Here is a 144,179-nt window from a genome sequence, read left to right on the forward strand (position 1 = left end):
AGCTTCTCATGATGTTCAGTTAGCAGGTTGGCCATAGCCTCAAGTAGTGAGTTAGTATTAAGTGCCATCTTATGTAAATGTGCGTACAGTGGGAAAGACACTTTATCCTCTTCTCCTCAGTCACAAAATGCCCATGGATATTCTAAGTTGAAGATGAAGTTATATTCTCAGTGTCTGTGCACTGCTTACCCGCCTGGCACTCTCTTTTATGTCTAGTTAAAAGAGGTAAGGTTTCATTACTCAAGGTTTGTTTTGTAAATTAAAATATATTGAGGGAAGAACTGTCTCTGATTGAATACATGACAGTTAAAGGGTCATGTAATAATAATATAATAACTAGTATTTATATAGAGCCTTTCTCCCAGTGGGACTCAAAGCACTTTTTCATCGCTCGCTCTCGGAATTAATCAAATCGGCTGCTGAATAGTAATAGCTGTTATTATTACCCAATTTAATGGTAATCATTTTATCGACCTCGGAAGGATGAAGGGCTTAAAAAAAATCATTTTCAAGGCTCACTACACAGCAAAAGAGGGCTTTTTCTGCTTCATCCCACAAAATCATACATTATACATGTCCAAGTTGGGAACGGCTTTTATACGTGCTCTTGAAGGAGCATGCTGCCCATATGCTGTATAAATTGGAAGTGATGCAGCATATATGTAATAAGCTGAGTAGAAAACATTATAAAAACATTTCTATGTATATAAAAAAAGGATCATATTTTACCTCAACATTTCAGGAACTAGTCAAGGCTTTATTGTCCTCAGTTTCTTCATGACATCCCAGAAGGTTACAGAGAAGCAAAGATGATGCTGATTGGCTGTTTAATTTTTTCACCATGCAGATGAACATAAGAATAGACAAGAATATCTGTCACACAGCAGTTATAAGATTTTAATGACAAACTCATGACATCTAGATATTATGTATTTAAACTCCTTTCTCACAGTTACATCAGTGATAAATTATATTTTATGTTTACTAACATTTCCTTTTAATGCCCCCTTGTAAATATCCATTATTTAACATGCAATTAACACATTCCTTCTATTATGTACTGTACTATATCACAAAAATAATGATATTGTATATTTATTGTTAACCTCCAGAGATGTCTTTGTTTAACCTGCAAAGGATTAAAAACATAAAGGAGCACAGTCTTTTATTAGACAGTGTAATTTTTCAACTATAATTTTTAATTTTAGAAGAACTTTTTTTTAATAAATTCAAATTTTAAAGCAACAATGTTGAACTCGATACTTGTGGCTAAAATGTCTTTGAATAATTAGAGTAGGATCCAGTCTTGTACATAGTGACTGAAACTGTAAAATTAGATTTAGTTCCAAAAACATGATACCACAAGGTTAACTAGATAAGGCATACATAATTAATGTAAAAACCGTCCACAGAGAAGCAGAAGCGGCAGACACAATTTATTGCTTACAGAAGTACACTGCTTTATGGGTGTTTTCATTTGTATGCATTCTTTTTTACAGATTAAAAAGTCATTGGAACGATTGGAGGGATGTCATACTGTGACAGCGTTAAGGTGGCTGTACGTGTGAGGCCTTTCAGCAAGGTGAGAATATTCATTTGGTTGTTATAGGACCAGTAAATACAGTACATCTGCATAATCAACAAATGCATGGTAATAATTCAATGCAATAGCACTTAATCTTAAATGAGTAGTAGATTTTTTTATGACAAATTTCAAAGTTATGACAATTTCCACTCATACTGTATCATGTGACATCAGCCAATCACAAATGTATATACCTATATTCTGTGAATTCTTGCACATGCTCAGTAGGAACTGGCGACTCAAAAAGTGTAAATATTAAAAGACTGTGCACATTTTGTTAATGGAATGTAAATTGTTTAAAAGTGCATGCTCTATCTGAATCAGGAAAGTTTAATTTTGACTTGAGTGTCCCTTAAAATGTTCGATTGTTTACAGATGCACATGGAAATTTAAAGGGACACTGTACCCAAAAAATTTCTTTCGTGATTCAGATTGAGCATGAAATTTTAAGCATCTTTCTAATTTACTCCTACTATCAAATTTTCTTCATTCTCTTGGTATCTTTATTTGAAATGCAAGAATGTAAGTTTAGATGCCGGCCCATTTTTGGTGAACAACCTGGGTTGTCCTTGCTGATTGGTGGATAAATTCATCCACCAATAAAAAAAGTGCTGTCCAGAGTACTGAAACCAAAAAAAAGCTTAGATGCCTTCTTTTTCAAATAATGATAGCAAGAGAACGAAGAAAAATTGATAATAGGAGTAAATTAGAAAGTTACTTAAAATTGCATGCTCTTTCTGAATTACAAAAGAAAAAATTTGGGTTCAGTGTCCCTTTAAACATATGATCTAACAATTACCATCTTTTACTGCATTTCAACCAAAATGTACAATAAACCAATATGGTGCAGCTGAAATCTATAAACATTTTTTTTTTTTAGATTTCAGTTTGTAAATAAAAACAGATAATATAATATATAGCATTATGAAACAAGACTAATTAATGACAACCTAATATCATAAATAAAAAAACTTTTAATCTGGAAGAATTTGTAATCTAAGTCCTTTAGGCATTGGACATGATCTGCTAAATTTCCTTAAGTCAATCTCAATTAGAAAAGATTTGCAAATTCCTTATTAAATAGTCAAATGTATTTCTAGCCAATTTATTTATACGTTCATTGACTTGGTCAGTTAGATTTTTCATTCTGTTTCAACATTTAGATGGAGCATCTCATTTTACACAACTTTTCAATTTTATTCTATTGTAAGATTTGCTTCATTCTCTTGGTTTCCTTTACACTACTGGGAGCTGTGGTGACATAACTTAGATTTTTTTATCCCTAGAATATTCACATAGCCTTTGCAAATGGTTAAAAGACCAGGCCTATTTCATGTAAGAAATCCCTACCCCCCCCAAATACACCTTTGTATTTTAGACAAGGGGGTAGATTTATCATACCCCGGGCGGACATGATTCGCTATAGCGCATAGCTATATACAGAAAAACCAGTTACCAGTATCGGCGCTTAAGTCCTGGTGGTTGGTCTGAAAAACTTGTAGATGATAAGGGGTAAATGATGAGAAGTGAGAAGCCGGTTTTACTGTTCTCAGTTGATGGTGACTATCCACAGACTGGCTGGTGTGGACAGACCAGCTGATGATCCCGGAACCTCTGCTGTTCAGATCCGGGTGTGCTGCTGCCCGTAGTGGAAGGTGTGTGCTCTCAGGTGACACCCAATCAGGAACAGGAACTAGGACAGAATAGAAGACAGGCGCAGCCCAATTCAAGTGCTGGATAATTTATTAGGACATAAATGCAAGTACACAATACATACTCACAAACGTTTAGGAGATAAAACAGCAATATGGGTTTAAAATGATCCCTCCAGTTTGGTAATAGAATTCACAGCCCAGGCACGAACATCTCAGTCGGATAATACCAAGTCTGGGTGAGAGGTGCTGGAACTAAAATTACTCCTGGTTGTATAATACAAATAACTCTACGTACGTTTCGTCTGAGTTCGCTCAGACTTTTTCAAGAGTATAATAAAAATGAAAATGAACTGAATGCAACACAGGGCTCAAACCAGCTTTATAAGAGAGCCACTGGGATTGGAAGAAAGATTCTCAGCCAATCATTAATCCTGCTGTGTGTGCATAATTATTATGAAAGGCTGTGCCTGTCTTCTATTCTGTCCTAATAGCTATATACATGCATGGCTAAATGCATACACTGTCAGCATTTAACATTGCACAAGCAGTTCTGGTGAACTGCTTGTGCAATGCCGCCCCCTGCAGATTGGCCGCTAGCAGGGGTGTCATTCAAACCGATCGTATTTGATAGGGTGGATTGATTTCCGCAGCCTCTGAGGCAGTGGACGAGTTAAGGAGCAGCAGTCTTAAGAAGGCTCGTGCGGAAACAGCTGCATATAGCAGCATTCGGGGGTTAGTAAATCGTCCCCAAGGCCTTTGGATGGCATATAATAGGCCACACCCTATTGAATTAGGCACAAAGGGGTAAACCTCTCTTCTTCTGCCGCTGAAGATGGTTGATCTCAGACAAAGAGAATGATTTTTAACTGGAGCAACAGTAAAACTCCCAAAACATAAAGTGGTAATAACGAGAGAGAATTTATGAACCCAAAAGTGTGTTCTTTGTGACATTAACAGCATTTTTTTAAATGATCCTTCTTTCTTTTTAACACAGAGGGAGAAAGATGCGGGAAGTAAATGCATCATTTCTATGAAAGCCAACAGCACTTCAATTTGTGATCCAAAGAACCCTGATCATGAGAAATCATTTAAGTTTGATCTGGCATATTGGTCCCATAATGGATTTTTAAAGAACAAGGATGGGAGTCTAGTCCCAAATGCCACAGATAGCAGATACGCAGATCAGGTAAGATCAGCATTCTTTTCTCAGTCTTATAGGTGTGTTTAGGGGCGGGGCTTAAAAAATTGGGGTTGCAACAAAGGTTTCCTCAAATCTCCTTATTGAGTCTTGAATGAGTCATCAGTGTCTATTAGTATTCCTGTTTTTCTTATTTAAATAAAACGTTTCCTCCTATTTAACTCCTTATCCTGCTAGAGCAAGAATGTGTAAATGGGTTTGTCTTAGAAATGTATGGCTGCTGACAGTGGTTCAGTCCCTTTATTGCCACTAGTACTCAGGTATTAATATCAGCATTTCTTGGTGTGAGTGTGCCAACGAGGAAAGTAGTGAGGACCAATTGTATAAAATAACTGTCAGGTCCTGTTTGACATTGGTTCAATGCTAAGGTTCCAGCTTTTAATTACCATAATAAATCCAGTATTTTATGTAGATGATAACATTTACAAGTGGTGCAGGTTATGGTTATCAGCAGTGGCGTCACTAGGGTTGGTGTCACCCGGTGCGGTAAGTCATGGTGTCACCCCCCCCCCAGAAAGCAGACACACACAAAAACACAGGCAAACACACATACAAACACTCAGACACACTTAAAAACATACTCAGATGCACACACAAACACTCGGAAACACACTCAGACACACACACAAAAACACACACACAAAAACACTGAGACACACAAAAACTCAGACACACACATACAAAATATGTAAACTGCACTGCATTAATTAGGAAGCTCATGCCTAGAGCTGCTCCCTGGCTCAGCAGAACATCAAATGAAAGATAAACAGAGCACTCTAAAATAAATCACTGAAGAAAAGGTTTAGGCACGGAAACTATGAAAATTCTGCTCTCTGACTCTGTTCCAAGTCTGTCAGTGCACAGCCCTGGGCCGCATGTCACTGAGCAGTGAGCACAGATAGGCAGGCAGGTTTAGGCTAGCAGCGCAACTTTGCAAGCCCCACGGCACACCCACAACATTCATAGTGAAATTGGGCAGGGGAGGAGCAAAGTACAAACAAGCAAAAGCAGCCGGGAAAACTATTTGTTGAAATTGCAGCACTGGCTCAAGGGGCAAAAAAATTGTGTGTCTACAACTTCCCCAGTCCCACTAATGTTCACAAATGCCAGCCTCTAATAAAATAATCTATGCATCTCAACATTGTATTTCTTTGAATTTCAATAAAATTAAAAAAAAAAAAAAAAAAAAAAATTTTTTTTTTTTTTTTTTTTTGGTGTCACCCCCTGGAGGGTGTCACCCGGGTGCGGCCCGCCCCCTCCGCCCCCCCCTAGTGACGCCACTGGTTATCAGGGCTATTTCAACTGGCTAAAATGTAAACATAAAATAAAGGCTGAAACAGATGCATACGACTTTAATCCCTATTTATAATGGATTTGTTTATGTTCCTTCAGGAACCAATGAGTGCTAGTAAACACATTTTTGGTTTGTTTGTGCACCTTGCGTTTAGCAGTCTTATTACAAGTTGAAAGTAAACGAGATTGCTTGAGCGTAATTGAAGTTAATAAGCGTGGGGTTTAGCGCAACCTCAGAGCTCTGGTTAACTGTTTCGCGAAACAATAAAGTGTCACAAAACAAATTAAAAAAAACATTATAAAGTACAGTTACACTCATAATAACACAATCTAATCAAAATTATTAAAAAAAAATATTGCACATTGAGATACTTACAACTGTCTAAAGATGTATAAGTATATAGCTCAAGCTAAAGGGTAGTAGATTCAGAAGTAATTTGAGGAAGCACTTCTTTACAGAAAGAGTGATTGATTTATGGAATAAACTTCCTCAAGAGGTAGTAGCAACAAACACTGTGGGGGACTTTAAAAATGCATGGGACAAGCATAGGGCTATCCTACGAACTAGATAAGTTTATACTGTTAGGTAAGGTCGGGCAGACTTGCTGGGCCTATGGCTCTTATCTGCCGTCAATATCTATGTTTCTATGTTTCTATGTTTCTATATATATATATATATATATATATATACTTATATAAGTGTACATATGTATTTATATGTATATATGTATTTACAGACATATATACGTATAAATACATATGTATACATATATAGACATATATATAAGTGCTTTGGAGCCATTTGCAGTTAAGTAGATGAAAACATGTCAAATAATATTTATGCAATAGTCACATTTAGTTAAGTATTATACTGTGTATTTACAGTAAATATTTCACATTCCAATGTTCTGCACATTCGGAATATGTTGTATGTATTTATAAATAGATATTCTTATATACAGGATATCTGTATATACAGTACATCTATACCTATGTAATCACGTATATATTTATATATAGATAGATACAAATAAATATAATATATTCTTCTATGTGAAGAACATTGGAATGTGAAATATTCATGTTTTCACGTCAGGTTAGCACACTTGAGAATATGCAATCAGGTTTGCGTGCAAGTAGGGTGTTAGTTTTCCCCCCACATTTTTTGCTCTATTGACTTCTAAGGGGAAAATATTATTGCTCGGAATATTGTAAGTTCGTATTTTTATGCTGGTCGGGTTAGCTCGTGAGCGAAAACAGTTTACTTTCAACTTTCTAATATGAGCACAACCTGACGCGCACAAAATGCTTCAAGTTAACACTCCACTTGTTATCTGGCCCTCAATATTTAAATCAGTCATGTAAAATTATTGTTATATTTTAAATTAGGGGTCCAAATTAGGAATACGTTTTACATCATGTTAAAAACATAAACCAGGGTATGAAGAGCACAGCAGCAAGAAAGAAAAGCTTTCACATCAAGGTTAATGCTTTATTTTTCCTCTTTAGAAAACAGTGTTTAATGACCTTGGAAAAGGTGTGTTAAATAACGCTTGGCAAGGTTATAATGCGACACTACTCGCTTACGGACAGACGGGCTCTGGAAAGAGTTATTCTATGATTGGATATGGGGCTAACAGAGGGATCATTCCTGTTATTTGTGAAGAGCTTTTTCAAGCTATTGAAAATAATCAAGAGAAAGACAAGAGATACCAGGTATCTTTTATATTCCTTACTATCACACAACATCTGCTGTATTGGTATTGTTTTATAATGTATTTGGTATCTATTATTAGAATGTTTTCTGTAATCTAGTCTGCAGCAATTGTAAATAAAGCACACAAAAGTTGCAATGGCAGTAATGGAACCCTCACATTCAATTAGTATATGTCCTCTCGATTACCTAAGAATGTTGTTAAAGGGACATTAAACACTATGAGATGGTAATATAAAATGATAAATCATATATATAAATATAATTCTGTAATATACGTTCATTATTTATTTTGTCCCCTTCTGAGCTTTTCAGTTCCTGTTAGAAATGGAAGTGAAAAACACTGTTATATTCCACACAGCCATTGGCTACACACTGTAGTGACCTATTTATAACTGTTCCTAATTGGCCACAGCAGAGAATGTAACCTAAGTTACAACATGGCAGCTCCCATTGTTTTATAGACACTAAAACTTTACACTTATTTTGTCAATATTTAAACAGCTAATGAAACTTTAAAAAATGCATCTACATGTTATGTTCAGACTAATCTTTTCTTTAAATGCATCATTCTATCTAACATTTATTTAGTGTTTAATGTCCCTTTAAGATGTGACACTTCTTCTAATTGATTGTGCAGCAGCTAGGAGGCAAGTTTGAAAACAATCTAAAGCAGCGATAGGATAGACAACTTACTAACATGATATATTTTCAAACATCAGACGCTGCTTCAAACGCCCATCGTTTTAGGCTCGCCTGAAACAAAAGTTAAGAAGCAACGGTCATAAGACCGCTGCTCCTTAACCTCTCTGCCACCTAAAAGGTGACTAATTGAAATGATCCCAATCTGATTGGGATGATTGACAGTCCCTTCTAGCGCCCGATTGGCTGCCAGTGAGCAGGGAGCAGCATTGCAGAAGCATTTCTGGTGAAATGCTTGTGCAATAATAATGCATATGCTGTCCTCCTGCAGCGATGTCCAGCGGACATGATTCGCTATAGCGACATTTGATAAATCAAGCCCATTGTATCAATGTTTTAGAAGCCTTAAAGGGACAGTATACTGTAAAATAGTTTTTCCCTTAATGTGTTTACAATTGCTTTTTTTACTAACTGCAGAGTAAAAAATTTATGAAAATTAGCTTTTTAAGTTTATTTCTGTATATTAAAGCTCTGATTTTGTGTTTTGAAGCCACAACCTAATAAAATAGGTTGAGCTTGTAGGTATAATCAGATCTCATTACTGTATCACATTGTGCACATATACCTGCTTCTTTATCTTATATCTGTCCTTAAAACAATCACCAATACTTTGAGAGAACAATGGAAAATCAACATTGTATTACATTATCTCTGCTTTATCACACTGGGAGTGTAATTTCTTCTGCTGGCTGTGTTTACAAAGCTTATCTATAGCTGGTACGCGCGGCCACAAACTTTCAGAATAGGTGGGGATACCACATGCTAAATTAACAATTTCAAATGCCAATATAAGGGTAAAGGAGCTACTTGTAAACAATTTAATACACTCCAGCAGGTAAAGTGGATCATTGGGAACAAATTAAAGGGGAGAATATTTTTGAGTAAACTGTCCCTTTAAAGGGACATGAACCCCCCATTTTTTTTCTCTCATGATTCAGATAGAGCATGCAGATTTAAACAACTTTCCAGTTGGGGTTGAGAGACACATGGATTAGCAGATATCACACTGTTATAGGGCCCAACCTTAAAGCCATATTTAAGGATAGGTCATAAACTTAAAGGGACAGTAAACACCAAAAATGTTATTGTTTAAAAAGATAGATAATCCCTTTATTTACCAATCCCCAGTTTTGCATAACCAACACAGTTATATTTTATACTTTTTACCTCTGTAATTACCTTGTATCTAAGCTTCTGCAGACTGCCCCCTTATCTCAAATGTTTTGACAGACTTGCATTTTAGCCAATCAGTGCTGACTCATAAATAAATCCATGGCGTGAGCACATACTTATCTTTATGGCACACGTGAACTAAAACCCTCTAGCTGTGAAAAACTATTAAATGAATTCAGATAAGAGGTGGCCTTCAAGGGCTTATGAGCCTACCTAGGTTTAGTTTTCAACTACAAATACCAAGAGAACAAAGCAAATTTTTTTTTTTTTTAAATTACATTCCCTTTCTAAATCATGAAAGTTTAATTTGGACTTTACTGTCCCTTTAACTGATAGATGCTGCAAAAACTGCACATAGTTTAATGCAGATATTTGTTGTTACTAATATGTATTAGAGGGACAGTAAATTAACACTACATTTCAAATGTTTGCAGTATATAGCATTCATGAATTCCTGTATAGGCTTAATAAATCTATTTTAATACCCCAATTGGTGCTTTTTGCTCTCAGCACTGGCCACTTTTTGTTGTCAAGCATTTTACTGAGCTGGGCGGTTTAGCCAATCACAGTAGTATACCCCATTTGAGGAATGCAGAGCTTGGTGCAACTTCTTCAGGATATGCAACTAGTATCACATAAATCAGATGCTGAAGCAGACGTATCAGGAGGCTGTTCTGCTTTTATGCAATATGGTAGGCAGTTTAGTAAGTGATTGGCTGTAAAACCTTGGTGGTTTAGGAGTTGAAAAACAAAATCTTGACACCAAAAGTTTGCCAGTGCTGTTAGAAAGAAAAAACACATTGGTTTGCTATAATAGCTTTAAAAAGTGATTTGATAAACTTAAAGGGACAGTCTAGTATAAATTAAACTTTCATTATTCAGATAGGACTTGTAATTTTAATCAACTTTCCAATTTACTTTTATCATCAAATTTGCTTTTTTCTCTTGGTATTCTTAGTTTAAACTAAACATAGGTAGGCTCATATGCTAATTTCTAAGCCCTTGAGGGCTGCCTCTTATCACATGCTTTTTAAATCTCTTTTCAACACAAAGAGACAGAAAGTACATGTGGGCCATAAAAATAACACTGTGTTCAGGCACAGGAGGTTATTTAAGATTTAGCACAAAACAATGCTAAATGCAAGACAATCCTATATTATAAAAGACAAGAGTTTGTCTGAAGCCGTCATGCGCAGTTCAGACAAACTCTTGCAGCTGATCGCACGCGCACCCTTGGCCAGCTGTTGATACTTCGCACGCGCGCACTCTCCCACCCACTTAGCATGTTTGTTTCTGACAAAAGTGATGTGAGCACTTTGACCCCCCTTGCTGAATGCGCATGCACCCTCGCACCCACTTAGCGTAGCTCACAAAACTGATTTGAGCACTTTCACCGCGCGCAGATGACCCCCCTTGCAGAATGCGCACGCACCCTCGCACTCACTTAGCCGCACGCGAACCCTAGCCGTTGACACGACCCACTTAGCCTATCACACAATGCGCACGCGCACGCGAACCCACGTGCACGCAACTAGCCGTTGAGAAGCGTCGCGAGGCATAATACATTGTGCATTTCTATTGCACTGGCACTGAGAAAGGTCATTATTTGAAAGCTCCGCAATTAGCAAAAAAACCATATCTACATTTAACTAACCTCTTTACTTTAAACATTTGCTCTTTAGTTTAAAAGAATTGGGTCTTGAAATTTTAGTTTAAAAAAAAAAATTGGTGAAAAAAAAATGCCCTCAGGACTTATGTATGTGCTACATAGCACATATTAAAAACAATTAGCTCAGGACTTAGGACTTATGTATGTGCTACATAGCACATTGTAAAAAAAATTACCTCAGGATTTATGTATGTGCTACATAGCACATAGTAAAAAAAAATACCTCAGGACTTATGCTCAGGACTTAGGACTTATGTATGTGCTACATAGTACATAGTAAAAAAAAATACCTCAGGACTTATGTATGTGCTACATAGCACATACTAAAAAAAAAATACCTAGCACATACTAAAAAATATATGCTCATTTAAAAAAAAAAAAAAATCTGCAATATTAAGCTCATAAAAGAGCCCAACACTGTGCTAACAGCACATACATAGCTACATAGCACATAGTAAAAAAAATTACCTCAGGACTTATGCTCAGGACTTAGGACTTATGTATGTGCTACATAGTACATAGTAAAAAAAAATACCTCAGGACTTATGTATGTGCTACATAGCACATACTAAAAAAAAAAACCTAGCACATACTAAAAAATATATGTTTATTAAGCTCATAAAAGAGCCCAACACTGTGCTAACAGCACATACAAAATATATATTTTAGTTTTTTAGAGCCCAACACTGTGCTAACAGCACATACAAAAAAAAAAAACAGCACATACAAAAAAAAGGAATAATAGGCTCATACAAGAGCCCAACACTGTGCTAACAGCACATACAAAAAAATTCGCTCTCAGGACTTATGTATGTGCTACATAGCACATATTAAAAAAATTAGCTCAGGACTTAGGACTTATGTATGTGCTACATAGCACATTGTAAAAAAAATTACCTCAGGACTTATGTATGTGCTACATAGCACATAGTAAAAAAAATTACCTCAGGACTTATGCTCAGGACTTAGGACTTATGTATGTGCTACATAGTACATAGTAAAAAAAAATACCTCAGGACTTATGTATGTGCTACATAGCACATACTAAAAAAAAAAAAACTAGCGCATACTAAAAAATATATGTTTATTAAGCTCATAAAAGAGCCCAACACTGTGCTAACAGCACATACAAAATATATATTTTAGTTTTTTTAAAAAAAAGGAATAATAGGCTCATACAAGAGCCCAACACTGTGCTAACAGCACATACAAAAAAAGGAATAATAGGCTCATACAAGAGCCCAACACTGTGCTAAAAGCACAATATTTATTAAAAAAAAAAAATTAAAAAAAATATATTAATGGCCTCAGGAGTTATGTATGTGCTACATAGCACATAGTAAAAACAATTAGCTCAGGAGTTATGTATGTGCTACCCAGCACAAAGAAAATAAATATTTTTATTTAAAAAACAAAAACCCCTGGATTATTAGGCTCATAAAAGAGCCCAACACTGTGCGTCACAGCACATATAAAATAACTATTTTAGTTTAAACAAAAAAAAAAAAAAAATAGGGTCAAAAGATATATTAAAGAGCCCAACACTGTGCTAACAGCACATAGTAGTTTAAAAAAAACCAAAAAAAAAAACCCTTAATAGGGTCAAAAAATATATTTTAGGTTTAAAAAATAAAAAAGGATTAATAGGCTCATAAAAGAGCCCAACACTGTGCTAACAGCACATAGAAAAGATATATTTTAGTAATAAGCTCATAAAAGAGCTCAATACTGTGCTGCACAGCACATATAACATAACTATATTACTTTAAAAGAAAAAATAGGCGCATAAAAGAGCCCAACACTGTGCTGCACTGCACATATAAAAAGTCTCTATACAAATAAAAAAAAAAGGAAATAAAGAGCGCCTAATAAAAAAAATTTTTTTTAAAAAAAGAGTGTTTAAAACAAAGTAAAGAGTGACAAACACGCCTAATGTCTACAACAAAATAAAGAGTGCCTAAGACTGCATTAAAAAAAATTAAGACTGCCAAAAACAAAGCAAAAAGTGTATAAAACAAAGTAAAGAGTGCCTAAGACTTTGTTAAACAAAATAAAGATTGTCTAAAAAAAACAAAGTGTGCCTAACATTGCCTAATACAAAATAAAGACTATCTAAAAAAATAAAGACTGCCGATATAACAAAGAGAGTGCCTAAAAAAAAAGGGAAATAAAGAGACTGCCTAAAACAAATAAAGAGACTGCATAAACAGCATAAAAAAGGCAATAAAGAGTGCCTAATACTACATAAGCAGCATTATAAAAAATTTTTATAAAAAAAAACATATATACAACATAAAAAAGGCAATAAAGAGTGCCTAATACTACATAAGCAGCATTATAACAAACCTTTTTTAAAAAACATATATACAGCATAAAAAAGGCAATAAAGAGTGCCTAATAATAATAAACCTTAAAAAACATATATACTGCATAAAAAAAAGTGACTACAAAAAAGTGCATAAAACAAAATAAAGAGTGTTTAAAACAAAGTAAAGAGTGCTGCATAAACATAAAAATAGAAGAATGCCTCCTAAAAGAATTTTAACACAGGAAGATGCAGAAAACGTTAAACGCAGAAGAAAAGAAACTCAACGTATACGACGGACACATATGACTGAACAACAAAGGGTAACTCTACGTAAAAAGGATTCTTCAAACAAATGGATTTGTAGGGCCAATATGACTGCTCAGGAAAAAGGTCTCCAACTGGACATGCAAAGATCACGTTCTGCTGCCCGTAGAAAAAAAAAAACAGATAGTACTAACATCACTATCACTAATCAATATAACACAAGTTATAACCATTCACTATTTAATGAAGACAATGTCCCGATGCACACATGTGGTCAACTTAATGTTTATTGCAAATTTTGCATGGCGAAGCATTTTCCAGAGGAACAACCAAGCGATAAGCTTTTTAATAAATGCTGCAATAAAGGAAAAATAACATTACCTCATATACAAATTTCACCACTGATCCAACAACTAATGACTGGACATCACACACATTCAATGAATTTTATGCAAAATATCCGTTCTATAAATAGTGCATTGGCGTTTGCATCAATGGGAGCAAACATTGCACCACCTCCAGGATATGGCCCATACTGTTTTAGAATAAATGGCCAAATTTATCACCGATCTGGTGCTTTGCATCCAGAAAATGATGATCAACGCAAATTTGCACAACTCTACATTTTGAGTCCTGAGGAAGCTGCGGACCAACGAGCAGCACTAAAAGAAAATTCAGGATGTCACATTGAACTTTTGAGGGAGTTAAGTTCATATATGTCTCAGTATAACCCTTTTGCAAAAGCATGTAAAATGCTCTATGAGGTAGAGCAAGAATGCATCCATGAAGCATCTTTAAATGGAGTTCAAAATTCTAAAGTTTCAATGGTAATTCTGCAGGACAGAACATCAGATTACCGAAGATATAACGTACAAAGAGTTAATGAGGTTGCTGTTATTTTCCAAAATTCTGATGGTGAACCTCCTCTTGAACGTGACCTTCTTATTCATTGCCGATCTACAGATCAAACAAAAAAAACTGAAAGAATAAGTGTTTTAGATCCTAATCTTGAACCATTGCTGTATCCTTTGTTGTTTCCATATGGGGACCAAAGTTGGGGTTCCAACATTGCTCTTAACTACAGGCCAACATCAATTAGTGATGTACAAAGAAGAGTAACCACCAATCCAAGGATAAGAGTTAGCCAAATGAAATACTACTCTTACAGAATTTCAATTAGGGATCAATTCAATCCTTTCCTTAGTGCTGGCAAGTTGACGCAGCAGTACTTTGTTGATGCTTATGTCAAGACTGAGGCCAACAGACTCAACTATATCCGTCAAAATCAATCTAATCTTCGCATTGAAAAATATACAGGATTAATGGATTACATTCAAAGTGAGGCTGCTGCACAGGGCCTGATGCCTGGAAAAGCAGTTATTTTGCCATCATCTTTTCAGGGAAGTCCACAAAATATGGCCCAAAACTACCATGATGCTATGGCCATTGTTAGAAAATATGGAAAACCGGATTACTTCATCACCATGACCTGCAACCCTAAATGGCCTGAGATACTTGATAACCTATTAGAAGGTCAAGCAGTGGAGTTCAGACCAGATTTGGTAGCAAGAGTTTTCAATCTCAAATTAAATTCTCTTTTGAATGATATCTTGAACAAACATGTTCTTGGAAATCCTTGCGCAAAAGTGCATGTAATAGAGTTTCAAAAAAAGAGGATTACCACATGCTCATATCCTTTTAATATTGAAAGCCGAAGACAAGCCAAATGATGCTGAAACCATTGACACTTTTATATCAGCTGAAATTCCTGATGAACATATTTATCCAAGACTACATGCTATTGTAATAAAGCATATGATACACGGTCCATGTGGAGAACATAATTTAAATTCTCCATGCATGGTTGATGGTAATTGCAGCAAGAATTTTCCAAAAAATTTTCAAGAAGAAACTTTAATTAATGTTGATGGATATCCGCGATATCGGAGACGAAAAAATGAGACCACTGTAATTGTCAAAGGGAAAAAAATTGACAACTCATGGGTAGTTCCATATAGCCCATACTTCTGTTTGAAATACAACTGCCATATAAATGTAGAGAGTTGTGTTTCTGTTAAAAGTGTTAAATATCTTTTCAAATATGTATATAAAGGTTACGATTGTGCAAATATTTCCATTAAGGAACATAATACACTACAGCATGATGAAATTCAAAATTTTTTGGACACAAGATATGTCAGTGCTCCTGAAGCTGTTTGGAGGTTGTATGGTTTTTTGATGCACCATCAAACACATACAATAATAAGACTTCAAGTTCATCTTCCAGGCGAACAAGATGTATATTTCCATAATGAAAACGTACAATTAGCTGCAGAAAAGGCACAAGACAGGGATACCACTTTGACAGCATACTTTAAGTTGAATGTTGATAATCATGCGGCACGTGAATTTTTTTACTCTGACATTCCTCAACATTTTGTATTTGATGTAAAAACCCGTAAGTGGAATCCAAGACAAAGAGGAGCAGATACAACAATTGGCAGATTGTATAATGTAAATATTTCATCAGATTTGGAGAGATTTTGTTTGAGGTTATTGCTCTTGCACTTAAAAGGAGCAATATCCTTTAAGGACTTACGAACTGTTAATGGACAAGTTTGTCACACATTCAAAGAAGCTGCCCAAAAGCTTTCACTTTTAGATGACGACGCTACATGGGATCTTACACTTAACGAATCAGCATCTCAACAAATGCCTAAACAAATGAGGGAACTGTTTGCTTATTTGTGTATCTTTGTTGTCCCATCTAATGTCCCACAACTCTTTGAAAAATACAAACATGATCTTTATGAAGATTATTCACGTCATGAAGACCACATTGATGATTGCAAAAGTTGCAAAAATTTTGCATTAACAGATATTCAAAATGTTCTCATATTGCATGGTAAACGTTGTGAAGATTTTGGACTACCCAATCCATCAAACTTCATTCCAGAAATGCAATTCAACTATGTTACACAGTTGGAAGCCCAAGTTGGAGCACAACTTCAAGAAGCATTAAACATCGAGCAAAAAGCTGCATTTGACAATGTAATGTCTGCAATTGATAATGAAAATTTACCACACAGATGTTTTTTTATTGATGGACCTGGTGGAAGTGGCAAGACTTATTTATATAAAACATTATTGAGTACTTTACGTGGACGCACAGATGGAGTTCTTCCTGTTGCCTCTACAGGAATAGCAGCTAATCTCCTTGATGGTGGCAGAACTTACCATTCACAGTTTAAGCTTCCAATTCCATTACTGGAAACATCAACATCAAATATGAGAATGACTTCAAAAGATGCTGAGTTCATACGTAATGCTCAATTGCTTATTTGGGATGAGGCCTCAATGACACCCGGTATAGCTCTAAAATGTGTAAATAAGCTCCTTCAGGAAATTATGCAGAACAATAAGCCATTTGGTGGAAAAGTTATACTCCTTGGTGGGGACTTCAGACAAACACTCCCAGTTCTTCCTCATTGCAATAGAACTGCTATTGTGGAAGCTACTATAAAGTTCTATGATCACTGGGATAAATTCAAAATTTTAAAATTGAAGAATAATGTGCGTTCAGTGGATCCAGAATTTAGCAATTGGCTACTAAAATTAGGACAGGGTTCATTAAATAATTCAGAGGGCCTTCCTGAGGATTTAGTTGAGATCCCTTCCAAATTAATATGCCATGATTGTATCATATCTGAAATTTTTGGAAAAAGACTTCTTCCATCTGATCTTCACAGTTTTTCAAAAAAGGCCATTTTGTGTACAAAAAATTGTCATGTTGATCAAATCAATGAGCATGTATTAAATATACTCGATGGTGATGAAAAAATATATCTAAGTTCAGATTCAATTGACGATCAGACAGATGAAGATGCACAAAACTATCCCATAGAGTTTCTAAACGAATTAGCTCCATCAGGAATGCCTCTTCATAAGTTAAAAATAAAATTGGGAAGTATTATTATGTTGCTCAGAAATCTGAACACAAAAAGAGGTCTGTGCAATGGAACAAGATTGATAGTTAAAGATCTTAAGCCAAATCTATTAATTGCAGAAGTACTCACAGGAACAGCTAAAAAACAAATGGTGTTTATTCCAAGAATAGATTTAGCCCCTGCCAACACTGAACTACCATTCATTTTACGAAGGAGACAGTTTCCAATCAAACTTGCATTTGCAATGACCATCAACAAATCACAAGGTCAAACGTTAGACAAAGTAGGAATATTTCTTCCAGAACCAGTATTCAGTCATGGACAACTTTATGTTGCAATGTCTCGAGTTCGTACATCATCTGATGTCAAAATTCAGATACTTCAAAGTTCAAATCAAGGAAAGATATTACCAAACAGTGATAAAATTTTTACAAAAAACATTGTTTTTAAAGAAATATACTTTAAATAAATAAATAAGTTGTGTATTTTTATTTAGTTAGAAGTAATTTTGTATTATTTAGAGCAACAATATTCTTCATGTACAAATTAAACTTTATTTTATTTTAATTTACTATAAATAAAAATATGACTTTATGTCTACATTAATGTTTATATCTTATGTTATTTTTTGGAATAAAAAAAAAAAAAAAAAAATTTTGGCCCGTGTACACGGGCTTTAACACTAGTAGATAATAAACAGTCACAGTCATGTGATCAGGGGGCTGGAAGAAGGTTCCTAGATACAAGGTAATCACAGAGGTAAAAAGTATATTAAAGGGCCACTAAACCCAAAATCTTTCTTTCATGATTCAGATAGAGAATAGAAATTTAAACAACATTACAATTTACTTCCATTATTTATTTTGCTTCATTTTTTCAATATCCTTAGTTGAAGAAAAAGCAATGCACATGGTGAGCCAATCACAGGCTTCTATGTGCAGAAACCAATCAGCAGCTAGTGAGCATATCTAGATATGCTTTTCATCAAAGAATATCAAGAGAATAAAACAAATTAGATAATATAAGTAAATTAGAAAGATGTTTAAAATTGCATTCTCTTTCTAAATCATAAAAGAAAAAATGTGGGTGGCATGTCCCTTTAATATAACTGTGTTGGTTATGCAAAACTGGGGAATGGGTAATAAAGGGATTATCTATCTTTTAAAACAATACCAATTCTATGGTAGACTGTCCCTTTAAGAGGGATTCATGTACACCGTACAATGCAAAAATGAAAATGCGGTATATCAACATTTAATGTATACTGCCCCTTTCTCTTTTTATCCTTTGCTAAAGGAACAGCATTGCACTACAGGCAGCTAGATGAACACATCTAGTTAGTCAATCACAAAAGACAAATGTGTGTAGGCACCAATTAGCAGCTAGTTCCCACTAGTGTAGGATATGTGCGTATTCTTTTTGAACAAGAGCTACCAAGAGAACAAAGCCCATTTGAAAATAGAAATTAATTTAAGAGTGTCTTAAAATGACACGCTCTATCTAAATCATGCAAGTTCAACTTTCTTATCCCTTTAACATTTTCATATTTCCGAAACTAAAAACTTGAGCATTTGGAGGGATATATCTATATATTCAATACCTGTGAAATTGCACGATTAAGAAGTGGTATAGAAAACTCAAATCTTCTTTAATGCACGGGGCGTGTTATGCTGTATCACCATAGAGTTTTTTTTTAACAATACAAGAATTTATTAAACAAATTGAATTCAGAATAAATGAAGCTTCTGTTGAAATAGCTCAATAATCTAAGATACTTTTTTATTTTCAAGTAAAGCCTCTCGGCGCTACAGTAGCAAATAATACCTGTGGTAGATAGTTACAGAGGCATGTGTTCCACGCTACTGCAAACATAAATAAATGCATATACACTAAAACATTAATCTAATTTTAAGATATACGGTGTGGGGCAGGTATCCCATTACATTTCATAATTTCCTTTTTATTATAGGTAACATTTAGCATGCTGGAAATTTACAATGAGCAGGTAAAGTAACTAAGACATAATATATGTGTGATATAAAATATTTAGAATTAATCAGAAATGTTTTGTTATCACTCATGAGTTATTCAGTATAATGTAATATTTTCTAGTTTAAGGTTTTCATTAAAGGGACAGTTAACACACTGAGATTTTAATATAAAATAAGGAATAGTAAAAAAAAAACCATTGCAAATAACTTTCATGATTTTTATGCCCCTTAGATCTGAAATTTGTGGATTTTCTAATTCTCAAAACTGGAAATGCACATTGCAGCCTTCTCAAGCTAACTCTGCTATATATATTTCACTAATTGACTTTAGCAAATAAACAACTGCAAAACAATGCACTTTATACTAATATGATGACCGTAGCTAAGCTTGTTGTCTGAAAACTAAAGCCCTCCATATAAGGAAAGTGGTGAATGAAGATTTACTTTTGAAAAACAATTGCAGCAGATAGGCTGTTCATTTATTTTAAAAAGATTTAGACTTGGCTGATATGTTATTCTTTAAAAAGAGACGGTAAACATATTGTAATTACAAAACATGTATGTTATCTTGCTAAATGTGACACTTTCACTGTTCATACACCTGTATTTTTCTAAAATTTCCATTAGTCGCAAAAATGATCTTGTCTTGGGAACGTCAGGAAAAAAAATAAAGACATTAATTCTGTTATTTTATTTTATTGAAAACATTTTTTAAGAATTATTTGCACTAATGGTTTACACATAAGGCTTCTTTTACCTAGCAGCAAGCAGGGGGCAGCATTGCACAAGTATTACTTGTGAAATACTTGTGAAATTCTTGTGCAATGGTAAATGTGTATGCTGTATATTGGCAGCAATATCTACTTAACGTTTAACCCTTTGAGTGCTAATGATGGCTCTGAGTCATCACAGAGTTTCCCACTCTGGTGCTAATGACGGCGCAGAGCTATCACTAGCACTCTCCCACCTTGAGGGAGATCTGGGGGGTGTCAACCGGTCCTACCCGGCGACCGTGCCTGTAGAGTGACAGGCATCGCTGGGGCATCACGTTTTGCGTGGTGACGTCACGCGCAATGACGTCACCGCACAACTTTATTAACAATTTGTCAATACAAAGTATAGGGAAAGTGGGCATGCTGCTTAGAAGCCTGTATCTCAGGCATCTAAGCAGCTAGAGACCCCCAAGACCCACCATTGGAAAGGTAATCGCCTTTCCAAGTTAAAACATTTTTTTCACAAAATAAAAAAATTAATTAAATCAGCTTAGCACCCAGGTGGGAAAGTGCTTAGCACTCAAAGGTTTAATAAATGGAGCCCATAATAGCAACTTATATCTTCAAAAGTGTTTCAGATAATTTCTCTAGACAATTTATTAATGATGTTACAATTTATTTCAAAATTTAAATTACTATTCACTGTGGAATATTAACCCTGATGCTAAAAAAAATTCTGCTATTGTAATGAATTTTGCTTGAGTATTAGAATCTTACATTTTTTAATAGAATAATTAGCTATATGGATAACGTTATATAAAAACAATATGTACTTTTTTTTATCTGTCTGGAAAATTTAAAGTAAAATAATAAAATATGGTATATGACATTTTAAGGTGAGTCATCCAGTTCAAATATATGAAACCTATTTGCTTTCCTCATGATTTTAGTTTTTTATAAATCTAAATATTTGTATTTGGGTCTTAGAATTTCCACCTTTAGTAATAGCTTCTGTTTTATGCCTGTAATATTTGTATTTGGGTCTTAGAATTTCCACCTTTAGTAATAGCTTCTGTTTTATGCCTGTAATATTTGTATTTGGGTCTTAGAATTTCCACCTTTAGCAATAGCTTCTGTTTTATGCCTGTAATATTTGTATTTGGGTCTTAGAATTTCCACCTTTAGTAATAGCTTCTGTTTTTATGTTCAAATTATGTGCTATTGTTCTTGTATCATATCTGGTATGCCCCGTGTCAGGGCGAATTCTCCTTTTATTTAGTTATTTTAATATTAGTTGGGAATATGTTCCACACCAAGGGTAATCACACTTTTTATATAACAAATAAGGGTTTTGAAAATGCTAACAATATTGTTGTATAAAAATGTTGATAAAGTTGATTAATTGGAGACTATCGCTAGGGATTGATTTATTTCTGGCTGATAAAATTGATTACTGGCTGATAAATTTGATTACTGGCTGATAAAATAACTCCCCTAGCCCCAAAATTGAAAAGCATTTTGTTCTTCAGCAGAGGAACATACTTTTTTTAATTTTTTTTTTTTTTTTTTTTTTTAAATGTTCTCTTTTTTAAATGTTCTCTTTTCAATGTAACAAAGCAAAAATGACTCCCAGGCCTTGGGTTAAACACTTATATTTAAAAAAAAATCGTTACCTTTATTCTGTGTCATAAATATTAACTGAATATCAATGCTGCATTTGTATGATAATATAATATAACAATCAAAACTATTTCAATATTCAAAAAACTTCTAAAACTGAGAAATTATTCTATACTGTATTTAAAGGGACATGAAACCCAACTTTTTTCTTTCATGATTTAGAAAGAGCATGCAATTTTTAACAATATTCTAATTTACTTCAATTATCTAATTTGCTTCATTCTCTTGATATTCTTTACTGAAAAGATAGGCTCAGTAGCTGCTGATTGGTGGCTGCACGTAGATGCCTAGTGTGATTGGCTCACCCATGTGCATTTTTATTTCTTCAACAAAGGATATATAAAAAATGAAGCAAATTAGATAATAGAAGTAAATTGGAATGTTGTTTAAAATTGTATTCTCTACCTGAATTATGAAAGAAAATGTTTGGGTTTAGTGTCCCTTTAAAACTTAAAAGAAAGACATTGGGCTCCATTTATGAGTCCCATCGTTTCAGACTCACCTGAAACGGAAGTTCAAAAGCAGCAGTCATATCCGCTCGACATTTAATACATTTACCCCATATAATCAATCAAGAAATTAGATTGTTTATAATATTTACAATGTTTTAAACACAAAGGTTTTTGAACAGTCATGGGTTTTGTGTTCATCTGGCAATAATGAGATTCTTTGATCATATTGATCTTTATTGTTGATTGATGATTTATTTAATAGATTGATAAACCTTCATCAGAAAAGGCCTCTGCTATGCCACAAAGTACTTTGCCCAGCATATTGTGCTGATGTAGTACCTATGTCCAAAACTTTGGAACATGCTGCGGCCCCTGCTGTCAGCTTAGACATCAAAAACTGCAGTTAGGAGCAGAAGGCATAGGCATTTCCTTCATATAGTAAGGGAGTACTGTAAATGGGTTAAATACATAGTTAAATTCAGCTCCAGAGTAGCAATGCACTACTGTGAGCTAGCTCAAAACATATGGTGAGCCAATGAAAAAGAAGCATATGTGTGTAACCACCATTCACCAGCTCAGTTCTCAGTAGAAAACTGCAGCTCCTGAGCCTACGTAGGTAAGCTTTAAAGGGACACTGAACCCAAATTTGTTCTTTCGTGATTCTGATAGAGCATACAATTTCAAGCAACTTTCTAATTTACTCCTATTGTCAATTTTTCTTCGTTCTCTTGCTATCTTTATTCGAAAAAGAAGGCATCTAAGCTTTTTTTTTGGTTCAGAGCTCCAGGTATCACTTTTTTATTGGTGGATTAATTTATCCACCAATCAGCAAGAGCAACCCATTTTGTTCACCAAAAATGGGCCGGCATCTAAACTTACATTCTTGCATTTCAAATAAAGATGCCAAGAGAATGAAGAAAATTTGATAATAGGAGTAAATTAGAAAGTTGCTTAAAATGTCATGCTCTATCTGAATCACAAAAGAAAAAAATTGAGTTCAGTGTCCATTTAATGATAGATGTAAATTGAAAAGTCTCTTAAAATTGGATCTTTATTTGAAATTTGACTTTTATGTTTAGGTCACAGATTTGTTGTCTAAAACCAAGAAGTCTGGTGGTCTAAAAGTGAGAGAGGACCAGAATCAAGGGTTTTATGTTGATGGACTCCGTTTGGTGCCTTGTGAAAGTTATGCACAAATTGAGAGGCTAATGGAACAAGGGAAAAAAATAAGAACCACTGCCTCAACCAGCATGAACGCTAACAGCAGCCGATCTCACATGGTGATCACTATCCATTTCAAACAGGTACAGAATACTGGTTAGGGATGGGTGAATTTTTTACAACATTTGAAAAATGAAACAAATTTTAACAAAGTCATTCATTTGTTCATTTCATGTTTCAAATGTTTGTATAACACTCTAACATTTTTTTATTGTAATACTGTTTCTAATGTTTTCTTTAAATGTAATATTAAATTTGAATTTCTAATAATTTTTGTCTTAGACTATTTTAATTAATGTGTATTTTTTTTTTGAGGGCTACATGGGCATTGATTAGAAATGTAACTTCTATCACTATCGGAAAGATCTCCCACAAGGCCATTAAAACCAGAAGTAGACAATGAAACAAATGTATATCACTTTTCCACCATAACCATATGGGCTTCCTTATTATATTCATATCTGGCCCCCCACATCTGCAAACTTTGGGGCTGATTTAAGAAGCAGCGTATGCTGCTGTTTCCGTGCGATCCTTCAGGCTTTCAGGCTCGCCGGAAACAAATGTTAAGAAGCAGTGGTCCTTAACTCATCCGCCACCTCTGAGGTGGCGGACAGCAATCATCCCGATCGGATACGATCGAGATGATTGACACCCCCTGCTAGTGGCCGGTTGGCCGCGAATGTGCAGGGGGCAGCATTGCACAAGCATTTCACTAGAAATGCTTGTGCAATGATAAATGCCGACAGTGTATGCCGGCATTTATCAATGTGGGGCTACAGCGGATCATTTCCGCCCGCACATTAATAAATCGGCCCCTTTGTCTTAGTCTCCAGTTTTCCTCTTCTCCATTATATTTCCATTGTATTTCCTTCTTATCTCCAATTTATTGTGTTCCTATTTTCTAGGTATTTACATTTTTAGTTTTCAGCATTCATTTTAGTGAAAGAAATGCCAAAAATGGCTGCAACCTGCAGCATCTGGATATTTAAGGTGCCAGATTTATAAGAGAAAAAATGCAACACACAAATTTAATTGTAAATCAAAATATTTAAATAAATCTGCCACTGAAAATAGCCAAATGCTGCAGACAGTAGCCATTTTTGGCATTCATTACACTAAACAAATGGTGAAAATAAAAATGTGTTTATACCTTCTATATTCCCTCTATTTCTCTCTCTTCCTATCTTATTCCTCCTATGATGAAGTGCCAATATTTTTCTCTGGGCATCCTCTATTGTTGTTACACATATCCATTTTTATCACCATATATCACTGGCTTCCCCCATTCACAGCTAATATCCATTTATTTTGCCTCATGTCATTTCTACTCCCTTCTATTTTCCTATTAATTGCTCTGTATAGTTTCCAGTAGTATACAAGTCAAATGTAGGTTCTCTAAATTTGTAAAAAGGATGTTAAATTAATTGTTTGCCCTTGTGTACTTTGTTCTGCCTACCAGGCAAAGTGTTTTTTACTACATACAGCATGTATTGTATATTTTCAGACAAAGGGCCAGATTACAAGTTAAGAGCAAAATATCACTTCCACAAAAGCAATATTTGTGCTCAATTTAGTAATACCAGCGCACTCAAATGTACGCTGATATTACAAGTTAGGTGAAATGCACGGAAGCATTGCGCTCTCGAGAGTGCACTTCTATAAGCATCAGTTGGAGCCTCCTTCTCATGCTGTCAGACACAAAATGAGAACTATCCCAGCAAAAGGGGAAGGGGTAAGTAGCGCAGTGATGGCCGAATATTTTTAACTATATATGAATATGACTATATACATATATATTTATGTGTTAATATGTGTATATACAAAATATTAACACATAAATATATATGTATTTAAGCATATACATATATATTTACTGGGAACACACAGTTCCCAAAGACCACAATGTAAAGGCACTTTTCAGTGTCGTTTTTTTCTAACACCCTACTCCCGCCACTTTGAAACCCTAAAACTAAGACTCTTTATTTTGGAGCCAATTGGGGCACTTTTAGAATATTAACCAGAGATTTGATCTCTGGTTAATTTTCTGAGTGCTAATTCTTACCACAAGCTCACTGTAGGAATAACCAGCCACTTGTAATGGCTGGTTACTTATCGCATGCCTGCAAACGGTTAAATTTGCCTGTTTACGGGTGAGTGATAAATTAGCGCTCCACTTGTAATCTAGCCCAAACTATAAAATTAAGAATACAATATGCTAATTAAACAGTAATTAATGGATTTCATTCATCTATTTTGATATTACTCTGCACAAAAATAATTTAAAATTTAGGCATAGATTATAAGTAGAGGAACAAAATATTAGCGCTGTTGTGCAATAACATTGCTCTAGTGCAATCAATAGTGCTTCTATTTTTGATCTCATATTACCTAGTCTAAATTTACTTGTTATTACTTAAACAATAGTCAAGGTCAGTGATGGCGAACATTGGCACTCCAGATGTTTCAGAACTACATTTCCCATGATGATATAAAATTACTCAGTCCCACTGTCACCAGTGTTTCAGATAATCACAGAGGCGCCGCTCCTAGGTGAATGATAATGCCAAAGGATGATAATAAATTGCCACGGTCAGCTCTTCAAGAGGTAGGATACAAATCTAGAAATAGAGACCAGAACAAAAGAAGGTGCTCCAATGGCGTAATATCTTCGAGTATAAACTTCTCCAGTATGCAGGATACTCACAAAGTCGGAGCACTTATCACAAAGTGCAAATAGTGTAGTTTGAGTTCTCAAGAGCTCCCCAGCTATCTCACCTCTGGTCACCACAAACAGTCACAGGTATAAACTGTAATCCTTCAGTGAATAATGATCACCACGCAGGAGGATATTATTATGGCTTAAAAACTTCCCGAATAGGTACTAAGAAGTATGTTTATTAAGAATGTGCAATATACAATCAAAATAAATACTGCCGGATGCGTTTTTACAAGATAACCTTGCTTCCTCAAGCAGCACAATTTATTTTATTTATTTATTTATTTAATGTAATGTATGCATTTCCCATGATGCTTGACCGGACTGTAGAGCACCTAAGCATCATGGGAAGTGTAGTTCTGAAACATCTGGAGTGCCAAAGTTCGCCATCACTGGTCTAGATTGTGCTAAAATCCCTGTGTCAGATAGTGCAGGTGCTCTAATACCTCACATAATAGACTGCTATTAGAAAAACAGTAAAATTCATGTAACATATCACTAAAGTACTAAGCCGAGGATGAGCAAAGCCCATGGTGTACAAGTAGTGTATTTAATCACATAGTTCTGTTCTATATTATTAATACAAATGGTTTACTTCATCTCTTAAAAAGCTCTAAATTTTACAGTGATGTTTTGGATTGAGCTTGAACGCAAGCTAACAAGAATTGTATGTCTTTGCATTACTGATCCCTCCAGATACATTTCTCATTGGCTGATAAGGACAGCACCCACAGCTCTGTTGGTTCTCAGGGACGCACATCCACAAGCATGACAACAAAAAGTAGTTTTTTATTGGGACAGGAACATCTAGTTAAAAATAAATAAATACATTGAATACATTTTAAAATATATTGTCTTAGATGCAACAAATACATTTTTTGACTTAAATGTCATTTAAACAATATGAAGGTTGTGTGATAATCATGTTCTGTTTTATTCTATTGTGTGATATCAATTTCTGAATTATTACAGATTTTCTTGAGTGAAGACATTACTAAACAATCCAGTATAAACTTGGTGGACCTGGCAGGAAGTGAAAGACAAAGGTCCTCTGGTTCTGAAGGAGACCGTCTTCGGGAAGGCACAAGTGTTAATCTCAGTTTGACAACGTTGGGAAATGTAATAAGGTATTTTACTATATCCTAGTTATGTACATACCTTTTATGTTCAACAGCAAAGGGTATTAGAGTAGTAGGTAAACATATGGTGAATTACATTTTATGATAAAAGAGAGAAGATTGGTACTAAGTGGTTTGATGCTACAGAGACAATTGGCAAATTGTGCTTGTAAACAATTTAAGTTTAAAAAATTACTAAGTTTGTCAAAAATAATGGGCGGACTATGAACCTGAATGTTAGCAATCCATAGAGCAAATTTCAATCTTTTTTAAAGAGCATATTACATACATTAATCAGTGGAATCGTCTTAGAAGGCAAATCATTTTGAGATTTTACTAAAACCATCTGCAAGTGGTTAAAAAGACATTGAATAGAACAAGGACCCAGTTTAGCATAATAGTTTATAGGAAATATGATGACATGATACTTGGTAATCTAATAAGGGCTCAACGTTCCATCAAACTCAACTTTCACATATCTACTGTGAACAATAATACACCTGATGAGTAAACAGACAGTAATAAATTACAAATAATACCCTTTATGTACTATAGAGTAGATGAGGCAGCACTCCAATGTACTAAAGGGAACCTTTATTAAAAGAGCAATGTTTTGAGGATCCGACTCCTTTCTCAAGCTAACCCACAATACCACACACTAAGGTTTTATCCCATCACCATAAAACAGGGGGGGTCCAATCAGAATAGGCCAGGGGGGCATGTCTTTCATTGCATCATCATAGTCAACATCAAGGGGTCGATTTAATAATGGGAGAGCGGACATGATTCGCTGTAGCGAATCATGTTCACTTGACCTCGCTAAATGCTGACAGCATAAGCTGTTGGCATTTAACATTGCACAACCATTTCTAGTGAAATGCTTGTGTAATGCCACCCTCTGCTCACTGGTGGGGCTGTCAATCATCCAGATCGGATCGGAAAGATTTCAGTCCGCCACCTAAAAGTGGCGGACAAGTTAAGGAGCAGCGATCTTATGACCGCTGCTTCTTAAATTCTGTTTCAGGCGGACCTGAAATGATGAGGCTCCGAAGCAGCATCTGCTGCTGCTTCATAAATGGAGCCCCACGTCTTTTTCATTACTTTAACCCTAACCTGCCCAGAAGGAAATGTACCCCTTATTAAAAACAAGTGCAGCAAAACAACATGAAATCAAGGGGAAAGCACATATACACTTTTAAGGAAAATGTACAAAAATAGTTTTAGACAAAATATATGCTTAGAGAAATAAACTAGAATAAAGCAGAGTTAAATAATGGGAAGGAAATTGAAAATACACCCGATGAGTAAATTGACAGCAATAAATTACAAAGACTAAATTATATGTACTAGAAATACGGCTACAGTTTTTAACCAATAATATATCAAAGCCATTACCCAGAGACCTATCCTTGAGTAGTAAATTCTACAGCTTGACTACTCTAACTGAAAATCTCTTTCCTCTGGTGATCGGGATGATTTAACTCCATCACGTAAAGTGTGGCTAAGTAGCAGTATCTGCAGCTTAATAAATGAGGCACTTACTCTCTGGATAAGGCATTTAATTAAGGAAAATAAAGCAACATTGTAACATACTGTCATGGTTTATTTTCCACACTTTTGCTGTAAAATACCCATTAAAAGTGTTCTTGTTCCACTTCCTCCCTCCCATATAGGCAGGGTTGCTTTCATCATACAGGGAACTGTATCTGAGCATCAATATTCTACACTGCCTACTTTCATCTGAAAAACACACTGATACAACACTTAATTCCACCGGATGATATGCCAACATTAATCCATGCATTTGTATCCTGTAGGCTAGATTACTGCAATGCACTTTACTTGGGCCTCCCAAAAAAAGAACTCCATCGCCTTCAGACAGTACAAAACGCAGCAGCCAGACTATTGACCAATCAAACTCGCTCCTGCCACATAACACCTGTTCTCCACTCCCTGCATTGGCTTCCAATTAAATGGCGAACATATTTTAAAATTGGCCTGCTGACCTTCAAAGCCTTACAACCAAGGCCCACAGTACCTGAAAGAGCTCCTGACACCCTACATCCCATCCCGTTCACTCTTCGTATTCAGCATTGCACCAGCAGCTTTTGTGAGCTGCTGGTGCATGCCGCCCCCTACAGATTCGCGGCAGGGGTGTGTCAATCAACCCGATCGTACTCGATCGGGTTGAATTGTGGCGATCTGTGTCCATCTGCTCAGAGCAGGCGGACAGGTTATGGAGAAGCAGTCTTCAGAGCAGGCGGACAAGTTATGGAGCAGCGGTTATGGAGCAGCTTGATAAATGGGCCCCCAGGTCTGAACCATGAACATTTAATTTTTACATGTATGTGCCTTTAAACTGTACTTGAGACAAGCAAGGAGAAGAAATAGCCATTGGAATAACTTTTTTTGAGTGACATAAATCTGGCATGCTTTATTCTGAGGAACTGTGTGAAATTTCATACCACCATTAATTTCTCCAGAAATGTTTATTTTGTTATGATTTTCTATAGCGTTTTCAGCATCATGCACTACTTATGTACTAAACCTCTGATCCTCTCCTAGTGCTCTGGCTGAGGCTACCATGGGAAAGAAAGTTTTGCATATTCCATACAGAGATTCTGTTCTGACAAAACTACTACAGTCAGCACTGGGAGGCAATAGTAGGACAATTATGGTAAACAGACAAGCATGTTGGTCTATAAATCTATATTCTTGAGCTAATTTCCAATATGACTAATTGGCATCAAATTAGAAACGTCCATCCTCTTTGCGTGTGGCTTATTATTATAAGATTAATTTACTAAGACTCATAATCATATACCATTTTATTTGTGTTCTTTTCTTTTTTTGAATTATGTCTTGTTTCCATGAATCAGTTATATAGTTCATTGTATATGCAAAAACAATATGATAGTGCACAAAAGTATTTATAGTCGGATCAAATGGAACCTCCAAAAAAGAGAAAAATTGCAAATAGTGAAGTCATGCAAGCAGGGGCGTATTATGTCTTAGGCCAACAAGGCCGGTGCCTAGGGCAGCAGATTTGGAAGGGGCAGCACATCTGTCCTATCCTCTCTCTAAAAGTCAGCACACAGTGAGCGATAAAGTGCAGGCTTTTACAGAGAAGATAAGGCACATGCGCTGATTAAGGTTGCTCTACACAGGCATTTCCTTTAAACAGTTGCTTCATTTAGAGCCGCCGGCATTTTTGCAATGGAAGCGTTCTTGGTGAGAAACTTGCCCGGGGATATGCTTACAAGGTGAGACTGGAGGAGAAGACCTTGTGCCGATATGCTGCCTCCCCTTATCAGCTGTGGTGGGTCTGCGAGCGCAGTGCTTATTGCGGGTCTTAGCAGCTAATAGACTGGATGCGTCTGTGCACTGCTTAGATAAGCTTGTGATGTCTTATCATAAACTCTCAGCGCTAATGTACGTTAGCTACTAATAGCTAGCTTTCTCTGCATTCATGAACCCATGGAGTAAATAGTTAACGGACACTTAAAAAGTTTCATTACTTGAATAATGATAATTAATGTTTGTTGTTGCATGTGAAGGGCAGTGATTGTTTTAAAGTGTATTCTTCTTTCCCTCCCTTCCTCTCTCTCTTCTTTCCCTTTCTCCCTCCCTTCCTCCCTCAACTGACTCCCTCCCTTACTCCCTCCCTTCTTTCTCTCAACTCCCTCCCTTGCTCCCTTCTTTCAGTCCTTTCTTTCCCTCACTACTTTTATCTTCTCCCTCTCTCTCCCTCCCTTCCTAATTTCCTTTCTCTCTCTTTTCCCCCTCCCCTTCTTTTCTCTCCCTTGTCTCAGGGACAAAATGGTATGAGATGCATGCAAGTCAACCCATCTGTATGCAAATGTTTTGCTAGCCCATTTTCTTTTGAATTGCTATGAAAAAACAAACAAAACAAAAACATTTTAAACACTGACCCAGTGGAAAAAAGGCCTAAAACCTTTGGGGGGGGGGGCAGCAGAATTTTGAGTGCCTAGGGCAGCACTAAACAAAAATATGCCACTGCATGCAAAGTAATAATGCTTGTGATAAAAGGGTTAAATGTACTCACATACTCTAGAGCTTAAATCAAGCTCTAGATGTAAAGGCTTTTTGAGACTGAAGACAGAAGTAGTATTCACAATGGATTAGATAAATAGGATTTATTAATAAAAAGTGTGTGCAGTGACGTCACCAAAGAGGCAGAGATTTACCTTCTGAACCAGATAGCCGCATCCCAAGGACATTGTTTATATGTAACGGTCCATGAAAGCGGAGGTTCTTGCAATGGTGTATTCTCTTATGTTTAAGCCTGGTGATATCACTTTTTATTAATAAATAGACATGTGCGATTCGGTTCGGAAATTCAGAAAATTCTGCAAATTCGGAGATTCGGATCGAACCGAATCTCCGAATTAAAATAGTGCCGAATCTACCGAATAAATCCGAATTACTTCGGATTTATTCAGATTTATTCAGATTTATTCGGTAGATTCGGATGGCCATGGATTACACTAGTATTGTACAGTATATTAGGTTATATCACTCTGCTATGGGTTACAACTAATGTACAGTACATAATACTAGTTTAATCCCACCTAACACTTACCGAAATGCCGAATTTCCGAACCGAACCGAATCCAGCCGAATTGATTCGAATCCGAAACAAATCCGAACCGAATTTATTCGAATCCGAATGAATCCGAAACAAATCCGAACCGAATTTATTCAAATTTTTCCAAATTCGAATAGCTCCGAACCGAAATTCGAAAAATTCCGAATCGATCCGAACCGGACCGAATTTTTTCGCCATGCACATGTCTATTAATAAATCCTTTTCATCTAATCTGTTGTGAATGCCACTTCTGTCTTCAGTCTCAAAAAGCCTTTACATCTAGAGCTTGATTTAAGCTCTAGAGTATGTGAGTACATTTAACCTTTTTATCACAAGCATTATTACCTCGCAGGACTTCAATATTTGCAATTTTTCTCTTTTTTGGGGGTTCCATTTGATCTGCAAGCAACTTTTATTGGGACTTTATTCTTTTTCCCACCGTATATCCTTTTGTGTACTATCATATTGTTTTTGCATGTTTTTTCTGTTGATTGTGATTTAGCAAGTTCATATATTGTTTTTCAGTTCTTTGTATATGTTCATTTCAAACGTTTATGTAGAAATCACTTTAAGACTTGTTAATTTCAGATTGCTGCTATAAGTCCAGCTGATATCTGCTATGAGGAGACTTTGTCAACGCTCAGATATGCCGAGAGGTATGAACAAATTTACTGGAGTTAAACCCTTGTTCACAGGTATATATTTTTATAATACAGCAACAAATCAAGAATTCCAAAATCCAGAATTATTCCAAAATCCAAACTTATTTCATAATTAAAAAAAATAATAATTAAAAATACAATTTTCCCGACAGTCAAAATCTTGTCTGCCGCCTGTGTTTGGGTTTTCTGTACTAAAAACATAATTTATGTAAGAACTTACCTGATAAATTCATTTCTTTCATATTGGCAAGAGTCCATGAGCTAGTGACGTATGGGATATACAATCCTACCAGGAGGGGCAAAGTTTCCCAAACCTCAAAATGCCTATAAATACACCCCTCACCACACCCACAATTCAGTTTAATGAATAGCCAAGCAGTGGGGTGATAAAGAAAGGAGTAGAAAGTATCAACAAAAAAATTTTGGAAATAATTGTGCTTTATACAAAAAAATCATAACCACCATTAAAAGGGTGGGCCTCATGGACTCTTTCCAATATGAAAGAAATTAATTTATCAGGTAAGTTCTTAGATAAATTATGTTTTCTTTCATGTAATTGGCAAGAGTCCATGAGCTAGTGACATATGGGATAGCAATACCCAAGATGTGGAACTCCACGCAAGAATCACTAGAGAGGGAGGGATAAAAATAAAAACAGCCATTTTTTTCCGCTGAATAAATTAATCCACATCCCAAAAAAATAAGTTTATTCTCATAAATGAAAGAAAAAAAATTAAATCAAAAGCAGAAGAATCAAACTGAAACAGCTGCCTGAAGATCTTTTCTACCAAAAACTGCTTCTGAAGAAGCAAATACATCAAAACGGTAGAATTTAGTAAAATCTTATCAACTGAAGCTTCATTCTTAAAGGCCCACAAAGTGGAGACTGATCTAGTAGAATGAGCTGTAATTCTCTGAGGCGGGGCCTGACCCGACTCCAAATAAGCTTGATGAATCAAAAGTTTTAACCAAGAAGCCAAGGAAATAGCAGAAGCTTTCTGACCTTTCCTAGGACCAGAAAATAAAACAAATAGACTGGAAGTCTTCCTGAAATCTTTAGTAGCTTCCACATAATATTTCAAAGCTCTTACCACATCCAAAGAATGTAAGGATCTTTCTAAAGAATTCTTAGGATTAGGACACAAGGAAGGGACAACAATTTCTCTACTAATGTTGTTAAAATTCACAACCTTAGGTAAAAATTGAAAAGTAGTCAGCAAAACTGCCTTATCCTGATGAAAAATCAGAAAAGAAGACTCACAAGAAAGAGCATATAGCTCAGAAACTCTTCTAGCAGAAGAGATAGCCAAAAGGAACAACACTTTCCAAGAAAGTAGTTTAATGTCCAAATATTGCATAGGCTCAAATGGAGGAGCCTGTAAAGCCTTCAAAACCAAATTAAGACTCCAAGGAGGAGAAATTGATTTAATGACAGGCTTAATACGAACTAAAGCCTGTACAAAACAGTTAATATCAGGAAGTATAGCAATCTTTCTGTGAAATAAAACAGAAAGAGCAGAGATTTGTCCCTTCAAGAAACTTGCAGACAAACCATTATCCAAACCATCCTGAAGAAACTGTAAAATTCTAGGAATTCTAAAAGAATGCCACGAGAGTTTATGAGAAGAACACCATGAAATGTAAGTCTTCCAAACTCGATAATAAATCTTCCTAGAGACAGATTTATGAGCTTGTAACATAGTATTAATCACTGAGTCAGAGAAACCTCTATGACTTAGTACTAAGCGTTCAAATTCCATACCTTCAAATTTAATGATTTGAGATCCTGAAGGAAAAACGGGCCTTGAGACAGTAGGTCCGGCCTTAACGGAAGTGGCCAAGGCTGGCAACTGGACATCCAAACCAGATCCGCATACCAAAACCTGTGTGGACATGCTGGAGCCACCAGCAACACAAACGATTGTTCCATGATGATTTTGGAGATCACTCTTGGAAGGAGAACTAGAGGTGGGAAAATGTAAGCAGGATGATAACACCAAGGAAGTGTCAGCGCATCCACTGCTTCCGCCTGAACATCCCTGGACCTGGACAGGTATCTGTGAAGTTTCTTGTTTAGATGGGAGGTTATGAGATCTATCTCTGGAAGACCCCACATCTGAACAATCTGAGAAAACACATCTGGATGGAGAGACCACTCCCCTGGATGTAAAGTCTGACAGCTGAGATAATCCGCCTCCCAATTGTCTACACCTGTGATATGCACCGCAGAGATTAGACAGGAGCTGTATTCCACCCAAGCAAGTATCCAAGATACTTCTTTCATAGCTTGGGGACTGTGAGCCCCACCCTTATAATTGACATATGCCACTGTTGTGATATTGTTTGTCTGAAAACAAATGAATGGTTCTCTCTTTAACAGAGGCCAAAACTGAAGAGCTCTGAGAATTGCATGGAGTTCTAAAATATTTATTGGTAATCTTGCATCTTGAGATTTCCAAACCCCTTGTGCTGTCAGAGATCCCCAAAGAGCTGCCCAACCTGAAAGACTCACAGTCCAGGTTGGCCGAACAATAGAAGCCCCTTGAACTAAACGATGGTGATCTATCCACCACGTGAGAGAGTGTTGTACATTGGGATTTAGGGATATTAATTGTGATATCTTTGTATAATCCCTGCACCATTGGTTCAGCATACAAAGCTATAGAGGTCTCATGTGAAAACGAGCAAAGGGGATTGCATCCGATGCTGCAGTCATGAGACCTAAAACTTCCATGCACATAGCCACTGAAGGGAATGACTGAGACTGAAGGTGCCGGCAGGCTGCAACCAATTTTAAATGTCTCTTGTCTGTTAGAGACAGAGTCATGGACACTGAATCTATCTGGAAGCCTAAAAAGGTGACCCTTGTCTGAGGAATCAAGAACTTTTTTGGTAAATTGATCCTCCAACCATGTTTCCGAAGAATCAACACTAGTTGATTCGTGTGAGATTCTGCAGAATGTAAAGACTGAGCTAGTTCCAAGATATCGTCCAAATAAGGAAACACCTCAGATAGGTACATATTTTTCTAAATACAAACATGTCAGAATTATTCAAAATGTTAAGATACAGAACTGGTCTGAATAAATTTTCCTTCTTTGGGACAATGAATAGATTTGAATAAAACCCCAAACCTTGTTCCTGAAAAGGAACTGGCATGATTACCCCTGAAGACTCCAGGTCTGAAACACACTTCAGGAAAACCTGAACTTTTACTGGATTTGCTGGGATACATGAGAGAAAAAATCTTTTCACAGGAGGTCTTACTCTGAATCCTATTCGATACCCTTGATAGACAATGCTCTGAATCCATTGATTTTGGACAGAATTTATCCAAATATCCTTGAAAACCATTAATCTGCCCCCTACCAGCTGAGCTGGAATGAGGGCCGAACTTTCATGCGGACTTAGGGGCTGACTTTAGTTTATTAAATGGCTTGGATTTATTCCAATTTGAGGAAGGCTTCCAATTGGAAACAGATTCCTTGGGGGAAGGATTGAGTTTTTGTTCCTTATTTTGATGAAAGGAACGGAAGCCTTAGATTGACCCTTAGGTTTTTTATCCTGAGGCAGAAAAACTACTTTTCCCCCAGTAACAGTTGAAATAATAGAATCCAACTAAGAACCAAATAAATTATTACCTTGGAAAGAAAGAGATAGTAATCTAGATTTAGATTTCATGTCAGCATTCCAAGATTTAAGCCACAAAGCTCTTCTAGCTAATATAGCTAAAGACATGGATCTAACATCAATTTTGATAATATAAAAAATGGCATCACAAATAAAATGATTAGCATATTGCAGTAAGCGAATAATACTAGATATGTCAGAATCCAATTCTTGTTAAATTCTCCAACCAAAAAGTTGATGCAGCCACAACATCAGCCAAAGAAATTGCAGGTCTGAGAAGATGACCTGAATATAAATAGGCTTTCCTTAGATAAGATTCAAGCATCCTATCTAAAGGATCCTTAAAGGAAGTACTATCTTCCATAGGAATAGTGGTACGTTTAGCAAGAGTAGAACTAGCCCCATCAACTTTGGGGATTTTTTCCAAAAATTCTATAGAATTTGCTTGAAAAGGATACAATTTTTTAAACCTTGAAGAAGGAATAAAAGAAGTACCTGGGTTATTCCATTCCTTAGAAATCATATCCGAAATAGCCTCAGGAATAGGAAAAAACCCTGGAGAAACCACAGGAGGTTTAAAAACAGCATTTAAACGTTTATTAGACTTAACGTCAAGAGGACTGGTTACCTCAATATCCAAAGTAATTAACACTTCTTTTAATAAAGAACGCATATACTCTATTTTTAAATAAATAAGTAGAATTGTCAGTGTCAATATCTGAGGAAGGATCTTCTGTATCAGATAGATCCTCATCAGAGGAGGATAAATTATTATGTTGTTGGTCATTTGAAATTTCATCAACTGAATGAGAAGTTTTAAAAGACCTTTTACGTTTATTAGAAGGTGTAAATGCAGACAAATCCTTCTGGATAGAATCAGAAACAAATTCTTTAAAATGTATAGGTATATCATTGTAATATAAACTTAGAAATCTTTGAAAATTTGTTTACTCTAATGTGAGTTTTGTAGCTGGAAATATTACTCAGAATAATATATCTTATTATCTGATAATCCAATTCCCAGCAAGTTTATAAAGTAACAAATAACCTCAAGATGATGTTTCAAGAGGTGAGACTTGTGTGAGAGACAAAAATATCAGCTTGAAACAATCCCTTTGAACTGCTGCGATCAATTAAAGCAATCTGTTAAACATGCTTAAGACTGTGTATAAACTTGTTCAAAGAGTGAGTTCATAAGTTTATAACAGAATTCTTCAATAGTAGATTTATACAAGTTCAGCAGCAATATATTTTATGTAGTTCCTTGTCAGGTTAGTTTACACAGCAAACAAGTAAATGAGCAGTTTAGTTAAAGAAATATACTTGCAGTTTAAATTCCGATCCTGTTTGATGAGATGTGCAAAAGGAGTTCTGCAAGGAAATCCTGTGAGACAAGAAAGCTGAATGACAGCAAAAGTTAGTTGTGAGCTGTGAATATAAGAAGTAGCTCTGCAAAAATACTTTGTGTAGATAAACAAAGTTATGACTTGAGATGAGCTGAAAAGTACTGCAACACAAGCAAGAGGCAACAGCACAAAATAATCAAGCAAAGGTGTGCTGTAGGAAGTGAGGTTTTATAGCCAGGTAAAAAAGGAAGTGGAATGTTTTAAAGGGATATCACAATCATGTACATTAGACGTTGAAGGAACTGCAACTGGCAATGTACTATTACTGATGGACACACTATCTGCGTGTAAAAGTTTATCATGACAACTATTACAAATGACATTTGGCAAAATAATTTCCACAATCTTACAACAAATGCACTTAGCTTTGGTAGAACCGATGTCAGGCAGCAATGTTCCAGCAGAAACTTCTGAGGCAGGATCAGATTGAGACATCTTGCAAAATGTAAAAGAAAAAACAACATATAAAGCAAAATTATCAATTTCCTTATATGACAGTTTCAGGAATGGGAAAAAAATGCAAATAGCATAGCCCTCTGATAGAGAAAAAGGCAAGAGGCAAACATCAATGGGGTATTAAAATAATGAAAAAGTTTGGCGCCAAGTATGACGCACAACGTAACTGAAAACTTTTTTGACGCCAATAATAACCGGAAATGACACACTCGTGTCACTAATGACGCAACCGTGTGTACGGCTTCGGCGTCAACTATGACGCCGGAAATAATGAAGTTGCGTCATAGACGTATTTTTCGCACCATAAAAATTCTCCTGCCAAGAATGACGCAATAAAGTCTAGCATTTGGCGCACCCGCGGGCCTAATACCGCCCGCAATTTGCAAGAAAGTAGTCAATTGAAAAAAGACTAAACCCCAGGTAAGAAAAAAATTTCTTAAAAATGTTTATTTTTCCCAAATATGAAACTGACAGTCTGCAGAAGGAAATACAGGAACCTGACTCATGGCAAATATAAGTACAATACATATATTTAGAACTTTATATAAATGCATAAAGTGCCAAACCATAGCTGGGGTGCCTTAAGTAATAAAAAACATACTTACCAAAAGACACCCATCCACATATAGCAGATAGCCAAACCAGTACTGAAACAGTTATCAGTAGAGGTAATGGTAAATTGAGAGTATATCGTCGATCTGAAAAGGGAGGTAGGAGATGAATCTCTACGACCGATAACAGAGAACCTATGAAATAGACCCCCGTTAGGAAAATCATCGTATTCAATAAGTGATACTCCCTTCACGTCCCTCTGACATTCGCTGTACTCTAAGAGGAATTGGGCTTCAACAATGCTGAGAAGCACATATCAACGTAGAAATCTTAGCACAAACTTACTTCACCACCTCCATAGGAGGCAAAGTTTGTAAAACTGAATTGTGGGTGTGGTGAGGGGGTGTATTCATAGGCATTTTGAGGTTTGGGAAACTTTGCCCCTCCTGGTAGGATTGTATATCCCATACGTCACTAGCTCATGGACTCTTGCCAATTACATGAAAGAAATATCTATAGTCTAGAAGTATTTAAAACATGAACTATTACCTTTCTGATTGCAGTACTGTATTATCTTTTTGATGGTACTATATACAAAGAAGTATTACAAATTATATAAGACTACCTTTAGGTTGCATTTATAAGCTGTATTATGACATATAAATATTGCTTAAATCATATGAGATATTGTTGTTTACATTTGATACCATCACCTCTGCAAGCTGTCCCATTTTACAAATGCAAATATACAAATATTCCCTAATCCAAATTGTTATCCGAAATCCAAACTTTTTCCAAGCAGTTTGGATCATTTGTATCTATGTATACTTCACATTATGCTTAATGATCATTGTATACTTGGTAGAATGTGCTAGGGTGGGAAAATTAAAGTAGCCTGAATTATCTTCAACATAGTTCAATGAAGAAAGCTTCAAATTTAACAAGTTATAGATTTTTAATTCTCATTTAAAATTATAATTATTTTACTCTGTATTTATTTTTTATTATGATATTTATTTTTATTATGGTAAAGAGCAAAGAAGATTAAGAACAAAGCGGTTGTGAATGCCAGCCCTACAGAGCGTCTTATTAAAGAGCTAAAGACTGAAAACAACAAGTTGCTGACCCGGCTTGCAGGACTAGGGAATTCTGGGAAAAGAATGGAACAAGAAACAAGTGAGTAAAGTGTAATTACACTGTTCAGTTATGTTACATAGAGACCAGTGTTATAGACACTAGCAAAATAATCATAGCTTCCACCACAGCTAAATTTGATTGTGACCCCTTGAGTTTCCCTTACAGCTACTACTCTTGGCTATAAACCATTACCCTCACTGTAATTTAAACCTAACCCTCTTTAACCACCACCAACACAAGTTAACCCTTACTGCAAATGTCCTCCAATCCCCTACCTCTTCTTAACCCTCCCTCCATAACCCACCACAGCAAAGAGAATTATCCAAACTTCCTAAAATCTATCAACCCTATAAATAAATGGGTTACAAGGGGGTTTGTGATCATTGTAAATGTTAAGCTCATGGTTAAATTGGAGGGAGCAGCAGTAAGGTTTAAGGGGGGTGCAATGAGGGGTGAGGGGTGCAATGGTGTTACTCTGCTCGATTGATAACAAAATAAATAACTGTAAAATGTATACATAACCTGGCAATATTGGAGAAAGTCCAGAAGATATTCTGAGATTTCTAATTTCATATAGATTTAATACCAAACCCTAGAATCTGACAGCTCAGGGCATTATCAGGGAGTATAGTCAATAGAATTTTAGTGAGCCCTGCAAAGATTGAGGTCAAATCTCAGTGGTGCAGTTGAAAGTTATACAAGGTTGCTCTAGACAGTATTACTTATGGCCTTCTGCTCTAGGAAACCAGCTCATATCTAAAGGGAAGGTACCTGGGTAGACCAGTCAACCATATGGCAAAACTCCTTTATTCCATTCTTGTTTTTTAATTATTTATTCTTGATTGGCTGCTTAAATTCCATTTACAATGGTATGCGGCTTTTGAGGAAATTTTGAGGTAAAGGGGCTGATTTACTAATGTGCAGGAGGCCATGATCCGCTGTAGCAGATCATGTCTGCCGCACATCGATAAATGCCGACAGCATACGCTTCTATTGCCACCCCCTGCACATTCACAGCCAATCGGTCGCTAGCAGGGGGTGTCAATCAACCCGATCGTATTCGATCAGGCTGATTGCTGTTTACCACCTCAGAGGTGCTTCATAAATCAACCCCAAAATATCTTCCTTTTTTACATAGAGATGTTCAGGTGATTTTTCTAGTCAAATTTTTAGAACTATGCTGCATCACTTTCAAGTGCTTCAACATTTAATACTAATTACAAATCTTCTGATATATACAGTATTTACAACAAATTGTTTATGAATATTACTATAGTTTAAAACAAGTGATATTTTTTGCTCATAGTAGGCAGGAAGAATGCAGCCAATCATTGGCTGTCGCACATAAGCTGTTCTCTTGCAGTTTCTTAGTTTCTGATTGGCTGTACTTTCTGATTGGCTGTACTGTACTTCATTAGTGAACAGTTTTTGCCTGCAGGAAGAGGTAACTACATTTTATCAACACAAAAACAACACATGCAATAATACAACTATTTATACATTAACAGTTATATTTTTGAAATTGAAGTGATGCATTGCCTTTAAAGATATTAAAATATTAAATTTTTGTACAAAACATATTTTTGTCATTATTATTTACAAAATAACTTTGTACACATAAATACAATGAGTATTATTTGTGGTAGCTTTTTTATTTCACACATTTCATTCAGAAGAACTACGTCGTTTACTGACTGAGAATGAGCTGCGTATCCAGGCAATGCAGATGACTTGGGAACATCAACTGCAGGAGGCCAGAAAGGAATGGGAGCAGCAGTTTGCAGCAATTACACAGGTACATTATGCCTTAATTTAATTTAATAAAAAATATTATTTTGTATTAGTCAATTTGATCAATTTTGACAATAGAAATTAAAAAAAAAAATAATTAACCATCTGATGAATGAAAAAATAAGTTTGTTTATTTGTGCTATCCAATCCTGATAGTATGATTCAAACTGTGATATCTGTTCCTACCAGATTTTTGTATTAATTTTTTTTCCTGGCTTTTATTAACCATAACTTAGGAGTTGACTACTATGACTACTAGGACTTTGGAGTTGAGACTATACCCAGCCTCTTAAACTGCATGCTGATGAAGGCTAAAAAGACCAAAGCAGCTGTCCACCTGTGTGTTTCAAAAAGATAGATAATCCCTTTATTACCCATTTCCCAGTTCTGCATAGCCAACATAGTTATATTAATATACTTTTTACCTCTGTGATTACCTTGTATCTAAGCCTCTGCAGACTGCCCCCTTACCACATGGGTATTTATCTATTATCTATTGACTTTTTAGCCAATTAGTGCTGCGTCCTGCACAACTCCACGGAGAAAGCACAATGGTATCTATATGGCACACATGAATTAGCAGTCTCTTGTGAAAAGCTAAAACAAATGCATGTGATAGGAGGCTGTCTGTAGTGGTTTAGAAACGGGCAGACATTAAGAGGTTTAAATGTAATAAAGTATATTAATATACTAATGTTGGTTGTGCAAAGCTGGAGAAAGGATAGTAAAGGTGTTATCTCTCTTTTTAAACAATAACAATGTTGGTATAGACTGTCCCTTTATGCTACCAAGAGTAGCCTTGGACTGGCATGAGGGAATTTGTGTTTAAAGCACACAGAAAGCAAAAAGCTGAGACATCATGAAGCTCATTTGCATATCCTTATGCCAAATCCCTTGCACCATTGCTGACATTTTCTGTGGAGAGATGTGAAGCGCTATACAATGACCTATTGTGTGCCACTGGTTTTTCACAGAATGAGACTGTATTTTGTCAGTGCTTTTCTGTGGAGGATTGTTAGATTATTCTAGTGTGTTATACAGAGAATCAGTGAGAGACTGACAAAAGGGTACAAATATAGCACTCTATGAACGTTTTATTGGTACAAAAATAGGAAATAAAATATAACTTTTACTAGATCATGTTAAAAACAGGGGATTAACAAACATTTTAAAAAAAGTATAAATTTGGATCCACCACTTATTAACCAGATACTGTCACTGCTGGTTAATAGAGACAAACACCTTTGTTAGGTATATGTAAGTCTCTTGTAAATCAAATGACAAGATTATCTCTTGGCATATTGCTCATGTTAGGTAACAATAATCCTAATTCGAGGTAGGTTCGGATATTGAAAATAAAGGAAAAGATGTGTGGAATATACAGTAACCACTAATAATGGAGGGTATTAGTTAAACGTCTCCGTTAATAATGGAGGGTATTAGTTAAGCGTCTACCAACTATAGTGTGTATATACACCTCAGATTGTCTGTAATTCTCTTCCTCTGATAGAAAGTGGGAAGTCAGATACACATCAAGTAATTACTAAGTACTGCTGCAATAGCGAACACTGGAGTTCCAAAAAATAGTGATTGTATAGAGTTAATGAACTAAAATATTGTGTAATCTTAATGCCTTTTATTGGACATCTCTAATAATTATCTGGATTAGTGTAGATATATACTGTACACCCACCACTATAAGACGTTTGTGGTCTGCTATACTTCTTGTTTTTAGTTATGCCGTGTTGACTTATACTTGAAATTCCTAGAGTGTTAATGTAAGGGGTCAGTTAATAGACTCTCATATAAGATTGCCTCTAGAAATTGTTTTCCACTAGTAATTTTCTGTGTTCGAGGAAACAGACCTCTGAATAACTATTGTGGATGCCACTGATAAATTACAGTGAATTCAACTGTCAAAGGTAAAAGGTCAGATAGACTACTTATGGTTGTCAATTAATATCTTAATAGTTTTGCACTTAGATTTTTTGCGTATAGTTGTAAGGAGTCATATAATAAACTCTGATATTGGGTTACCTATTAATACCGTTAGTGAAATATTGCTACTAAGTATCTATATTCATTAAAATAAATACTGTGCTGCCCACACTACTATGGGGAGTGGGGTATCTAACACACTCCTGATTTTTACCTGTTAATACCGTTAATATCTAACATACTCCTGAATTTTTACCTGTTAATACCGTAAAGACTTGTACTGGATTTTCCTAAAGTATTAGGTAGAGAGTCAGTTACCTTATAGGTACCACTAAAATATTGTGAATTAAGGTAGGTATGACTCTGTTACCAACTTTATTTTATAAATAACTTGAATAATATATATACTAGGCCAAGCCTTGATCAATACCTATATTACCTATGAGTAAGCAAAGTTTGTGGTACACCTGGTGTAGCTCAATCAGCTTAGACTAGATACCGCGAACGCGGCAGCAACTATTTTTATACCATTTTATATTGTCATTTGAATATAGATGGTGGATCAACAAATTAAATTAAAAACAACAATTGGGGAAGAACAGGGGGATGCCACTGACGCGTTTCGCCGTGGTGGCTGTATCAAAGGCCCTTTGATACAGCCACCATGGCGAAACGCGTCAGTGGCGTCCCACTGTTCTTCCCCAATTGTTGTTTTTAATTTAATTTGTTGATCCACCATCTATATTCAAATGACAATATAAAATGGTATAAAAATAGTTGCTGCCGCGTTCGCGGTATCTAGTCTAAGCTGATTGAGCTACACCAGGTGTACCACAAACTTTGCTTACTCATAGGTAATATAGGTATTGATCAAGGCTTGGCCTAGTATATATATTATTCAAGTTATTTATAAAATAAAGTTGGTAACAGAGTCATACCTACCTTAATTCACAATATTTTAGTGGTACCTATAAGGTAACTGACTCTCTACCTAATACTTTAGGAAAATCCAGTACAAGTCTTTACGGTATTAACAGGTAAAAATTCAGGAGTATGTTAGATATTAACGGTATTAACAGGTAAAAATCAGGAGTGTGTTAGACACCCCACTCCCCATAGTAGTGTGGGCAGCACAGTATTTATTTTAATGAATATAGATACTTAGTAGCAATATTTCACTAACGGTATTAATAGGTAACCCAATATCAGAGTTTATTATATGACTCCTTACAACTATACGCAAAAAATCTAAGTGCAAAACTATTAAGATATTAATGGACAACCATAAGTAGTCTATCTGACCTTTTACCTTTGACAGTTGAATTCACTGTAATTTATCAGTGGCATCCACAATAGTTATTCAGAGGTCTGTTTCCTCGAACACAGAAAATTACTAGTGGAAAACAATTTCTAGAGGCAATCTTATATGAGAGTCTATTAACTGACCCCTTACATTAACACTCTAGGAATTTCAAGTATAAGTCAACACGGCATAACTAAAAACAAGAAGTATAGCAGACCACAAACGTCTTATAGTGGTGGGTGTACAGTATATATCTACACTAATCCAGATAATTATTAGAGATGTCCAATAAAAGGCATTAAGATTACACAATATTTTAGTTCATTAACTCTATACAATCACTATTTTTTGGAACTCCAGTGTTCGCTATTGCAGCAGTACTTAGTAATTACTTGATGTGTATCTGACTTCCCACTTTCTATCAGAGGAAGAGAATTACAGACAATCTGAGGTGTATATACACACTATAGTTGGTAGACGCTTAACTAATACCCTCCATTATTAACGGAGACGTTTAACTAATACCCTCCATTATTAGTGGTTACTGTATATTCCACACATCTTTTCCTTTATTTTCAATATCCGAACCTACCTCGAATTAGGATTATTGTTACCTAACATGAGCAATATGCCAAGAGATAATCTTGTCATTTGATTTACAAGAGACTTACATATACCTAACAAAGGTGTTTGTCTCTATTAACCAGCAGTGACAGTATCTGGTTAATAAGTGGTGGATCCAAATTTATACTTTTTTTAAAATGTTTGTTAATCCCCTGTTTTTAACATGATCTAGTAAAAGTTATATTTTATTTCCTATTTTTGTACCAATAAAACGTTCATAGAGTGCTATATTTGTACCCTTTTGTCAGTCTCTCACTGATTCTCTGTATAGTTTGCCCCCAGGTACAAGCACCTACCCCTATTAGATAAATCACATTACAGTATATTAATACCAGTAGGGGAACGTTATAACACATTATTAAGTGAGTAGTGCCATTGTTTCCTTTCCGTGTATTATTATTCTAGTGTGCTAATCAGTGATGCCATTGCCTTCTCTTATTTACACAATATTTATTCAAATGCAGGATTCATTTATTGATGTAGCTTTGCATGATGCAATATACAAAATCAATAAGCACAAAGTAGCGCACCCTCCCCACAAGTGTTAATCATAAAATCATGCAGATAAAAATGATAAACAATAGACAGTGTATAGAAAGTAAAAAAATTAAAAATAGGGTCTGATCAGGTGTTCACACACACCATCCCCAAGTGCTGTAATTGGAGTCTCTTAATGATCCAAAGAGGTGATCCCAAATAATAAGTTTAAGTCAGATAATGCACAGCATTCATAAGGTTGTAACCATAAATCTCAGGTTACCACAAAAGCACAGAAATACACTTCAATGAAGTCGAGTGCAGCTCCTTCAAGAAGGTAAACGAAACAGCTTCAAAACACTAAAAAGAGAAGAAAAAGAAGCACAACGGCGACTCATATTAAGAGTATCATTTAATGTAAATAAAAACCCTGTAATAGACATACACTCACTGGATAAAAGTATTTTAAAAGCACACAGTCATCAAGGAGCAAGCTCCTGCTACCGCCTCTATAGGTCTGGTCCTGTGTTAACAGGGGAGAGAGATAGAGCAAAAGAGAGGGGGGAGAAATAGAGCAAATAAGAGGGGGGAGAGAGAGAGCAAAAGAGAGGGGGGAGAGAGAGCAAAAGAGAGGTGGAGCAAGTGAGAGCACAAAAGAGAGGGGGAGAGAGTGCAAAAGAGAGGGGGAGAGAGAGCAAAAGAGAGGGGGAGAGAGTGCAAAAGAGAGGGAGGGGAGAGAGAGCAAGGCGTGGGACCGTAAGTCATACTTCCTTAATAAAAACATTTAAAAAAAAGTATATAATGTCTCCATACCCTGCAGTTGGTGCTGATACACATTACAAAAAACTCATTGTGGTGCAGGAAAAATGAAATAAGATATCACAAAGGATATTTTATTTTTACTAACAGGACCAGTAAAGCAGCTTTTGGGGCAAGCATTTGAGCATTCTTTAATGACAAGAATAATATATACTTCTGTCCAAACAAATTTCAACAAAACATTGACATACTTGCCAACGTTTGTGACTAGTGATTAGGGACTCAGAAGTTTGTGAGGGTAGTTGCCAGTGGTAGAAATCCTGCCCTGCCACTCTTACAATGTGGGGACCCACAGATAAGAGGGGCCTGCCGCCTGTCCAGCATTTTAGGGCTGGTGGGCAGCTGCAGGGCCGCATCACCAGCTGGTGACCTTTTGCAGGGAGCAGAGGGATGCTATGGAGCATTTTTGCGAGGCCGCTCCCCTGCAGGCCAGGAAGCTGGGGTGGGGGAGGCCTTAGAGGTACCTGTGCACACAGGGCTTGTTACAAGGCTGCTCCGCTGCAGACCGGGCGGCCAGGGGTGAGGGGCCTCAGAGTAACTTGTTCACATAGCGCATCTTACAAGGTTGCTCTGCTGCAGGCCACACATAGGGGAGTTATGGGCTGGGGGGGCTAAGAAAAATTCTGGGGACAGCGGTGGGCAGGGGGGTCACAGATGGATAGTGGGTGGGATCATGAGCATGTTTGGTTGGCCCTTGGGCTGTTTGTGGTTATGTCTGAGCTGTTTATGGAAGGGGCCAAAGGAGATTCTGCAAATAGGGAAATATGACTGTCAGAGGGACAGCAAAATAAAGCTCAGAATTAGGGACCTCTCAAATAGTGACAGTTGTGAAGTCTGCAAGTCTGCAATTATAAGTGCTACAGATCTACATACAGAAATAATATACATTAGATTTAGACAGTTAGTACATTAATGAGTCCTCTGCAGAGAAGAGTAGCTCTTTTTGTTTTGTAGATGAGAGGATGTGAAGGAGCAGAAGAAAGTCACAAACACCCCACTGGAGTTCCACAATCTGGCCTCAAGCCAAGCTTGTGTTTGGACAATAGTCTCCTTAAGCTTTTTTTAATTGTTCAATTTAAATATTATTCATAACTTTATTTTTTATTATTCATTACTTTATATTTTTTTATTATTCATATCTTTATTTTTTATTATTCATTACTTTATTTTTTTTTATTATTCATTATTTTTTTTTATTATTCATTACTTTATTTTTTTTTATTATTCATTACTTTATTTTTTTTTATTATTCATTACTTTATTTTTTTTTATTATTCATTACTTTATTTACTTTTTATTAATCATCACTTTATTTGTTATCAATAACCCCAAGGGGTCACTTCTATAAGGTATCATGAATGGTCTTATCACATCATAGAATCCAGCTGTGCTAGCCATGTAGTAGAGCAATAATATTTTATATTACATTATTACTAAAGGATGTTTATCTGTGGCTCTACAAATCTTTTTTTGTCCTTGAGAAAAATATTTCTAACCTTATACCTGTTTGAAATAATATAAGAAGTGAAATACTTAATTACCAATTCCCCAGTTTTGCATAACCAACACAGTTATAATTATACACGTTTTACCTCTGTAATTGCCTTGTATCTAAGCCTCAGCAGACTGACCCCTTATTTCAGATCTTTTGACAGACTTGCATTTTAGCCAATCAGAGTTGACTCCATGGTAAATTCACGTGCATGAGCTCAATGTTATCTATATGAAACATGTGAACTAATGCCCTCTAGTGGTGAAAACTATCAAAATGCATTTAGATTAGAGGCGGCCTTCAAGGTCTAAGAAATAAGCATATGAACCTCCTAGGTTTAGCTTTCAACTAAGAATACCAAGAGAACAAAGCAAAATTGGTGCTAAAAGTAAATTGGAAAGTTGTTTATAATTGCATGCCCTATTTGAATCATGAAAGTTTTTTTGGCCTTGACTGTCCCTTTAAAGTTATAATTTCAAACAGATGCATAAATTCATTATATTCACACATGTTAATAAACACGCTGACAATGTTATTGTAGGAAGGTAGGAGGAAATATTGAATCTGAAAAATTCAATATACATATTTTATGCAAAAATAAACATAATTTGAGTCCTTGATGTTCACCCTTGTTATTTAATAAAGATATACAATTTATCTGCCAGGAAAGACGTATGATGAAGACTTACCCTTACCTCCTAAATATTAACGAGGATCCCCAGCTTTCTGGAGTGTTAAAACATTTTATTCAAGATGGTATGTAAAGTTAAGCTTATTATCATGTTTATTAAATATAATTAAAAAGGACAAGCAAAGGTTATTTCCTAAAATATATTCCAAATTATTTAATGTCACTTAAAGAAACATGAAACTGAATTTTTTTTTCTTAAAGTGATAATAAAGTCAAAATTAAATTTCAAGATTTTGATATGCAATTTTAAACAACTTTCCAAATGACTTCTGTTATCAAATTTGCTCATGGTATCTTTTGTTGAGGGAGAAACCATGCACTACTGGGAGCTAGCTGAATATATCTGGTAAGCCAATGACAAGAGGTATATATTTGCAGCCACCAATCAGCAGCTACCTTGTAGTAGAGCATTGCTGATGCTAAACATACTGTAAATACATGCTGTTTGGCAAAGGATACCAAGAGAACAAGCAAATTAGCCAATAGAAGTAGAGTTGTTTAAAATTGCATGCTCTCTCTAAGGGCCAGATGATCTAAACTTCGCCAGATCAGATGTGGTTTTTCAGGCTGACCCTCGCAGGGGCTGCCCTGGTGTATTTATCGTAAATAAGGCTCAGTCCCTGCAAGTGGCAAGATATCTCCTATATAAAGTAATGGAGCTCGCTGGAGAGGGACACTGCTCTGTAAAGCGACATTAGCAGTGAGCAGGGGGCGCACTTTATAAATTAAATCCTATAGCCAATATAAATCACATTACGCTGCTTTCTGCATATAGCATCTTACAATTGCCTACATTTTTTAAATGCATGTATTTTTCTATTAGTGTTATAAGTAGTTTGAGTGTTTTGAGAAAAGTTTGGCACCATTTAGTTTGTAAGAAAAAACTGTGAGATCTGCAGTGCAAAAATCTTTACAGAATTATGCTGGGATTAGAGAGACAATTTCAGATATGCCCATGGAACACCCATTTAAAAAAACAAAAAAACAATTACGCTTGTATTTTGACCTTTAAGTACGAATTTGTAAGTTATTTTTGCACATCCAGTTTACTTAAATTACAATTACACTGTGCATAGTTATAACGCTTTATTCCTGTGTAATTTACATACAAATTTATGCTTTTGATAAAATACGATTTTCGGTGAAGATTTTTTTTTACAACTTTTGATGCAACTTAAAGTGAAAGTAAAACCTACCATTGTACAAACGGTAGGATTTACTATTGAAACAAATAAAGGGCAATTTCATTCATGAAGTATAAGATACTTCATGTAGAAAACATAATTTATGTAAGAACTTACCTGATAAATTCATTTCTTTCATATTAGCAAGAGTCCATGAGCTAGTGACGTATGGGATATACATTCCTACCAGGAGGGGCAAAGTTTCCCAAACCTCAAAATGCCTACAAATACACCCCTCACCACACCCACAAATCAGTTTAATGAATAGCCAAGAAGTGGGGTGATAAGAAAAAAGTGCGAAAGCATAAAAAATAAGGAATTGGAATAATTGTGCTTTATACAAAAAAATCATAACCACCACAAAAAGGGGTGGGCCTCATGGACTCTTGCTAATATGAAAGAAATGAATTTATCAGGTAAGTTCTTACATAAATTATGTTTTCTTTCATGTAATTAGCAAGAGTCCATGAGATAGTGACGTATGGGATAATGACTATCTTTCCACGCAAGAGTCACTAGAGAGGGAGGGATAAAATAAAGACAGCCAATTCTGCTGAAAAATAATCCACACCCAAAATAATTTAAATTTTATAATGAAAAAAACTGAAAATATAAGCAGAAGATTCAAACTGAAACAGCTGCCTGAAGTACTTTTCTACCAAAAACAGCTTCAGAAGAAGAAAACACATCAAAATGGTAGAATTTAGTAAAAGTATGCAAAGAAGACCAAGTTGCTGCTTTGCAAATCTGATCAACCGAAGCTTCATTCCTAAACGCCCAGGAAGTAGAAACTGACCTAGTAGAATGAGCTGTAATCCTTTGAGGCGGAGTTTTACCCGACTCGACATAAGCATGATGAATTAAATATTTCAACCAAGATGCCAAAGAAATGGCAGAGGCCTTCTGACCTTTCCTGGAACCGGAAAAGATAACAAATAGACTAGAAGTCTTTCGGAAAGTCTTAGTAGCTTCAACATAATATTTCAAAGCTCTAACTACATCCAAAGAATGCAATGATTTCTCCTTAGAATTCTTAGGATTAGGACATAATGAAGGAACCACAATTTCTCTACTAATGTTGTTGGAATTCACAACCTTAGGTAAAAATTCAAAAGAAGTTTGCAACACGCCTTATCCTGGTAAAAAATCAGAAAAGGAGATTCACAAGAAAGAGCAGATAATTCAGAAACTCTTCTGGCAGAAGAGATGGCCAAAAGGAACAAAACTTTCCAAGAAAGTAATTTAATGTCCAATGAATGCATAGGTTCAAACGGAGGAGCTTGAAGAGCCCTCAGAACCAAATTCAAACTCCAAGGAGGAGAAATTGACTTAATAACAGGTTTTATACGAACCAAAGCGTGTACAAAACAATGAATATCAGGAAGATTAGCAATCTTTCTGTGAAAAAGAACAGAAAGAGCAGAGATTTGTCCTTTCAAGGAATTTGCAGACAAACCTTTATCCAAAAGATCCTGAAGAAACTGTAAAATTCTCGGAATTCTAAAAGAATACCAGGAAAAATGATGAGAAAGACACCAAGAAATATAAGTCTTCCAGACTCTATAATATATCTCCCTAGATACAGATTTACGAGCCTGTAACATAGTATTAATCACAGAGTCAGAGAAACCTCTTTGACTAAGAATCAAGCGTTCAATCTCCATACCTTTAAATTTAAGGATTTGAGATCCTGATGGAAAAAAGGACCTTGCGACAGAAGGTCTGGTCTTAACGGAAGAGTCCACGGTTGGCAAGAAGCCATCCGGACAAGATCCACATACCAAAACCTGTGAGGCCATGCTGGAGCTACCAGCAGAACAAACAAGCATTCCTTCAGAATCTTGGAGATCACTCTTGGAAGAACTAGAGGCGGAAAGATATAGGCAGGATGATACTTCCAAGGAAGTGACAATGCATCCACTGCTTCCGCTGGATCTGGACAGATACCTGGGAAGTTTCTTGTTCAGATGAGAGGCCATCAGATCTATTTCTGGAAGTCCCCACATTTGAACAATCTGAAGAAATACCTCTGGGTGAAGAGACCATTCGCCCGGATGCAACGTTTGGCGACTGAGATAATCCGCTTCCCAATTGTCTATGCCTGGGATATGGACCGCAGAAACTAGACAGGAGCTGGATTCCGCCCAAACCAGAATTCGAGATACTTCTTTCATAGCTAGAGGACTGTGAGTCCCTCCTTGATGATTGATGTATGCCACAGATGTGACATTGTCTGTCTGAAAACAAATGAACGATTCTCTCTTTAGAAGAGGCCAAGACTGAAGAGCTCTGAAAATTGCACGGAGTTCCAAAATATTGATCGGTAATCTCACCTCCTGAGATTCCCAAACCCCTTGTGCCGTCAGAGACCCCCACACAGCTCCCCAACCTGTAAGACTTGCATCTGTTGAAATTACAGTCCAGGTAGGAAGAACAAAAGAAGCCCCCTGAACTAAACAATGGTGATCTGTCCACCACGTCAGAGAGTGTCGTACAATCGGTTTTAAAGATATTAATTGAGATATCTTTGTGTAATCCCTGCACCATTGGTTCAGCATACAGAGCTGAAGAGGTCGCATGTGAAAACGAGCATAGGGGATCGCGTCCGATGCAGCAGTCATAAGACCTAGAATTTCCATGCATAAGACTACCGAAGGGAATGATTGTGACTGAAGGTTTCGACAAGCTGATATCAATTTTAGACGTCTCTTGTCTGTCAAAGATAGAGTCATGGACACTGAATCTATCTGGAAACCCAAAAAGGTTACCCTTGTCTGAGGAATCAATGAACTTTTTAGTAAATTGATCCTCCAACCATCATCTTGAAGAAACAACACAAGTCGATTCGTATGAGATTCTGCTAAATGTGAAGACTGAGCAAGTACCAAGATATTGTCCAAATAAGGAAATACCACAATACCCTGTTCTCTGATTACAGACAGAAGGGCACCGAGAACCTTTGTAAAAATTCTTGGAGCTGTTGCTAGGCCAAACGGCAGAGCCACAAACTGGTAATGCTTGTCTAGGAAAGAGAATCTCAGAAACTGATAGTGATCTGGATGAATCGGAATATGCAGATATGCATCCTGTAAATCTATTGTAGACATATAATGCCCTTGCTGAACAAAAGGCAGGATAGTCCTTACAGTTACCATTTTGAATGTTGGTATCCTTACATAACGATTCAATATTTTTAAATCCAGAACTGGTCTGAAGGAATTCTCCTTCTTTGGTACAATGAAGAGATTTGAATAAAACCCCAGCCCCTGTTCCGGAACTGGAACTGGCATAATTACTCCAGCCAACTCTAGATCTGAAACACATTTCAGAAATGCTTGAGCCTTCGCTGGATTTACTGGGACACGGGAAAGAAAAAATCTCTTTGCAGGAGGTCTTATCTTGAAACCAATTCTGTACCCTTCTGAAACAATGTTCTGAATCCAAAGATTGTGAACGGAATTGATCCAAATTTCTTTGAAAAAACGTAATCTGCCCCCTACCAGCTGAGCTGGAATGAGGGCCGCACCTTCATGTGGACTTAGGAGCTGGCTTTGATTTTCTAAAAGGCTTGGATTTATTCCAGACTGGAGATGGTTTCCAAACTGATACCGCTCCTGAGGTTGAAGGATCAGGCTTTTGTTCCTTGTTGTGACGAAAGGAACGAAAACGATTATTAGACCTGAATTTACCTTTAGACTTTTTATCCTGTGGTAAAAAAGTTCCTTTCCCTCCAGTAACAGTTGAGATAATAGAATCCAACTGAGAACCAAATAATTTATTACCCTGGAAAGAAAGGGAAAGCAGAGTAGACTTAGATGGCATATCAGCATTCCAAGTTTTAAGCCATAAAGCTCTTCTAGCTAAAATAGCTAGAGACATATACCTGACATCAACTCTAATGATGTCAAAGATGGCATCACAAATAAAATTATTAGCATGTTGAAGCAGAATAATAATGCTATGAGAATTATGATCTGTTACTTGTTGCGCTAAAGCTTCCAACCAAAAAGTTGAAGCTGCAGCAACATCCGCCAAAGATATAGCAGGTCTAAGAAGATTACCTGAACACAAATAAGCTTTTCTTAGAAAGGATTCAATTTTCCTATCTAAAGGATCCTTAAAGGAAGTACCATCTGCCGTAGGAATAGTAGTACGCTTAACAAGAGTAGAGACAGCCCCATCAACCTTAGGGATTTTGTCCCAAAACTCTAATCTGTCAGATGGCACAGGATATAATTGCTTAAAACGTTTAGAAGGAGTAAATGAATTACCCAAATTATTCCATTCCCTGGAAATTACTTCAGAAATAGCACCAGGAACAGGAAAAACTTCTGGAATAACTACAGGAGATTTAAAAACCTTATCTAAACATTTAGATTTAGTATCAAGAGGACCAGAATCCTCAATTTCTAATGCAATTAGGACTTCTTTAAGTAAAGAACGAATAAATTCCATTTTAAATAAATATGAAGATTTATCAGCATCAACCTCTGAGACAGAATCCTCTGTACCAGAAGAACCACTATCAGAATCAGAATGATGATGTTCATTTAAAAATTCATCTGAACAATGAGAAGTTTTAAAAGACTTTTTATGTTTACTAGAAGGAGGAATAACAGACATAGCCTTCTTAATGGATTTAGAAACAAAATCTCTTATGTTATCAGGAACACTCTGAGTATTAGATGTTGACGGAACAGCAACAGGTAATGAAACTTTACTAAAGGAAATATTATCTGCATTAACAAGTTTGTCATGACATTCAACACAAACCACAGCTGGAGGAATAGCTACCAAAAGTTTACAGCAGATACACTTAGCTTTGGTAGCTCCAGCACCAGGCAGCGATTTTCCAGAAGTATCTTCTGACTCAGTTGCAACGTGGGACATCTTGCAATATGTAATAGAAAAAACAACATATAAAACAAAATTAATCAAATTCCTTAAATGACAGTTTCAGGAATGGGAAAAAATGCCAGTGAACAAGCTTCTAGCAACCAGAAGCAATAAATAATGAGACTTAAATAATGTGGAGACAAAAGTGACGCCCATATTTTTTTAGCGCCAAATAAGATGCCCACATTATTTGGTGCCTAAATGCTTTTGGCGCCAAAAATGACGCCACATCAGGAACGCCGACACTTTTGGCGCAAAAGAATGTAAAAAATGACGCAACTTCCGGCGACACGTATGACGCCGGAAACAGAAAAAAATTTTGCGCCAAAAAAGTCCGCGCCAAGAATGACGCAATAAAATGAAGCATTTTCAGCCCCCGCGAGCCTAACAGCCCACAGGGAAAAAGTCAAATTTTTAAGGTAAGAAAAAAATGATTGATTCAAATGCATTATCCCAAATATGAAACTGACTGTCTGAAATAAGGAATGTTGAACATCCTGAGTCAAGGCAAATAAATGTTTGAATACATATATTTAGAACTTTCTAAAAAAGTGCCCAACCATAGCTTAGAGTGTCACAGAAAATAAGACTTACTTACCCCAGGACACTCATCTACATGTTGTAGAAAGCCAAACCAGTACTGAAACGAAAATCAGCAGAGGTAATGGTATATATATAAGAGTATATCGTCGATCTGAAAAGGGAGGTAAGAGATGAATCTCTACGACCGATAACAGAGAACCTATGAAATAGACCCCGTAGAAGGAGATCATTGAATTCAAATAGGCAATACTCTCCTCACATCCCTCTGACATTCACTGCACGCTGAGAGGAAAACCGGGCTCCAACCTGCTGCGGAGCGCATATCAACGTAGAATCTAGCACAAACTTACTTTACCACCTCCATAGGAGGCAAAGTTTGTAAAACTGATTTGTGGGTGTGGTGAGGGGTGTATTTGTAGGCATTTTGAGGTTGTGGAAACTTTGCCCCTCCTGGTAGGAATGTATATCCCATACGTCACTAGCTTATGGACTCTTGCTAATTACATGAAAGAAAGCTCCTTTATTTGATTCAATCGGTCTCTGATTTTAGCTCCTACAGCAGCCCATAGCTAAAACAATTTTTGGTTAAGAGGTGACGTTTTCACCTCTTAGCCAATAGCCGTGCGGTAAATCCGGATTGGGGCTCATGGGAGCCAGATTTACTGCACCGCTATTGGCTAAGAGGTGAAAACCTTGTCATATTCAGCAGCTAAATAAACTTGAAAACCCTCAAAAAGAAACTCTCAATAATAACAGTTTTTTGTTTGTTTTTTTTTGCAGACACAAAACACACTGACATTACCCTGTCATGTTAGATGACAAATGGAAACAATATAAAAAGACAGATATAAACTCTACCTGCTCAATCAATTAAAGTTAAAACTATAATAAATGAATAACATTTAGCCCAATCCATAACCCACCAAACCAAAGCCATCAAAACCCATTATGTTTCTGTTCAAATCCCTTAGTGAAACATACACACATATCGCTATGGTTGTGGAGAACAAGGGGTTAATTGCACCCACGTCACCTATTACCATCACTACAAACTATTAAATGATAAATAAGCCTGTGATGTAATTGCTAAACCCAAGAAATTTGTGGTTTTGTTTGTCATTTGTGCACATTTTAATGTTTTCAAATTACATTTTGTATGGCATGCAACATTAAGCTGTCCAAAAATGTAATTGATCTCCATTGTTGGAAATAAAACTTAGAAAACTTCTAGGATATACTTTGGAAGTGAAATAGTTTAGTGTTGCTAAATTCACAGTTATGATAACTTTCTGAATTACATGAGAAATATCAGAGATGTAGCCATTGGTATCAAGCTAGAACACCAATCACACATTTTTGATTATTATTAAAGAAATAGGACTTTTTAAATTGATTTTCAAAGTATTTATTATAATTATACCTCTTATTTTAATATAGATGTGCTCTCTACCTTTTGCACTGAAACAGCTATTCCACACATAAAAAAGTAATATTGACAGTGAACACTGTATATTGTTAACATATATGCACATTTTTCCTTCAGGACCATCTGATGTTGGCCATTTAACCTCAAATGCAATAACTCTTAGAGGCTTAGGGTAAGTAAAATATTACAGAATTTGTTTCCTACCTTAGGCCCATTCCAATCCATTTGAGTTTGTCCTGCAAAACCAGGGTGTTTTTTTTTTTTTACTATTGCAAAACAACTAGAAGATTCTGCACATGGGAGGTTAAAACATTATAAAAACACACTTTATTAAACATTATATACATGGAAATAGTTTGTCAAAAAAATGATGGTGTTTCTCGCAACTGGTTCACACTTAAAATCAGTGTTTTTCACTTTCATTTATATGTAAGTTGTATACAATAACTATATAGCCCTAGTTTACTTTTCACTTTAATTTCCCTTAAACAAAGACTATTATTTTTAAATGCAGCATGTATTTAAATTAAATCTCAGACAGAAAGTTTTTTTCTTTTCTTATTTGTTTAGCATTTTACCCAAACATGCCAGCTTCATCAATAGTGAGAATAAGGTGACGGTAAAACCTTGCGGAAAAGCAAAAATCATTGTTAACGGAGTACCCATTTTTACAAATACTAAGCTCCAGCATCTGGTAGGTTATGTTTGTTTAATAAAGGCATTGTCATTGTCACATGTTATTTTATCACCAGCAACCAGTTAAGTGACATACTGTATATATGAATAGTGTTGCATTAACTGCCTTGTTTAATTATTTAAAAAAACATTAAATAAAGTAGAATTGCATAACCAACATATGCATAATAAATAGAGAATATAATAGCACTTACTCTGAATTTTAAATGAGTATTAGATTTTTTTCTGACATGTCAAAATTTACTTAAATTGGCCATCCCCCTGTATCATGTGACAGCCACCAGCCAATCACAGAGTCATATATGTATACACTGTAAACTCGTGCACATGCTCAGTGGAAGCTGGTGCCTCATAAAGTGTGTGCATAAAAAGACACAATTTGATAATGGAGGTAAATTGCAGGTCACTTAAAACTGCACGTTTTATTTGAACCATGAAAGACTAATTTTGAATTTAGTGTCCCTTCAAGAACAGTACTTTACAACTTACTAATGTTTATTTTAAATGTGTTGTGGAGCTGAGCAAAGTGCTTGATATAAAAAACAAAGACCCAGATGCTATTCCACCCAAATGGCCTTCAGATACCTTTCAGCCTAGACTCGATAAAACTCTTTCCTCAAACTAGTTTTTAACCGAAAAAACTTGCTGCAACATTTAAACCGACAATTGTGGAATTTATAAAGAATTGTAACCATCCCTCACTACAACCATGAGTTCCAGTATCAGCTCCATTAAAATAAGTGGATTTGCATCTCACAATAGTTAACTTCTTGATGCATAGAAAAAGTTCCACAGTGGAAGATACCAGCATTAAAATAACGCATTCAACATACAGAATAAATTATTTTATTTTTTTAAAACTCCCTATATAAAAAGTCAACTCTAATATATGAAGAAAAGAAAGCTTTAAAAATGTTAAAGAAAAATAAAAGGAAAATAAAAACGACACAACATTGTGAGCTTTGAAATAGCAAGACTTGACTATGAAACAAGATACTTCACAAGAGGCAGTAGAGTCTTTATGAATTCTGCATACTTAGACAAAATTTGAAAAAACAACCAGGCCCCCAGAACACACACAGACAGCCCCACATTGGCCTAAGAAACCTATGTTCCTTTGCTGTGAGACTACTTTAGTCTAATAAAACAAACATGAAAATTTTACATTTACATAACCCGGCGTTTAACAATATTGGGCTAGATAATAAGTTAGCACTTTTAATGTGGGCGGGTTAGCTCCCATATTACAAATTGAATGTAAAATGTTTGCGCATGAGCGAAACCTGATGTGCTAATTCAGACTTCAATGGAGCATACGCTATTGGCATTTAACATTGCACAAGCATTTTTAGTGAAATGCTTGTGGCAATGCCGCCCCCTGCAAATTCTTACAACCGCTGCTTCTTAAGTTTCAGGCGGACCTGAAACATTGGGGTAGAAAGCAGCATTCGCTGCTTGTTAAATCTACCCCTAAAACTCAGCTTGGTGTGGATACTCTGATGGCAATGTTAGTGACTAAAGTAAACTAAAGTAAACTTGTGTTGATTACTCAATATGCTTCAAATGAAGTAAGACCAATTCATAACAGCTCTTCTTCTTCCTAATTTTAATGAAAGGATAACAACTCTTTTAACTTAGCAATAGTTTTTATTTTATTAAAATATATTAATATAACCATGTTGGTTATGCTAATCTAAAAAATGGGTAATAAAATGACTATCTATCTTTTTATGCAGCATACATTCTGGAGTAGACTGTCCCACTAAGTATATTCATTCCTTATACCAGATTTTCAAAATGTTTTGTTCCATTTCATATCCTTAGGACCGTATTATACTTGGATCAAACAGTGCCTACCTGTATATTGGATTTCCTGCTGAGCGTGGCTCTGAAGATATCAGTAGGTTTGACTTTGACTTCTTTCAGTCTGAACTGGCAGCAGCTGAAGGGTTCAGTGTGGATAAACTAGGTAAATATGAAATCAAACTCTGCTTTATCCTATTGCATTGGAGCTAAAATGAGATTATAGCACATTTACATAATGTTATAAGATAAAGTTTGCAAGATTTTGTCAGTTTTTGGGTAAAATTTCTCTCTTAAAATCATCCTGGTGTGTAGATTTATTTTGATATATACAGTATGTTTAAACTGTGAAATAGTTCAAGTTGTATGTTTGGAATATGGTGTTCACTTAATGCATGTAATTAAAAAATATACACTTTATTTTCCCTTAATACTATGGGTATTCCCTGTGTTGCACTGTAAATCTTGAATTGTTATAAATTTGGTTGCTATAATAGACATCATTATATGGCCCCTAAATAGGCTGACCATATTGCCGCTTTAAAAAGGGACACATATGAAAAATACATATGTCAGGGCTGTTTTCAGGGCTGTTTATAGAAATGGTTTTGTATAAGAACCCTCACATATGTATTTTTCATATGTGTTCCTTCTTAAAGCGGCAATATGGTCAGCCTACCCCTAAACCTTATATGGGATAGAAAGAATGGGGATAAGATCATCCCCATTTTTTGCCAACATTTTACAATTAATATTTCCCATCAAATGAAAAATAGCTTGCATCAAATGAAACATCATTTTAAGAAAAAACAACAAGCTATCTTTGTGTGCCCAAAAAATTGCAATAGTATTCACCTCCATCCCAAAATAATCATTAATTTAATAGTGAAAGAGAGGTAAGGTTGATGATAGTTTTAAGTTAAATGAATGAGACCAGGCCAGCATATGATTTAATGATAGATTAGAGGGAAGACCTAGATGATTAAAAGACAACTAAGAAATAGGTTTCAGTAGCAAATGCAAGACCAGATATATGATTGAATTACTTGGGTGAGGAATAATCAAATTCTATAAATGATACGCAGATGAGAGCTGTAGGATTCAGTGAGTTTTTGTCCAGGGCCAGCTACAATATCAAGATAGAAGCCTCTGGTGAAACATGTTATATGGTTAGGTTAAACAGGTCTGCTGTTGTAAAGCATTTGTGTCTTTATTTCTATACCTGAAACATGGTGTCAGAAGTAGCTAAACACAGCACAAAGTCCTTGGGGTCAGTGGATGCTACCCCCAAAGTTTCCAGCACCGATCGGGATGATTGAAAACCCCTGCTAGCGGCCAATTGGCCCCGAATGTGCAGGGGGCAGCACTGCACAAGCAGTTCACGAGAAATGCTTGTGTAATATTAAATGCCTACAGTGTATGCTGTCTGCATTTAGCTATGTCGGGCAGACATGATTCTCTACAGTGAATCATGTCCATCAGGCATTTAATAAACTGACCCCCTAGTGTGGAGAACAGTAGCTTCAGGGTTTAGTGACTGCATGTATTTGTGAGTAGCTGCAAACTACAATTATTGCTGAACTATGCACAGTTGCTATTCAGGAGCTCAGCAGAGACTAGTGAGAACAGTTTTTAGTTTTCATTATGGGTCGGTCTCAATGAAATTCTTCCTTTTGAGTGGATGAAGATAAGTGGAGATTGGAGCATAAACTGGGACAATGTAAGATCAGAATCTGAAGATTATTCACTATATTAGTATGTTTGATTATGAATATTAATAATTAAAAACAATAAAATTATCATCAATTATCGATATTAATATTCAATAACACTTCTAAATTCTGATCAGTTAATCTTTATGAACAAAGAGATTATATTTATGCAGTAAACCGAATATCACCTATGACTATATATATATCAATTGATTATTACAATCTTAAAGTGATTTAACACGCTATATTAATCTTTAGATCAATTAATAATCTATTAAATTGTTTGGTACCTCTGTATTATGGACACAATACAATCTATAAATCTACCTTAACTCAAAATTAATTACTCATCAAATATCACACTTGAATTTTACTAGAACAATTTATAATTAGCCAGGAATATTAACCAAATCAATATATAGCTTATTTAACCACGTTTGGACATCGCATATATCCAGATCCCACAATGAAATCTTATCTTAACTCCCACAAATCTACTAGGAGTTCAAGGAAAATGTACTTCACTATTTAGGCCAAAATAATCTTTTGTACTTCAATTAAACAACCAGAGATTTAACACTATATTATCAATTCAACATATATCAATTAATATAGCATTAAATAAGTTCAATTAAACCACAATAATAAATGCATTTTATTAAATATATCACAGTACCTTCAATTTAACTTATGAGCATTAAAATACAAAATCCTTTCCTCTTAATAGTAAATTGCCTAATGCTAAATATGATTATTTTATCTAAAATACCCTGGTCTATGCAATGTTAACTTATACACTTTTAAATCACAGCTTCAATTAAACTACTGCCATAAAGAATATCTTAATTATAAAAATATTAAACCGCAATACTTTACTGGTAAACCAATTTGAGAGTTCAGCTTTTCCAATCAAAGTCCTTTTCTATTGTCATATAAAAGAAGATATTGCACACATTTGGGAGAGAACTGAGCCCAATAATCTCTTATCCAGGAAGAGGGTTCCAAACAGGGTTTGTCTTACAAAAGACTGTGTCCGCATACTCGCGTTTCTCTGTAAGCAAAATGGCAGCAAAGCAGGATTGCAATAAGATAGCAAAAAAGAAAGGGCCAACCACCCACTCTCTTCCACGTGCAGAGTGCAGAGCTTATATCAGTGATAAACTACTCCCCATTTCTAAATCATTCAATAGAAAAATCTCTGGGTACGCCCTTAGCTCTCATTGGCTACTGGTAATGTCTGCAGATCTGATTACTTTATTAACCAATGAAGTATCTGTGGCCACATTACAAGACTCGACTACTCGGGGGCAACAAGAATTGGAATGAGACATTTCATTTTCAAAATATTCTGCTTCTCAATAACTGAGATATATATTTACATATAATTTCTTTTATATATACTTCTATAAATGTGTACATTCAATACACTTATTATACTCTAGCTTTAATAAAGCATTTGGTTATTATATGTGATTATTTGACTGGGTATATACATTTAAGACTAAACATGGGTATAATTTGATATTCGTCAATCCATATATAATACAGATATAGCTATCTAATGTGTATTTTCCACACAATTCTCATTTATACTATGGGGTATATTTAACATAGTGCGAGCGGACATTATACGATGTATGCAAAAATGTGATGCATGAAAGTTACGAGTATGGATGTTGCAGTAAGAATCAGTTAATAGCTTTGTTACATACTTGTGAAAAATTGAGCTTTGTGGAACTAATTAATAAGTTAAAAAACTGTTATTGGTATAGCAAGTGAGTGCACACATTGGCATCTCTTAAGAGAACAGGTCTTCGACTACAACTATTGAAATGTGTCAAACAGCAGAACTCATGGACAACAAACATATATAAAAGCCACAGAGCAGGACAGACAGTAGATTGACAGTGTCAACACTGTAATACAGCAGTAAAACACCAAGAACGGCCATGTGAGAAAACTACAACAGCTCCACAATCTCAGTACACCTGCAATCGAATCTGTATTGTATTGAAACTCACACCAGCAAGTAAATAGCAATCTATAGCTTATGTGAAGACTTGCAAATCTTGTGGTAGAACAAATCACTTTGCTAGAGTATGCTTTTCAAGTAAGAGGTTATCTTCAACAAGAAAACTAAACACCTTAACAATCACTTCTTTAGCTGAAAAAGAGCCACACATCTCTAATGCAATTTAAAACAGTGAAAGTATTGTGGCTGTGAGATCCAAAGAACAGAAATGGTCATTTGAAATCTACATAATAAGCCCCAACCAGGCCAGCTTGATTTTGGGTCTACTTGTGATATAATGATATTTAGAGACAAAGCAAAAACCCCTATGTTGCCAAGTGATACTAAACTCAAGTTGTACACAGGTGAGCTGATTAAATCTCTAGCTCTATTTCAAACAAATTGCAATATAAGGGGACAGACACACAGGCTAAAGTTTGAAATTGTGGAACTAGCCAAAATCTATTGTTATCTGGCTCAACTATTGAACGTCTGAGGCTGATTCACTTCTCCATTGCTGGAAAGCTTTACAAAAAAAAACAACAAAAAAAAACTGCTGTTAAAGGGATATGATTAGCTTTTTTATTTAATTTTGACCTTGATGTAAGTGTGCCTTTTTCAATGTGCACATGCAATTTGCCAGTGGCCATTAAACAGAAGGTTAAGACCCAACTAGTAAAGCATGAAGCAGATGGACATATTGCACCATTGATGGAACCAACTGACTGGATATGCAACATAGTGAAATGTTAAGAAGCCTTATAAATTAAGAGTCTGTAAGGATCCCAAATTTTTGAACCATGCACTTCAACATTCTCACTACATCATCCCATCTCTAGAAGATGTACAAGCTTCTCAAGACATGTATGTTCACACTTGTTGATGCACGTGATGTCTTTTTACAATGTAAGTTGGATAATGAGAGCAGTTACATTAAAAGTGTCTGGACACCTTAATGCAGGAAGAGATGGCTTTAATTGCCTTTTGGAGTCTCTGTATCACCTGAGATGTATCAGCGTACATAACATGAGTTCTTATTTGGATTCAATGCAACTGAACCAATAGTTGATGACATACTTGTGTTTGGTAGTGGACATACAGATGAGGAAGCAGAGTGTAATCTTGATATCAAGCTGCAAGCACTGATTCGTGATTGCAGGCAAGCAAAACAGAGACTTAGCTTGAAGAAGCTATCATTCAAAGTTAAAGAGGTTTGCTTCCAATCCATGGGCACATATTATCCTCATAGTGTTTGAAGCTGACACAGAGAATATCAGCACCATACTAAAGAAGTCACAGCCAACCAATGTAAAATCTTTGCAGTGCTTCATTGGATTTGTAACTTACCTTACTAAAATCCTTTCAAGGCTGCCAGAGGTGTGCGAGCCCTTGAGAAGGCTTCTGGGCAAAGATGCAAGTTGGCCAATCAGTTTTGGAAAGTGGGAGAAACAGGGAAGCTCCCTGGGTGTTTCTGAAGATCTCTTAAAACTATTATTATATTATCTAAGCATTTTACACCTGCAGGTCTACCTGATCTTAACTGCTGTATGTTTGTTCAAAGTTCACAATACACATATTTTACTGTCAAAAATAAATATGTTTATATGGGAGGCATCTCTCTGGGATGTCCAGTTTCTACCTTTTTTTTTTTAAGAGAATTGAGTTCTGCTCCTGTGAAGTCTGCACTATAATTTCTCCCCAGGATGGAGAGTTTTTTCAGAATATCTGTGGTCTACACCAGCCTATCCTCTGTAATCATTGTAAAAGGTTACATACACCTCGATGATAATAGTCAAGACCTTCTGCAGTTAATCCTACATCTCTTATATTAATTATGAAACTGAGCCTGGACTTAATGCTGAACTGTGAGCAATTAATTTGTTTGGGTAAATGAAAACTCTTATTTACCATTTATTTGGAAAAATCATATTGATTTAGACATGCAAGTACTGTATAAACCTGAGAAAATAATAGATTCTCTTTGGAGAATGCTCCCAGGCTAATGGATTGTTTGTTCAGAATTTCAGCGTTTTTTTTTTTTTTTTGTTGTTTTTTTTAAAACTTTTTGGTTTGCTATACACTTTTTATTGCATACCTATTTGAGGTCTTAAGAACTCCCTTTGGGCTCGATTATCAAAAACTCGTCAGCATGGAAAGAAATCATGCTGAATCTGTGAGTGGGGAGGGGGTTTAGACTTTATATTATTATGGATGTGTCATCCCTTCACATTGAGAGCCCCCCATAATGACATAAACTGCTCTCTTGCTAAAATTTGCTTTTCGAAAATTCTTTGAGGGAACCTGCAGTACTGACGAGACTTCATAGATAATTTTGCCAGGCCAGAGAGCTTTAGATCATCGGCCTATTATTAATGTTGCTCAATCATGGGTATGTGCTGGTAAAGACTCACTTTTTTTGTTTATTTGTTGTTGTTTTTTTAGTTAAATATTTCTATATTTCTATTTTAAACCTTGCACGCATTGTATGTGATCTATATTTCTATTTCTATGTATTGATGTGATTTATTTACCTTTATTTATTCAAATTCATTATTTTATCTTTCTTTCTATTTTTTATGATCATATATAGATTGTTTGAGTTTAAGAGACAACAGTTCAAATTTGGGATTTACTACTATTCGTTTATCTATGGTCATTTTTTGCATTATAAATGCATACACAACTTCTCCACTTATTTTTGTATTTTTTTTTAAAAAGTGATTAGGTATTATTATTCTGTTCTTATGGCTCATTCTTAGTGGTTTTACACAATATTTTTCAATAATTATATTGGGTAATGGTACTTAGGAGATTTTATTGGGTTTTTTTTAGTAGTCATGTGACTTTTTATGGTTGATGATTAGCCATATTCACTTGGAAGGTTTTTAGGATGTGATAGAATATTTTTCTATTTAGATGCTTTTACTGAGTCATAAGACTCATTTTGAGTTCACCTTAACTTTATGGTATGAATACTGAGTACAAATAATCAATTGATTTTATGTTGAGGATTTATTTAGATTTTTAATATCTCACTTTTTATGACTATCATTATAGATTATTTGTAGATTTGTTAGAAGGACCTTTGAGAATATGTTTTGTGCATGCTTATTTCTTTCTTGATTGCATGTTATTCAAGGTATATAAGTGGGTTGATAGGTTGTGAAAGGTTGTGATCAATATAGCTTGATAAACCAGCCAAATTATTTCTGCCCAAAAATGTGTTGTTTGTTTTACTTCTGTTTTTAAAATGAATCTATCTGCAAAAGTTCCTGATAGTGTTAATGTTTTTAGACTTTTTTTTAACCTTGTTTATGTCTTTTGAAGCCAATGAAGCCAGTGTAAATTTTAGCTGGCCTGGGGCAAGAGTCTCAGAGAGTTTTGTAATAAACCAGTTATTGTGGCCTTTCCTGCTTTATTGGAATAGCTTTGTATTTGATGATAATGCATCAATCCATGTGATGCACTTTTTACGGTGAATCAAATGGAATGGGGATTATTATAAGAGAAAAGAATTTGTTTGGAAAAAAAACCCATGAAGGGACATTTTATTTTTGTACTAGAATGCTATTTTAATTGTAACTGGTCACACATTTTTTTTTTAAATGTCCCACACAACTACATGATTGTGAGATACTTGATATATGATCTGTAATTAGTAAATAGGTATTTTTTCTATTTATATATATATATATATATATATATATATATATATATATATATATATATATATATATATATATATATATATATATATATATATATACACACATATGTGTTTCCACTGATTACTGTTGTTTACCATTATGTATTATGTTGGGGCCACTGAAATTTATAAAATATTGTGAAACATAAGTTGCTTGCAATAGTATGCAGTCACAGTGAATTATATCACAGTCAATATGGTTGAGACCCAAATCCTAAACAATGGGTTAGAATACAAGTGGAGCCCAAGCAATAGTGTAGGGAACATTATCCTTAGTGTGACCCTGTACTAAGAATAGCACACAATCTTCTTCTACAAGTGGATGGTAAAAAAAAGGTTTACCATAAAATCTTAATAGCGTGCCCTATACCTTGAATGGATAGTGCAGGGTGTGCTAGTAATGAGTTAAGCGCTGTGTTTAAAAGCAATTAAAAATAGGGCTGGAAAATGTAGCTCTTATGGAGACCCAAAGTAAAATGTTAACATTTGCTGTTGTATTTGTATGTGTGTATATATGTGTATGTGTGTATTTGTGTGTACAAATGTATGTAAGTCTATGTATGTATATGTACACAAAACACAAAATCATAGTTTTATAAAAGGGAAGAAGTCCAATATTTGACCTTTGGCTTAGTGTTTGAGTGACAGCCAACATAAGATTTAAGTGCACCCCCAAAGAAATCTATTATGTGAGGAATTTAATGCACCTGCCCTAGCCAACATTCCATTTTTAGCAGGCCCCAGACTTTTACTAGAGTGGTAATATATTACTTTCAACTTGTAATATGAGCACAAAAATAAAGTGTTATTGATTTATCTTCAGTGATGTTATCTTACAATAGTGCTAATATTTTTGCAATCCACTCATATTTTAAACCAGTATGGGTAAAGGACAGATGCAATGGACTTGAGGGTCACAGTGTAGTCCCTAAGCCTTAGGTAGGATCAACTAGGTGTTCAGTATAGGGAATATATACTGTTTTACCAAAAACCATTAATGAAATATGAATGTTCACAACACAGATAGTAAATTATGACTCTTTTTACTTGAATAGGTTGTTTAACTAGGTTATGCTTTGTGATATCTGTCCAACACTTAACTTGTTTTATTAGTTTAGGTATTGATTTATTAAATGTATACAGAAAGAGCGCTCTACCAGGAAAGAACAACAGCTCAGTAGCTTGTTCTATGGTGAGTTACCACCCTGGAGCAGCCTCTTTTAGCACAGTTGTGCTTTTCAGAGAGGAGAAGTATATCAGTCTGATCCAGCTGAGTGAGGTCAATCCAGCACCAAAATACCAGGCAATTCTCCTCTGAACAAGGAACATGACAACCCCAGATGATTGTTTCGGCCTTCATTAGGCCTTGTCAGTGAGGTGCAGCCACATTCCTCTAAGCACATTAGGCAAGGAGTCCACAGCTCGTTTTCCCCATCACCCTTAGGGAGACTTCCCTAGGGTCATAATACAAATACATACAGAAAGAAAAGTGTTCTATCAGGAATTAATTAATTAAATGAATAGAACATTAAAATGAAAGATCACTATTTAAACATATTTGTATAAAATAGTTAAGTAAAAGCTATTTATTTTAACTTTAAAACTAACAGAAAATACACTTGTGTGTAATACTAGCAAATGGGACGGAGGTACACCGGCTGAAAAAGACATCACCCACACATGGTCAGATTTATAATAAGACAGAGTAGGTATGTGCCTAGAGGCACCCTCCATAGAGGGGCGCCTGTCTCTGCCTATTCTAAATACTGGTCAGCTGGTGACCTTAACTAAGATGATGCTGTCAGTGAAATAATAGCACTGCTCATGCGCGCCAGTCATCTTTGTTAAGTTCCCCATGAGTATTAAGCATGTGTATCCTCCGGCTTCCCCCAGGCATGTGCAATGCTTATTGCGGCCTCAGTTAAGGTTGCTGGCACAGAAGTGAGTGGGGAGAGCAGGGGGTGCTTCAGATTTTGGTGCCTATAGCCACCTGGGCTGTAAATCCGGCCATGCTCCCATAATGCTATTGGAGAGGGACTGTGATATGCCCCACACATATAAAAGTGTTTGTTTTTTTCTCAGCTTCTGTTTCAAAGCGAAACAAAAAAAGTAGCAACATTTTAAGTACCATTTTTTTTAGATGCAACAAAACAAAAAAAGACGTATATAACAAAAAGAAGTAGTGCTAACAAATGCTGTCATGTAAATAAATATTCATACCATTTACATATGTTGGGGCATAGTTATCAAGGTCTGGCGGACCTGATCCGACACTGCGGATCAGGTCCGCCAGACCTCGCTGAATACGGCCAGCAATACGCTCGCTGTATTCAGCATTGCACCAGCAGCTCACAAGAGCTGCTGGTGCAACGCCGCCCCCTGCAGACTCGCGGCCAATAGGCCGCCAGCAGGGGGGTGTCAATCAACCCGATCGTACTCGATCGGGTTGATTTCCGGCGATGTCTGTCCGCCTGCTCAGAGCAGGCGGACAGGTTATGGAGCAGCGGTCTTTGTGACCGCTGCTTCATAACTGCTGTTTCTGGCAAGTCTGATGACTCGCCAGAAACACGGGGCATCAAGCTCCATACAGAGCTTGATAAATATACCCCAATGTATGCACTATACTCCTCATAACTTGCAGTGGTTTATTTCTCTTGTACACTTCAGGTGCTATACATAATAAAGATGGTAAACCTGACCCAAGCATCCTTGCTGTCTTCCATGACTACATTAAACTGATGCCCCTGGTTGCAGAAGCAAATCAATTGAGTGAGGAGCTTATGAAGGTAAATATTGTTTCAATATATGACCACAGCTATAGCTTTGTATGTTTCAGATTAACAGAACAATATTTGCATGTTACAAGTTTCTTCACACAAAAAAACTATTACAGTAAATTGGAAATCAAAACATTTCTATTTAAAATGTTCAGCTGCTGCACTAGGATATCTTGAATCAAGAATGTATTTCCTATTAGGCAACATAGGCAACTGCCCCATGGTAGCTTTTTACAGGAACAATGCTTTCTTGAATAAAAATAAAAATTACATTATATTCACAATTATCTTAGATTTTGAGGTCTTTAAACTTAACTTCTTAGTGCAATCCTTAGAAGGAAATCAGACTATTCTTAAAGGACCACGAAATACAGTAGAATTCCAAAATTAACAAGTGTATTATATAAAGACAACGTAATAACGCATACTCTGAATTTCAAATAAGCAGTAGATTTTCTTTCTGACAAATGTATCTTTTCACCATTTGCCCGCCCCCTGTACCATGTGACAGCTATCAGCCAACCACAGACTAGTATAAATATACCCTATGAACTTGCCCTATGAACTTGTGCACATGCTCAGTAAGAGTTAGTGCCTCAAAAAGTGTGTATATAAAAATAATGTGCAAAATTTGATGGTAGAAGTAAATTGGAAAATCTCTTAAAACTGCATGCTCTATCTGAATCATAAAAGTTTGATTTTGATTTTATTGTCCCTTTAAATAGATGATTTTACTACCTGGTAATAGTATAAAGTACAAATGAAATTATACTAGAAATATGCTATATTTGAACATTGGACCCAATTATCTCAAACCATTTATCAACGAGTAAAACCACCAGATAGATTTAATAAAACAAACAGTATCTAATTATTTAAAAGCATTAGATTCAATCAGTAAACTACACTCAAAAAGAGAAATTAGAGAGCAAATAATTTTGTATTCTCCCTTTCTTGGACAGGATCTAATATTTGAATTGAAGGTAAAAAATCTGGCATTGACTGATTCGAGAGGCAATGATCTGCAGAAAGAAATTGTGGTGAAAGTTATAAATAAAGTCACTCAACAGGTACAGTATGTAAAGCACAATAATAATAACAAAGAAAGTGAGTAACTTTTTTTTCTTTAAAAAATAAATTGAGTGTTGCATAACATAATTCTAGTAGACCTTTTTTTAGTTTCATTTTTTTTTTTATTTATTAACTTGAATTGCTAATTGTGGGTATTTAGACAAATGTGGATTTTTTTGTATTAAATCAATCATTTGGCTCTCATATTACAAGTTGAAAGTAATATTTTAGGGCACGAGCAACAGCCTAGGTCGCAATAACATCTGGATGTTGTATAGTATGGATGCACTAAGGTTTCACTTGATGGATTTCTAGGGGGCTCGCTGAAAAACTCAGGTCTCCTATTACTTGATATTTAAGCCAAAAGTGTTATATACTATGGTGTTAAATTAACATATAAGTTTCAAACACTGCACACATAAATACATATGTATGTAAAGTATATATATATATATATATATATATATATATATATATATATATATATATATATATATATATATATATATATATATATATATATATATATACACAGACAAATAGAAAGCCCTCGCACCTGAGTTCTGATTAGTTGCTGGGCTGCTAGTTAGATATAATGATAAATTAAGCAAACCTTGTCCTCATACAACCGCAAGGAAATGCCCTCTCCAGTCTTTGTAAAGTTGGAAAAGTTTATTGTGATATTTCAGGGAGACAAAACCCCCTTCTTCAGATAAAACCACACCTGACAAACAGTGATATTTAAACCCACTTCCAATGTGAAATACCTGGGAATTAGCTTTGTTTGTTACTATGGAAATCCATAGTCAACAAGTATGCAACAAAAAAAAAAAATCCTGAACGCACTATACATTATATACAAACCAGTCACTTTTAAGTAATTTAGCAAATGGGTAACGTCTCTCTAAGGGCCCGATGATATAAAGCTCTCCACTCTGGCGAGAGGATCTAAGACATCTCGTTAGTACTATGTTATAAAGTTACATTTTAGCTTGAAAGCCTTTTTCCTTACTATGCAAAGCTCTGAATGTGAAAGAGAGAAATTGCAATATAATGCCCCAAAATATCCCTTTATTAATTTGTGAGATTTCTTTCCATGCTGGTGAGTTTTCGATAATCAGGTCCTAAGAATTAGACTATTTAATTGAAATAATTCTTTAAATATATTCTTACGATAGGTTTGAAATAACAGATGTAGTGACCCTCATGGCATTATGCACCGTATTTCATGAACATATTCAATTACTACTTTTTAGAATACTTGCTTTTCAGCATATCTATCATATTCTTAATAAAAAATATTACCCCTATATTAAAGTTAATGATTGACTTACGTAATGCCAATGGCTACATCTTGGATCAATCTGCACCTCCAATTAGAACCCAAATCTGAAGTCTCCAATAATACAATGCTGAAAAATTTAATCTTGCATGTCATTTTAGGCAAATTATCTCAATATGTTTAAATTTGTTCACAATGGTGGTCTTGGGTATAGTCACAGAGAGTTAAATTTACCCCTTTAGTTACTTTCTTTTACCTGTTTTGAATGTCTATTATTATGTCATCATTTTTTCCTATATACCAGGTATGGATTTGGTCAAAATCCAAGTTCATTAACAGAAAATTCTTGATGGAGGAGTTATATAAGCGCTTTTTGGACGGAGACACTAACCTGGACAAAGCAAATGATCCATTTTGGGATCCTGTTGAAGTAATTCATTTGGGATCGGCTCACATTTGGCTGCAATCCCTGGCCTATTGTATGAAACTGGAAGAACAGACTGAGCTTCTGAATTCTGAAGGAGTAGAGGAAGCCATACTTGTTATTAACATTTCCCCTTTTTCCAGTACTGGAAGGCAAGTAGTCGGAAGTGTGTATTTTTACTTTAAGAAGTAAATTTCAATCTCAAAGGTGAACTTGATTTATTTGACATAGTCTTTTAAGTTATCTTTTGATTCCATGGTATTACAAGCTATTGGCAAGGCCCTATTTTTTAACTGTTTCGTTGCCTCACAAACTCTATATCAGTCCATCCAGATAAGTTTTGCACAGATTTTCCTACAAAACTACGCTAAAAATGATATTTAAAAAATATACATATATATTAAAATACTTTTTAATTTTTAGCAAATTTTTGCAGTGTAGAAATAGACTATTCACAAACAGTACTTGTATAATCAGAGACCTTTGAAAAAGAAACAGAGTAGCCAACTCTGGCTTTCTAAACTTGGGCAGCAATTGTTAGGAAAATGCAGTAAGTACCTCTTTACAAGTTCCTAACTGCTTTAAAGCCACCATTAGCCGACTGCAATGAATGACGGGTAATACGGCTATACCCAAAAACTTGCTTGTAGATGAAATCAAATTATTTCTTCAGACACCTAAACTTCACCTCCTCCATGCACCGAAGGCAAAGAGAGTGACTGGGGGTTGTGGGTAAGGGAGTGATACTTAGCATTTTAACTGTGGTGCTGTTTGCCTCCTCCTGCTGGACAGGAGTGATATCCCCAACAGTAATATGGACTCACCATATCTTAGGAAAGAAATGCTTTTTAATTTTTAGCTATTTTTTGCAGTGTAGAAATACACCATTCACAAACAGTACTTGTATAATCAGATTTAAAAGAAAAAAAAAGTTAATTTAACCAACACATAAGGTAAAGCTATAGTAACACTATTAGCAGCAATACTTATAGAAATGCATTATTTTAGTCTTTATTTCACATAATATATTTTGCTAATACAACAATAAATTCATATTGAGATATTAAACAAATTACCTCATTAGGTTTGAAAGTAAAAGAACATATTTTCTAATAATTTATGGCTTTTAACTGCAGGCCCTTTGGGGAAGAGGATATAGTCATTGACCCTTTGGAATTACTGGGACGAAAATTAATTTTACAGATTCAAATAGTACAGTGTCTTGGAGTCAGGTGGATGAAAGAAAGCTTGAAAAGAGGAATACAGATTGGGTAAGAAAAGTAAATCACAATGAATGGGTTAAAACATATATATGAATTGCATTCCAAGTGTGTTTATTTAAGACTGTAGTGCTTTTTTCTATTCTATGTTTTGTGTTATTTTTTACACAGATATGGTGCTTACATAGGTATGGGTAGTGAAGTAAATGCAATCTTTTTATAAAGACACACTGGTTAATGATCTTTCTAAGGGGCCCATTTATCAAAGGGCTTGCGGACCTGATCCGACACTGCGGATCAGGTCCGCAAGACCTTGCTAAATGCGGAGAGCAATACGCTCTCCGCATTTAACATTGCACTAGCAGCTCACAAGAGCTGCTGGTGCAACGCCGCCCCCTGCTGACTCGCGGCCAATCGGCCGCCAGCAGGGAGCTGTCAATCAACCCGATCGTATTCGATCGGGTTGATTTCCGGCGATTCCTGTCCGCCTGCTCAGAGCAGGCGGACAGGGTTATGAAGCAGCGGTCTTTAGACCGCTGCTTCATAACTTGTGTTTCTGGTGAGTCTGAAGACTCGCCAGAAACACGGCCCTTCAAGCTCCATACGGAGCTTGATAAATGGGCCTGTCTATGTTAAGCTGCAATGATCAAATTCTGCAAATGATTTGTCTTGTAGAACCTTTCATATAATGCACTAACACCCTTACACAAAAAGAGGTTCAAGGATTTTAAAAATATTTACATGTTAAATATAGGTGTCATAAAGGGGCATTCTATTGAAAAACTAAACTGATATCTTAAGTACTATATTTTAATTTTAACAAATTATTTTCTTTAAAAATATGCTTAATATTTTAAGTCATTGCTGTGTCAGGGAAATAAAGTCTTCTAGGTAGAGACAAACAAACAAAACTACACCAAAATCAGAATACAATTGGCTAAAATATACCAATGCAATGACATCAGCAATGACTATTGATAGTATGTGATGAAAAAAATTAAACACTTTTAGCTAGATGACAAGTGAGGCACAAATGATTTCGTAAGGGTTTTCGAGATCGTTTGCACTCAGTTTTAATTGCGCTCATATTACAAGTTAAGCGAAATCGCGATTGGACTAGCGCAATCGTGATTTGCGCTAGAATCCTTATTGCGATCTCAGAGCTGTGGTTAACTGTTTTCCGAAACTAAAAAGTGTCACAAAACATATAAAAAATACATTACAAAGTACAGTTACACTCATATTAACACTGTCTATTAAAGATTATTTAAAAATAAATATTGCATGAAAATGTTATAAGGGCTCAAAGATATGAGATCAGGCAGACAAAGGGCTTTAACATATAGATTCATAAATATAAATATCTAATGATGTTTATTTATCTATATATACAGTAAATGTATATTTACCTCATTTAACCCTTCACAATTCTGGCACCATTGGGACAAGTGGTGCCATTACACTAGAAAGAAACCAGATCACTTAAGAATATGATTTTGTCTTTGTGAGCTCTGAGTGTGTTATTCATTGCTAATAATTATTTGTATCTTTTTAGGTATCGTTTTTATGACATCCATCAATTCTTGTACACTAACCCTGTTTGGGAGAATGTGAACCCAGTGATTGACCAAAAGCTTCAGTTTATTGCCCTAAATGTATCTAATGAACTTTTATGTTATTTACAAAGAAATGCTCTGGTTGTAGACTTGTGGGGTCTACAAGGTAATTCCATTTAAATTCTATATTCTCTGTCAATAGGGTTGTCAGTTGTCAATCATAAAAAAATAGACAATTATCAAGTAGTCAGGAGAAAAAAGTGGAGACACAATAAGACTTTAGATCAGACCCTATAGCCTTGCAGTCCCTGTTAGCTAGGCTGACCATATTGCTGCTTTAAGAAGGAACACATATGAAAAATACATACGAGGGGGTTCTTATACAAAACCATTTATTTAAACAGCCCTGAAAACAGCCCTGACATATGTATTTTTCATACATGTCCCTTTTTAAAGCGGCAATATGGTCAGCCTACTGTTAGCTCTAAGTTTACAATAGAATGCAGATCAGACCCAATTGCCTGCAACCAATGCCAGTTATGTCCATAGCAGACTCATGCCCTTAAGACCATTTAAAATCCCCATCAGATCTCAGATCAGACCCATAATAATGTAGCCCTTGACAGCCAAATGCTGAACTTTATATCAAAACAAATCATTCAAATGGTCATAATACTCAAAATGGTTCTATATACATAAGAAAGAGCAACATTAAACACATTAAAAATGTATTTGTATTTAAATTGTTATTTAGGGGGGGTGTCTGGTTAGCTGTCATGACAGGTAGCAATACCTATGCTGGAGAAGAAGCATGATTTTTATCCACTGAAAATCAGCTATGTTTCAAGCCATCTAAAATAGAAAATTATAAGATTTGCTTTCAGAACTCACTCTGCAATGAACGATACCAATTTTATGAGCTTTCTGTATATGGATCTATATATTGTTGAGACCATTGGTGGCCATGAGTGGATAGGCCTCAACACGCCCCCCCCCCCCACCACCACTGGAAACAGAGTAAATTAACTTACTTTACTATAAATAGCACTAGATAGATGACTATAACTATGATAGTCATGATATAGACTAGGATTACATACTTTTGTTCCAACTTGCCAGTTTGTCAGTTTAAATAACACCAAGTCTTTCATATTTAGTCACTTTAGGCTTTATGCCTCATATATTTATATATTTATTCTGTTTACATCATTTAAGTCCAATTGTATTTTTCTTTTTCAAATAGGAAAGGCTGTTAATCATATCAGTGCTGTAATTATGGGAGATTTCTTCTGTTAAGTGTGATCAGTCCACGGGTCATCATTACTTCTGGGATATTACTCCTCCCCAACAGGAAGTGCAAGAGGATTCACCCAGCAGAGCTGCATATAGCTCCTCCCCTCTACGTCACTCCCAGTCATTCTCTTGCACCCAACGACTAGATAGGATGTGTGAGAGGACTATGGTGATTATACTTAGTTTTATATCTTCAATCAAAAGTTTGTTATTTTAAAATAGCACCAGAGTGTGTTATTACCTCTCTGGCAGAGTTTGAAGAAGAATCTACCAGAGTTTTGCTATGATTTTAGCCGGAGTAGTTAAGATCATATTGCTGTTCTCGGCCATCTGAGGAGTGAGGTAAACTTCAGATCAGGGGACAGCGGGCAGATGAATCTGCATAGAGGTATGTAGCAGTTTTTATTTTCTGACAATGGAATTGATGAGAAAATCCTGCCATACCGATATAATGTCATGTATGTATACTTTACACTTCAGTATTCTGGGGAATGGTACTTCACTAGAATTACACTGTAAGAAATACATAAAGCTGTTTAATAACTAGAGATTATGTTTAACGTTTTTGCTGGAATGTAAAATCGTTTTCATTTGCTGAGGTACTGTGTGAATAAATGTTTGGGCACTATTTTTCCACTTGGCAGTTGCTTAATCTGTTTTTCTGACAGTTTCTGTTCTCCCTCACTGCTGTGTGTGAGGGGGAGGGGCCGTTTTTTGGCGCTTTTTCTATGCATCAAATATTTCAGTCAGCAACTCATTGTATTCCCTGCATGATCCGGTTCATCTCTACAGAGCTCAGGGGTCTTCAAAACTTATTTTGAGGGAGGTAATTTCTCTCAGCAGAGCTGTGAGAATTATAGTTTGACTGAGATAAAAAACGTTTATTCTGTAATTTGTTTCCTGCTTTCAGAATTTGTTATCTTTGCTAATGGGATTAAACCTTTGCTAAAGTTGTGTTGTTTACAAGGATTGAGGCTATAACTGTTTCAATTTATTAATTTTCAACTGTCATAGATCTTCTGTGCTTCTTAAAGGCACAGTACATTTTAATATTATTCTAATTGAATTGTATTTCCAAGTTGCAAGTTTATTTGCTAGTGTGTTAAACATGTCTGATTCAGAGGATGATACCTGTGTCATTTGTTGCAATGCCAAAGTGGAGCCCAATAGAAATTTATGTACTAACTGTATTGATGCTACTTTAAATAAAAGTCAATCTGTACAAATTGAACAAATTTCACCAAACAACGAGGGGAGAGTTATGCCGACTAACTCGCCTCACGTGTCAGTACCTACATCTCCCGCTCAGAGGGAGGTGCGTGATATTGTAGCGCCGAGTACATCTGGGCGGCCATTACAAATCACATTACAAGATATGGCTATTGTTATGACTGAGGTTTTGGCTAAATTACCAGAACTAAGAGGTAAGCGTGATCACTCTGGGGTGAGAACAGAGTGCGCTGATAATATTAGGGCCATGTCAGACACTGCGTCACAGGTGGCAGAACATGAGGACGGAGAACTTCATTCTGTGGGTGACGGTTCTGATCCAAACAGACTGGATTCAGATATTTCAAATTTTAAATTTAAACTGGAAAACCTCCGTGTATTACTAGGGGAGGTGTTAGCGGCTCTGAATGATTGTAACACAGTTGCAATACCAGAGAAAATGTGTAGGTTGGATAAATATTTTGCGGTACCGACGAGTACTGAGGTTTTTCCTATACCTAAGAGACTTACTGAAATTGTTACTAAGGAGTGGGATAGACCCGGTGTGCCGTTCTCACCCCCTCCGATATTTAGAAAAATGTTTCCAATAGACGCCACCACAAGGGACTTATGGCAAACGGTCCCTAAGGTGGAGGGAGCAGTTTCTACCTTAGCTAAGCGTACCACTATCCCGGTGGAGGATAGCTGTGCTTTTTCAGATCCAATGGATAAAAAGTTAGAGGGTTACCTTAAGAAAATGTTTGTTCAACAAGGTTTTATATTGCAACCCCTTGCATGCATTGCGCCGATCACGGCTGCAGCGGCATTCTGGATTGAGTCTCTGGAAGAGAACATTGGTTCAGCTACTCTGGACGACATTACGGACAGGCTTAGAGTCCTTAAACTAGCTAATTCATTCATTTCGGAGGCCGTAGTACATCTTACTAAACTTACGGCGAAGAATTCAGGATTCGCCATTCAGGCACGCAGGGCGCTGTGGCTAAAATCCTGGTCAGCTGATGTTACTTCTAAGTCTAAATTGCTTAATATACCTTTCAAAGGGCAGACCTTATTCGGGCCCGGGTTGAAAGAGATTATCGCTGACATTACAGGAGGTAAAGGCCATGCCCTGCCTCAGGACAAAGCCAAAGCCAAGACTAGACAGTCTAATTTTCGTTCCTTTCGTAATTTCAAAGCAGGAGCAGCATCAACTTCCTCTGCACCAAAACAGGAAGGAGCTGTTGCTCGCTACAGACAAGGCTGGAAACCTAACCAGTCCTGGAACAAGGGCAAGCAGACTAGGAAACCTGCTGCTGCCCCTAAAACAGCATGAATTGAGGGCCCCCGATCCGGGATCGGATCTAGTGGGGGGCAGACTTTCTCTCTTCGCCCAGGCTTGGGCAAGAGATGTTCAGGATCCCTGGGCGATAGAGATAATATCTCAGGGATACCTTCTGGACTTCAAATACTCTCCTCCAAGAGAGAGATTTCATCTGTCAAGATTGTCAACAATCCAGACAAAGAAAGAGGCGTTTCTACGCTGCGTACAAGAGCTCTTGTTAATGGGAGTAATCCATCCAGTTCCACGATCGGAACAGGGACAGGGGTTTTACTCAAATCTGTTTGTGGTTCCCAAAAAAGAGGGAACTTTCAGACCAATCCTGGACTTAAAGATCCTAAACAAATTCCTAAGAGTTCCATCGTTCAAGATGGAGACTATTCGGACAATTTTACCTATGATCCAAGAGGGTCAATACTTGACCACTGTAGATTTAAAAGATGCTTACCTTCACATACCGATTCACAAAGATCATTATCGGTACCTAAGGTTTGCCTTCCTAGACAGGCATTACCAGTTTGTGGCTCTTCCATTCGGATTGGCTACAGCTCCAAGAATCTTCACAAAGGTTCTGGGTGCTCTTCTGGCGGTACTAAGACCGCGGGGAATCTCGGTAGCTCCATACCTAGACGACATTCTGATACAAGCTTCAAGCTTTCAAACTGCCAAGTCTCATACAGAGTTAGTGCTGGCATTTCTAAGGTCACATGGATGGAAGGTGAACGAAAAGAAAAGTTCACTCGTTCCACTCACAAGAGTTCCCTTCCTGGGGACTCTTATAGATTCTGTAGAAATGAAGATTTACCTGACAGAGGACAGGCTAACAAGACTTCAAAGTGCTTGCCGCACCCTTCATTCCATTCAACACCCGTCAGTGGCTCAATGCATGGAGGTAATCGGCTTAATGGTAGCGGCAATGGACATAGTACCCTTTGCACGCTTACACCTCAGACCACTGCAACTGTGCATGCTAAGTCAGTGGAATGGGGATTACTCAGACTTATCCCCTTCTCTAAATCTGGATCAAGAGACCAGAAATTCTCTTCTATGGTGGCTTTCTCGGCCACATCTGTCCAGGGGGATGCCATTCAGCAGACCAGACTGGACAATTGTAACAACAGACGCCAGCCTTCTAGGTTGGGGTGCCGTCTGGAATTCTCTGAAGGCTCAGGGACAATGGAGTCAGGAGGAGAGTCTCCTGCCAATAAACATTCTGGAATTGAGAGCAGTTCTCAATGCCCTCCTGGCTTGGCCCCAGTTGACAACTCGGGGGTTCATCAGGTTTCAGTCGGACAACATCACGACTGTAGCTTACATCAACCATCAGGGAGGGACAAGAAGCTCCCTAGCAATGATGGAAGTATCAAAGATAATTTGCTGGGCAGAGTCTCACTCTTGCCACCTGTCAGCAATCCACATCCCGGGAGTGGAGAACTGGGAGGCGGATTTTTTAAGTCGTCAGACTTTTCATCCGGGGGAGTGGGAACTTCATCCGGAGGTCTTTGCCCAAATACTTCGACGTTGGGGCAAACCAGAGATAGATCTCATGGCGTCTCGACAGAACGCCAAGCTTCCTCGTTACGGGTCCAGATCCAGGGATCCAGGAGCAGTCCTGATAGATGCTCTGACAGCACCTTGGGACTTCAGGATGGCTTACGTGTTTCCACCCTTCCCGTTGCTTCCTCGATTGATTGCCAGAATCAAACAAGAGAGAGCATCAGTGATTCTAATAGCACCTGCGTGGCCACGCAGGACTTGGTATGCAGACCTGGTGGACATGTCATCCTGTCCACCTTGGTCTCTACCTCTGAAACAGGACCTTCTGATACAGGGTCCCTTCAAACATCAAAATCTAACTTCTCTGAAGCTGACTGCTTGGAAATTGAACGCTTGATTTTATCAAGACGTGGATTTTCTGAGTCAGTTATTGATACCTTAATACAGGCTAGGAAACCTGTTACCAGAAAGATTTACCATAAGATATGGCGTAAATACCTATATTGGTGTGAATCCAAAGGTTACTCTTGGAGTAAGGTTAGGATTCCTAGGATATTGTCTTTTCTACAAGAAGGTTTAGAAAAGGGTTTATCTGCTAGTTCATTAAAGGGACAGATCTCAGCTCTGTCCATTCTGTTACACAAACGTCTGTCAGAAGTTCCTGACGTCCAGGCTTTTTGTCAGGCTTTGGCCAGAATTAAGCCTGTGTTTAAAACTGTTGCTCCACCATGGAGTTTAAACCTTGTTCTTAATGTTTTACAGGGCGTTCCGTTTGAACCCCTTCATTCCATTGATATAAAGTTGTTATCTTGGAAAGTTCTATTTTTAATGGCTATTTCCTCGGCTCGAAGAGTCTCTGAATTATCAGCCTTACATTGTGATTCTCCTTATTTGATTTTTCATTCGGATAAGGTAGTCCTGCGTACTAAACCTGGGTTCTTACCTAAGGTAGTTACTAACAGGAATATCAATCAAGAGATTGTTGTTCCTTCTTTATGCCCAAATCCTTCTTCAAAGAAGGAACGTCTACTGCACAACCTGGATGTAGTCCGTGCTCTAAAATTTTACTTACAGGCAACTAAGGAATTTCGACAAACGTCTTCTCTGTTTGTCATTTACTCTGGGCAGAGGAGAGGTCAAAAAGCTTCCGCTACCTCTCTTTCTTTTTGGCTTCGTAGCATAATTCGTTTAGCTTATGAGACTGCTGGACAGCAGCCTCCTGAAAGAATTACAGCTCATTCTACTAGAGCTGTGGCTTCCACTTGGGCCTTCAAGAATGAGGCCTCTATTGAACAGATTTGCAAGGCTGCAACTTGGTCTTCGCTTAATACTTTTTCCAAATTTTACAAATTTGACACTTTTGCTTCATCGGAGGCTATTTTTGGGAGAAAGGTTCTTCAGGCAGTGGTTCCTTCTGTATAAAGAGCCTGCCTATCCCTCCCGTCATCCGTGTACTTTTGCTTTGGTATTGGTATCCCAGAAGTAATGATGACCCGTGGACTGATCACACTTAACAGAAGAAAACATAATTTATGCTTACCTGATAAATTCCTTTCTTCTGCTGTAGTGTGATCAGTCCACGGCCCGCCCTGTTTTTAAGGCAGGTAAATATTTTTTAATTTATACTCCAGTCACCACTTCACCCTTGGCTTTTCCTTTCTCGTTGGTCCTTGGTCGAATGACTGGGAGTGACGTAGAGGGGAGGAGCTATATGCAGCTCTGCTGGGTGAATCCTCTTGCACTTCCTGTTGGGGAGGAGTAATATCCCAGAAGTAATGATGACCCGTGGACTGATCACACTACAGAAGAAAGGAATTTATCAGGTAAGCATAAATTATGTTTTTAACTACCCTGACATAACATGGGCCAATAAAAACTACTAATACAGCTAATGGAGATCAATTTTTAAATGTTCTCAAAGATAACTTTGTGTCACAATTAATAGAGGAGCCAACTAGAAATAAAGTTATATTAGATTTAGTGCTATCAAACAATACAAAAATAATATCAAACATAGAAGTCAAAGAGCATTTAATAGTGATCACAACATGGTTACAATTGAAATCCCTTTCCATAAGCAGTGTTTTAAAGGCTCATTTAAGATTTTTTATTTTAAGAAAGCAAAATTCAATGATTTAAGGAAATCATTAAATAACATAAATTGCGACAAAAGTATTCTTTAAAAAATACAGAGGATAAATTGATTAGATTTAAAACTGTGCTAAATAAATATACACATCAACGCATACCACATGGTTATAAAAGTAAAATAAATAAATCCAAGGCAATGTGGCTAAATAAAATGTGTTAAGATTAATTAGGAAAAAAAATGTAGGGCATTTCAATTATTCAACGAAAATAGTACAGACTGAACATTCCAAATGTATCCGGAATGTAACAAATCATGCAAAAAAGCAATCAAATCAGCCAAATTGAAAATGAAAGATTAATTGCAAAGAATTCTATGTCAAACCCTTTAAGGTTTTTTAAGTACATAAATGGCAAAAAATTCTAAGAAGGAATCTTTATGTACATTAAAATGTGTGAAGGGAAGCATGATTAACAGTGATAGGGAGAAGGCTGAGGTACTAAAAAAGTTATTTTCTTTAGTATACACAAGAGAGGAACCAATGGGAGTAACTTTGAAACAAACTACAACATACAAGCCCATATCATTAATTGGGTAATCTATAGAAGATATCAGGAAAAAAATGAGATAATATTAAGGTAAATAACTCCAGGCCCAAATGGAATACAGGAATTTTGCTCTGTAATAGCCAAACCTCTGCTTATCATTTTTCAAGACTCATGATCCTCAGGCATAGTACCCCAGGACTGGCATAAAGCTGATGTGGTGCCACTTTTTAAAAAGGGAAGTAGGGCTGATCCAAGAAGCTGACATTGATAGTGAGGGAGATATTTGAAGGAATTATTGAGTATATTTGTGTAAAAAAAATGATGAGTTCAAATCAGTATGGTTTTAGGAGAAATAGATCATGTCAAACTAATCGAATTAGATTCTACAAGGAAATAAGCAAAATATAGATGCAGGGGAATCAGTTGATGTGATATACTTGGATTTTACAAAGGCGTTTGATACAGTGCCACATGAGAGATTAATGTACAAAATTAAGGGACTGGGGATATCTGAAAATGTTAGCTCATAGAGAAATATTTGGAAAAAATACAGGCAGCAACGAGTAGCTGTAAACAGATCATACTCAGGTTGTACAAAGGTAATCAGTGGAGTCCCCCAGGGATCAGTATTGGGCCCTCTTCTTTTTAATATTTTATTAATGACTTGGAACAAGGATTAAATAGCAATATCTCTATTTTAGCAGATTATACAAAGTTGTGTAAGGTCATTAGGTCAGTGATGAAATTGCTTTACAAGGAGATTTAGAAAAATGGGCAGGTAAATGGAAAATGAGATTTAATACTGTAAAATGTAAGGTTCTACATTTTGGAAGTAAAAATAACAAGAGAACCTATTATGTAACGCAGGAAGAAGGCAGCAGGTACTCATATGTAGGTAACAACACCAAACTTGATTCCAAACTTGTTAGGCAAATAAAAAGACTAAAGGGGTGCGAAACATGTTGGACGTTGCCTGTCTGTCCTCCTGTTGTTTGTTTTGTGCCGTATTTTTTGACTGCAAGTCTTTTTAATTGCCTAACAATTTTGGAATAAAGCTTGGTGTTTTTACCTTCATATGGGTACCTGCTACCTTCTTCCTGCATTGAATTTGCGGCTTGATTCAACCGCTGCTACGGTACTCTAAGCCTGAGCAGCAGTTTTGGGTTACCTTTTCTTCAGATGCACTTCCGCTGTGGTGGAATCATTGTTGAGATGCCGAGAACATCCGCTTCCTGTATTGTTCAACCTATTATTTAAATTGGACTAGATTTAGCAAAACAGAGGAGGAGGGATTTGGGAGTACTTATATATAACAAGCTAAAGATGGGTGCACAATGTAGGGCAGTGGCTTCTAAGGCTAATAAGATACTAGCATGTATTAAAATAGGCACTGATGCAAGGGAGGTGTCAGGGATTTTTCCCTGTTGTGTTTGCCATGTGCTGCTGGCAGCCATTTTACTCACCTCTCTTCCTGACTATGGTGCATTGTGGGGGATGCTGCTCAATTCCTGCACTTCCTTTTATGGCCAGACTGGTGTGCATCATCCATGTGAGACAGGATGCAGTCTCAGAATTGTGATGTCATCACTTATTATTTAAAGGGCCTCTGTTCGGTATGCTTTGCCTTTGAGTTGTCTCAGACCTGTTTGTGAGAGTTCCTGTGTATTACCTGGCTGTCTGAAGTCCTTCCTGGTTCCTGATCCCTGGCTTGTTCCTGACTCTGCTGTTTTCCTTGTTCCTGATTCTGGCTTCGCTTTGGCTCCTGTCTCGGCTCGTCTGACTACCAGCTCTGGTTTTGATTCCTGGCTTGTTATTTGACTTGTGGACTTTTTATTATTTTTTGCTATTAATAAAGGTGTGATTATTTTTGCACTTCTCATCTCAGTCTGATTCCTGGCACCCTGACATTACACAAAGGCCATGAATCCTGATGGTGCTAATAATCCACCTTTACCTGCCATCATTTCCAGGATGAATGTACAGGTTCACCGCTTGGATCAATTTGCACTAGCCCTGCAAACCCTGCTGACTCGCACTGCATATTTGGACCAAAGTGTTCTGCAAGCTATGGCTGCTCCTGTGTCCGCTGCTGCACCTATGCCTACCAGAAGCATGTCCGGTTCTGCACCTCTACCTCAGCGATATGGAGGCGATCCTATTCAGTGCAGAGGGTTTTTAAAACAGGTGGGCATTTACTTTGAGATGTTACCTCAGGCGTTTCCCTCTGACAGAGCTAAGGTGGGATTTCTCATCTCATTACTCTCTGACACAGCTCTTGCCTGGGCTAATCCCTTGTGGGAGACTAATAAACCTGTGATTTCAAATTACCCTGAATTTGTGGCCTCCTTTCGAAGGGTATTTGATGTTCCGGCTCGCTCCTCCTCTGCTGCTAAACGACTCATGTCCATTCAGCAAGGTACAAGATCTGTTGCTCAGTATGCTATTGAGTTCCGTACGCTTGCCGCAGAGGTAGGTTGGAACAATGAAGCCCTTGTTGACGCCTTCTTTCATGGGCTCTCTGATGCGATTAAAGACGAAGTTGCTGCCAGAGATTTACCAGAGGATCTCGAGGCATTGGTGTCTTTTTTGATCCTAATTGACATCAGACTCAGAGAGAGGCCCTCTTTCAAGGAGCGCTTGCGGAAGCCTCCTGTTCCGTTGTCTCCTACGTGTTCGTTCCCACCCATGCCTCCCTCTCCTCCCATGCCTCCGGGTCCCGAGTTACCAGTACTGCTGAGCCGATGCAGCTGGGATTCACGCGTCTCTCCGAGGCGGAGAGGGTCTTTAGGAGGAGGGAGGGGCTCTGCCTCTATTTTGGGTTACAGGGCCACCTTTTGAAGTCTTGTCCTACACGGCCGGGAAACACTCACACCTAAGGTCCTGTCGGGGGCAGACCTTGGGTGGTTTATCCTCGTCCCCAGAACTGCTTAAGGAGAAACCTTTGATCACAGTTGTCCTTTCCTGGGTGGACTCCTCCATAGTCAGCCAGGCTCTTGTTGACTCCGGTGCTGCGGGCTGTTTCATTGACAGTGCTTTTGTATCAAAGCACTCCATTCCTGTTTTGCCTCAGTCCGTTCTGCTTGTTATTGAGGCCATTGATGGCAGGCCCCTTCAGCCCGCACTCGTTACTCACAAAACTGCTCCGTTGTCCATGGCTGTTGGGGCTCTCCATTTTGAAACCCTCCAGTTCCAGGTGATAAACTCTCCGCATTTTCCGGTTGTTCTGGGTTATCCCTGGCTCCAAAAGCACAATCCCAGTCTCGACTGGCGCAGGTCCGAAATTTTGTCGTGGTCCCCGCAATGTATTTCCACTTGTCTTTGGAAACCAGTTAAAGTCTTGTGCACTTCTTCGGTTTCTCAATTCCCAGAGGAGTACAGAGAGTTCCTAGATGTGTTTGACAAGGTGCGTGCAGGTACGTTGCCTCCTCACCGGTCTTACGATTGTGCCATAGACCTGCAACGAGGAGCCATTCCTCCTCGGGCCGGGTGTATCCTCTGTCTGTTGCAGAGAATTGTGCTATGGAGGAGTATGTTGCCGATGCTCTGTCACGGGGGATCCATTCCACGAATGGAAAACAGCATTTAACACCAGGAGCGGGCATTATGAGTATCTTGTAATGCCCTTTGGCCTATGTAATGCTCCTGCTGTTTTTCAGGAATTTATTAATTATGTCCTACGAGATATGTTGCAACAGTGTGTTGTGGTGTATTTAGACGACATCCTCATACACTCACCCACACTTGAGGCTCATCATTCTGATGTTACACAGGTTCTTCAGAGACTACATGAGAATGGCCTGTTTTGTAAACTCGAGAAATGTGAGTTCCATCAGACTCAAGTAACCTTCATAGGTTATGTTATCTCCGTTGCAGGGTTCTCCATGGATCCTGACAAGTTATCTGCAGTTCTGCAGTGGCCTCGCCCAGTTGGTCTTCGGTCTATTCAACGTTTTTTGGGATTCGCCAATTACTATAGAAAGTTTATTAAAAACTTTTCTTCCTTGGTCAAACCTATCACAGACAAGACCCGTAAAGAGAATGATCTACTCCATTGGTCACCTACTGCCATTAAGGCCTTTGATAGTCTTAAGACTGCCTTTGCTGCCACTCCAGTTCTGGCTCATCCTAACCCTGTCCTGCCTTTCGTTCTTGAGGTCAATGCGTCTAAGACTGGAGTAGGTGCCCTCTTGTCTCAACGTCCTACGCCTGACGGTTCCTTGCATCCGTGTGGTTTCTTCTCTAAGAAATTGTCTCCAGCAGAGTGCAATTATGAAATTGGCGACAGGGAATTACTGGCCATAATTTTGGCACTCAAGGAATGGAGGCATCTTCTCGAGGGTACTAGCGTGCCAGTGCTCATTCTTACTGACCACAAGAATTTAACTTATCTATCTGAAGCAAAACGTTTGTCGCCCCGACTGGCCAGATAGGCGCTATTTTTGTCTTGGTTTAATTATGTGGTCTCCTACCTGCCTGGTAGTAAGAATGTTAGGGCTGATGCCCTCTCTCGACAATTTTCGCCTCTGTCCAAGGAGGAGTCTGTACCTACTCCTGTTATACCTCCTGACCATATTTTGGCTACCATACGTACTAATTTGACTTCTCCCTTGGGGGAGGAGATCCTGGCTGCACAAACCAATGCACCTCCTGAGAAACCTAGTGGTAAGTGTTTTGTTCCTGAGAATCTTCGAACTAAACTTTTGCACACTTACCACTATGCTAAAGCCGCAGGTCACCCAGGCAAGAACTAAATGATTTGGTCTGTCACTCGACAATTCTGGTGGCCAGGTCTTCGTACTGATGTTGCTGCATATGTTGCCTCCTGCTCAGTTTGTGCACAGAATAAGACTCCTCGACGTCTTCCTGTGGGTCTTCTCTTCAACCTATTGCTAATGGTGAGCGTCCTTGGACACATCTTTCCATGGACTTCATTGTCGAGCTCCCTGTTTCCAATGGCAATACTGTTATCCTTATGGTGGTTGACCGTTTTTCTAAAATGTCACATTGCATTCCCTTGATGAAGCTGTCTACCGCTCAGGAGCTTGCTTCGATTTTTGCCCAGGAGGTCTTCCGTTTACATGGGTTACCCAAGGAGATAGTGTCGGACCGGGGTAGCCAGTTTGTCTCCAGATTTTGGCGTTCCTTTTGTGCTCAAATGGGGATCCAGCTTTCCTTCTCCTCGGCATATCACCCTCAATCCAATGGGGCTGCGGAACGGTCTAATCAAGCTCTGGAACAGTTCCTCCATTGCTATGTCTCAGATTACCACAATAATTGGTCTGAACTGTTACCTTGGGCAGAGTTTGCTCGTAACAGTGCTATTAATGCTTCCTCCAAGATATCCCCGTTCATGGCGAATTATGGGTTTCAACCATCCTTGTTGCCCTATTCATTCATGTCTCAGGGTATTCCGGCTTTGGAGGAGCATCTCCGGCAACTCCATTCAACGTGGGTGCAGATTCAGGATTGCCTTCATCGTTCTATGCAGCGCCAAAAGTTCCAGGCTGATTGTAGGCGTCTGCCCGCACCTTCCTACCAGGTTGGTGAGAGAGTTTGGCTGTCCTCCCGCAACTTGAACCTTCGTGTGCCTTCCAATAAATTGGCTCCACGTTATGTTGGTCCTTTTCGAATACTCCGACGGGTTAATCCTGTGGCCTACGCTCTTGACCTTCCTCCTGCTATGCACATCTCCAATGTTTTTCATGTCTCCCTCTTGAAACCATTGGTTTGTAATCGGTTTACCACTGTGTTGCCTCGTCCCCGTCCTATCTTTGTTGACAACCATGAGGAGTATGAGGTCAGCAGCATTATTGACTCTCGTATGTCCAGGGTCCGTGTACAGTATTTAGTTCACTGGAGAGGCTATGGTCCGGAGGAGCGTTCTTGGGTTCCCTCCTCTTATGTTCATGCTCCCGCCCTCCTCCGTCCCTTCCATTCCCCTTTTACCCAATAAGCCTTTTGTCCTCCCGCGGGGGAGGGGTCGTTGAGGGGAGGGTACTGTCAGGGTTTTTTCCCTGTTGTGTTTGCCATGTGCTGCTGGCAGCCATTTTACTCACCTCTCTTCCTGACTATGGTGCATTGTGGGGGATGCTGCTCAATTCCTGCACTTCCTTTTATGGCCAGACTGGTGTGCATCATCCATGTGAGACATGATGCAGTCTCAGAATTGTGATGTCATCACTTATTATTTAAAGGGCCTCTGTTCAGTATGCTTTGCCTTTGCGTTGTCTCAGACCTCTTTGTGAGAGTTCCTGTTTATTACCTGGCTGTCTGAAGTCCTACTTGGTTCCTGATCCCTGGCTTCTTCCTGACTCTGCTGTTTTCCTTGTTCCTGATTCCGGCTCGTCTGACTATTTGCTTTGGCTCCTGTCTCGGCTCGTCTGACTACCAGCTCTGGTTTTGATTCCTGGCTTGTTATTTGACTTGTGGACTTTTTATTATTTTTTGCTATTAATAAAGGTGTGATTATTTTTGCACTTCTCGTCTCAGTCTGATTACTGGCACCCTGACAGGAGGAAAGCATAATTCTGTCACTATATAAATCCCTGGCAAGAACTCACCTTGATTATGAAGAGCAGTTCTGTGGACCAATCTCAAAAAAAGACAATGCAGACTTAGAAAAAGTTCAGAGAAGGGCCACAAAACTAATAAGGAGAATGGAGAATTTAAGCTATGAGGAGAGGTTAACCAAACTGGGTCTGTTCTCTCTAGCGCTTAAGAAGTGACATGATTACTTTATATAAATATATTCAAGGCAGAAGCTCTGTTTATTCCAAGAAATTATTTGTGACAGGAGGTAATAATTTAAGGCTGGAGGAAAGGAAATTTAATCTCCAGAAACGTAAACTTTTTTCACGGTAAGAGCAATTAAATGGACAGTCTACCATACAATTGTTATTGTTTTAAAAGATAGATAATCCCTTTATTACCCATTCCCCAGTTTTGCATAACCAACACAGTTATATTAATATACTTTTTACTTCTGTGATTACCTTGTATCTATGAACCTTCTTCCAGCCCCATGATCACATGACTGTGACTGTTTATTATCTATTGTCTTAAATTTAGCATTGTTTTGTGCTAAATCTTAAATAACCCCCTGTGCCTGAACACAGTGTTATCTATATGGCCCACATGTACTTTCTGTCTCTTTGTGTTGAAAAGAGATTTAGAAAGCATGTGATAAGAGGCAGCCCTCAAAGGCTTAGAAATTAGCATATGAGCCTACCTATGTGAAGTTTAAACTAAGAATACCAAGAGAAAAAAGCTAATTTGATGATAAAAGTAAATTGGAAAGTTGATTAAAATTAAAAGTCCTATCTGAATAATGAAAGTTTAATTTATACTAGACTGTCCCTTTAAATTATGGAACTTCATACCTAAGGAGGTAGTTAATGCCAATACCTTAGATACATTTAAAAAAAAATAGTTTAAATACATTTCTGGCTAGAAACAGAATTCAGGGATATGCTTGCTGGTGTTAAATCGGTCACCTTTTTAATGGGATTAATTTAAGATCAACTGGAGCTTTTATTGTAAGTACATTAAGATTTCTATAGGTTGAACTCAATGGACTTCTGTTTTTTTCCAACCTCATCTACTATGTTACTACAGTAGATCAGTATTGTCTTTACCATCCATGTGTAGCTTATTGCTTTATTCCAAAGTTAGTTTGCTTTTTGCATTCACTTGGTGAAGCTATATATAAATGGAATGTGACTTACAGCCTGTTAATCTTTTTCTGCTCTCATGTATGTTACTTGCTTATTTGTCTGCAGCTGGGACAGGGAGATGTAGCCATGCTTCTTTTCTGAGGGGTATATATGTGCTTCTATATGGCAGCTTACCTACAGAGTTGTAATAAATACAAGTGTATAAATACAGTGTATATATATATATATATATATATATATATATATATATATATATATATATATATATATATATATATATATATATATAAAAAGGAAAAATTGTTTAGGCTTGCGCTGTGTTTAAATGCAAAAAAATTTAATTTGCTTAAATATGCAGTTCCTCCTGATGTGTTTCTGAGCAGCTTAGTCTGGTGATTCCACTATCATCAAAATGGAACAAACAATTATGGATAGTATCTAGGGGGTACCAGACTATAGCGCTTGTAGAAAGGGAGTAACATAAAGGGGAGCACAGTTGTAAGGTGTAACACAAAAGTACTGATTTACAGCAAGGTATAAAAAAACTTTTTTGTGGCTCACCTTTTTGCTGAGAAGTCTGTGTAGTCTCTCTGCTTCTCCTCTGTAGAGTATGGTAGTATTTAGAAATCAAAGATAATTGGCCTCTGTGTGGTGCCAATTGAGGTATTTCTTTTCAAGAAATAAAATCTCCCCGTTAGAAGGGGGTTGGGTGACAAGTTTCCCCTCTCAGGGGTATGGTAGATGCCTTTCAATGAAGTAAATAAATGAAGCAAATGTCAGTGATTAGTGAAAATAAAATCTCCTTTATTTTAGCACAAAAACAAACCGGTGTTTGTGCTGGTGAATTAAAAGTCTGTTGGTGTTGTTTAAAACTGCAACTTTAAACCACAAAAAAAAAAAAAAATTGAAAAATTAGAAGAATTTGAAAAACATAAACACATAGGTAAAGTTGGAGCAAAAAATGCTACAAATTAATTCTTCAGAGACTATTTGCCTGTTTTCAGTCTAACAAGAAGGAAATCAGATATACAGTTGAAATAATAGTCGGTTGTTCTTAAAACAAAAGTAGTCAATAATTAAAACCAATTAAATAAGTACTACTAGCTTAGTAAGAAAACTTTTCCCACTTCAAATAAGCAGGGATCCCTAGTGTAAAAGGAAAGAACCCCCCCCCCCCTTTTTATAGTTATGTCTAATCCAAACATTCACAAATGAAGCGCTATTGAGGCCTCTTTGTCATCATATTAAAAAACAAAACAAAAAACACATAGTTAAAGGCTGCACTTGCAATTGTATCATTAACATTTTTTCATGTTTTTGTTCCAAATTAAGGTGGAATAGTACATCTCTTGTTTTTTACAATCATATCTAATCCATACATTTACAAATGGAGTGTTTTTTGAAGCCTTTTTTCATTATATAACAAAATAAATACATAGTTAAAAGCAGCACTTGCAGTTTCAGCACTAATTTTTTTTCTCATGTTTTTTGTTCAAAATAAAGAAGGAATAATATATCTCTTGCTCCAATGAGTAGGACAAATTACCAATATTAATTCTTAAAGGGACAGTCAAGTCCAAAAAAAACTTTCAAGTTTCAAATAGGGCATGTAATTTTAAACAACTTTCCAATTTACTTTTATCACCAATTTTGCTTTGTTCTTTTGGTATTCTTAGTTGAAAGCTAGACCTAGGAAGGCTCATATGATAATTTCTAAGCCCTTGAAGGCCGCCTCTAATCACATGATTTTGTATTTGCTTTTCACAGCAGGGGAGAGCTAGTTCAGGTAAACCCTATAGATAACATTGTGAGCACGCCTGTGAATTGTGGCAGACACTGCACTAATTGGCTAAAATGAAAGTCAATAGATAATAAATAAAATGTTATGTGATCAGGGGGCTGTCAGAAGATGCTTAGATACAAGGTAATCACAGAGGTTAAAAGTATATTAATATAACTGTGTTGTTTATGCAAAACTGGGGAATGGATAATAAAGGGATTATCTATCTTTTAAAACAACAAAAATTCTGGTGTTGACTGTCCCTTTAAGTGAGTTAATAACAACAAATAATAATGCAGCAATTAACTTCCTCAATAGAAAGGACTATAAGTAACACTGCACTAACATCTGTGGGCATACCCTCTGATGAAGTGAAAACAGTTTCACGAAACGCGTAAGGGCACGCCCACTTGTGACGTCACTTTCGGTCCGGCGAGACCGCAACTCTTCAGATCACTTGTGAAGCACAAGTGTATCAAACGCCATCCTAAGACAGGAAAGACCTGTGGAGGTTAAAAAACACCTCACATCTTCTACAACCCACACAGGAACCTTCAGGAATCGTTATTTTCTAAAAACGGAACTTTTTATTTTTTGCAAAAAAAAGAGAGTAACCAACAGGGATCATCAAGGAATCCTCTATACTGCTTATGCAATTTCTGGGCAACAACCATCACAGCCTGTTTGGGAAGGAAAATACCCCAAAATCTTGCATAAACCTTTTACTTAACACCATCCGGAGACAAAGATCTTCAAGGAATCCTCTACACTGTTTGTGCATAATCAAGGCGACAACCATCACAGCCTGTTTGGGAAGTTAAATACCCCAAATTTCTGCACAAAGTTTTTACTAAACAACACCAAGAGACTTTTAATTCACCAGCACAAACACCGGTTTGTTTTTGTGCTAAAATAAAGGAGATTTTATTTTCACTAATCACTGACATTTGCTTCATTTATTTACTTCATTGAAAGGCATCTACCATACCCCTGAGAGGGGAAACTTGTCACCCAACCCCCTTCTAACGGGGAGATTTTATTTCTTGAAAAGAAATACCTCAATTGGCACCACACAGAGGCCAATTATCTTTGATTTCTAAATACTACCATACTCTACAGAGGAGAAGCAGAGACACTACACAGACTTCTCAGCAAAAAGGTGAGCCACAAAAAAGTTTTTTTATACCTTGCTGTAAATCAGTACTTTTGTGTTACACCTTACAACTGTGCTCCCCTTTATGTTACTCCCTTTCTACAAGCGCTATAGTCTGGTACCCCCTAGATACTATATATACATATATATATATATATATATATATATATATATATATATATATATATATATATATATATATATATTGCTACAATAATAGAATGTCATTGATGCTGCCTTTCACACTTTAACATACACAATCTTCTACAACATATGTTGTCTGTTGGGGAGTATGCTAGTTACTGGCATAGTGTTATACTGAAATTAGCTTTATTATTTATTTATTTTATTATATCCTTATTATAGCAGCCCTATTTTGTCTTAATGTTTTAAGTTAACTCAAATATTTACAAACCTGTAATAATTACTGTTGGATTGTTTGCTATTTTTTTTTTAAGATTTCCAATACTTGTTTAGATTTAGCAGCTCGAAGGGTCCAAGGGGCCGAATTATCAAGCTCTGTATTGAGCTTGATGCCCCTGTTTCTTTGCGAGCCTAAAGACTGCTGCACCAAAATTTGTCCACCTGCTCTGAGGCTGTGGACATCAATTCGCCCAACCCTATACGATCGAACTGATTGACACTCCCTACTATTGGCTAGATTGGCCGGTAATCTTCAGGGGGCGGCATTGCACAAGCAGTTCACAAGAACTGCTTGTGCAATGATAAATGCCAACAGCGTATGCTGTTGGCATTTATTGATGTGCGGCGGACATGATACACTACATTGTATCATGTCCACTCGCACGTTAAGAAATCGGCCCCCAAGAGTCACACTTAGAATTTGTTATACTGATTTTTTTTATAAAACGAGGTTCATTACACTGTGTAAATGCACAGATGTGTTGCTATGTGATTTCTTAGGTACCTAAGCAAGTTATTTTCTTTAATATTGTGTATGATATACCACTTCACATGGAAGTCCTGCATATTCCTTTTGACACTTTTTCTTTTGTTTATGGGCATTTAAAAAATGTTGTATGATTGTTTTTTTCTATCTCAATTAAAAGATTAATTGGGGGGGGGGCGGAGACAGCCCTGCACCTGAGCGGTCGCACTCTACATGAGCTCCGGCTATATTTTATGGATATTTACTTTATTGACCGCTCAGGGCAGGTAACTATACACTGATCGAGAACAGCACATGAGGCAAAACACTTAAGCCCACTAAGAAGGCACAGGAGGCAACTACAGTGCCATATTTAGTGACATTTATTCACAGAGGACAGCACAGCGCTTATACCACAGGCGCCATTTTGAGGCGCAGGCCATGCTACAACATCACCTCTGACAGTAACCGGGAACAACAGGGACTTTGTAACCTCTGCATGATGGAGAGAAACCTTTTACCCACAGAAATAGCGGATAGGCTAAAGGCTTTTTGGGCGGCAGATGGACAGATGTTTTGAAGATCTACTGCTCTCCTTACACCCGGAGAACTACAGCGCGACTATTGCAACAGAGACACTGAAAGCTGAGACATGCGCCCAGCACAGCATAGCGGACCCTCAGGTCCCCATTCAGTCAAGTAGTGCTGCCGCCTATACTAAGCCAGGGTCTTGCTGGGGATCTCTGTCGGACACAGCGCCACCGCTTGCGCCGACGCAACTCCCCACCATACAGCAGCCAACACATAGGCCCTCGAGAGAGGGATCTCACTGCGGTATCCAGCCCCCGCTGGGGGCCAAGCAACGACAGCTCGACAAGCCCTGGTATACGCCTGATCTCATTACAGATGCTAGACCAACCGCCTACTGCAAACCTTTATCTAAAGTCCAGAGGAAGGTGGAAGGCAGAGAGAGTGTCCTGTATATGAACAGGCCGCAGAGTCTCAAAGATATTACTCAAAAGCCCCAGAAGCCTCACTCGGACTACAACAGATGTGCCGCAAGTCAGAAACTTCCTATAGCCGCTGTGTTTTCAGCCTTCAGATTGGGGATAGGATAAACAGGACAGCTGCTTCCTAAATCATGTCTCCATAACCTGCTTAGCATATGCTATGAGGAGGAGACACTCTTGCTTCAAAGGTCAATTTGGTTATGACCCCCACCAGTTTGAAATGTTAAAAATTAAGACACGCAGAGCTGAATTATTTATACTGTTTATTCAATGAGAATATTATTGTTCCACCTAAGTTTATATATAGTTTTATCTACACTTGGTACTATTCTAATGTTATGGGGAATATCCTCTAAACACTCATATTTATTATCTCATATGCTTCCTAGTATGGGTCTGCTCTATAAAGGGTTCTATTTCTCTCAATTATAGCACGTTCACATCTCTACAATGTATTACAGTTATTTATTATTGCTGCTCATATTACCCCTGTTGTAAAAGTGACACGCTTCCTAGAAGTAATTCCCTCATTCTCTCCTATGAAGAAGGAGCAGCATAGATATAGTATCTGCTGAAGCATTGTGCAAATTAAGGCATCATTTACCCAGATACATGTGAGAAGCACTCTTACTCTCTTGTTGAACCACTTAAGACCTAACCCCAAGACATAACTAATAGTGTTCCTATGAATGTCACGTGCACCAAGACTCCTCTACCAATGAAACCTATGAGGTGCCCTTCAAAATTTTTCCTGCTTAATGATGTCCCTCCTAACTACTACTCCCCTAATACTCCCTTACTACTAGACAACATATGCCTCTAACAATAGCCCACCTCCCCCCCCCCCCCAATCCTTCTTTTTCCCTTTTCTCACCTTTCTCCCTCCCTCCCTTTCATCTCTTTAAAGCAGTTTTATTCTGCTGACCTTCCCTATCTTGCTATCCCAACCACTAGGCCCAAAAGTGGCCTCTTCAAATGCCAATTTCCTCTACCTATACCCATAAGTTTTTCGGGGTTCAAAAGCAACTCCTCCTTTTCATAGAGGACCACATTCTAGAAAAAAATATAAAAACAGAGGTTCAAGGCAGATGCCCACACAGATTTAGTGTAATGTCTTTGTATTATTCAACAGCTTTTTATATGTTAATTACCCAGTTATTTTTTATTGCATGGCATCTCATTATCACTGTATTATCTTCACAACCTCAATAAAAAAATTATTAAAAAAAAAAAAAAAGATTAATTGGAATTAGAGAAATAACTAATACAATTTAAAAAAAAGTTATGTAAAGTTATGAAGTGAAATTAACAGTGCATGATTGTGTACAGCTAGGTCCTGGGACTCTCGAGCACTCATTGATAGGGATAGCTCCCTAAAGTGTTGGTTTATTTGGCACTGGAACATCCATTTATATAAAAAAAAAGTAATACATTTTGAAGCATTATCTTGTTATATGAGACAGATATTATGTCCATTTAAATGTCCAGTAATTTTACAAATATTTTACTTGGCAACCAGTTGAAATAGTGGACTATCCAGTTAAATACTGAACATCTGGAAGCCTCACATATCAAGTGACTTCCAATTCTATCTCTTGTGATGAGTGCTCTTCATTTGTATCAGCAAATGTGTAGGTTCCATCAAAATGTATACTGTATATAGATATGTCTGTTTCTAAAAATAAAAAAATAGTGTGTAGGTATGAAATTTAAATTTACATAGTAGAAAAAAAATGCACTCCATAGTATTAGAGCAGTTTATGTTTGAATTAACCACCACTTCCAATTAGCCTCTACAGCAGACTGCACCAATATCCTTTTTTTAGGAAGGCGGCATACAAACTAGTTCAAAAACTGATCTCAAGACTAACTTGTCCATCCTCTCTTTACCTGAGACTCAATGGGCTTGATGATCTAAAGCTTTCTTTTCTGGCAAGATGATTTAAAGCTCTTTATGCTGGCAAAATGATCTAAAGCTCTCTGTACTGGCGAGATGATCTAAAGCTCTCTGTTTTGGCGAGATGATCTAAAGCTCTCTGTACTGGCGAGATGATCTAAAGCTCTCTGTTTTGGCGAGATGATCTAAAGCTCTCTGTACTGGCGAGATGATCTAAAGCTCTCTGTTTTGGCGAGATAATCTAAAGCTCTCTGTACTGGCGAGATGATCTAAAGCTCTTTATGCTGGCAAGATGATCTAAAGCTCTCTGTTCTGGCAAGATGATCTAAAGCTCTCTGTACTGGCGAGATGATCTAAAGCTCTCTGTTTTGGCGAGATGATCTAAAGCTCTCTGTACTGGCGAGATGATCTAAAGCTCTCTGTTTTGGCGAGATAATCTAAAGCTCTCTGTACTGGCGAGATGATCTAAAGCTCTCTGTTTTGGCGAGATGATCTAAAGCTCTCTATACTGGCGAGATGATCTAAAGCTCTCTATACTGGCGAGATGATCTAAAGCTCTCTGTTTTGGCGAGATGATCTAAAGCTCTCTGTACTTGTGAAATGATCTAAAGCTCTATGTTTTCGCGAGATAATCTAAAGCTCTCTGTACTGGTGAGATGATCTAAAGCTCTCTGTCCTGGCGAGATGATCTAAAGCTCTCTGTTCTGGCGAGATGATCTAAAGCTCTCTGTTCTGGTGAAATGATCTAAAGCTCTATGTTTTCGCGAGATAATCTAAAGCTCTCTGTACTGGTGAGATGATCTAAAGCTCTCTGTCCTGGCGAGATGATCTAAAGCTCTCTGTTCTGGCGAGATGATCTAAAGCTCTCTGTTTTGGCGAGATGATCTAAAGCACTCTGTTCTGGAAATATAATCTAAGAAGTCTTGTCAGTACTGTGAGGTCCATCAAAGAATTTTAGAAACAAAAAATTTAGCTTTTGAACTGTTTTCACTATGCCAGGTTTTATTTATGATTGAGAGACACCTACTTTACAAAATAATGCAAACAATAGCCCCCCAATATTTTGAGTGATTTATCTCCATGATGGCGAGTTTTTGATAATCAGGCCCAATGTGTTTACTGAATTTAATAATAATCTCGATTGAAGCTTGATACTTTTTTTTATAATGAAATGCCACTTTGTAGTTAAATTGTTGGTTATGGTTGATGCAAGGACACACCTTTTATATGTATTTATTAAAGCAAATGTTCTTGCTTTTCCTGTGTGTGTTTGACAAAATGGTATCTGCAAATCTAGCAGCAGAAAATAGGTAAATGATTTAATATAATCAATCATATATTAGATTAGATTAAATAGTCACACGGTTAATTAATGTCAAGAATAAGATTTAATTTTCAAGGAACGATGATATTTTACCCTTCTTTCATATACATTTGAAATTTGGACAGTCTGCTTGTTATTTAAAATACATTATAGGGTGCCAATTAAGTCAAACTCCTTAAAGGGACACTAAAGTCAAAATCAATTTTTATGATTCAGATAGAGCATACAGTTTTAAGAAAATTTCAAATTTACTTCTAGTATCAAATTTTGCACATTATTTTTATATACACACTTTCTGAGGCACCAGCTCCTACTGTGGATGTGCACAAGTTCACAGACTATATGTATACTAGTCTGTGAGTGGCTGATGACTGTCACATGATTCAGGGGACTGGCAAATGGGGGGAAAAACACATTTGTCAGGGGGGAAAATCTACTGCTTATTTGAAATTCAGAGTAAGTGTTATTGTATTGTCTTTTCATTGGGCCCTTGTTAATTATGCAATTCTACTGTATTCTGTGGTCCTTTAAGACTGAAATAATATATATTCTGAATTACAGAAGGATGTTCAGAACTGGACTGGTCTCTTCCAGCCACAAATAGCACAAGTGAAGGACAAATCTTAATTGACGGTATGAAAACCTTACATTCAACGTCAGCTCTTGTTGTAAGTACAAAATAAAATATTTAATTAGTTAATTTTTTCATTTGATTCTATGAATATACTGTTTGATTTTATTAAGCTTATATAATGTGGTTAATAGATTTTTATATACCCACAAATGTAAGCAAAATCCTTATTTTACATACATATTTAAATCTGCTAACGATCTTTCAACAGCAAAGCATAACTGAAAACAACAGATATAGAATTTATAGAAATCTCAACACAGGTGTTACGTCCTAAAATAAGTGTGGGAACTCAAGATTTCTGCCCCCCTCCCCACACAATGTTCTCTCACAATTAACTTACCACCACCCCACACAATTTAATTTATATTATACATGTTCTAATACATATTAAAAAAAATTACATTTTCTTTATTGCCTTTATTAAAAAAATTAGAGAAATGTTAACCAAATGCTAAATCACTTGAAAAAAAAGTTGACTAGAAAATATCACATGAACATCTCTATGGAAGAAAAGAAGGAATGTTAAATAAACCAATAAGTATGCTTGCACCAGGATTTGCAAGGGAATGTAAATCTGGCATATTCAAACACCTATTTTGGCTTTTTTTTTTTTTTTTTTTTACCATGCGTATCACAATAAAAAGAGTACTTGATGGATAATTGATAGATAATTGCTCACAGAGCACTTACTCTGGTGAGCTGAAAAAATATATTTTGAGGTAAAATATCGGTAAAAAAGGTTAGAAATTCTATACATTTTTGCCCCAAGGCTTATGTTATTCAAATTGAGCTACTTTATTAACTAATAAATACATTGATTTATACAAATAATTATTTGTTTAATTTTCCACAATCCATTAGCAATATTTAATATATTAAGCAATTTGTGTTTTTAGAAAAATAGAAGTCTCGTCTGGAATTATTGTCAATGCCAAAATTGTGGGATATCATAATTGATACATTATAAATGAGTTAATAGACTTGTGGTCACTAAATTCACATTCACGTGATCTTTCAAAATTATAAAAATGCATTAGTCTGTCAAAACTCATGTCTTCATGACTTCTATACCTAAATAATACAAATCCAGATACCAACTTAAACATCATGGAATCATGGAATCTAAAGATTTTTAGTAAAATTCCTACAATATTTTGAAGGACCAGTCAACACAGTAGATCTGCATAAGCAACAAATGCAAGATAACAAGTCAATGCAATAGCACTAAGTCTGAACTTCAAATGAGTAGTAGATTTTTTTTTCTGATAATTTTAAAAGTTATGTCTTTTTCCACTCCCCCTGTACCATGTGACAACCATCAGCCAATCACAAATGCATACACGTACCATGTGACAGCCATCAGCCATTCACAAATGCATACACACTTATTCTTGCACATGCTCAGTAGGAGCTGGTGACTCAAAAAGTTTAAATATAAAAAGACTGTGCACATTTTGTTAATAGAAGTAAATTGGAAAGTTGTTTAAAATGGCATGCTCTATCTGAATAATGAGAGTTTAATTTTCATTGAGTGTCCCTTTAAGTATTCAGATTTTCCTCTCCATGTTAGTGGCTGATATATTCCAGATGAATAACATTATAGTACTGCTCAAAAGGGGTAATAGAAGCTGTACATTGTTATTTTTTTAAATAATTTTTATTGCGGTTTTAAAATATAAGTGCTGAGTTTGCAAGACACATGAAAATAGCTTATCAGGTGTACATATAGTTCAACATTAAACAAATTGTATATAACAAACACTTTTTAAAAAAATAAACATATAGGGGCCAATTTATCAATGTCTGTCCAACATGATACGCTGTAGCGTATCATGTCCAACAGACATTGCTGAATGCATTTAACATTGCACAAGTAGGTCTGGTGAACTGCTTGTGCAATGCCGCCACCTGCAGATTCTCAGCCAGCAGGGAGTGTCAATCAACCCGATCGTATAGGATTGGGCGGATTGATGTCTGCAGCCTCAGAGGCAGCAAACCAGTTAAGGAGCAGCGGTCTTAAGACCACTGCTTCATAACTGCTGTTTCCGGCAAACCTTAACGGTCGTGAGGAATCAGGGGCCATTCAGCCCTTAATGTCAGTCAAAGAAAAACATATTTATATATATAGGTAGGGCATTAAGAAACAATTGTAAAAAACATAAAAGATCATCAAATGAAAAACTAAAACTTTTTAAATCTTACATGAGGCTACCCTTTGACCTCTCATGTATCACAAAAAATAATATAATCAGAAGGTGTTTTGAAAACAAGGAGATCACTTTTTGATCTCTCATTACTTGTATTGTAAATTTCCACAAGTGGTATAGAAAGTTGTCTTATGGACCAACCTATTTACATTTATAATATCAAGTGGACAAAAGAGACACTATTGAGCTCTAGCTAGCATTCATCTGTGAACAGTATATTGCTAACAGAAATATTGGGGACTTAGCAATAATAATATATTGCCTCAAGGGCTTGTCCGGGCAGCAGCCATGGTTAGCTGCAATACTTGGAGCTCTGTATTCCAACATAGATAATCAAACAATATCTTTGTACAGGCTTACACTGCTATATACTGTATGCCGTGAACTGAACCTTAATAAAAATAATAATAAATAAAAAAATAGTACATTGCCTCTCGGAGAAATGTACCGCCTAGGGACTTAGCAAAGAAGGGTCAAGGATGCAATATACTTTAACAATTTAGGAAGAAGGATAAGCTAAAATGTTACAATTCAACAAGGACATATACCTGGTCACCTCTAAAGTGAAACGCCATTTTATGTCAATAAAATTATAAACAGAAGATGTAATTGGGTGGTTAGAAATAAAATATGAGTGACTAGTCCTAAAACCTGTGTACACGGGCCATTTTCTGTAGTGCAGCGGTCCCACCCGCCCGGCCATGCCCCCCACCATGCCCGCTCCCGTCAGTCACACCCCCATCATGCCCAGTCACGTCTCCCGTCATGCCTGCTCCCGCCCACCCTTTCTGCTGTCTGATTCTCACTGACTGATCCTTCGTTACGGCCAGGTACATTTGTCCTCGTGCAGTCTCTACTGTGCATGACAGCTTTGGACAAACATACCTGACTTTTTATTATATAGGATAGGTCTTACAAACAAAAACAGTCAAGATAATGAAATAAATGGGTAACAGCGCTGTAAGTTGTGCTTAAAAGTATCACAATTTGGACAGTTAAATTTGGATCATGGTAAAATGGACTGTTACCCTTAGGAAGCTGAGCAGGAAAGGACAAAGACCAAAGCCTTTGCAGTATTCTTCATAAGGGAGATTAATACACCAAATTACTGACTAATAAACCATACTGGAGACCATATTCTAAGAAGAACCATTGCTTGTCAGGAGATACAAAATACTTATTCACCAGGCAGAGTTCTTTCCTTTGAATGTAAGTAAATGGATATATTACCATCTTAGGCCTAGATTACAAGTGGAGTGCAAAAATATTAGAGCTTTTGTTTGTTTTGTTTTGTTTGCTAACACCGCTCAAATTAAATCGATAGTGCTCCTATTCTTGCACTCATATTACAATTGTGCTCAAACAAAAGCCTCCTGTAAGCTAACAACTGGAAGTCCGATAGTGTGGCCGCACTAACTCCCTCAACCCAAATCAAAGCTTGTTCTGGCTTTCGCTCAAGTGCTAACCCAAAGGAGCATTAATCCAAGTGCTCTAAATCTGAAGGTATGTTAAGAAATACTTAAAATAGCATTGTTCTTTACTTAGAAGAAAATGTTATTTTTAAATATATATATATATATTTAAGTATATGTATTTCTATATATATATTTAATTTTATATATATATATATTGTAACATGTATTTATATGTGTGTATGTATATATCTGTATATATGTACTGTATGTATGTGTGCATATACATATATAGACATATACACATATATAGTGACATACACACTAAAATACAAATATATACACATATATATACCTTGTCACTTAGAATATCTTTTTAAAACACTTTTTCAACATTTATTTTAATAATAAACATATTATATATATATATATATATACTGAACATGAAATACTTTTTTTAATTTGCTTTACATGTGTTTTGTTATACTTTTATTCTAGACCTAATACTTTACTCCAGGTCTCAAATCAAGCTAACTTTTTTAGCAAAGTTATGTGTTTTGCTTGAACACATGATTCACAACTTGTGAGTGATGTTTAACACTGCTATTAAACATTCTCTAGTAATTCTGTTTTAGCATGGCCTTGTAATACTAAATTGTGCTCTAATCTTAGTGTGGTCACGCAATCTTGATAGCACACCCTGTGCTATAAATAGCGCTCCACTTGTAATCTAGACCTTAGTTAGGTAAACCACTACTAGTTAAGTTAAGCCACATTTTCATGCTACAGGCACTGACATAAGGTCGCAAGTATATAATCTAAGTCATGCAAAAGCCAAGGAAGAAGGATTATATAACCTCCTACTACAGTGAAATAACACCTATACAAATAATAATAACCATGGTTAACAGGAACCATTGTTATCAGGTACTTACTGAGGTTTAAGTATGAAGTCTGAAGTTTAAGTTTCATGCCACTCCAGATCTAAAGGATAAGTGTAGTTATTCTTACCTCCTTTCCTAATATAGATATTTTGTGCTTACCTACATCCCTACCTAGACTTTTGGCTAAGGTCAATATATACTAAAAATAGGAGAGAGAAAATAAACACAGGAACCACTATGCAACAAAGTTAAACTCTCAAATTATATTGAAGTTTCGGAAATAGAAAATGAAGGGTATTGTGTCATGTGTAATAGGGAGCTGACAGTGTCTAAATATTAAATGCTAGATTGAAATTTACACTCCTGCTTAACTCAAGACAGGGTTTATAGCAGCAGATCATTATACCTAGATATATAAATAACACAGATGCAGCTCTATAAGCAGTGCAATAATGTTCTCTTGAAATTACTGCAAAACAGAATTATGGAGAATGTAGCCACTGCAATGACAATAAAATGCACAGCATAAAAACACTAATATGTAAATAGCTAGTTTTGCTATGGTATTAGTCTCTAAAACTCTAAGAGTATTTATAAGAAGTCTTATTAAACATTTTAAGCACTATAAACAGGTTTATCAGAAGTTTTGAGTCACAGTAATTAAAGGGACAGTTTACTCAAAATTTTTCTCCCCTTTAATTTGTTCCCAATGATCCACTTTACCTGCTGGAGTGTATTAAATTGTTTACAAGTAGCTCCTTTACCCTTATATTGGCATTTGAAATAGTTAATTTAGCATGTGGTATCCCCACCTATTCTGAAAGTTTGTGGCCGTGCGTACCAGCTATAGATAAGCTTTGTAAACACAGCCAGCAGAAGAAATTACACTCCCAGTGTGATAAAGCAGAGATAAGGTAATAAAATGTTGATTTTCCATTGTTCTCTCAAAGTATTGGTGATTGTTTTAAGGTCAGATATAAGATAAAGAAGCAGGTATATGTGCACAATGTGATACAGTAATGAGATCTGATTATACCTACAAGTTCAACCCATTTTATAAGGCTGTGGCTTCAAAACACAAAATCAGAGCTTTAATATACAGAAATAAACCTTAAAAAGCTAATTTTCATACACTTTTTACTCTGCAGTTGGTAAAAAAAGCAATTGTAAACACATTAAGGGAAAAACTATTTTACAGTATACTGTCCCTTTAAGCCTGATTACTTCTCAATAAAAAAACCCTCTGCTAGCTAGCAGTAGTATTTATCAGCAGTAAAACATAAATATATAGCTATATGTCTATATTCTATAGATCTTATCTTATCAGACCCTATTTATTTCAAATAGTCCTTTGTGATGAATCATATGAGAAGACGAAGTCGCGTTATAATCTGCACAGTCTCAGGAGTCAAGAATTTAATTTGATGCAAAGTTTATCGACTTATGTCGCTTGACGCATATGTCCTACAAGATCATAGGGACACACCATGTCTATCTGAGCTTTAACTGATCCCAACAATCCAACTAGTCAGGGTGACAGGACCTTGGTTCCATGGGCTGTTATATCCCCTATAACTTTGGATTTCCTTCTTCATATCCCTAGAGGATGTAAGTAAGTCCAGGCAGAAATTTTTCGATCCACTCCAGTGAGACCAGCCTTAGACTAGGGCCAGTCTAGATGTATTACAGAGTTCCCTAATAGCAATCCCCATCTCCAGGGGAAAACGTGATCAGCTGAATAGGTTTTCTCAGGTGTATCAACTACTGAAGCATAGAGACTGATATCAAGGGTAGGAATCCTCTCTATTATGTATACATCACCAAGATTAGCCAGAAATCTTTCATCTAGCCCAGTCGATTGCTCCATCTTTTCTACTCAAGTGCTTTATGTAGTATTGGTGACTGCCGATATCCAAGCACTGTCTATAATATCATAGGTAGCTTTCTTCTCAGTCATTAGTATGTCCTTTAAAGATGCAGGGATCTGATCTCGAGCTCCATCCTGTACAAGATATGTGCCTAGACAAAAGTGTGCATCAGTACGTTTACTAAGTTTTTGAAAATGGTCCTTTAAAAGAGGGGGTAAAGCTTCCCTTAAATGCTCTCATGTTCAACAACATTCTGCACTGTTAATCAGTTTCAGTTACTTGAATAAATTGAATCTTAAATGCAGGTGAAGAAAGAAGAACAATATACGCTCTTTACTACACTATTTTCACATAGGGGGGAAGTTGAGGCCTATCCTCTTGGTCAATATCGACAGACAAAGGAGGTTTTTAAAAATAATATTAATTCAATGCATTGAATTGTCGCGCTTTGTAACTTTCAGTGTTGGATACCAATGAAAACAGCTGATATTTTCTGTGTAATCAGCTTCCTTCTACTCTGTTGTTGATATTGCTGTTGGGCCAGCTGCTTGGACACTCCCATTGTTATTTTGCCAATCCAGTCCAAATTATATTTGCCTTGCTTCATCACACCCATTAAACAAAGATGTGCACCCTTGAGTGATTAGAGAAAGGATTATTGACTATATTTATTAAAGGGACACTAAACATTTCATGCACCTCTCTGTACTCATGGGCGCTGCCTTTATGGAACTTAGGTTATACTGAAGGTGTCTGAAGGAGGTTTGCTGCACATGTGCAAACAGGTCAGCACTGGAATGTAGTAAAAGATACATTTTAACATGGTGGCACCCATAGAGGCAGGGAATAATCGCAATGCTATGCTTATAAAATGTATTAGGGCCAAGTATATATATATATATATATATATATATATATATATATATATATATATATATATATATATATATATATATATATATATATAAAATGTATTTTTTATAAATTATAAATCTAAACCTATATATATCTAAATGACTATATATAGGCATAGCTAAATAAAGATACAAATATGAATATCTATTTAAAAATACATAGAACATTTTTTCCCTATGTGAAGAACTTTGGAATGTAAAATATTTACAGTATGTACACAGAAAAACACATTATTAAATATTAAAACATTTTAAAATGTATTTTTTATGTTTTAAGGTATTTGAGTGGAATATGTGTATACATGTGTATGTATGTGTTTATATGTATATATACGTATGCATATATGCATATATGTATGCATATACATATACACATTTATATACACACATACATATATTTAGACATGTATATATACATTTGCAGATATACATGAATATATACATGATGTATATCTGCAAATGTGGTATACATGATACATTGCACTGCATGTGAAATGGGATGCTATATTGGAGAAACAAGCCAAAAACTGCACCTTCGAATGAACTTACACAGACACTCAATCAAAAACCACTGTGAAACAAAATACTGCACCCCTGTTGGTCACCATTTCACCCAACCTGACCACTCCATCCAAAACCTCAAAATCAAAATTCTCAGAGGCAAATTCAAAAACACCATGGAAAGAAAAACCTTTGAAATGAAAATGATAATGCACTTCAACTTGTTTAATTCTGGACTAAATGTGGATTCTTAACACATTATCAAAATTGCATTGAATTGGTCAGTATTGCTTCAGACTTGATAAAGGAAGGAACTCTTCCGAAAGCTTGTCATCTTATAAATGTATAGTTAGTCCAATAAAAAAAGTATCATTGCTCAATGCAATACTCTTGTTATTTTGATATCTAAATCTCTAGATTAATACGGCTAGTCCAATCAACGTATATATATATATATATATATATATATATATATATATATACACATTACAGCCCTTTAAATTCAAATACCTTATCATATACCATATATACATTTTAACCCTTTTTATTTTTTTTAAATATTTCTATGAATAATTTTTATTAGTGTAAATATTAGTGTAACACTTTAGTTAAATGTATTTATGTTGTGTTTGGTGCAACTTTTTATCTAGTCCTAACCCTTTACGAGAGGACTTCAGTGTGCGCTTGTGCAGTCGCGCTTATTTTCAGCTTGTAATATGTGTGCAAGTTAGTGCGGCGAGATATTTTAATATCGAACAGACGCTAATGTTAGTGCGTCACATGTAATCTAGCCCTTAGTGTTCAAGGTCCTTTTAAATCCTTTTATGCTAATATACCAGAAAAAAATATTTCAGATGAGCTAAGCCATTTTTCAACTCAATGAACAAACCAATATCTATTCAAGCAAGTTTGTTTTTCTTCACTTCAACTAATTTATTATGTTTTTTAAATGATTTCAAACCAATACAACTTTGTTTTACATTTTTTCAAAACTCTTGCTGAAAGATAAACCTTCAAAAAAAGTTAAGGAAATTGCTTACACTTTTTCACTATATCTATTACTAATCTTTCAGTTTGGAGGACCTTTAACAACAATTGTGACTTACAAAATCTGGGAAACTCTGAAGATCTCCTTTTTAACCAACCTAAAGGTCATCTCTCCTATATAGTAAAAACATGCCCATATAATTATTATTATAGTCCTCAGTATTAACTAGTTCGTCTGGAGATTTAAATAGATTTCTAATTTTGATCATCTATATTGTTGGTTGAGGTTGTCAACAAAAAACTTTAGTATGGGAAGAAATTAAATACGTTTTGTTTAGAAGTCTAGAAGATGTTATAATGTTAAATAACCTTATTGTGTGCCTACACACTAGCAATGAGACACCATAAAGAAACTAACAAAACAATAATTTGAGCTTCCCAAGATATTAATGCTGATACAACTATTTTTATTAGGCAAATAATTAGTAGAGTGACAAATAAATGGTCCTTTCACCGATATGTTCACCACCCCTATACCTATCCCATATACGTTTGTTTTCCACTAGTTCTAACATAATTTTTTAATACTTTCCCCTTCCTTTCCCAACTGCAAATGTCTTCCAAGTCAGACAAAAGATAAATATTTGCATTTATGTTATATCTTCTTACATTCTACGTCATTTATACTTGGATGCCCAGTAATCAAATCATTTCAATTCGATAAGCTTGTGAACTAGAGCTACAGAAAGCACATACCAGTAGCAGCATTCCAGGTCTAAATACACTGAAAATGCAATAGTGTTTAATTACCCTAAGTGAGATAACGACAAACTAAATCCAGCCCTGTGTCCTTGCAACCTGTGCTCATAGTAATGGTTTCAGTTATGTACAACCATTATATAAAAAAAATTCCCCTTCCACAATGCCCCCCCCCCCCCCCAACCAGTGATGCTAAAGTTTAAGCAAGCTTTTACAACCGCACATATCTTGTAAAGCCTTTAAGAAGTCAGCAGTTGGTAAACAAGCATGTCCTCTAGCACCACATTAAATGGACATAAGTCAAAATTAAACTTTCATTATTCAGATAGAGCATGCAATTTTAAACAACTTTCCAATTTACTTCCATTAACAAAATGTGCACAGTCTCTTTATAGTTACTCTTTTTGAGTCACCAGCCCCTACTGATCATGTGCAAGAATTCAGAGACTATACGTATATGCATTTGTGATCGGCTAATGGCTGTCACATGATGCAGGGGGAGTGGAAATAGACATAACTGAAATTTGTCAGACAAAAATCTACTACTCATTTGAAGTTTAGACTCTGGGGCAGATTTATCATCAGTCTGTCGGACATGAGCCAATCGGCCGCTAACAGGGGGTGTCAATCAGCCTGATCGTATACGATTGTGTGGATTGATGTCCGCAGCCTCAGAGCAGGCGGACCAGTTATGGAGCAGTAGTCTTAAACTCAATCAAAATTAAACTGTCATGATTCAGAAAGAGCATGCCATTTTAAACAACTTTCCAATTTACTTCCATTAACTAAATGTGCACAGTCTTTGTATATTTAAACTTTTTGAGTCACCAGCTCCTACTGAGCATGTGCAAGAATAAGTGTGTATGCATTTGTGAATGGCTGATGGCTGTCACATGGTATGTGTATGCATTTGTGATTGGCTGATGGCTGTCAGATGGTACAGGGGGAGTGGAAAAAGACATAACTTTTAAAATTGTGAGAAAAAAAATCTACTACTCATGTGAAGTTTAGACTAAGTGCTATTGCATTGTCTTGTTATCTCGCATTTGTTGATTATGCAAATCTACTGTATTTACTGTTCATTTAATAGTTACTAATATTAATATTGGGCAGTTTGGAATAGAATTAAATGATTATTCACTCAAGTGCATTTTTATTGTCTCCTAGGATTCAAACAGTAATATTTCTGAGTTATATGTAAAACTACTGAAGTTAGAACATGAAACGGAACTTCTCAGGGACATTAATCGAACTTTGAGAGAGGAAAATATTTTTTTGAAAGAGACACTGAAGAAATCAGAGGCAGGAACATTTGAAAGTAAGTAATGCATGGGGCAAAAAATAAGAAATACAAATAATAGGCTGTAGTTCTGGATATATCTTTCTTTACCCATACAAACAATGGTCATAATGAGGTTACGGAAGGATATTTGAATATAATGTGGAAGTTTGAAAAGCTACTATATATTGTATTTATCCATTTAAAAGATACATTTGAAATAATGGTATTGATTGGCACATCAACTTTGAAGAAAACAAGTGTTTGCATTTGGCTACATTTTAGAGGGCCAAAAATGGTTTTTATACCTGATTTTTAGGACTTTTAAAATCTGAATCAGTTGGTACATGAAGGGACACAGATGTTCTCATGTACTATGCATTTTTAAATATTTCTTATAATGTAAGGAGGTGTACAAATATGTATAATACATGGAGGATGGTTTAGCAATACCTAGCCCATTAAGAATAGATCCTCCTGGGGGGCGGAGCTGACCACTGGAGCGGCAAGACGTGTTCTTCGGGAGCTCCAGGACTAAATCTTGATATTAGGGATTAAAGATAATTCTAGCTTTACTATAGAGATATATTCAGAAACCCTAGATGAAGTCCTGTCCGAGGACACTTTTGACAAGTTGGGGAGCACCTGCTATAACCGGTTTCCTTGCCTATGCTCTTCGATGAAGCCACAAGGTCATCGATCACTTACACCAGAAACAAGGCCGAAGTTCTCTATGAGTTAGAATCAATGTGTTTGAGGCTTAGGCTGCGCACCTATACCCCCCCCCAGGTAACTGGGTAACACCACAAGAGCACTAAAACACTGTACTATATAACCTGGAGCAGCACTTAGTGTACTACGCAACATAACTATGTATACTATGGAGACTACTACTATTTTGGGAGAAATAGGCACCCTTCTTACCAAATATCAAGAGACATTTACAGAGTCCCTTAAATCAGCGTTTGACCCCTCTACTGCCACTTCATCGGCTGGGGCTCCCTGGATTGCCTACACTAATGATCGATGTGACGATGGAGGTGCCTTGGGGTCCCGACACCTGCCGCCTGCTGTGACTACGGATATCAAGTTGCCTGAGGAGAGGAGATCAATCCGGTCAGTACTTCAGCAAACACAAGACGTGCGCTTTCTCTGCTGATAAAGAGACTATCTACAATGAAGGACTACCTGAGGAATGTGCTGATGGCCCTGCAGATCTATCAAGCATGACTGTGCAACCCGCAGATGCCACGGAGATTAAACCTAAAGAAGAAATATCCACAAAGTCTGCCTCACACAAAGTGAAACTGGCCTCTACTCTGCAACGTTTAAGGCTATGCATGCTGGAGAGGATCGGCAAGACAACTAGGTACTGTTTGATCCCTTGAGCAAATCCAGATACTTTGAGGGAATCTGCGATAAGAGACACTTACACCTCCATGCTGTCAAAAGGTTTGCAGAAGGATCGTCCCTTTGAGCAAGATCTTAAGTTTGCACTAGACTGTTGCCATATAGAAATGTCAGCTGGGCTAAACATGGGGACTTGGTCTCTGATTACACAGCCTATAGTTTCCGAGGCAGCCAATCTGTCTGTGCTCAGTTATATTAGCAGTGGAATATCTGGGGCTTTTGGCTATTATATGGTCGGTTTCGATCACACTCAACACTTCCTCCTGAGTCGCTCTGGGGTGCTCCAGCCAAGATGTTTGTTAGGTCTGGAGTGGGGTAAACTATTCTCACAATAAATAAATAAATAAATACATAAAATATAAAAGTGAGCTTAGAACATTACCTGCTTTGGTATATATAGCTACCTGTTGGGATTTATATTTGAGTTTACAGCCTTAGTTATCTATAAGGATTCATTTAGAGTAAATGTATTTTGTACTATTAGAGGCATGGTGCCTACTTGGGGGACCAATAGGAGTATCACTACATACATAGATATATGTTCTCTTTGTTTTTGTTTTTTAATCCTGCTACCTTGCCATTTTTTTAGGGTAAGAAACTCTTGCCTCATAAATAGTTAAGCGGTATGCTAGTTATTTCAACTATAAGTATCTTTCAGGATAGGGGAGAAATTCTTTACACAGCGTTCACTATCCCCTTACAAAATGAAGGTTGTTAATAATTATTTTGTTATTCAAATTTCTATTACTGTAGCCTGACTTCATTAAAAGCTATTACCGTAGATACTCGAGTATAACTCAAGATTTTTGTGACAAAATTGGAGGGGTCGCGGTATATTTGAGAAATTTCATTTAATCTGATTTGATGCTGTCTTTAAGATGTGCACTAAACACGTTCCACAGCATTAATGCTCTCTTGTGGTACAGACTATCTTTATTTATATTTTGTCTCTATGCAACATGAAGTGAGCTATGAGAGCCACTTTCAGTTGTATTATGTGGCGTGCTTCTTTACTGTACATATTGGCAGCTTGAGCAGCACTGTTTTTTTTTTTATTGTGGGGCGCACTTCTGGTCTGTCAGTACTCATGCTTTCTGCTGCTTGTCAGCACGCATTGTGTCAAGCTGGGGGTGCACTCTTGCAGATTCAACATGGTGGTGATGCGCTTTGAAGAGAGCGGAGGCGTGCTATTCATGCCTATGTGCTCCGGAGTTTTGGCAGCTTACCACAAGAGCTTAGAAGCTGTTGCAGCTCTTCTGTCTCTCAGTCTTATAGTTGCTGTACCAGCTTCCCATATCGCTAAATTGGTGAAAGAGGGTGAGTACCATAATCTTCAGATGCTAAAGGGGTCCCAAATATTATATTTCATTGTTTTATTCTAACTCAGGCTTAGTTTGACTCATATAGCTGAGGTGTCCACAAATTGCTGAGGGGCATTTATACACTTATACACTGATATGGTAGTGTTTGTTATTACTCAGTACTTAATTACTATAGCTTTGTATTATTTTACATTGCTTCTCGCGTTATATCTGTGTCTTGAACTTTTCTCCCATTTCCATAATAAATTTCTATCTTTCGCGTTATACTCGGGTAGCGTTATACTCGGGTAGCGTTATACTCGAGTATCTACGGTAAGGGTCTATGAATCCAAATAGCATGTTAGTTTGTTTGCTATTACTCATTACTTTACTATAGGCATGTACCTTATACTGCCATCAGTTTGAAGCAGGATGGCGATAAATCAATATAAGCATAGCACTTCTATTTAAAGGGACACTAAACGCTAAAATTTTCTTTCATTATTCAGATAGAGAATACAAATGTAAACAACATTACAATTTACTTCTATTATTTATTTTGCTTAATTTGTTAGATATTCTACTGAGCCTATCTAGATATGCTTTTCAGCAAAAAATATCAAGAGCATAAAACAAATTAGATAATAGAAGTCGATTAGAAAGTTGTTTAAAAATGCATGCTCTTTCTAAATCATGAAAGAAAAAATGTGGGTTTCATGGCCCTTTAACTTTTCTTGTATATGTAGATGTCCTACTAAGCAATGCTCTGCTGACAGAGGGGCATAATCTATACAGAATTTGGCTTATAAACTCTTTGTTGCAGAATGTAGGTTACATGCTTTATTCCTCTGTCTTCCATATGAAGCAATAAGACCCTGACCATTAGATAGCTGGAAGCTATTATTATAGGTTATAGTAATTGAAGGTCTCTTGATGTTCCACAACATCGCTTTGTAAAAGTTGTTAAAGGGCCATGATACCCCAATGTTGAAACATTTAAAAGTGATGCAGCAAAGCTGTAAAAAGCTGACTAGAAAATATCACCTGAACATCTCTATGTAAAAAAAGAAAGATATTTTACCTCAAAATGTCCTAAGTATTCAAACCCCATTGCAAAGGACTTTAAGCAGCAAATCAGTATATCTGTCCCCAGACATGCAAGGGAGTGAGCCTTGTGCACACTCATGTTATTTCCCTATTCAGTTTAAGGAAGTTTACTATGAAATCTCATGAGAGTTAAGTCAAATCTCATGAGATCACAGTAATAGAGTTCATGACCTCAGCACTGTTGATGCCGATTGGCTGCTGTTCATTTCTTTATTTATTTTTTTACCTGCAGCTGGACAGCAGCTGAAGTATAACTTTTTACAAAGCACTTGCTCTGCTGAGCTGAGGAAATTGTAAGGTAAAATATCTTCCTTTTTTACATAGAGATTCTCAGGTGATATTTTCCTGTCAGCTTTTTACAGTTATACTGCATCAGTTTCATGTGATTTAGTATATGAGTATTATGTCCCTTTAAGTTTGTTTGAGTGTTATATTGTCCTGTTTCCTAAATCATACAAGTGAAGGTTTAGGACCATTTTGTGGTATAATTAGCAATGTCTAACAGCTAAGCCTCATGCTATCATATTAAGACTAGATAACTAAGTGATAATAGATAATATCCCTATAAAGCTGTAAACATCCCTCATGATATATGATATACACAGGATCATGACTTAGGGTTTCCCTGTCTTGGTTTCACTAGTACTCTATTAAACTCCCATCACTTCTTCACATACTCTCCATACATCATAGTAAAGCAGCAATGTTGTACACTTGCTAGTATGTTGTTAGCCAATGTATCTGTTTATTTTCATACATCTCATTGAGTTATACAGATTTTCATATTAAGTTAATCAAAGACCCAAAAGTGGTCTATTATTTCTTACCGTTTACAAATTACTTTTATAGATGGTCAAGGGTCCAAGAGTGGCCAAATATGTAGAAAATAGAAGGTATATTTAAAATGAAAAAGAATCTGGGGTTTCATATAAATTGTAATGGCATGACTTAAAGGGAGATAATACTCATATGCTAAATCACTTGAAACTGATGCAGTATAACTGTAAAAAGCTGACAGGAAAATATCACCTGAGCATCTCTACGTAAAAAAGGAAGATATTTTACTTCACAATTTCCTCAGCTCAGCAGAGTAAGTTCTGTGTAAAAGGTTATACTTCAGCTGCTGTCCAGCTGCAGGTAAAAAAAAAAAATGAAGAAATGAAGAGCAGCCAATCAGCATCAGCAGTGCTGAGGTCATGAACTCTTTTACTGTGATCTCATGAGATTTCACTTAACTCTCATGAGATTTCATAGTAAACTTCCTTAAACTGAATAGGGAAATAACATGAGTGTGCACGAAGCTCACTCCCTTGCCTGCCCCGGGACAGACATACTGAGTTGCTGCTTAAAAGTCCTTTGCAATGGGGTTTGAATACTTAGGACATTTTGAGGTAAAATATCTTTCTTTTTTACATATAGATATTCAGGTGATATTGTCTAGTCAGCTTTTTACAGCTATGCTGCATCACTTTCAAGTGTTTCAACATTTGGGTATCATGGCCCTTTAAGTTGTTTTAAATCAAGTTTCCTTATGTACCTGATAACATCTGTATACCTATATTTGTACAACTTGTTTGCAGAGTCCTTTTTTTTTTACTCCGTATGATTAAGAACCCTAATACAAATCTTAAAAAAAACTAAAAAAAAAGCATAGATCCTCCTATTTTGTTTAAAGGCGAATGGCATATTGAAATAAAATACCACAGTTTTAACATAGACCATAAGAATGTATACATTATTATTGCCCTTTATTTAAAAAACAAAAACAAAACACCTGTTGCTCTATGGCATTGTTTTTCAACAGCGGTGCTCAAGTACCCCTAACAGGCCAAGTTTTCATTATAGCTGAACTAGTGCACAGGTGAAGTAATCAGATGATCCGTAACCATGGTTGCTAACCTGCTCTCGCCCATCAGCTGATTATTTTACCTGTGCACTGGTTCAGCACGGCTGAGAAACAATGCTCTATGGTAATGACAAAATAAAACATAAGTACCCAAACCATAGATTGAAAGTCTCCAAAAAAACTTTACGAACAACTACATTCTAAGTACAGAAACCAATGTTCTATGAATAGTTATATTAAGAATGAAGATTCCATACTTACTGATGTAGTCTAACAAGATAATTAGTAAATTTGGAGCTAAGGGTTTCTAGCATTCAGAATTAAGCATGAGCTTGTTTAATGTGCCTCCAATCAATTACATACATGTTTAGCTATCTAAGCTTTGAATTCTTAATGTCAAACATGTCTGTACTGTTGGGAAAACATATTTGGAAAATCAGTACTATCAAAGTCTATAGAGATGGCATGATTTTTAATGATTCAGATAGAGCATTCTCTTTCCAATTTACTTCTATCATCTTATTTGTTGTTTTCTCTTTTTATCCTTTGTTACATACCATGACAGGATCAGGAGCAGCAATGCACTTTTGGGAGCTAGCTGCTGATTGGTAGTTGCAAATAAAATATTTGCCTCTCCTCATTGGCTCACCAAATGTGTTTATCTAGTAGTGCATTGCTACTCCTTCAAAAAAAGGATACCAAGAAAATGAAGCAGATTGGATAAAATAAGTAAATTGGAAAGTTGTTTAAAAGCAGATGCTCTATCTGAATCATGAAATAAAAAATTCGGATTTCATATCCCTTTAAAAGATACCCTAGCTATATTTTTTAGATTATAAAATATTTATCCTTTAAAATACCATAATTTAACAGATACAGTTACTAAGCTTTATTAATTCTCAGTTAAGAGCCTCTCTGACATATCTTTATTACATAAATCCAAAGACATAGGTGTGAAATATGTACATTATTGCTATTAAACCAGGTAAATATTTTGCCTGTAACTGAGTTAATTATTCAATTATTGTTTCCTAGGTAATGAAAAAACAATGAGGATACCTTGTTATGGTAATACTGTAAAAAGTGCTCCAAGCACACTTCTCTCAAAAGAAGTTGTGAGATTTTCTGGTCATAAGACTAGTTATGATGCAGATTTTGCTAAGGCACTTAAGGTTTTTTATCAAAGTATGAATATGATCAGGGGACATTTCTTGCGGCTCAAGCATTACAAACCTCCGGTAAGTAATCTTCCACGAACAACATTTCATGTTTTAAATGAAAACAGTAAGTTGGAAATTAATCACATCATTTCAACTACTACATACATTTCTAACTTGTGTTGTCATAAAGTATTGAACATTTTAAAAGGGACAGTCTAGTCAATATTAAACTTTCATGATTCAGATAGGGCATGTAATTTTAAACAACTTTCCAATTTACTTTTATCATCAAATGTGCTTTGTTCTCTTGGAATTCTTTGTTGAAAGCTAGAACTAGGTAGGCTCATATGCTAATTTCTAAGCCCTTGAAGACCGTCTCCTATTTCAGTGGATTTTGACAATTTTTCACAGCTAGAGGGCGTTAGTTCGTGTATGCCATATAGATAACACTGCTTGGCTAAAATACAAGTCTGTCAACAGAACTGAAATATGGTGTTTTTTTCCACTTTTTTTCTCCATTTACTTCTATGGGGAAAATATGTGAACTTCAGCTTTTTGCGCTCATCGGGTTAGTGCGCAAGCGAAAACAGTTTACTTTCAACTCATAATACGAGCGCAATCTGAGGCACACACAAAAGCTTACTTCTAGCACAATTAAGCTTGAGCAGGAGCATTAAAGGGACAGTCTAGCCCCTGTGGAAAGCTAAACCTAGGTAGGCTTGTATGCTAATTTTTAAGCCACTGAACTGCCCCAATCTCAGTGCATTTTGACAGTTTTTGACAGTTATACACATCTAGTTCATGTGTGTCATATAGATAACATTGTGCTCACTCCTGTGGAGTTATTTAAGCACTGATTGGCTAAATGCATGTCTGTCAAAAGAACTGAGAAAAGGGAGCAGTCTGAAGAGGCTTAGAAACAAGGTAATCACAGAGGTAACAATTATATTAAAGGGACAGTCAACACCCGGTGCAACTTAACTTCTTACATTAGATCAGGAATAGAAGATGCAGCTGCACCGCATTGCATGTTGATGAGCTCTAACGGTATTGGAGTAATCACCCAAAATACATGTTTTTTCCATGTAGATATGGCCGCCAAACTCCCCCCACTGTTACGTATTAACTTTCTTTTTAATTGAATCTTCCAATCATAATCGAATCCTCGGTTTGGACTGTTAACACGTGTTCACGGAGAATCGGGCATGCGCAATGGATTAGGAAAGGCGCAATAGCCACTAAGGTAATCACAGCAGCATTTACGATTTTGGCTTGCATGCAGGCAGAATGTAATGCGCATGCGCATTTTCAAAATAGCAACGTCACCCTTTCAACATGAATGAGCAGGGAAAAGATTAGAGACGGGAGACGAAGGAGGAGTGGGAGGAGTTTGGCGGCCATATCTACATGAAATAAACGTTTGTATTTTGGGTGATTATTCCAATACCTTTAGAACTCATCAACATGCGATGCGGTGCAGCTGCATCTTCTATTACTGATCTAAGGTATGGAGTTACAGTAAGTTACATCGGTGTTGACTGTCCCTTTAATATAACAGTGTTGGTTATGCAAAACTGTGGAATGGGTAATAAAGGGATTATCTTTTTATTTTTTATTTTTTATAATTCTGAAGTAGACTGTCCCTTTAATTAGCACTAGGAAAGGTGATTACCTTTCCAACGGTGGGTCTTGGGGGTCTGTAGCTGCTTAGATGCCTGAGATACAGGCTTCTAAGCAGCATGCCCCCTTTTCCTATACTTAACATTGTCATTTTGCTAATAAAGTTCCGCGGTGACATCATCACGTCATTACGCGTGACGTCACCACGCAAAACGGGAAGCTCCTGTGATGCCTGTCACTTTACAGGCACAATCGCCGGGGTAGGAGCGGGTGGAACCCCCCAGATCTCCCTCAAGCTGGGAAAGTGCTAGCCATTGTTAGCACTAGAGCCGTTGTTAGCACTCAAAGGGTTAAACAGCCTTCACCCTTCCTGTTCCCTTGCCTGCCTGTCACATTGTGGTCCTGTCTGCTCTCTGTGATGTCACCATGCTCGTTCATGGTGACATTACCGGCGCTCCCATGTAGTTCCGGGAGAGCTTTCTACTGTACTACCAATGATCGGGCCTACAGTGAGTGGGTTTAGTCAATCCAATGCAGTGATTGTTGATTCCCCTTAATGGCGAGAACGGGTTGTCATGCGCTCACAGGCAGCAATTTCCATGACAACCTGTTCTCATCATAAACACAGAAGAGGTTAAAGGTGTGCATAAATTAAAATTGAAAATGAAAATTTGTGAACAGTACAGATGACATGCAAAATAAGCCAAATGTGTTTCAAGAGGTAAAGGTTGTTAAAATGGAAGTTGCAGAATCTTTGAAAATCGTCTTCATGCAAAAGTATTGGGGAGCTGAAAATCAGGCCTTGAATTTTCAAATGAATTGGAGTGTCTGAGTTTCAAAACCCTCATAATATGCTGTGGGATGCAAATTATGCAACTATTCTGATAGTATGGAATAAACCCCAATATCAGTTATAAACAATATAGAATACTGAGGATGTAGCATTAGAATGTGATTATTTCATATTTTTAAATGGGCGAACCACCCCCTAAAAAAATATCTTAAATATTCAAATGCATCTTGTGTTTTGTATATTTTTTCATTTTACGTTCTATGTTTTGTTAATTTAGAAAGCAAGGCAAATAATTGAATAGTTTTGCTATAGGCACCAGTGTTTTTATTAGTTTGCCTATAGTGAGTTTTGCAAATTTGGAAGCAATGTGTTTATTTATCTATACGACTAAACTCTCAATCAGCTGTCAGCAATATACAGTATGTAATCATAATTTTGATATATAATAGTTATGTAGTTATGTATAATGTGTAAGGTGGGAACAGACCTTCATATTTTTGTGAATAGGCTATGAAAGATAACTTTGGTGCAGCCATTCCTAAGCATTAAAGGGACATAATACTCATATGCTAAATCACTTGAAACTGATGCAGTATAACTGTAAAAAGCTGACAGGAAAATATCACCTGAGCATCTCTATCTAAAAAAGGAAGATATTTTACCTCACAATCTCCTCAGAGCTGTGTAAAAAGTTATACTTCACCTGCTCCCAGCTGCAGGTAAAAAGAAAAAAAAATATGAAGAAATGAACAGCAGCCAATCAGCATCAGCAGTGCTGAGGTCATGAACTCTTACTGTGATCTCATGAGATTTGACTTAACTCTCATGAGATTTCATAGTAAGCTTCCTTTACCTGATTGGTGAAATATGAGAGTTCATGAGGCTCATCCTTTCAGCTGTCCCAGGACAGACACACTAAAATGCTGCTTAGAAATCCTTTACAATGGGATGTGGCTACTGAGGAACTTTTGAGGTAAAATATCTTTGTTTTTTACATAGAGATGTTCAGGAGATATTTTTTAGTCAGCTTTTTACAGCTATGCTGCATCACTTTCAAGTGTTTAAACATTTGGGTATTATGGCCCTTTAAACAAGTTTGTTTCCTGGAAATTAAAAATAGATTCCTACCAATTTGCTACAGTTTTCTTCAAAAGACAGAATAAGTATATTCTATAAAAGTATGTTACAAATAATAAATCATTATTAATTTAAAATAATGCTGAAAAAAATATGGATCATGGTCATTATTCAAATATTATCCTCGATAATTTAAATCTTTCAATCAGTCTATTACTGAATCATTATTTTAGGGACTGTGAACTTTAAATACATAATAAGAGATTTAATGTGAATTCACATTTACTTTTTATGTTTCATGTTAAGTGATATGTTATTATCAGTGCTACACAACAATAACTGTATCACATTTTAATGTCAACAACCCATAAATACATTAAAGTAACTTTGAATGATCTATAAAAGGGACATGAAATCCCTATTTTTTCATTCATGATTCAGATAGAGGGGCCGATTTATCCTGTTTCTGCGCGAGAAGTTATGAAGCAGCGGTCTAAAGACCGCTGCTTCATAACTTGTCCACCTGCTCTGAGGCCGCGGACAGAAATCAACCCGATCGAATACGATCGGGTTGATTGACACCCCTTAGATAGGGTAATTTGAACAATCTAACTCACTCCAGATATAGCCTCCTTCACTAGTGTAGTCTTCTCACAAGTGACTACACCTAAAGTTTTTGAAAAAAAGAAATTATAGTGGAGTAGGAAGGGGCGCTGAACCGCAATCTGGAAATGTATATAACTTAAGACCTTTTCATTAATTTATATTTAGTTGGGGTAGAGAATACCAATATTAAATCTTATATGAGGTGTGATGGTAAAATAAAATAAAATAATATAATAATCTTCTATCTTTTAGTTGGGGTAAAGAATACCAATAATATGAGGTTCAAGGTGTGATTATAAAATAAATTAGTATAATAATCTTCTATCCTTTCAGTTGTAATATAATGTGTGCTGCGTGGAAAGCTACTTAGTGAAAGTGTTAATGAAAGTGTTAATCTTTTAGTTAGGGTAGATAATACCAATAATATGAGGTTCAGGTATGATGATAAAATTAAATAGTATAATAATCTTCTATCTTTTCAGTGATAATATAATGTGTGCTGCGTGGAAAGCTGCTTAGTGAAAGTGTTAATGAAAGTTAAAACACGCTCATTTCTCCTTGTTTATGTAAGGTTAAAAAAAAAATAAAGTAAGTTTAAAGTGACTCTATGTCACCAGGTAGATCTTCTGTGTATATAGTATACGTGCAGTATGGATGATGTTGTAGTGAAAAGTAGGGGTGCAAAAAAATAAATATAGTTAAATATATTTGTGATTAAATTAGTACTGGGAACTAGGGATCCTCACAAGTTTTAGATTTTAGGTAAAAAATATGGATCCTAATTAAAAATGAGAAAAAAGGGATAGTATGCAGATTAGTGATATAATGTTAATTTATTAAGTAAGTTCATACTAAGAAATAAAAATTCCTTACAGACATTAATAGCAATAAAATATTAAACAGTAACGTTCTAAAAACTTAATAACACCGGTGTTATACATGCATTAAAAACTACAATTCTAATTTAAAACTACAATTCTGATAGAAAAGACTCCAATAGCTGCTAATATGTTAGATGATGGGCATATAATAAAGTGAAAACTAGTAGAGGCATAGGTTGATACAGTAACAATAAACCACTATAAATTGATAAGAGGAGTTAGTTTTAAAACACTAGTATGAATTAATATTGAAAACAATGCTAAGCCTTTTCTGTGTTGGTAGTATGTAACAGGTGTTTCAAAGTGGTGTGTGTCTTATTAGACACAGTGTTGCAAGCTTTAATTAGAGGGCTTTTCCTAGCATAGGTTGATACAGTAACAATAAACCTTTGCCGATTGATAAGTATAGTTAGCTTTCATACACCAGTATGAACCAATGGTAAAAAAATGATAAGCCTTTTCTGTATTGATAGTCTGTAATGAGTGTTTTCAAAATGCTGTGTGTCTTATTAAACACAGTGTTGCAAGCTTTAATTAGAGGGCTTTTCCTAGCAGGTGTTTACCCTCAGTCTTTCCTTTTTTGTAGTTCCTTTAAAAGTTTCCAATTAGAGATGTCACACAGTACCTTTATGTATAAAAAACGCTCCTCCGTGTATTCTTACTTTTCCTGTCAGTGTTTGATATATCAGCTGTCCGGTTCGGCAATAGAGTCACGTGGGTTCTTTGTGACTAATCAGAGGTTCTCCTTGTTTAAATTAAGTGCGCGCACTTCATTCCTTTTAAATATTTTTCAGTATGTGGCTCCTCTCGCTGTACATTAACTAACAGGGATTTCTTATTTCAAACCTCCTGTTAGAGACAACGGTCCTGGGTGCCAAGTTTGTCTGTAGCTGTAGGGCGGATCAACGCGTATCGGCAACAGAGCCTTTTTCAAGATTGATACCCCTTGCTAGCGGCCGATTGGCCGCAAATCTGCAGGGGACGGCATTGCACAAGCAGTTTACAAGAACTGCTGGTGCAATGATAAATGCCGACAGAGTATGCTGTCGGCATTTATCGATGTGAGGCGGACATGATACGCTACATCGTATCATGTCCACTCGCACTATGATAAAACATAATTTATGTAAGAACTTACCTGATAAATTCATTTCTTTCATATTAACAAGAGTCCATGAGCTAGTGACGTATGGGATATACATTCCTACCAGGAGGGGCAAAGTTTCCCAAACCTTAAAATGCCTATAAATACACCCCTCACCACACCCACAAATCAGTTTAACGAATAGCCAAGAAGTGGGGTGATAAGAAAAAAAGTGCGAAGCATATAAAATAAGGAATTGGAATAATTGTGCTTTATACAAAAAAATCATAACCACCCCAAAAAAAGGGTGGGCCTCATGGACTCTTGTTAATATGAAAGAAATGAATTTATCAGGTAAGTTCTTACATAAATTATGTTTTCTTTCATGTAATTAACAAGAGTCCATGAGCTAGTGACGTATGGGATAATGACTACCCAAGATGTGGATCTTTCCACACAAGAGTCACTAGAGAGGGAGGGATAAAATAAAGACAGCCAATTCCTGCTGAAAATAATCCACACCCAAAATAAAGTTTAATGAAAAACCTAAGCAGAAGATTCAAACTGAAACCGCTGCCTGAAGAACTTTTCTACCAAAAATTGCTTCAGAAGAAGAAAATACATCAAAATGGTAGAATTTAGTAAAAGTATGCAAAGAGGACCAAGTTGCTGCTTTGCAGATCTGGTCAACCGAAGCTTCATTCCTAAACGCCCAGGAAGTAGATACTGACCTAGTAGAATGAGCTGTAATTCTCTGAGGCGGAATTTTACCCGACTCAACATAGGCAAGATGAATTAAGGATTTCAACCAAGATGCCAAAGAAATGGCAGAAGCTTTCTGGCCTTTCCTAGAACCGGAAAAGATAACAAATAGACTAGAAGTCTTACAGAAAGATTTCGTAGCTTCAACATAATATTTCAAAGCTCTAACAACATCCAAAGAATGCAACGATTTCTCCTTAGAATTCTTAGGATTAGGACATAATGAAGGAACCACAATTTCTCTACTAATGTTGTTGGAATTCACAACTTTAGGTAAAAATTCAAAAGAAGTTCGCAACACCGCCTTATCCTGATGAAAAATCAGAAAAGGAGACTCACACGAAAGAGCAGATAATTCAGAAATTCTTCTAGCAGAAGAGATGGCCAAAAGGAACAAAACTTTCCAAGAAAGTAATTTAATGTCCAATGAATGCATAGGTTCAAACGGAGGAGCTTGAAGAGCTCCCAGAACCAAATTCAAACTCCAAGGAGGAGAAATTGACTTAATGACAGGTTTTATACGAACCAAAGCTTGTACAAAACAATGAATATCAGGAAGAATAGCAATCTTTCTGTGAAAAAGAACAGAAAGAGCAGAGATTTGTCCTTTCAAAGAACTTGCGGACAAACCCTTATCCAAACCATCCTGAAGAAATTGTAAAATTCTCGGTATTCTAAAAGAATGCCAAGAAAAATGATGAGAAAGACACCAAGAAATATAAGTCTTCCAGACTCTATAATATATCTCTCTGGATATAGATGTACGAGCCTGTAACATAGTATTAATCACAGAGTCAGAGAAACCTCTTTGACCAAGAATCAAGCGTTCAATCTCCATACCTTTAAATTTAAGGATTTCAGATCCTGATGGAAAAAAAGGACCTTGAGACAAAAGGTCTGGTCTTAACGGAAGAGTCCACGGTTGGCAAGAGGCCATCCGGACAAGATCCGCATACCAAAACCTGTGAGGCCATGCCGGAGCTACCAGCAGAACAAACGAGCATTCCTTCAGAATCTTGGAGATTACTCTTGGAAGAAGAACTAGAGGCGGAAAGATATAGGCAGGATGATACTTCCAAGGAAGTGAAAATGCATCCACTGCCTCCGCCTGAGGATCCCGGGATCTGGACAGATACCTGGGAAGTTTCTTGTTTAGATGAGAAGCCATCAGAACTATTTCTGGAAGTTCCCACATTTGAACAATCTGAAGAAATACCTCTGGGTGAAGAGACCATTCGCCCGGATGCAACGTTTGGCGACTGAGATAATCCGCTTTCCAATTGTCCATACCTGGGATATAAACCGCAGAGATTAGACAGGAGCTGGATTCCGCCCAAACCAAAATTCGAGATACTTCTTTCATAGCCAGAGGACTGTGAGTCCCTCCTTGATGATTGATGTATGCCACAGTTGTGACAATGTCTTATCTAAAAACAATGAACAACTCTCTCTTCAGAAGAGGCCAAGACTGAAGAGCTCTGAAAATTGCACGGGGTTCCAAAATATTGATCTGAAATCTCACCTCCTGAGATTCCCAAACCCCTTGTGCCGTCAGATACCCCCACACAGCTCCCCAACCTGTAAGACTCGTATCTGTTGAGATTATAGTCCAGGTCGGAAGAACAAAGAAGCCCCCTGAACTAAACGATGGTGATCTGTCCACCATGTCAGAGAGTGTCGTAAAATCGGTTTAAAGATATTAATTGAGTTATCTTTGAGTAATCCCTGCACCATTGGTTCAGCATACAGAGCTGAAGAGGTCGCATGTGAAAACGAGCAAAGGAGATCGCATCTGATGCGGCAGTCCTAAGATCCAACATTTCCATGCATAAGGCTACCAAAGGGAATGATTGTGACTGAAGGTTTTGACAAGCTGATATCAATGTTAAACTTCTCTTGTCTGACAAGGACAGAGTCATAGACACTGAATTTATCTAGAAACCTAAAAAGGTTACCCTTGTCTGAGGAATCAATAAACTGATTGGTAAATTGATCCTCCAACCATGAACTTGAAGAAACAACACAAGTCGATTCGTATGAGATTCTTCGAAAATGAGAAGACTGAGCAAGTACCAAGATATCGTCCAAATAAGGAAATACCAAAACCCTATTCTCTGATTACAGAAAGAAGGGCACCGAGAACCTTTGAAAAAAATTCTTGGAACTGAGGCTAGACCAAATAGTAGAGCCAAAAAACTGGTAATGCTTGTCTAAAAAGAGAATCTCAGACACTAAAAGTGATCTGGATGAATCGGAATATGCAGATACACATCCTGTAAATCTATTGTAGACATATAATGCCCTTGCTAAACAAAAGGCAGGATAGACCTACAGTAACCATCTTGAATGTTGGTATCCTAACATAACGATTCAATAATGATAGATCCATAACTGGTCTGAAGGAATTGACCTTCTTTGGTACAATGAAGAGATAAAATAAAACCCCAGCCCCTGTTCCAGAACTGGAACTGGCATAAATACTCCAGCCAACTCTAGATCTGAAACACATTTCAGAAATGCTGAGCCTTGCTGTGTCAATTGGGACACGGGAAAGAAAAGAATCTCTTAGCAGGAGGCCTTAACTTGAAGCCAATTCTGTACCTTCCTGAAACAATGTTTCTGAAACCAGAGATTAAGAACGGAATTGATCCAAATTTCTTTGAAGAAAACGTAATCTGCCCCATACCAGCTGAGCTGGAATAAGGGCCGCACCTTCATAGGTACTTAAGAGCTGGCTATAGGATTCTATAAGGCTTGGATATATTCCAAACTGGAAATAGTTTCCAAACTGATACCGCTCCTGAGGATGAAGGATCAGGCTTTTGTTCCTTGTTGTGAGGAAAGGAACGAAATGATTATTTACCCTGGAAAGAAAGGGAAAGCAAAGTTGACTTAGAAGACATGTCAGCATTCCAAGTTTAATCCATAAAGCTTTTCTAGCTAAAATAGCTAGAGACATATACCTGACATCAACTCTAATGATATCAAAAGATGGTATCACCAATAAAATTATTAGCATGTTATAGAATAATAATAATGCTATAAAATTAGGATCTGTTACTTGTTGCGCTAAAGCATCTAACCAAAAAGTTGAAGCTGCAGCAACATCCGCTAAAAATATAGCAGGTCTAAGAAGATTACCTGAACATAAGTAAGCTTTTCTTAGAAAGGATTCAATTTTCCTATCTAAAGGATCCTTAAATGAAGTACTATCTGCCATAGGAATAGTAGTACATTAGCAGGAGTAGAGACAGCCCCATAACCTTAGGGATTTTTGTCCCAACAAACTCTAATCTGTCAGATGGCACAGGATATAATTTGCTTAAACGTCTAGAAGGAGTAAATAAATTACCCAAATTATTCCATTCCCTGGAAATTACTTCAGAAATAGCATCAGGGAGATAAAACACTTCTGGAATAACTACAGGAGATTTAAAAACCTTATTTAAACGTTTACATTTAGTATCAAGAGGACCAGTATCCTCTATTTCTAATGCAAATAACACTTCTTTAAGTAAAGAACGAATAAATTCCATCTTGAACAAATACAAAGATTTATCAGCATCAACCTCTGAGACAGAAACCTCTGAACCAGAAGAACCATTATCAGTATCAGAATTATGATGTTCATTTAAAAATTCATCTGAAAAAAAGAGAAGTTTTAAAAGACTTTTATGTATACTAGAAGGAGAAATAACAGACATAGCCTTCTTAATGGATTTAAAAAATAAAATCTCTTATGTTATCAGGAACACTCTGAAAATTAGATGTTGATGGACAGCAACAGGTAATGTAACAGTACTAAAGGAAATTTTATCTGCATTAATAAGTTTGACATGACATGCAATACAAATAACAGCTGGAGAAACAGATACCAAAAGTTTATAGCAGACTTAGCTTGGTAGCTCCAGCACTGTGCAGTGATTTTCCTGTAGTAACTTCTGACTCAGTTGCAACGTGGAACATCTTGCAATATGTAAAAGAAAAAAACAACATATAAAGCAAAATTGATCAAATTCCTTAAATGACAGTTTCAGGAATGGGAAAAAAATGCCAGTGAACAAGCTTCTAGCAACCAGAAGCAAAAAATAATGAGACTTAAATAATGTGGAGACAAAAATGACGCCCATATTTTTTAGCGCCAAAAAAGACGCCCACATTATTTGGCGCCTAAATGCTTTTGGCGCCAAAAATGACGCCACATCCGGAACGCCGACATCTTTGACGCAAAATAACGTCAAAAAATGACGCAACTTCCGGCGACACGTATGACGCCGGAAACGGAAAATAATTTTTGCGCCAAAAAAGTCCGCGCCAAGAATGACGCAATAAAATGAAGCATTTTCAGCCCCCGCGAGCCTAACAGCCCACAGGGAAAAAAGTCAAATTTTTGAGGTAAGAAAAAATATGATAATTCAATGCATAATCCCAAATATGAAACTGACTGTCTGGAAATAAGGAAAGTTGAACATTCTGAGTCAAGGCAAATAAATGTTTGAATACATATATTTAGAACTTTATAAATAAAGTGCCCAACCATAGCTTAGAGTGTCACAGAAAATAAGACTTACTTACCCCAGGACACTCATCTACATGTTTGTAGAAAGCCAAACCAGTACTGAAACGAGAATCAGTAGAGGAAATGGTAAATATAAGAGTATATCGTCGATCTGAAAAGGGAGGTAAGAGATGAATCTCTACGACCGATAACAGAGAACCTTATGAAATAGACCCCGTAGAAGGAGATCACTGCATTCAATAGGCAATACTCTCCTCACATCCCTCTGACATTCACTGCACGCTGAGAGGAAAACCGGGCTCCAACTTGCTGCGGAGCGCATATCAACGTAGAATCTAGCACAAACTTACTTCACCACCTCCCTTGGAGGCAAAGTTTGTAAAAACTGATTTGTGGGTGTGGTGAGGGGTGTATTTATAGGCATTTTAAGGTTTGGGAAACTTTGCCCCTCCTGGTAGGAATGTATATCCCATACGTCACTAGCTCATGGACTCTTGTTAATTACATGAAAGAAATCTACCCCAGAGAATACAATTTTTTTTTAGTTTACCTGTATTATCAAATTTTGTTTCATTCTGTTAAAGGAGTAGCAATGCATTACTGGGAGCTAGCTGAAGAAATTAGGTGAGCCAATGAAAAAAAGCATATATGTGCAGCTACCAGTCAGCAGCTAGCTTCCACACCTACCTAGGTATGCTTTCAACAAAGGATACCAAGCCATCAAAGCAAATTAGATAATAGATATAAATTGGAAGTTTGTTTAAAACTGCATGCTCTATCTGAGTCATGAAAGTTTCATGTTAACTTTATTTTCCATTTAATTTATGTGGCACCATTAGTTATGCAAATAGTTTAAAGAGTCAGTCTAGTCAAAATTAGACTTTCATAATTCAGATAGGGCATAGAATTTTAAACAACTTTCCAATGCACTTTTAGCATCAAATTTGCTTTGTTTTCTTGGTATTCTTTGTTGAAAGCTAAACCTAGGTAAGACTCATATGCTAATTTCTAAGTTCTTGAAGGCCGCCTCTTATCTCAGTGCATTTTGACAGTTTTTCACAGCTAGTTAATTTGTGCCATATAGATACCATTTTGCTCACTCCCGTGGAGTTATTTATCAGCACTGATTGCCTAAAATGCAAGTCTGTCAAAAGAACTGAAATAAGGGGACAGTCAGCAGAAGCTTAGATACAAGGTTATCACAGAGATAAAAAGTATATTAATATAACAGTGTTGGTTATGCAAAGCTTGGGAATGGTTAATAAAGAGATTATCTTTTTAAACAATAAAAATTGTGGAGTAGACAGTCCCTTTAAATGAACAACTTTTACATAATTATATCAACAAAACATTTAAGAATTTTTATGTAAGTAGACAACATTAAAGTTCTTTCCTATTTATGTTACTTTTCAGGAAGAAGAAAATCTTTATATGTTGCGTCTCTTTACAGAGAAACAATCACAAATGTTCAGGGACTTCTGGCAACAACTGGAATGTTGCATCTGTAAGCTGAAAAATGATGTTGCTGTCATAGTGAAGAAAAAACGAGAAACAATGGCATGCATCAAAAGTTAACCTGACACTAACACAATATTATATTACTGTAGATGCTGCCCAACTTTATGGCTATTGATGGTCAAGAAGAAACATTCAGAAGAATCTATTTTTCCAATTTACCTCTATTATAGCATTTGCTTTAGTCTTTTGGTATCCTTTGTTAAAAACCTTTTCTGATCCCAAGCAGTTTGTATAAAACATTTTGTACCTGTATTATATTTAAATAATGTACTTTTTTTTCTATTTTGTGTTTTAATGCATTTAGAATTTGCATACAGCAGTGTACATAGGACTGTGATTTGTACAGATTGATTGAACTTTTGTGTAACTTTAACTGATTAGTATTACAAAATAAATACCCCCTAAGAGCTCATATTCTAGGGGATGCCAGACATAAAACTGATAATATATAATACAAATTATATAATTAATTCAAAGAAGAAAAAAAATAGTAACATAAATATATAAAAAAAGATTTGGATTAGATTTAACATTGATTACTAGACCTTTTGAAAAAATGTTTACCCCGTTACCAAAGCAACTTTAAAAAACAAACAAACAAAAAAAAACAGGGCTTTTTGATGTACACTGAAGATGAACTTGGTACTTTAGGAAATATTGATTTTATATAGAATTGAATTCTATTATGTTATTCTATATTTTATTTGGTATTATAGACAGCACAATTTGATGATATTATCTATAGGTGCCCTTAAGGGGACAGTAAAGTCATAACTAGACATTCGTGATTTAGGCAGAACATATAATTTTCAACAACTTTCCAATTTTCTTCTAATATTTAATTTGCTTCCTTCTCTTGTTATTCTTTGCTTAAAGGTTTATTTAGGAAAGTTCAGGAGGAGCAAAGAACCTAGGATCTAGCTGCTGATTGGTGGCTGCGTATACATACCGAATGTCATGGGCTCACCCATGTGTTTAGTTAGAAACCAGTAGTGCATTGCTGCTCCTTCAACAAATGATACCAAGAGAATGAAACAAATTTGATCATAGAAATAAAATGGAAAGTTGTTTAAAATTTTATGTTCTAACTAAATCATGAAAGAAAAATCTTGGGTTTCATGTCCCTTTAATGATGTTATTGAAAACACATGTATGCTTAAAGGGACAGTAAAGTAAAAAAAAATATTTCATGATTTAAATAGGGCATGTAATTTTAAACAACTTTCCAATTTACTTTTATTACCAATTTTGCTTTGTTCACTTGGTATTCTTAGTTGAAAGCTAAATCTAGGAGGTTCATGTGCTAATTTCTTAGACCTTGAAGACTGTCTCTAATTTGAAAGCATTTTGACAGTTTTTCACCACTAGAGGGCGTTAGTTCATGTGTTTCATATAGATAACATTGAGCTCAGGCACGTGAAGCTCCTAGGAGCCAGCACTGATTGGCTAAAAATGCAAGTCTGTCAAAATAACTGAAATAAGGGGGCAGTTTGCAGAGGCATAGATACAAGGTAATCACAGAGGTAAAAAGTGTATTTATATAACTGTGTTGGTTATGCAAAATTGGGGAGTGGGTAATAAAGGGATTATCTACCTTTTTAAACAACAAAAATTCTGGTGTTTACTGTCCCTTTAATGAATAACTTTGTGTATATAAGGAGCACCTTTGTTTGCTTTTACTATTATGCCTAATGAAATGGTCAGAATGGACTGAGAAACGCATTGCAGCAAGTAAATAAAAAATGTGGGTATTATACTTAAAGGGACAGTAAAGTAAAAAAAACTCCTGATTTAAATAGGGCATGTAATTTTAAACAACTTTCCAATTTACTTTTATAACCAATTTTGCTTTGTTCTCTTGGTATTCTTAGTTGAAAGCTAAATCTAGGAGGTTCATATGCTAATTTCTTAGACCTTGAAGACTGCCTCTAATCTGAAAGCATTTTGACAGTTTTTCACCACTAGAGGGCGTTAGTTCATGTGTTTCATATAGATAACATTGAGCTCAGGCATGTAAAACTCCTAGGAGTCAGCACTGACTGGCTAAAAATGCAAGTCTGTCAAAAGAACTGAAATAAGGGGGCAATTTGCAGAGGCATAGATTCAAGGTAATCACAGAGGTAAAACATATATTATAACTGTGTTGGTTATGCAAAATTGGGGAATGGGTAATAAAGGGATTATCTATCTTTTTTAAATAACAAAAATTCTGGTGTTTACTGTCCCTTTAAGATGACACTTGTGTAATACTTCGGGTATTAACCTTGGGCTTACAATCCAATTTGGATTTATTTACCCGAAATTACACTTCAGTCTCCTGGCGTATCCATCAGAGGAGAATTGGAGCTGTATTTACCGGAGTACAGTCAGCTGGGGCCAGCCTGCTTACTTAGCACGATATCTGGTGCCATCAAAACTGTGAGTGGTCATTTTTGAGTTTCTATGCCATCTACAAACATACAGTATAACCCTAGGTGGCGCCCCATCTTTTAGCTTATCTGATTAGTATTACACTCTGTATAGCCCTGTGTATATTTTACAAATTGCATTACACTTTGCATTATTTTTTTTATGTCTGACAGTTTCAGACAGGGGTGTTACCTGGGAGTGTCTGCAGTTCTTTCAAAGCTCTGATAATCCCCTAGGCATTTTACACATACAGGTCTCACAAATTTACCGTTTGCTCAAAATTCACAATACAATTATAAAAAGGTATACAAAACCCAACATTTTCATTATTCAGATAGAGTATAAAGGTGTCTGGAGAAACTATTTGGCACAGTAGTTTTGCAAAAATAATCTATTTGCAAAAGAACTAGATGGCAGCAATGATTACACCATGCACCAAAATTATAAAAAAAATGGGTTTCATATCTTTAAGTGACATAAAACTAATGCACACTAAAATAAAAAATACAAGTGAATTCCAATGAAAACATTTTAGCTTAAATTGTATTTGCTGCAAACTGAGAATGTATATCAGTGTCAGGTGCTCCCATGTGAACAGCTCTCTCCCCTATGAGATTCATTACTTTCTAAGGGCCCATTTATCAAAAACTCACATGGAGGAAAATCGTGAAAAGTTTTATATTTTGTTTTAGTGGGGAAGCAAACCAAATTAAAATATCAGCTACAGAACCGAATCACAAATAAAGGAATAATTGAGAATTATGCAAGGTTTGCAAATATTAGCATGATTTTGCAACATGTGAATATATATTTTTTTGTTTACTCTGATTTTACATTTAGCCACCAGTTAACAAGTCCTATCTAGGTGCTGAACCAAAAATGGTCCGGCTCCGAAGCTTAAATTCCTGCTTTTCAAATAAAAATACCAAAGTGAACGAAGAAAATTTGATAATAGGAGTACATTCGAAAGCTATCAATATTTAAAAGCCCTTTGAGTATGGTCTCACTACGAAAATCTCTTGGGGGAAAACCCAATGATTTAAAGAGATAGGGTTATTAATGATCATGGTATACAGTGTAATGCTTTGGAGTCTTATAGTTTATTTTAAATGCGGTTACCAGCTACAGCTGGAAGAAAAAGTTTGTGAACCCTTTTAAAATTACCTGAATTTCTGCCTTGATTACTCATAAAAAGTGGTCTGTGTTTGTCTAACTGCGACTTAGATAAATCTGACAACTAATAAAACACAAAAAGTTGTATAGTTTTTTTTGTAAAAAAAAAAAAAAAAAAAAAAAAAAGATATAGAAAACATTGAGTACTTCCCATGAAGGCTGGAAAAAGTAATTGAATCCTTGTATTTAGTGGATCCTCCTTTAACAGCAACAACCTCCATTAAAATGTTTACTGTAGCTGCTTATAAGACTTGCACAATGTTGAGGATGAATTTTGGACCTTTCCTCCCTACAAGTCTGTTTCAGTTAATCAATATTTCTGGGTTGTCTTCCTTACACAGCCCTCTTCAGATCGTGCCACAGCATTTCAATTAGGTCAAGGTCAGGACTGGCCATTTTAAAACACAAATAAGTTGTTTAAAATTGCATGCTCTATCTGAATCATGAAAGAACATTTTTGGGTTTCATTTCCCTTTAAGTTTTGAGATTAATATAATTTTGAGGGAGACGTCCCTGATTACTTTTTATGTATTCGCTTTCATAGTTATTTTTAGTTTATATTTCTTAAATTAATAAATTATAATACTTGATTTATTTGCCGGTAGACGTAATAAATAAAGTGATTTAATTAATTAAAGGGACAGTCAAGTCCAAAAAAACCTTTCATTTTTCAAATAGGGCATGTAATTTTAAACAACTTTCCAATTTTCTTTTATCAACAATTTTGCTTTGTTCCCTTGCTATTCTTAGTTGAAAGCAAACCTAGGAGGTTCATATGCTAATTTCTTAGACCTTGAAGGCTGCCTCTATTTTATTTACTTTTCACAGCAGGGGAGAGCTAGCTCATGTAAGCCATATAGAAAGCATTGTGATCACGCTCGTGTCTAGTGGCAGACACTGCACTAATTTGCTAAAATGCAAGTCAATAGATAACTAAAAGTCATGTGATTAGGGGCGGTCAGAAGATGCTTAGATACAAGTTAGTCACAGAAATAAAAAGTGTATTAATATAACAGTGTTGGTTTTGCAAAACTGGGGAATGGGTAATAAAGGGATAATCTATCTTTTTAAACAACAAAAATTCGGGTGTTGACTGTCGCTTTAACCCTAGCTTTTGCAACGGTTTCTTTCATTTAAAAGGGACATGAAACCCAATTATTTTTGTTTCATGATCCAGATAGAGAACACAATTTTAAAGAAGTTTCCAATTTACTTCTATTATCAAATTTGCTTCAATCTCTTGTTATTATTTGTTGAAGAGATATCTAGATAAGTAGCATGCACGTCTTTGGCACTACATGTACATGACATGAATTAGTGCTGACCTCTAGTGCTCTTGCTAATGTATAGTATTCTTGGAAAACTGCTGCAAACAAGTGCACTCTACTGAGCTTACCTTCCTGCTTTTCAACAAAGGATAACAACAACTTAAAGGGACAGTCTAGGCCAAAATAAACTTTCATGATTCAGATAGAGCATGTAATTTTAAACAATTTTCCAATTTACTTTTATCACAAATTTTGCTTTGTTCTCTTGGCATTCTTAGTTGAAAGCTTAACCTAGGAGGTTCATATGCTAATTTTTTAGACCTTGAAGCCCACCTCTTTCAGATTGCATTTTAACAGTTTTTCACCACTAGAGGGTGTTAATTCACGTATTTCATATAGATAACACTGTGCTCGTGCACGAGAAGTTATCTGGGAGCAGGCACTGATTGGCTAGACTGCAAGTCTGTCAAAAGAACTGAAAAAAGGGGCAGTTTGCAGAGGCTTAGATACAAGGTAATCACAGAGGTTAAAAGTATATTATTATAACTTTTGTTGGTTATGCAAAACTGGGAAATGGGTAATAAAGGGATTATCTATCTTTTAAAACAATAAAAATTCTGGTGTAGACTGTCCCTTTAATAATAGAAGTAAATTGGAAAGTTGTTTAAAATTGTATCTATCTGAATCATAAAAAATAAATAATTTGGGTTTTATGCCCCTTTAATAAAAATTTATGCAATACATATACATTATCAAAAATGCTTCTATTAAAAGCTACCATTGTTTTGTTGCTCCATGCACCATGACAATATTAAAAGTATAAGAGGAAAATTAAATGTTTTAAAGGAAATGATGTTCCTTTAAACAAAAATATTTACAAATCACAAGTGTTTTTTAACATAACCGACACTTATTTTTCCACCCTCAAAATATTGCAGCAGTATTTTAGCAATTAGATCATTTTAGTTGGCTAGCAAATTCCCAGAAGTCTTCAACAGCCAGGTCCCATCTGAATGGATATGCTATTTTTCAGACTGAAATAGGGTATTTTTTTTTTATTTTAACAGGTTAAAAGGGACACTAAAATAAAAATTAAACCTTTGTTAACATGCAGTTTTTTGAATTCCCAATATACTTCCATTATTAAATTGTGCAGTCTTTTTATATGCACACTTTATGAAGCACCAGCGCATTTAGAGCATGCCCAAGAGTTCAGTGTATACTTGGCTGATTTCTGTCACATGATACGGGGCCAGAAAATTAAAGAAAATGTTGACATTTGATAGAAAAAAAAAATCTATTGCTCACTTATAATTCAGAGAAACGGCTATGGCATTGTGTTTTTATTATGCACTTCTAAATTATTTAAAAGGGGCATAAAACCCAAATATTTTCTTTCATGATTAAGAGCACAATTTAAAAAATAACTTTCCCAATTTACTTCTATCATCGAATTTGCTTCATTCTCTTGGTATCATTTGTTGAACAGCAATGCACATGGGTGAGACAATAACATGATGCATATAAGTGCAGCCACCAAAGCAGCAGCCCCTAAGCCTACCTAGGTATGCTTTTCAACAAAGGATACAAAGAGAACAAAATAGATAATAAAGTTTTTTAAAAATCACATGCGCTCTCAAAATCATGATCATATCCCTTGATTAGTCCTTTAAAAGACTACAACTCTCTGCACAACGTTTACTACAGAAAACCTACCCATCCTAATGGCACACTTAAGTATCCTATTAAATAAATGGGAATTAGACTGGGCTACTCTTTCCAGGGGATAGAGTAGACCCTCAAGTTCATTGGGCAGCAAACAAGAATGTACAGTATATTAGTTATTTTCGTGTTCTTTGACCCTCTGCATGACCATATTTACTCTGATGCTCCTTTTTGTATATGCAGGTAGTGTGTTCCATACTATAATTTGATAGGAATGGTTACTTCTGCATCTCTACAACTATTTTATTTTACTCCTTGCACATTTACTAAGCAGTCATATCATATTGCAGATATTTAGTGTTCTAGGACTATAGTTCTTTTCCCGTTTCCTTAAAAGGGGCAGTTTACCCAAAAATGTTCTCTTTAAAGTATTACCAATAATCTATTTTACCTGCTGGAGTGAATTAAATTGTTTACAAGTAACTTTATCGTCGCACTTTAAATAGCCGAATTAGCCTGTGGTATTCCACACCTATACTGAAAGTTTCTGGACTTATGTCCAGGCTACTGGCAGAGTCAGAAGAAATTACACTCTCAGGATAGTTAATAAAATATTTATTTTCCATTGTTCTAAATTGTGGGTTTTGGTTTACAAACAGATATAAAATAAAAAGCATGTGTGTGAACATGAAGTGATAAAATAATGATATCTGATATTACCTGCAAGCTCAACCCATTTTAATAAGTTGTGGTTTAAAAACACAAAACCAGCTATTTCATATACACAAACCTGAAAATGCAGTTCCTCATACATACTCTGCAGCTGGTTTAACAAGTCATTGAAAATGCATTAAGGGAGAAACAATTTTAAGTATACTATCCCTTTAAGAAAAGAGGGTTATAGGACACAGCAAAAAGGAAATTTATGCTTACCTGATAAATTTATTTCTTCTACGATATGACGAGTCCACGGATTTCATCCTTACTTGTGGGCACCACAGTAGAGCTGCATATATAGCTCCTCCCTTCCCTCCACCTCCAGTCATTCGACTGAAGTTAGGAAGAGAAAGGAAAAGCCAAAGGTGCAGAGGTGACTGAAGTTTATAAAAAAGAAATAATGTAAACCTGTCTTAAAAATGACAAGGTGGGCCGTGGACTCGTCATATCGTAGAAGAAATAAATTTATCAGGTAAGCATAAATTTCCTTTTCTTCTACAAGATATGACGAGTCCACTGATTTCATCCTTACTTGTGGGATACAATACCAAGGCTACAGGACACGGATGAAAGGGATCGACAAGACAGGAACCTAAACGGAAGGCACCACGGCTTGAAGAACCTTTCTCCCAAAACCAGCCTCAGAAGAAGCAAAAGTATAAAATTTGTAAAATTTGGAAAAAGTATGAAGACACGACCAAGTCGCAGCCTTGCAAATCTGTTCAACAGAAGCATCATTTTTAAATGCCCATGTGGAAGCCACAGCCCTAGTAGAATTAGCCGTAATTCTTTCAGGAGGCTGCTGTCCAGCAGTCTCATACGCCAGATGGATGATTCTCTTCAGCCAAAAAGAAAGAGAGGTAGCCGTAGCTTTCTGACCCCTACGCTTTCCAGAAAAAAACAATGAATACTGAAGATGATTGATGGAAATCCCTAGTCGCCTGCAAGTAAAACTTCAGGGCACGGACTACGTCCAGGTTATGCAACATACGCTCCTTCTTAGAAGAAGGGTTAGGACATAATAAAGGAACAACGATTTCCTGATTAATATTCTTATTAGAAACAACCTTAGGAAGGAAACCAGGTTTGGTACGTAAAACCACCTTATCAGAATGGAAGATAAGATAAGGTGAATCACATTGTAATGCTGAAAGCTCAGAAACTCTACGAGCAGAAGAAATAGCAACCAAAAACAAAACTTTCCAAGATAACAACTTAATATTTATGGAATGCATGGGCTCAAACAGAACCCCTTGAAGAACATTAAGAACTAAATTCAAACTCCAGGGTAGAGCAATTGGTCTAAACACAGGCTTAATTCTGGTTAGAGCCTGACAAAAAGACTGAACATCTGCCAAACGTTTGTGTAGCAAAATTGACAAAGCAGAAATTTGTCCCTTTAAGGAACTCGCTGATAATCCTTTCTCCAATCCTTCTTGGAGAAAAGACACAATCTTGGGAATCCTAACTTTACTCCATGAGTAGCCCTTGGATTCACACCAAAAGATATTTACGCCATATCTTAGGATAGATCTTTCTAGTGACAGGCTTACGTGCCTGAATCAAAGTATCGATGACCGAATCAGAGAATCCCTGCTTAGACAAAATCAAGCGTTCAATCTCCAAGCAGTCAGCTGCAGAGAAATTAGATTTGGATGTTGGAAAGGACCTTGAATGAGAAGGTCCTGTCTCACTGGAAGTTTCCATGAAGGCAGAGAGGACACGTCCACTAGATCTGCATACCAAGTCCTGCATGGCCACGCAGGCGTGATTAGAATTACTGAAGCTCTCTCCTGTTTGATCCGAGCAATCACCCGGGGAAGGAGAGGAAACTGTGGAAACACATAAGCTAGGTTGAACGACCAAGGCATCTATCAGTTCGGCCTGAGAATACCTCGATCTGGATCCGTATCTTGGGAGCTTGGCATTTTGTCGAGATGCCATCAGATCCAATTCCAGTCTGCCCCATCGGAGAATCAGTGAGGCAAATACCTCCGGATGGAGTTCCCACTCCCCCGGTTGAAAAGCCTGTCGGCTTAAAAAGTTTGCTTCCCTGTTGTCCACTCCTGGGATGTAGATTGCTGACAGATAACAAGAGTGGGCCTATGCCCATTGAATTATCTTGGCTACTTCTGTCATAGCTAAGGAACTCCTCGTTCCTCCCTGATGATTGATGAAAGCCACAGTCGTGATGTTGTCCGACTGGAATCTAATGAATTTGGCCGAAGCCAACTGAGGCCACGCCTGAAGCGCATTTAATATTGCTCTCAATTCCAGAATATTGATTGGAAGTAGAGACTCCACCTGAGTCCATACACCCTGAGCCCTCAGGGAATTCCAGACTGCACCCCAGCCTAGTAGACTGGCGTCCCTTGTCACTATCACCCATGAGGGTCTGCGGAAACACGTCCCTTGGGACAGATGATCCGGCGACAACCACCAAAGAAGAGAGTCTCTGGTCTCCTGGTCCAGAATTATCTGAGGAGATAAATTTGCATAATCCCCATTCCACTGTCCGAGCATGCACAGTTGCAGTGGTCTGAGATGAAATCAAGCAAACGGAATGATGTCCATTGCCGCCACCATCAATCCAATTACCTCCATGCACTGAGCCACTGATGGCCGAGGATTAGACTGAAGGGCTCGGCATGTATTTAGAATCTTTGAATTTCTGACCTCTGTCAGAGAAGGGAACCTTTGTCTGTGGAATTAGTGAACTTTTTTCTAGATTCACCTTCTAGCCATGAGTTCTCAGAAAGGACAACATTGTGTCTGTATGAGATTTTGTTAGATGATAAGTCGACGCCTGAATCAGAATATCATCCAAATAAGGTGCCACTGTTATGCCCCGCAGCCTGAGAACCGCCAGAAGGGATCCTAGAACCTTCGTGAAGATTCTGGGTGCTGTGGCCAACCCGAAGGGAAGAGTCACAAACTGAAAATGTTTGTCCAGGAAGGCAAACCTTAGGTACTGATGATGATCTTTGTGGATAGGAATATGAAGGTATGCATTCTTCAAGTCCACGGTAGTCATATATTGACCCTCCTGGATCAATGGTAAAATTGTTCGAATGGTCTCCATCTTGAAATATGGGACTCTGAGAAACTTGTTTAGACTCTTGAGAGCTAAAATGGGTCTGAACGTTCCCTCTTTTTTGGGAACCACAAAGAGATTTGAGTAAAACCCCTGCCCCTGTTCTTCTTGGAACAGGACGAATTACTCCCATAGTAGAGAGGTCTTTTACACAACGTAAGAATGCCTCTCTTTTTATCTGGTCTACAGACAATCAAGAAAGAAGAAATCTCCCTCTTGGGAGAAAATTTTTGAATTCCAGTTGATAACCGTGGGTCACAATTTCCAGTGCCCAGGTGTCCTGAACATCTCTTGCCCAAGCCTGGGCAAAGAGAGAACGTCTGCCCCCTACTAAATCCGGTCCCGGATCGGGGGCCGCCACTTCATGCTGTCTTGGTAGTAGCAGCGGGCTTCTTGTGTTGTTTACCCTTGTTCCAAGCCTGGTTGGGTCTCCAGACGGACTTGGTCTGAGCAAAATTCCCTTCCTGTTTTGTGGAGGAAGAAGAGAGTACTCCTTTAAAGTTCCGAAAGGAACAAAATTTATTCTGTTTAACCCTCAATTTAACAGTCTTATCCTGAGGTAGGAGATGAACCTTACCTCCCGTGATGTCAGAAATGATTTCCTTCAAGTTAGGCCCGAATAGGGTCTTACCCTTGAAAGGAATAGCCAAAAGCTTTGACTTAGATGACACATCAGCAGACCAAGATTTTAACCATAATGCTCTATGCGCTAAAATGGCAAATTCAGCATTCTTTGCTGCCAACTTAGCAATTTGAAAGGCGGCATCTGTGATAAAAGAATTAGCCAGCTTGAGAGCCTTAATTCTATCTAAGATATCCTCTAAAGGAGTCTCAGTCTTAAGAGACTCTTCTAAGGCCTCAAACCAGAAGGTCGCCGCAATGGTAACTGGTACAATGCATGCCGTTGGTTGCAAGAGGAAACCCTGATGAATAAACAATTTCTTTAGAAGACCCTCCAATTTCCATAGGGTCTTTAAAAGCACAGCTGTCCTCAATAGGAATAGTTGTACGCTTAGCCAGGGTAGATATGGCTCCTGGGACTGTTTGCCAGGAGTCCCGAACAGTGTCAGATTATAGGATACATTTTCTTGAAATTAGGAGAGGGAGCGAACGGGATACCCGGTCTGTCCCATTCCCTCTTAATAATCTCCGAAATTCTTTTAGGAACCGGAAAAACATCAGTGTAAGCAGGTACCTCTAAGTATTTGTCCATCTTACACAATTTCTCTGGTGGTACCACAATAGGGTCACAGTCATCCAGTCTCGCTAAAACCTCCCTAAGTAAAAGACGGAGGTGCTCAAGCTTAAATTTAAAGGACATGACGCCCGAGTCCGTCAGAGGTAACTCACTTCCCGAATTGGAAAGTTCCCCCTCAGACAGAAGTTCCCTGACCCCCAATTCAGATCCCTGTGAGGGTACATCGGAAATAGCCAACAACGCATCAGAGGGTTCAGCATTCACATTGACCTCTGTCCTACTGCGTTTACCCTGTAACACTGGCAACTTAGATAATACCTCTGTAAGGGTAGTTGACATAACTGCAGCCATATCCTGCAGAGTAAATGAATTAGACGCGGTTGAAGAACCAGGCGTCGCTTGGGTGGGCGTTAAAGGTTGTGACGCTTGGGGAGAAGCTGGCGGTATACCCCGATTCCCTTCAGGCTGAGAATCATCTTTACACACATTTTCTTTACATAAAATTTGTGCTTTACATTGTAAGGCCCTCTCAGTACACAAGGGACAAAAAGTCAGAGGGGGTTCCACAGTGGCATTTAAACACATAGAGCAAGGAGTTTCCTCCTCAGAGTCCTACATGTTAAACAGACTAGCAATACTGATAATAGTCGTACCTTGCTAAATATTGAGCTCTGAATTAAACTAAATTGACCACCCTAAAGCCTCCCAGCGTCCAGCCCAATATAAGCCACAAAGGTCTTTACATACTTTTGGCACATAAAATAAATAAAATAAAGGGATTTCAGGTACACCCTTCTTTTTCATTAGTGCACACTGCTTACCCTTCCCCATATATGGGACCATGTCAGTCTGTTCTGATGCATCAAGTTTCCCCAGAAAACAAAAAAAAGACTGCACATACCTCAATGCTGCTTGTAGCAAGACACCGTTCTCCACACTGAAGATTTTCTTACACTACTTTCAGCTGCGCTGTGGGAACCATCATGGATCTTAGATAATGTTTGCTAAGATCATCAACATCAGGGCAGAAAATAAGATGTCTCTACTCCTCTTGGGAAGCAATAGACTGACGATTTCCCCCTGAGAAAAATAGTACTCACTGGCACCATTTTAAAATAAAAAACTTCTTGATTGAAGAATCTAAACTAACAGCTCACTTTATCTCTTCCTATTACTAACACAGGCAAAGAGAATGACTGGAGGTGGAGGGAAGGGAGGAGCTATATATGCAGCTCTGCTGTGGTGCTCTTTGCCACTTCCTTTTAGCAGGAGGATAAATCCAACAAGTAAGGATGAAATCCGTGGACTCGCCATATCTTGTAGAAGAAATCTTTTGCATATTCAATATAAGGAGCAGTTTGGTGCGTGACAGTGTTATGCTGTTGTCTCACCTCTTTTTTTGCTGAACCAATGGGGCGGGTTTGCTCTCTCCTAAACCCCAAATAAATCCATATATCTCTACATTAGTTTGCTTGTTGGGTTTTACTCTAGCAGTTTTCTTTTGAGAAATATTTATTCTCCAGTCTCTAATGTTTTGGCTGGTAGACTGTAATTCATTAATTTATTTGGGGACTGACAGCTTGAACTGCACATATAGTATTAAAAAGGAGAACATTTTGTACTGATTAGTTCTTCCAGCATTTAAGATTCATGTTGCAGTCAGGGCTATGTGATGTTCCTCCCACTTTTCTACTTGCTGACAGACCTGGTTTGCAAGTTGTCACCCTGCCAATCACAGCTGTGTTCAGATTGGAAGCTGTAATGCTTGTGGATCCCAAGATGGACTTTGTGTGTAATCCCCACAAAGGGGCTAAACACAGGTAAAGTTCCAGGGTGAGCAAGCAAGTGTTACGTGTTCTAACAAATGAGAACATGTCCTTTAGCACTATAATGACCATTTCATGTTTATTATTTAAAGGAACAGTAAATACAGTAATGCATGATAAAAAGACAATACAATAGCACTTAGTGGCTGATTTATCAAGTGTCTGGCGGACATGATCTGTTGTAGCGATCATGTACGCCAGACATCGATAAATGGCAGACAGCGTATAACATTGCACAAGCAGTTCTGGTGAACTGCTTGTGCAATGCCACCCCCTGCCGCTAGCAGGGGGTGTCAATCAACCCGATCGTATGAGATCGGGCGGATTGAAGTCTGCTGCCTCAGAGGAGCTGCTTCTTAACTTCTGTTTCCAGCTAAACAGGGGTATACGGCCCCATTCGGGCTATGATAAATCGGTCCCTTAGTCTGAAATTTGTCCCAAAAAAAATCTACTAACCATTTGAAATTCAAAGTTATGTCTATCTTCACTTCTCCTGTATCATGAAAGCCATCAGCCAATCACACATGTATATTCTGTGAATTCTTGCACATGCTCAGTAGGAGCTGGTGACTCAAAGAGAGACTGTGCACATTTTTTTAATAGAAGTAAATCGGAAAGTTGTTTAAAATAGTCAGCTCTATCTGAATTATGAAAGTTTAATTTTGACCTGAGTGTCCCTTTAAAAAAAGCTATAGCAGTAGAAAAA

At 36.7% G+C, this 144,179-nt stretch overlaps 1 protein-coding gene across 1 annotated transcript; it reads left to right on the forward strand.

The window, feature by feature from the left end:
• The first annotated feature begins 1,528 nt into the window (after window positions 1–1,528).
• LOC128657825 (kinesin-like protein KIF28P) lies at window positions 1,529–111,181 on the forward strand. The gene is made up of 22 exons (XM_053712245.1): window positions 1,529–1,582; window positions 4,235–4,426; window positions 7,241–7,447; window positions 19,478–19,513; window positions 23,424–23,648; window positions 27,254–27,408; window positions 29,965–30,076; window positions 32,597–32,664; window positions 39,748–39,890; window positions 41,528–41,646; window positions 48,961–49,051; window positions 57,153–57,207; window positions 57,606–57,729; window positions 59,556–59,700; window positions 69,631–69,749; window positions 70,703–70,810; window positions 72,398–72,669; window positions 73,654–73,788; window positions 75,293–75,459; window positions 99,556–99,662; window positions 110,328–110,478; window positions 111,021–111,181. The coding sequence occupies exons 1-22, from the start codon at window positions 1,529–1,531 to the stop codon at window positions 111,179–111,181; spliced, it is 2,946 nt and encodes a 981-aa protein (XP_053568220.1).
• Window positions 111,182–144,179: the final 32,998 nt, after the last annotated feature.

This window comes from Bombina bombina, chromosome 4 (genome assembly GCF_027579735.1).
Source record: "Bombina bombina isolate aBomBom1 chromosome 4, aBomBom1.pri, whole genome shotgun sequence".
NCBI classification, from domain to species: domain Eukaryota; kingdom Metazoa; phylum Chordata; class Amphibia; order Anura; family Bombinatoridae; genus Bombina; species Bombina bombina.

What these genes read in the sequence shown, in the direction of transcription:
- LOC128657825 (XM_053712245.1), top strand. Translation starts at nt 1,529, where the DNA reads ATGTCATACTGTGACAGCGTTAAGGTGGCTGTACGTGTGAGGCCTTTC. An exon ending in ATACTAAGCTCCAGCATCTG is followed by an intron (nt 57,730 to 59,555) that starts GTAGGTTATGTT and finishes TCATATCCTTAG; the next exon opens with GACCGTATTATACTTGGATC. An exon ending in CCTTTTTCCAGTACTGGAAG is followed by an intron (nt 72,670 to 73,653) that starts GCAAGTAGTCGG and finishes TTTTAACTGCAG; the next exon opens with GCCCTTTGGGGAAGAGGATA.